Source organism: Dermacentor variabilis, chromosome 11 (assembly GCF_050947875.1).
Source record: "Dermacentor variabilis isolate Ectoservices chromosome 11, ASM5094787v1, whole genome shotgun sequence".
Lineage (NCBI taxonomy): Eukaryota > Metazoa > Arthropoda > Arachnida > Ixodida > Ixodidae > Dermacentor > Dermacentor variabilis.
In genome coordinates this window covers 86,590,270-86,734,448 of record NC_134578.1, presented here as the reverse complement: position 1 = coordinate 86,734,448, position 144,179 = coordinate 86,590,270, and the positions used below count along the sequence as shown (strand labels likewise).

At 46.3% G+C, this 144,179-nt stretch overlaps 2 protein-coding genes across 2 annotated transcripts; both read left to right on the top strand.

Annotated features, from left to right (window-relative positions):
• Nucleotides 1–31,269: 31,269 nt before the first annotated feature.
• LOC142563365 (sodium-coupled monocarboxylate transporter 2-like) lies at nucleotides 31,270–77,046 on the top strand. Its single transcript, XM_075673926.1, has 9 exons — nucleotides 31,270–31,681; nucleotides 39,888–39,953; nucleotides 43,317–43,368; nucleotides 47,600–47,667; nucleotides 48,770–48,927; nucleotides 69,664–69,804; nucleotides 71,681–71,810; nucleotides 71,962–72,050; nucleotides 76,917–77,046. The coding sequence occupies exons 1-9, from the start codon at nucleotides 31,346–31,348 to the stop codon at nucleotides 77,044–77,046; spliced, it is 1,170 nt and encodes a 389-aa protein (XP_075530041.1). The 5' UTR covers nucleotides 31,270–31,345.
• Nucleotides 76,918–106,174, top strand: LOC142564709 (sodium-coupled monocarboxylate transporter 2-like). The gene is made up of 7 exons (XM_075675843.1): nucleotides 76,918–77,026; nucleotides 77,255–77,322; nucleotides 82,050–82,136; nucleotides 92,927–93,099; nucleotides 94,551–94,654; nucleotides 98,137–98,243; nucleotides 105,330–106,174. The coding sequence occupies exons 2-7, from the start codon at nucleotides 77,275–77,277 to the stop codon at nucleotides 105,414–105,416; spliced, it is 606 nt and encodes a 201-aa protein (XP_075531958.1). The 5' UTR covers nucleotides 76,918–77,026; nucleotides 77,255–77,274; the 3' UTR covers nucleotides 105,417–106,174.
• The last annotated feature ends 38,005 nt before the right edge of the window (nucleotides 106,175–144,179 follow it).

The window sequence follows — 144,179 nt, the reverse complement described above, 5'->3', positions numbered from 1 at the left end:
AGATTTTATGCCGTCAAAATCGGCAATGCTTGTCGGATTAAATTCTCTTATGGCCCCGAGTCAATAAACCTCACTTGTAGAGTCGACCTCGTACTGAGCGCACACCAGCGTTTACTCGGGGATAGCACTGTTCAAGATCATGAAGAATGTGTTTTGTAGTAATTTTGTTTTGTAGAAACAAACATAAATGCACACGATGCATACCGTGCAAAGCCACCATAACCAAACACACAGCGTCGAGCTATGGATGCGACTTCAGGGAAGCGATCAAATCCAAATAATTGCTATCGCGCTCCTAGCGGTCGTTGATCTGTATAAATGAAATTTGAAATACCAGAAAGCTCAGTAGTTTAAAAGCAGTAATCATACACCACTGCAAGCCAGATACCACTTTATTTTTTACATTTACACACTGGATTTAGTTCTCTGTATCGGAGACGCCACACAGACAAAGTGTTGCAGTAAGGAAGAATGCTGGACTAGCTGCAATAAATGGAACACATTACAAAGCAGTGCGAGGAAGTGTGTTCTTGTGCGAGCTTCGCGGTATCTGCCACAACCACCACCCCCCTCCACTCAAATAGATAAGAGAAAAGCTTTTCACCCCTGAAATAAATTCGAGCGAGTTAGTGTGGATTCATGTCACTGAAAGGCAGACGTACAAACACAGGCATGATCAACGAAAAGGGCAAGACAGACGCGGGCGTTTAATTTTCTCATCCTTTTCATCTTTCTGGCAATGTTTAATCTTTCTTTCGCATTGCATGTCTGTCCTACGTTGTCATAAAAACTTGTTTCTTTCCTCCATGCAACTAGTCCGCCAGGACATCCTCATGAAACGACGGATGCAGCTGCCATTAAACGGCACCACTTCTTTTACTCGTGGTTTCTATCCCGGCCGTAAATGCGTCAGCATACTCAAAACTAGATCACCCAAAGTCTGGCGTTAAGTACCTTAGCGCAAAAGCTTGGAGCTTGCGCGGTCACGCAGGAACATGACGTTTATTGCAAGAATTTTGCTTCTGTGAGATTGATGTGCGTGAATAGGTATTTAAAGAAACGAATAAAATTAAGCGCATGCCTATGGCATGTGTGAGAAACTACAGCTGCGAACAAAATTGTCATGTCACGTTTTTTTTTAATAACGCATATAACTTAATTGACATGCGCGCTTGGAATTGAAAGTTAAGATAGAGTGAGGTACGATAACTTAAAGGCCAGGGGCCCCATATCAGGATGTACATAAAGAAAACTCGCCGATGCGTAGCATGGACAGATAGCGTAGGAACTATTAGTGATATTTTGTATCCATATTCATGCATCTTCGAGGATTCATCCCAGTTTTCGTAAAATACCAGTAAAATGTTTTCAGTGCAACGAACATATAAATGCCGTTGTGCAGCAAACATATTTACACGAAGAATAAAGCCCACATTTATTTCTTAGAAGGCTTTCGTTTATCTGCTGCGTACGGGGGCTCTTGCCTCTTCTTTCCTTCTTCCTTGAAGCGCTTGGGTTCAGCGACAGCAGAGGCAAAGTGAACATGCCCGCAATAGAGATTAGTACGAGGGGATTCAAAGATTGGTGAAGAAAATTAGGCAAATTTAGGCACGGTGGTGCACAGAAACGAAATTCGCAATAGGGATTCAGATAGTTTGGTACAAGGGTTTGGTGGCGCAACCCACCATTAAGTTCTAAAGGCGAAGCTCACAGCATTCATTCACCTATCCTTCCTCGACGTAGGAAACCCGGGAAATCTAGAAAACAGTGACATCTATCTGCGCATCAGACAAGAAACGACCCTTCCTGCGCCGTGACTAACGCACGTTCGGTAGCTAGACCGAAATATAGTAGTGTATGAAATGTCACAAATACCTCCGAAACGTCACCGGCAGTATCTGCAGCCTGGATCGAGCAGCCAAGTCCCCAGGCAAACACGGACGTACGTGTCAAAATGAACCGCACTTGCTGCCGCTACTACTAAGGTACGTATGTATTCATTAGAAGCATCATCAACTTTATTAGAATTCATTGCAGTACAAACGCTAAATAAGGTGCCGATAATAAGCAGCATAGCTATGCGATATGTTACGAAAACGACACACCAAGCGCGGCGTTTACAGCCGACATGACTGTCGGAAAGATTACGTGGGGCTCACCTAACATTTTCCGTGTTATGCCACTGCTGCCATCGATTATTTAAAGCCCGTTTATTAGCCTGTGAAACACGCAAGAGCGCGGCATCAGCACCCGCAGCGGTAGCCGATGGCGCTGCCCTGCTCAGCTCGAGGTTGGATACCGTCCCGGCCACGGCGGCCGCATATCGATGTAAGCGGAATGCAGAAATGCTCGTGTACCGAAATTTAAGCGCACTTTACTCCCCCACTCTGGCGTGATTCATAATGACATCTTAAGTTTTGCACGGAAAACCCCAGGATTTATTTTGTTTAACGTTTCTGGAACGCGCTGATCCGGTACGCTGAAAGTGCAGAAGGTATTCACCATTAACGACGGGACATCCTGGAATTGAGGACGTAAGGCATTCCTTTGAATACGCAGCTAATTACTAACCGTTCCTGGAATCGAATATAAGATATCGGATGCAGCCGATTTCGCATGTTATTCATGGTGCAATACATAAGCTCAACCTTCCACAATTTATCTAGTGTGTGTAAACATTCCTCAAAGCTTCATTGCAAGCAGAATTTCGAGATAGAACACTTAAGTTTCAAATGATGTCAGTGTGATAATATTCCATTTTTCATTTGCTCCATGTTGTTTCAGAACATGCCAGCCTACCTGCACAGCCCTCCCATAGATGCCACTTGTGGCATTTGTACTCAAGACCACAGTGATGATTCAAGGCAAAACAGCGCCAGCTTTGCAGGAATATGTGCTGGTGCGAATACGAGTGCAACTGCCAGTGCCGTGTAAGAAGAGGAAAATAACCAAGCTACAAGTGAAACAGATGTTCTTTGTGAAGAAGATTCAACAAGCTTCAGTGGCAGTGAGCTCAATTTTGCTTCTGAGTTGAGCGCCGATAGTGGTCCTGTTCAAGAAACAGATGAAATGGACAGCAATGACGAAGGAAGTTCACAGATGCACGATGCCGAAGGAAGTGGAAGTGAAGCGGCAGGAGATGGCGATGTCGTTAAGTATTTTGGAAAACTCGGACTGGAAACCCTACCTTATCAGGCAACAACAAAAGCACTAGTCTTCCTGCTTGTACTTACATACATTGTCACTGCAGGGCTGAAACGGGCTCAAGTTCGAGGACTTCTAACTTTGATCAATGCCCTATTTGGGGAGAAAGTTGTGCCATGCAGTACCTACTCCCTGGGAAAGTTGTGGAAGAGCAAGAAGCGTTGAGGCTGAGGGTGCACTTACATTGTCAAGCCTTCCATAAATACCTCGGACTATCTTTCAATGCCAAAACCAAATTCAATGTCACCTGTGATTCATGTGGTGCATAAAAGAGGTTTCAAGGGTTACTGAGTTCTTGGAGTTTCTTCTTGATGTTTAACTTGAAACGGCAATTACTTGAACTCTTAAAACCAGTTGGCAAAACTCTCTACGCTAACTTACAGAAGCTGTCATCAGGGCCTCTAGTGCCAGGCGCTTTTTCGGACATCACCGATGGAAGTTTGTACCATAGTGTACGAAAGCAAGTAAACATGGCATGGAGTGACATCACATTGACCTTCAACAGTGATGGGAGAGCTGTGTTTGATTCCAGCAAGAACACAATTTGGTCAGTTGCATTAATGATAAATGAGCCGCCAGTTTTGATGCGGTGGCAAAATGTTCTCATCTCAGGGCTATGGTTCTCACGGACCCACTCATCGATGCATGTCTTCATGACAGTTTGTTGAAGAAGTAACGAATGCTGGAAGTCTCGTATGGTCCCTAGCAGAGGCGGTATGAACATGCTGCATCAGCATCTATGCGCTGGGGCATAACGAATGTCGTGACCATAGACTATAATTAACAGAAGTGTAGTGTTAGTGCACACGTGAGTTGCAAGCAAGGCGCTTATCTAGCGTGGGAATGAGTGCTTATGTGGATTTGTATAAACATTCTCGTTTTTGCTTTACACAATATCGTCACTTTGTATTTCATGTAATTTACTGCAATATTATAAATATTATTAAGTATACAGGAAAGTTTCCGCTTGCCAGATTTGATCAGAGGACCTCGAGCACAGTAGTAGGATATTTAGACCACTACGCCACTGATATATCCTTCAGCAAGCCCCATATCACACCCTTGGGGATTTCTCTTGGGCAAGCAAGCGTGCTGCGACGCTTGACGAAATTATATTTGGCCGTCCATCTCTGGGTCAACGGAGTTACAACTGATTACATATACAGTAGACTACAGATAATTCTAACTCGAGGGGGGCCTGGTATTTTGTTTAAATTGTCAGATGCTGGTATTAATATGTCTTGGGACAACACATCAGCTTATACTATAATGAAATATCCATTTAATCATATTAAAAAAAACATTGCAAACTCATGACTGCTCTCTTGCAGCAAGTGACTTCAAAACAAAAATTTTTCTATTCCAACAAAGAGAGCTTTTCTGCTTGTGGTTTTTAATTCTGAGAAGTTTAGACAGGTAGTTGGCTTTATTTTGCAAATGCAAAATGCTTTAATGCAAATGTTCAGCTAGAAGTGACTAAAGCAGCTCATAATTCCGGCATGAACAAGAAGAAGTATGAATGAATAGATTTATCCGAATCGTGCAGTTTGAATTAATTGGCTTTTAAATACATTGAAAACAAAGTGGGCCAACCAAAAATTATATAATTGTTTGAATTAACTGAGATTACGTAATATCAGTTTGAATTATTATAAGTTTACTGCACTGTCAACAGGTGTCGTATGCCCGGCTATAGTTTCGTCTCGATTCCAGCTGGTTCCGTTTCATCACGCTGACGGTAACACGGGCCCCTTGCCTCCATGTTTGTGTTGTCTGATGAAGGTAGTGCACTGCTTGCATAGTTGCATGCAGTAGTAGGTGGGCATGTGAAATATAATTGGAGGACCACTAGAAAAACAGAGCAAAATATAAAAAAAACATGGCACTGCAGGAGACCTTGAGACTAAGGCCTGCCCGTGTCTCTCTCGCAATGCCTACCTGAAATCAGTGTTGCTTGAGGGAGTTGTGGATTTAAAGATTCAATAGAAACCTAATCGGGCCTGCCACTTGGCTGTGTGATGTGTGCAGTGTGCCAGAAGCAGTAAAGAAAATGCTACTTAAGAAGTCTTTGGAACGACATTCATACAAAGATCGTATAGGAGGACCATGTATAGTAAATGTGCATCAAAGATGTTAACAATGTTTGCTGCCCGGCCACGGCAGCTGCATTTCAATGGGGGCGAAATGCAAAAGATGCCCATGTCTCGTGCATTTGGGGCACAGTAAAGGACCGCTCGTGGTCAAAATTATAGCGGAGTCCCCCGCTATGGCATACCTCATAAACAAATCATGGTTTTGGCATGTAAAACCCCAGAATTCCAGAATTCCTGTTTTGAGAGTGAATTATCCACTTGAATCCTGATACTGCTAATTCAACTTTGCAATGAAATGCAAGCATTGATGTAGAAGAAAATTTGCTGTTCTGAGATCAGTGTTTAGTATGATTGTCTACTCTATAGTACAATAGTGTTATGACTTTTTCAGCAAGCACAGATTACCAGCCAAAACAGTAGCCATATTATAACATGACCTAATGGGACATCATTTTGAATAATGAGAAATAAGTCACCGAGCTGACAGTAGCATGAAGCATTGTGCTACTTATGACTTGTTGCCTTTGTAGAATGTTCTCCCTCTTTTGCATTTCTGCTGAACTGATTTGCCACTTTTTATTCAAGTACTTGAAAACAATGGTTTTGTAAATTGGGATGTTGCAGTTACTAGTGTTTATTATAATTTATAAGTAATTAGTATAAAATTGTGTTCCTCAGCATTGCCGCGGTAAGTAGGTGGGCTGTGAAGCTTGTTGATGTATAACTTTGACTTTCTCTTATTCTCGGAATTAGTCGCGGACGAACATGTTCTGCAATCGACTTTGCTTTGTGCTTAGTGTATACCTGCATGATTCCTAGATGTGCTGTCATACTGGCAGTTTTCGACGCCTAAGTTTTAGGTATATATATATATATATATATATATATATATATATATATATATATATATATATATATATATATATATATATATATATATATATATATATATATAATTTATCGTTTCCTTTGTTTTTGTGGCTTTATTAGGGCGGTATTCAAGCCTCCGAATCTCAATGGCACTTAATACATGCTATGCTTGAGGAACGCGTGGGTGCTTTCAGCTGCCACCTTTGGAGCTTGTGTGATTCGAGCGTGTGTGCGGGTGTGTGTGTATGTGCTCGCGTGTGTCATGGCGGCTAACAAGCAATTGCTGTTCTTTCTTACACAGTCCCGATAGAACTCCGTTGTTGCCCAAAGAGCATACATGAATTTGCAGAACTCATTTCGTGAGCAACTGCAAGAGTGACATTAAACAGCAACCATCCTACATACCGTCCATTTTTCCACCTAGCTGCAGAAAAAAGGCACCTGACAGAGACAGTGCGCAAAGGTATGAAAGCAAAAAGGTGAAGCTCTTAATGGAAACTATAGCAATTTGTGTTCTAATAGTTCTGTCGTCAGACTTGCATGATTCATGAAATGTTTGGATTCATTCTGCAAAGGCTGCATAGACATGCACTCAGTGCTGTGATTTCATTATAGGTTTGGTAGTAACCTGTGCAAGATTGCCATTGATCTTGGCCTTTGTTAAATGCAGGTGGCAAACACGTTTCGACAGGGCAGTCTAATCTCGGCAGCTCGATGCAGGAGATGAGGATCCATCCGAAAGCACAGCTGACGGAGCAACAATGCATGATTCAGAAACCTCCATTCTGGATGATGTGCCTCCTATAATTGATTTCAGTGATGCATCTCTGGAAACATGCACAGCTAGTCCTTCGCGTAACAGCATGCGTGATTCAGATCCTTTGGTACATGTGCATGATGCAGCAGAATTGTGCTCGAAGGAAAGACGCTGCAAGGACACGTTTGATTTTAATACTGGCCTTCGAGCTACTTGATGCATCACCAAAAAGCTGTCTAAATACCCCGATAATGTTTGTGTCCCATTCTTGGAGACATGCCAAACAGAGGAATTTAGAACTCCGGCAAGGCTGTCTATACTTCTCTCGGCAACAAATGGAACCGAGGCGTCTACTCAAGTTGTGCACACAGAAGTGAGCCACAAGTTTGGAAAAGAAGGCTGTTGGTATCTGCTATGAAGAATTGTGATGACGCCTTGCTCTTAGCATTCAAATTCTTATTTAATAGTTTTTTTTGCATTATTGGGCAGATTTCATTTTGTTCGCGCTTTCATTCAGCTCGCGCACTGCGACGACTCGCGTTCGTCGGTCGCGTTGTTGTCGGCTTATTACGACAACAGTAAGTGGTCTACCTACTAGTTTGTTTGTGAAACGTATTTAAGAAGCCTAAAAGTTCTCAGCATATACGAGGCACATATATGATCACGCAGTCGTATTGCTGTGGGAATGGGTCTTGAAGCGACATTTCAAAAATCGTCTTACTGTTGGACGGTGGCCAATAAGCTTGAGGGGCGTTCAGGAATCGTATTGGTGTGGTAAGTGCCCATAGAAAGCCTTGAGGGAAATCTAGCAAGCATATTACTGTCGGAGGCTCGCCTATTGCAGGTTTGAGGGACCTTGAAGAATATTATTCGTTTGGGAATCGTGCCCTTAGAGCGTCCGGAGAGACATTCAAGAATTCTATTGGTGGGTGGGAAGCGTGACCCCAGACTTTCCTGCGGGACCTTCAGGAATCTTATCGATGTCGGAAGGGCGTCCACAAGAAATCCTGAAGGGCCGTCAAGAACTCTGTGGGTCCAACAAGATCGCCCTGTTGGATTCTTTGACATGGTCTCCCATAAATGCACACCTACAACGTCAAATTGCCTGTACTAAGGGAAGTTGCAGCTTTCTGTAGTACATTTTCCTGTGTGACACAGCGCTCTTTATCAGCTGGAACACCAGGCAGTACAGCTCGCCTCTTACACAGCACTATTAATAATAAGTATGAAATCCCTGAATTAACTGGCAGCTGCTATATGACAGGCACTTATTGCATTTTTACGCACGTCGCCTTGCTGCGCTGCCGAGTTTGAGCAACAGGAAAGCCCTCCGATAGCGTTTTACAAAAATGACAGTGACAACGTGCGTCCTTAGTTTCGTAAGACTAGCCTTGCCTGGGACAGGCGAGCAGTGCCTCGTTGGACACCTCAAATGGAGGACATTATCCTGGAGTACGTGGTCTTCGGTGCTCTTATGGCCTTCAACCTCGGACTGGGCCTCTACTTCTCACTGAGTCAGAAGGCACGCCTGGCCCGCACAACCGATGAACTCTTTCTGGGCAGCCAGACACTGCGAGCGCTTCCCCTGGCGGCCTCCGTGGTGGCGACCATCGTTTCGTCCGCGGGAATGGTTGGCACCGCGGGGCACATCTACGCTTACGGTTTCCACCTCCTCTGGTATGTCCTGGCGGCTGTTGCCGCCGCGCCCATCGCAGCCCGCATTTTCCTGCCAGTGATATATGGGCTGCGGGTCACCTCCGTCTTCGAGGTACTGGTGGCTCCCGTTTACAACAGTGTTTCTTGTCCTAAACGTTCGCTCAGTAGTGGAAGCGCCGGTAAACGTAAATTTGACAGAGCGCTTTGAAAGTTTACAATATTTGTTTAGCATTTGACGTGTAAATATCTTCAGTTATTTTTATTCTCTGCCCATGCTACCTGCCGTTTGTTTAAGTGAAATGGTAAAACTTGACATGGAGCACGAATGAGCCTAGGGAAATCTGACGTGTCAAGAAATGTAAACTACCTGTAGGGCTTCATCAGGAATCAAATGCAGGCTTTAGTACCACCTTGAAGCACTACTTAGCTTTCTTGCAATTTTAACTCGACGAAATCATAACAGTGATGATGGTGATATCGTACAATAACAAAGGTAGACGAAGGATTTATTAGCTATATATTACATCAAATGTTTCCGGGTACCACTGAGTGTAACACATGGGGATATTATAGTTAAATTATGGTATTTTACCTATCAGAACCGCGAGCTGATTATGTGGCACACCACGGCGGGTGACTCCGGAAATTTAGACTACCTGGGGTTCTTTAACGTACACATAAATCTAACTACACGGGTGTTTTCGCATTTCACCCCCCCCCCCCCCCCATCGGAATGCGGCCGCCGTGGCGGGAATTCCATCCCGCGACCTTGTGCTTAGCAGCCCAATACCATAGCCGCTAAGCAACCACGGCGGGTCACGCAGTATAAGGTGGTGCACTGCTCAGCTCTAAGTCGCGGGTTTAAACGCGGCTGCAGCAGTCGAATTTTGATGGGGACAAAATGCAAGAACGCATCTGTAGTGAAATTTAGGCGTACGTTAATGAAACCAAGATAGGCAAACATAATGCGGAGTCTGCCACTGCGGCGTGACTCAATCAGACTGTGGTTTTGGTAGAGAAAACGGCAGACTTATTTCAATTTAAGGTACCATTAGTACTTGAAATTACCAGTAATACTTTTAATGCTGTACACCTACAACGGCAGACAGCTTTTCGAGGGACGTTAACACAGCAATCAGCAAATTTAACCACGGATTAGTTGATGCAAAAGACAGGGAAGAATGAAAGAAACAAAATATAGTGTCACGAAATAAATATAGCGTTCTGCAGGATGATGAACTGCGAGAATAGCTGCAGTACTTTAGCAAGATAATACATTTATTTTTATCATGGCCATATAAAGCACATCGGTGACGAAGCCAGAAAGAACGTAGATTTATTTACCTATGTTTGAAATTGAAATATAGAAAATAATTTGGGGAAAATGGAAAATGAAAGTGGAAGAAATATGAGTTGTCGCCGGTGTGAGACGAATCCACATGCTCTGCATAGCGCGTGGGTTGCACTACCAACTGCGCTACGACCGATGACCCTCAATCTGTCCCCTATCTTGCGTATTTATCTGTACTAGATGTAGCTCTGAGAGTGTTAGCCACCACGACCCAGGTTATTACGAATAGATGTGGAATGCCCTTTTCTGCCCTAAAAAAAGGCAGTCACAGCTAATTCATGAACAGCTAATTACCCCCGCGCGTTCCTTCGCTGCATTGCCCGTTCGCTTTGTATATATGATAAGGAATAACAAAAAAAGAATATGAAGCCCCTCTGTTTCCCTTCTGGTCGTTTCTTTCATCTTCGGAGCACATAAGTTTTCATAGTTTTCGAAAGTATTACCCTCTGCAGGCTAGCATTTTTTTGCTATTTGAGCAATTACATTATGTCTGGAAAAATATTATCCGTGTAATAAATAATCAAAATTATTGACGCTGATGTTGACGATAAAGGAGTTCTTAAGTGCAATCAGTGGCAGTAATTTCTTAACGAGAGTTATCTTTTTGACCGAATACCTTATAATTAAATAAAACACAGTCCTCGGTAAACGAATCTGCTTGATATCGAAATACCTCATAAAATGGCGAAGCCAAGGAGAGCGTTAACCGGTACACTTATGTCACACGTTCTCTTTCGTTTTTAGTCAGGCGGTCGTTACGTATCTATCAGTTATCTGGTCTACTTAGTTTCTATTTTACCCGTATTTATAAAATTTACCTTAGAGGACAGAATAGGCAGCTCAATTTTTTTTATGGTATTAGTGGCCATTAGGAATGCACAGGTTGGAGAAAACAGTAAACCCATTTTAAACGTTAAACACCATCCACCTGATTAAGCAAGACAAGTTTTAAAATATTTTGTAGTATACTTCATCACAATTCGAACAAAAACAGCGCCTCTGGTATTTGCAGTAACAAATTGAATTTGAACTTCATTATCAAACAGTCATCTATCCCTCCATTCATATTTCTGCATTTATATAACAGGAAGTACGAAGGTTCAAAATAATGCCGCATTATTGCTAAAGGTGAAGTGTTCAACAGTCATGTTATGTGCGTAGCTTTTTCTACACTCTGGGGTGCTATAACGTAAAGTTATTCCAATGGCTGTCTATTGCATCAGCTTGACAGGCCTCCGCAATTTGTCAGAAATGTTTGACGCTACGCCCGCCACGAAATCCGCTAAACTACTTATCTCAAGTTGACGTGTGCACATGTCATTTTGAATGATCAGGCAAAAAGAAATTGTTTCCGATTCTACGCCCTTGTCGTCATTAGTCTGTTTTGATGACACATGCATCTAACTGATGTCTTTCATATTACGTAACGCTTATGCGTGTACGTATCAAACCACTCGACTTTCAACAATTAAAACCAGTTGAAAGGTTGCGCTTGCATCTGTCGTTTGCTAGTCCTCGTTTCAAGTGGTGCGCAAATAACATTTATCATTCCCAAGCATTTATAAGAACCTGCATAGGACCGACACAGCACTCTGCTGATGCGCCGTCCACCATCTTGACGGTTTGTAAAACGTCAGTTAACCTAAACCGAAATTGCCAAGCTCGGTTAGCAGTCAATCACGGTTAGCAGCCTAACCGGCGTTTCGCCTGCAATGTAACTGCTCTAATCCCGCTTTGCGATAAACGCGGATGTTTTAACCGCGGTTAAGGCCACCCGTGTAGCAAGGACATTCGTCTGCCGGCCACTCGATATCAGAGAACCGCAAAAGACTGACCACGTCAAAGTTACGTAAATGCATGCAGATGCATTATTTGCTGAACAAAATTCGTTTTTTTTTTCTGAATAGCTGGAGACTGGGCCCCGTTCCAAATGGAATAGAAGATATGTATTCACTGTTCGATGTGGCACTCGCTACTAAGAGCTGCCGGGGAGAATTGTTTTTATTTTTTTGCGTATAATAGTGATTTTGGGTGGTACTGCAAACTTGTCCAGCCCTTTCAGAATGTGTGCAACAATTTTCAACGATATAAATGCTGGGAGCGGTTACCTGGCTGTCCTATGAGAGTACATTCATGATGTGGAAAAGACTCGCAGCGATAAGCGCCTCTGCATCGCGATGTAACATAGACAAAGGAAGAGATACGAAAAAAAATAGGATATATATCACAATGAAATGCTTATCCTGTCATTTAATTAGAGAGAAACTAGCAAGAGAAATGTTTGAAGCATTTTTATCATCACATTACGAGACAACCGTATTAGCCAGGCTTCCGTGGCTCACGGCCAAGGAATTAAATTACGTAAATGACACGTGGGCACCTTGAGTGAGATGAACGCGCATAGTAATTTTTTTTTACCTTTGTTCCATTTTTGGTGCTCACACGTTTTCTCAGCAATGCTTTCTTATTTCTTGGCTTTGTGAAACTACTTTGCGGTCTACTTTTCTTATTATGTACTCTTGCCTCTGTATACTCACGAAAAAGCGTTTCTATTGAATTAAATTTTTGTTGTGTCTACAAAGCATATCCTACATATGCTATACAGGGTGTTTCAGCGAACACTTTCAAAAATCTTTAAAGGTTGCCTGTGGCAGATATCACAATTCTAGGTCGTGAGCTGGTCTACTCGAAGCGGCGGACAATACTTGAACAAAAAATGGAGACGCAAAATCGATTAATTATTAAAATAACTAATTAAGTTTTTAACTCATTACATAATGGCCAATATTGCAATGTACAAATGCTAGCCGTGGATTTCGCAAGGCGGATCCAATTGGAACAAATTTTCAAGATGACATCAGTGTTGAGATATAAATTCCCGAAATTTGCGGTGAAATGCATTGGCGTTTTATTTAATTTGTTAACAAAACGTCGTTTCATGCACTCAAGCACACAATTAACTACAACACCAATGCATTTCTCTACGAAGTTCGGGAATTTATATATCGAAACTGGTGTCGTCCTGAGAATTCGTTCCAAGTGCATCCACCTTGCGAAGTCGACTGCTAGAATTTGCAAATTTCAATATGGGTCATAAGGTAATGAGCTAAACAGTTCATCAGTGAATTCTTGTTAATTAGTCGATCTTGTATTTCAATTTTTTGTGCAAGTAGTGTCCGTTGCTTCGAGTAGACCGGCTCATAAGCTAGAATTTAGCTATCTGCCACAGGCTACCATTAAACAATTTTGAAAGTGTTCGCTGAAACACCTTGTATATACACTCAATTTTTGTCAGAGACGTCGCTCTGCCAGGCATAGGTATGAATTCGCTTCAAATTGCCCACCAATCAGTCATTCTTTAAGAAAGATACTCGGAGAAACTACGGAAGCTGTTGCTCTTGCCCAAGAACTATAACACACATAATTTGCCACGTTCGGCCTCATATAAAAATATTTCCCATAGCAGACAACAGGAGATGCTAGGTGCCTGCGGACTCTTCAGGTCTCTACTCTCGTACCCAAGAGTTCGAATGAATAAAAGTGTGCGAGGAGGTTGTTGTGCACTGCCGACGAATGTGGCGATCCACATTCGTCCACGCATACTGATGTTCCACTGCTATGGCAGCTGCTATGAATCCATTACTGAAGTCTATGCCTTGAACCGACAAGCAACGTTTATGCGCTGACGCGAATAATTTCCAGCGTAAGCGTGGAGATGTGGCCAGTTCTTTTATCCTTCCATAATTAGTCTTGTCGTGTGTCTTGAGTTACAGAGCACGCGATTTGGGCAGCCCAGTTTGTGAATAAACTAACGGAGAACACGTTGTGCACCAAATCAAAGGCGAGTGCTCTGCATCTGTCGTAAGCCTGAGGGACCTGCTTATGCCGAAACATACATTGAGAGACCGCGGGTAGGATAGTGGTGTGTTAGCCTTGTACAGTGGCAGATCCTACTATTTACAAATATCTCCCACATCCGCATAAGTCCAACAGACAACGAATCTAAGGAAAGCATCGGGGAAATGAACTGTGGCTTAAATTTAAATGCAGGAAATCATGAAGAAATGGGAAATGAAAGTGGATGAACTTGTCACCGGTGGGAGCAGAACCCACAACCTCTGAATTACACGTGCGTTGCACTCGCGATTCGCCTTTTTCATTGGAATGCCTCGATGCGAGCGTCGCCTTAGAGTGCTGTCAATCTTTAAAGTGGTCAATGCCCTCTCGCCTCGGCAACGTTGGAGTTTCCGCCATGTTTGGATCCTCACCGCACTTCGGTTAAGCGTGTATAAGCTGCGCCGGCCGCCTTGTCACCCTTCCGATCCATCGCGAAGTTCACCAAATTCCCGGATGCTGAATGCCACAGTGCACGAACCACTCTAGGAATGGCAGGAAGATGTTCTCTTTTCATGGGGATCCTGAAAGAAGGCGGCTGTGTACGTTGAAGATCAAGAGTGACAAGTGGCCGCCGATGAACGCATGCGGCATTCGTCGGCGTGAGTGTTGCACGCTTTGTAACTGTTTCATATCGCTTTTTCTTTGTTACGTCTGGTACTTTATCGTTATTTTTCAAACGACGTGTATATTACAAGTAACGCCGCCATAGGTTAAATTATTGTATGTTATGTTTACGGTTTAAGCTGCACTTTGATGCCTCCTTACCGTTCACCTAACGCAACTGGACATGGACGTTTCTGAATGTTGGAATGCCGAATTATTTCAACACGTTGAAAAAGCTTACAGGATTTTGGCATTGTTTTCGGGGTCAGCGTGGAAAACGTACTTTCTCTGTCGCCAGCCTCCTCTTTTGATTTATTTTCCTTCACGAAGGTATAATTAGAGATATTACCGCGGTAATACTGAAGTGTGAGCATTCGCTCGGAATTAGTGTTTTTTGCCCACCACCAAATCCAACTAGAAAACTTTATTTTTCGTTATTGGGTGGAATGAATTCCAGGACTAGTTCCCATGAGAGGGCATTGTCGCTTCTACAATTTCATATTCTGTCGTCAGTTTCAAAGCTGAATTAGCGGCGCTAAAAAAAAATTGAAAAATCGGAGAAGCACGGTCACTCTCGCTGCGATTGCTAAATGACATTTCTATGTTCGCCGCGTTTTTATCACTCCGCCAATGAACTGACCTCCACGAGCTTTCAATTTTACATTTTTGTACCCTTATGTAGAATATCTTGAACTTCAAGTTCACTTCCAAATAAAATAGGGCAGGGCTAATACTATTCGCCGTTAACTTGCAAGAAATCGCCTATATGGGAATGTAAAGAAGTCGGTATGGCAGATAGCTCATTCCAAGAGAAGGCAATCTCTCACTTCTCTCCGCTAAGTTATTGCTTTCACTGACAAGCGGCGTATCGCCAAACACACTTACCTTTTGCACTCTGTCATACAAGCAATAACCAGAAATTTTCATGGCTGTGGCTCTTTTAAACACAATTGGATTGGTCTTAATTGGGCGGGAAGGGAATCGAATTATGGTGCAGTGAATGCCTTCCCGCAATTAAGGGAGTAAGGATAGGTGAACACTTGCTATGCAGGGTGGAAATGGCATATGTATATTTATATCCTAGCTTATTGGTACACCTGCATCAATTAGGAGATAGAGGAGTTTGCAGACACAGAAGCAGGACTTGCCGGAATGGGGGGCCATATTCAGAACCGAGACGGGACTGTTGTGCTCGCTATATATTCTGTTTCAGTTTATTTTCTGCCCGTATCTGTAGTACATACAACCGTCGTATCCACGAGGGCACTGCTTTACTTTTTTTGTTCCCGCTAATTGGCTTGCCGGTTACGTTGCTTGTTGAAATCAAGAGAGACGGTCAGATGTGCACTGCGTGCTTCAATGTGCACTTCCAGAAGCTCAGGCAGAAATAATTGCAGACAAAAAACACACATTCTGTTGATATTGTTACGTCCAAGCGCGTAAAAGGGACGCGTGGATCAAGAAGAGGAAGAGAGAGGAGAACGAAGACTGTGCAGCGGCCATTCCTGTTGTTCGTAGCCTGCCGTTCCTGCTCTCGCACGCCTAAATAAACCCCTTTTCCCCGTGCTTGTAACAAATTGGTGGAGGTGCGGGGTACACCTCGTAACCACGGAGCCTACGCTGCTACAACTTCGCCGAAGCCGTCGACTTGCCGGACTTCCGCCACCATCACCTGACATGACTGAATACGCCTGCCAGATTCCCGAAGGTTCTGACGCGGCTTCAAGGCCAGCACCTGGCGTTCCGTGGCAATACTACCGGGTGCCACTCACTTTCGGAGGAAAAGCCGGAGAAGATGTCGACGAGTGGCTCACAAACTACCGAAGGGTGAGCCGATCTAACGGTTGGAACTCGACCGCACAGTTGTCAAATGTTGTGTTTTCCCTAACCGACACTGCACTCGTCTGGTATGAGAATCACGAAGACACGCTCACTTCATGGGAGCTTTTCGTAGAGGAGCTCAGAGCGTGTTTTGGAGACTCTAGCGCAAAAAAGAAACGCGCCGAACAGACGCTTTCGCAAAGAGCTCAGATTCCCGGCGAGACCTGTACGACTTATATCGAAGAAGTGCTGAAACTGTGCAAAATAGTGAACTCTCAAATGTCTGAAGAGGACAAAGTTGGACATTTGTTGAAAGGGATAGCCGAAGACGTCTACAATTTTTTGATCGCCAAAGAAAGCTTGGATTCCGTGTCTGACGTCATTCGCCACTGCAGGACCTTTGAGACGCTGAAGATGCGACGGATAATACCGAAGTTTGGTCGCCTGGTGTTGCGTTTCGCCTGCGACACGTGGTTTTGCCGGCGCGACTGCGGCGGGGCGGCAGACATTTTGGCCCGATCGTCGTCGCCGCAACACTCATCGCCAGGTGTTTCCAGGCGCGTCTGCGGCGATGCGACCGCCTAGGGATCTCGTTCCAGTCATTGTGCCCGAAACAGGCGATGCCAAAGCAGGGATCTCATTCCAGTTATTGGGCCCGAAACAGGCGATGCCAAAGCAGGGATCTCGTTCCAGTCATTGTGCCCGAAACAGGCGATGCCAAAGCAGGGACCATCTTCTCGTTACAGTCATTGTGTCCGACCGGCAGCGCCACGACAGGGTGCTACGAGATCGTGCGCAGCGCCACGACGGGGTGCTACGAGATCGTGCGCAGCGCCACGACAGGGTGCTACGAGATCGTGCGCAGCGCCACGACAGTGTGCGTCACCATTAGCCCATTGTACATTCACGTGCTCGTCTTTTGAGGGGTTCCTTCTTGCCCTCAACTGCGAGAGTATAAAAACAGCTGCCCCCGGACGCCAAGAGGAGGGCTCCGATTTCTTCTGTTGAGTGATGTGCTCTCCCGTCTCTCTACTTCGGTCAAACCTGACCACCAACTCTTTGCGATGTTAAAATAAACAAGTTGTTTTGTTGTTACCAGTCGACTCATGCTTTGCCGGGACCTTCGGATGCTTCCAGTTGTACCCCAGGCCGCCAGGCCAACGCTACCCTTGGGGCTTGCGACCCAGGTACAACCACGGGCGTCAGCGCCGAGTTCCCAACAGATCGTACCAGCAGTCAGATCCAAACATCTGGTGGCAGCGGTGGGATCGCGACAACGGAGGCCAGCAGCAAAGAGATGCAGTTGACTGTATGCTGAGCAGCTCAACGACGATCCGGGAGCAGTGCAACGAGCCCTGTGTGACGACTGGTTGCCTGCAGCGGAACGACTGCGCGGAATTCCTGCCTGCGAGGTTTGGTGAGTGCGGGACTTTCTTCTTCTGAGCTTTGCCAGGCTTTTTGTTAGTGTCAGAAACAGAGCTGGTAATTGTGGTTGTCGTTGCTGCCGGGTTAGTTGCGGCAAGACAATAGTAAGCAGTAGAGAAAGCAGCATTCAGAGCAGCCATGGATTTGAAGTCGTTGCGCAAACCGAAATTGTTGGAGCTTGCAAGAGAGTTGGGTCTGGATGTCTCAGACAAACTAAGAAAACCGGAACTGATAAAGGCTATTCTTGAGTTAGAGGCTGAGGATGACGAGCTGTCGGAATGCCTTGAGACTATTGAGGAGAGGTCAAAAAGACAGGAGCGCGAACTTAAAGAGCAAAAAGAGAAACAGGAGCGCGAACTTAAAGAGCAAAAAGAGAAACAGGAGCGCGAACTTAAAGAACAGAAAGAGCGAGAGCAACAAGAGCGTGACCGTCAACACGCTTTGGAAATGAAGCGTCTTGAGGTAGAGATGGAACGCGCTCGTAATGGAAGTCAGGCACACGGTGCAGGAGAACGCGTATTGTTCAAAATGACTGACCTGATGCGGCCGTTTAAGCTTGGAGAGGACATTGGTTTGTTCCTGGTTAACTTTGAGCGAACGTGCGAGAAGCAGGGGTTCTCTCGGGAAACGTGGCCACAGCGCTTGCTCACTTTGTTACCCGGCGAGGCGGCCGACGTAGTCGCTCGCTTGGATAGAGAGGAGGCAGAGGATTTCGACACAGTGAAATCGAGTCTTCTAAAAAAGTACCGGCTGTCTGCGGAGGCGTTCCGTCGGAAGTTTCGGGAAAATGAGAAAGGCAAAAGTGAGTCTTATACAGAGTTTGCGTACAGGCTAATGTCAAACATGCAGGAGTGGCTCAAAGAAGAGAAAGCGTTTGGTGACCACGATAAAGTTCTGCAGTGTTTCGGGCTAGAACAGTTTTATAGTCGGTTACCGGAGAACGTGCGATACTGGGTCTTGGATAGGCCAGACGTGAGTACGGTGGCTAGAGCCGCTGAGCTAGCCGAGGAGTTTGTGACGCGTCGAGCTCGCGGAGCTAAGGACGGTCAAAAGGGTGAATTTGGCTCGAAGTTTGAGAGGCCGAAGTTCACACCCATGAGAGCAAAGGGGAACACGCGTAGTGCGGATGCGAGTGGAAGCAGTGCGACCGAACCTAAGGAGACGGCGGCAGCCGAAGCCGAACGCAGAAAGCGGTTCGAGATGAGGCGAGCGGGCGTTTGTTATACGTGCCAGAAGCCGGGTCACTTTTCGGCGCAGTGTCCGGAAACAACACCAAAAGTTGTGTTTTTTTCAATAGGCAGCACTGACGAGAACATGAAGCTTCTCGAGCCTTACATGCGAGACCTCCTCGTGAACGGGAAAGAGTGCCGAGTGCTTCGCGATTCCGCAGCTACGATGGATGTAGTTCACCCGTCTTACGTAGAACCCCATATGTTCACGGGCGAGTGCGCGTGGATCAAGCAAGCCGTGGAAGCTCATAGCGTGTGTCTTCCAGTAGCAAAGGTGCTTATTGAAGGACCTTTCGGAGCGCTTGAGACGGAGGCGGCAGTGTCATCTGTGCTGCCACCCCAGTACCCGTACCTATTTTCAAACAGGTCCGATCACCTCCTGCGCGAGAAGGGGCTTTTGTTTGGTGAAGCTAGTGTTCAGGCCTTAACCAGATCGAAGGTTCGGGAGCTCGCTGCAAAGGCGGTAGTTGCGGGGCCGACGTTATCAAACAACGAAAAAGGGTCAGAGGCGCAGCAAGCTGATATTCAGAGCACGCCCGAACTGAATAAACTTGAGTCTGTAACGTTAAAGGCGCCAGATACTGGAGAGGAAACGCCCGACGCGGGAAAGTTAGAAGAGCTATCTACTGATTTGCTCATCGCGCCTACGTCAGACGGACTTGATAGGTTGCTAAAAGTCAGCCGGACGGCTTTGATAGCCGAGCAAAAAAAGGATGGCAGCCTGGAAAACGTGCGCTGCAATGTCAAAGAAGGTATCGCCAGGAAAACTGCGCGTTTTGTGGAAAGAGGTGGAGTCCTGTACCGGAAGTATCTAGACCGAAGAGGAGTGGAGTTCGATCAGCTGGTCGTGCCTCAATGCTATCGTCAGGATCTGTTGCGCTTGTCACACGGGGGTTCGTGGTCCGGACACCTAGGAGTTAAGAAAACTAAGGACCGTCTCTTGCAAGAGTACTATTGGCCAGGGTGTTTTCGGGACGCAGACCATTTCGTGAGGACATGTGACACTTGTCAGCGGGTGGGCAAACCAGGGGACAAATCGAGGGCGCCGTTGAAATTGGTACCTATCATTACGGAGCCTTTTAGACGGCTCGTTATTGATACTGTGGGACCTCTGCCGGTAACAGCCACGGGGTACAGACACATTTTGACTGTGATCTGCCCAGCGACAAAGTTCCCTGAAGCAGTGCCGCTTAAAGAACTCAGCTCAGTTGAGATAGTTAATGCACTACTGTCCATATTTGCGCGAGTTGGTTTTCCTGCAGAAATTCAATCAGATCAGGGCACAGTGTTTACTAGCGCTTTGACGACAACTTTTCTCGAAAGGTGTGGGGTAAAGCTGTTACACAGCTCAGTGTACCACCCACAGTCGAATTCCGTTGAGAAGCTCCACTCCGTCATGAAGCGCGTGTTGAGAGCCTTGTGTTTTGAACATCAAACTGACTGGGAGCTGTGTCTGCCTGGGGTGATGTTTGCTTTAAGGACCGCGCCGCATGCGGCTACGGGGTTTTCGCCAGCTGAACTGGTGTACGGTCGCTCGCTTCGATCTCCGCTTCGCATGCTTCGAGAATCATGGGAAGGTAGGGGCGACGACCCAGTCGTGGTGGAGTACGTGCTTAAGCTCCTCGAACGCTTAAGAAGGGCACAGGAGTTGTCAGGTGAAGCAATGGCAAAGGCCCAGCAGAGGGCCAAGGTTTATTATGATCGGACAGCCAGGGCCCGTCGTTTTGAGGTTGGCGATGAGGTCATGATATTGCGCACATCGCTAAACAACAAACTAGACGTGCAGTGGGAGGGCCCAGCGCGAATTGTTCAGAAACTGTCGGACGTTAACTACGTGGCGAGCCTGCCAGGATAGCGGAAAGCACAGCAAGTTTACCACTGTAATCTGCTCAAACCTTATAGACAAAGGGAAGCAGTGGTGTGCATGATGGTAAACGTTCCTGAAGAGCTTCCGGTCGAGCTTCCGGGACTAGGCTCAGTGACGAACAGGGAAGACACCGGTCAAGTCATTAGTGACCTTATCAGTAAAGCACCGCTGTCGCCTGAGCAGAAAACCGAACTACACCAGCTATTACAAGAGTTTCAAGGTCTGTTCTCTGAGAGGCCTGGTAGGACTTCGGTACTTACTCATGATATAGAACTTACCTCCCCAGAGCCAGTACGATCCAAGGCGTATCGGGTGTCACCCCGCCAGAGCGATATTATGGAGGCTGAGGTAAAGAAAATGCTACAGCTCGGTGTTATTGAGGCAGGTGAGAGTGATTATACCTCCCCTTTGATTTTAGTTGAGGTACCGGGCAAGGAACCTCGTCCTTGCGTCGACTACCGCAGGCTTAATTCCATCACTAAGGATCAAATTTATCCGATCCCTAACATCGAGGAGCGCCTTGAGAAAGTTAGTAGCGCTCAGTTTATTTCCACCCTAGATCTTGTCAGGGGTTATTGGCAGGTTCCACTTACAGAAGAGGCTAGTAGGTATGCGGCGTTCATTTCACCAATGGGAACATTCCGTCCTAAAGTGTTGAGTTTTGGTTTGAAGAACGCGCCATACTGTTTTTCAAGCCTCATGGATAAAGTGTTGCGGGGACAGCAAGAATTCGTTTTACCGTATCTAGACGACGTAGCGATATTCTCCGCATCCTGGTCTGAGCATATGACACACTTGCGGGCAGTGCTAACCCGCCTGCGCGAAGCGGGCTTGACAGTCAAGGCTCCTAAGTGCCAGTTAGCACAGGCCGAGGTTGTCTACCTCGGTCACATGATTGGTCAGGGTCGTCGCCGCCCCTCTGAAATAAAAGTGGCCGCTGTGCGAGACTTTCCGCAACCGCGCACAAAGACCGATATTCGGTCGTTCTTGGGTGTCGCCGGCTACTATCAGAGGTACATCCCTAGGTACTCTGATATCGCGGCTCCCCTGACGGATGCTCTAAGAAAAACAGAGCCTCAAACAGTCGTCTGGGACGAGACAAAGGAAAGAGCTTTTAGCGCCCTAAAGAGTGCCCTAACAAGCCAGCCTGTGCTACGATCGCCAGACTATACAAAAGGGTTCATTGTTCAGTGCGATGCTAGTGAGCGAGGCATGGGCGTTGTACTGTGCCAACGGGAAAATGGAGAAGTAGAACACCCCGTCCTGTATGCTAGTCGTAAGCTGACCAGTCGTGAGCAGGCGTATAGCGCCACCGAGAAAGAGTGTGCGTGTCTCGTGTGGGCCGTTCAGAAATTGTCATGCTATCTAGCCGGCTCGAGGTTTATCATTGAGACGGATCACTGCCCTCTCCAATGGCTGCAGACCATCTCTCCCAAAAATGGCCGCCTCCTGCGCTGGAGCCTCGCTTTACAACAATATTCCTTTGAGGTGCGTTACAAAAAGGGGAGTCTCAACGGTAACGCCGATGGCTTAAGTCGAAGCCCCTAACGTAGGAATCAGCCTCAAAATTGTTTGTTACTGATGTTTTTCTTCCTGAGGCAGGATTTTTTTTAACATATTGCTTTTGTTTAGTGTTTCAAAGTGATGATATGCTTTCTAGTGCAATTTTTCAATTTGTGGACGCGTTCTGAGTGATGCTAGACTACTGTAAGGAACTAGGCAGTGGTATAAAAAGGGGAAAGAGCCTGGCAGGGCTTAGTGAGGGTTGTGCCGTGCTTGCTGACTGAGCGGTTGAGTTTTCAGCGTAGTTCTAACGCTTGCCGGGAACGAGAACAAAAATGTGAACTCTCCCGAAGTCACTTTGCAGTGTCCCGTGCGAACCTGAACGAGAGAACGAGGCCTTCTCTGTGCGCTGCGCTCAAGAAACGTCAAGGGACGCCCGACTTCGGTTATGAGCATCATCGAGCGACATCCCTCCGGACAGCGGATGCAGTCCCCTGTCCATCGGGATCTCCTTCCCCCGGCGGGGCGGTCTGTTGCGTTTCGCCTGCGACACGTGGTTTTGCCGGCGCGACTGCGGCGGGGCGGCAGACATTTTGGCCCGATCGTCGTCGCCGCAACACTCATCGCCAGGTGTTTCCAGGCGCGTCTGCGGCGATGCGACCGCCTAGGGATCTCGTTCCAGTCATTGTGCCCGAAACAGGCGATGCCAAAGCAGGGATCTCATTCCAGTTATTGGGCCCGAAACAGGCGATGCCAAAGCAGGGATCTCGTTCCAGTCATTGTGCCCGAAACAGGCGATGCCAAAGCAGGGACCATCTTCTCGTTACAGTCATTGTGTCCGACCGGCAGCGCCACGACAGGGTGCTACGAGATCGTGCGCAGCGCCACGACGGGGTGCTACGAGATCGTGCGCAGCGCCACGACAGGGTGCTACGAGATCGTGCGCAGCGCCACGACAGTGTGCGTCACCATTAGCCCATTGTACATTCACGTGCTCGTCTTTTGAGGGGTTCCTTCTTGCCCTCAACTGCGAGAGTATAAAAACAGCTGCCCCCGGACGCCAAGAGGAGGGCTCCGATTTCTTCTGTTGAGTGATGTGCTCTCCCGTCTCTCTACTTCGGTCAAACCTGACCACCAACTCTTTGCGATGTTAAAATAAACAAGTTGTTTTGTTGTTACCAGTCGACTCATGCTTTGCCGGGACCTTCGGATGCTTCCAGTTGTACCCCAGGCCGCCAGGCCAACGCTACCCTTGGGGCTTGCGACCCAGGTACAACCACGGGCGTCAGCGCCGAGTTCCCAACAGATCGTACCAGCAGTCAGATCCAAACACTGGCTAATGTCACAACGGTGGCAAGTGTAGACCCGAGTTCATGTGTTGACCTTCCATCAACAATACGGCAGATTGTTCGCGAAGAGTTGCTCCATCGGGAAGAGATGTACCGTTGCACACCCGGCATCGCTGGTGCGTACTTACCACACGAGATGCGAAACACGGCCGTTTCGACCGCATGGCAACCCACGGTTCACTCAGCGACCGTCGAGTATAGGTCTACCCCACAAACGAGAGGGACCCTAAGCTATCCAGATCATGACTACGACCAACGCCCTCGCCGCACGCACGCCTCCGGGCGGCCGATGCCTAGCCATGATGAATGGGACCCACCTGCTGGCTATGCAGTCGACAGCAACATGCGTGACTACGTGCAAGAACATCGAAATTTGCGGCATCTGCCGGTGTGTTTCCAATGCGGTGTCGCGGGCCACATAGCGAGATTTTGCAATCGTCGCCCAACAACGTGGAATCGTCGATCGGGGTCTTCAACAAGGACCACACCTCCTACGAGGACAACTCAACAGCCATGCACCACCTCTTGGTCAGCTGGCGTCCCTCCTGGCAACGATTACTGGCAGAGAAGCTTCCGGAGCCGCTCGCCGGCATCTGACAGGAGTTTGACGCCACCGCCAACTTCTCGTGCACCGCGTTTACGTCAATCTCCATCGCCAGTGCGCCGCTCAGCCTCGCCTTCACAACCGGAAAACTAGCTAGCGCGGCCGATGGGGGTGAGGTCGCTCGACACGTGCTATCGACAGAAATGCCCCCTGCAGTTGCTATGATTAAGAACAAAGTGCATGTACTTGTTGATGGTGTTCCTACAATGGCTTTAGTGGATACCGGGGCAACTGTATCCGTAATGAGTCTCGGTTTTAAAGGTCGGTTGGGGCGCAAAGTTGTATTTCCGTGGGACCAGGCTGCAACATTTTGTGGAGTGAGCGGCGAGTCGTTGCGCCCTGTTTGTGTGTGCACTGCTGAAGTGTCCCTGGCTGGTGGAGTTTTCGCGACGGAGTTTGTAGTTATTCCCCGATCGACGCACGAAGTGATTTTGGGCATCGACTTTTTGCGGCAGTGTGGTGCGACCGTTGATTGTCGCACGGGGGAAGTTTGCGTCGATGACCATGTTTCGTCCGGGCTCTTAGAGGAGACTTGCAGTCAAGGTGAACTTTGTGTGTCTGCAGATACTGTTGTGCCTGCGTCCACCTCGGTGTGCGTGCCGGTTGTATGTCGCGGTGAAGTTCCAGGCAGTTTCGATGCCTCCGTAGAGCCAATGCATCTAAATTGTGTGAAGAAGAACGTTTTTGTCCCTCATTGTGTGGTATCCATCGACAACGGGCGTGCTGGCTTGTGGACGGCCAACTGCTCGGCAGAACCCGTCCTGCTTCCAGACGGCTTGAAACTTGCCTACTTTACAGAATACACGTCTTCGTCCGTAGCCGTACTAACAGACTCGCCGTGTGACCCTGCTGACGCTCGCCAAGTCTCAGACAAAAAGCTTCTGTCGATGATAAACAAATCGCTCAGCACAAGGGAGCGCCATACCTTGGTGGATACGCTTTCTAAGCATCTGTCAGTGTTTGACTTTGCGCAGCCGGACAAAGCGTTCGCGATTCCCGAGTCACGAACGCGCCATACTATCGATACGGGATCTGCGCGCCCGATCAGGCAAAAGCCTTATCGCGTGTCGCCTAACGAGCGCAAGATAATCGGGGAACAAGTGAGTGACATGATGAAAAATGGAATAATACAAGAGTCCTCGAGTCCTTGGGCAGCTCCGGTCATACTCGTCAGAAAGAAAGATGGTAACTGGAGATTTTGCGTCGATTATCGAAGATTAAACGCCGTGACTAAGAAGGATGTCTACCCGCTGCCCCGGATTGATGATGCAATTGATTGTCTTCATTCGGCCTCTTATTTTTCTTCAGTGGACCTGCGCTCAGGATATTGGCAAATCCCGATACACCCGACAGACAGAGAGAAAACAGCCTTCATAACCCCGGATGGATTATTCGAATTCAATGTGATGCCATTTGGGTTGTGCAACGCTCCAGCAACCTTTGAAAGGTTCATGGACACCATTCTGCGTGGGTTAAAATGGAACATCTGTATGTGCTATCTGGACGACGTTGTTATATTCGGGCGCACATTCAATGAGCACAATACGCGCCTGGATATTGTCCTCGACTGCATCAAAAACGCCGGCCTGGTTCTGAACTCCAAGAAATGTAAATTTGGTGACCGTCAAACCCTTGTGCTGGGTCATCTTGTTGACAAAGACGGTATCCGGCCTGATCCCCTCAAGACTGCAGCTGTTGAGGCATTCAGTGCGCCGCAGTCAGTGAAGCAACTTCGTAGTTTTCTGGGTCTTTGCTCTTACTTTCGCCGATTTATTCCTGGTTTTGCTGACGTCGCTTATCCTCTGACAAATCTGCTACATAAAGACGCACGGTTTGAGTGGACACCCGAGTGCGAGTCTGCATTTCGGCAGCTGAAGTTCCTACTGACCTCCCGACCTATCCTTCGCTACTTCAATCCTACTGCGCCGACAGAAATCCACACAGATGCTAGTGGCGTCGGTTTGGGTGCCGTCTTGGTCCAACGTTATGACGACCGTCAGCACGTGATTGCTTATGCAAGCCGCTCATTAAGCAAACCTGAACGAAATTACACGGTGACAGAGCAAGAATGCCTCGCTGTAATCTTTGCAGTTCAGCGATTTCGCTCGTACTTGTACGGACGCCCATTCCTAGTCGTCACAGACCACCATTCCCTGTGCTGGCTAGTGAATCTTCGCGACCCTTGTGGTCGCCTTGCGCGCTGGGCTTTGAGGTTGCAGGAATATAACTTCACTGTCGCCTACAAGAGTGGCCGAAAACATGCTGACGCAGACTGCCTTTCCCGTATGCCGCTTCCTACGACGGACTGCGACGCAGACGATTTTGATCATCTCGTCGCTTCTGTGACATCCGCGTTTCCAGACATCGATGCGTTCAAAGCAGAACAACGGACAGACACCAAATTGGAGCCACTCTTCACTTCTGCCCATTCAAGTGCAACAAGCAGCTACTGTCTACGTGACGGGCTCCTGTACAAAAGGAACTACTCAAGCACGGGTGCACGCTTCCTTCTAGTGGTGCCGGAGCGTCTCCGGCCAGCAATCCTTCAGGCTATGCACGATGACCCTACCTCCGGTCACTTAGGCACTGTGCGCACCCTTTATCGCATTCAAGAACGCTTTTACTGGCCCCGGATGCGACATTCGGTTGAGTTGTATGTCGCCAGCTGCATACAGTGCCAACGTCGGAAACGCCCAACCACTGCCCCATCTGGTCTGCTTCAACCTGTGCCACCTCCCAGCTCACCCTTTCGGCAAGTTGGAATTGATCTGTTAGGCCCTTTTCCAAAGTCATCTAAGGGGAACCGCTGGATAATTGTCTGCGCCGACTATTTCACGCGCTATTGCGAGACAGCGGCTATACCATCAGCCACCGCCACCGAAGTATCGCTCTTCTTACTTCACGCTATTGTTCTGCGACATGGACCGCCTGGTGTTATTATAAGCGACCGGGGACGTCAATTCACGGCGGATATCGTGGAAGAGCTTGTGCGTTTATGTAACTCGCACCTCAGGCACTCGACGCCGTATCATCCGCAAACGAACGGCCTCACTGAGCGCACTAATCGGACAATCACAAATATGCTTTCCATGTATGTTGCGTCCGATCACAAGAATTGGGATGAAGTTCTACCGTTTATTACTTACGCCTACAACACCGCCAAGCACGAGACAACCGGCTACAGCCCCTTCTTCCTTCTATATGCTCGGCCGCCCCGGTATACGCTCGACACTGTCCTCCCTTTTTACCACCACGACAATCCTACGGTCGCCGATACGCTATGCCTTGCTGAAGAGGTTCGGAGACTTGCGCGTCTGCGGACTTTGGCATCACAAGACAACTCCAAAGCCCGCTACGACGCACGACATCGGCCTGTTGCATATCACCCTGGTGATCTCGTTTGGCTTTGGACTCCTACAAGGAAGCGCGGTTTGTGCCAAAAGCTGCTGGCAAACTACGATGGACCGTATGTTGTCATCGACAAAGTCAGCGAAGTGAACTATACTCTCGCGCGCCTCACGAACAATGGTAGACGTTCTGCTAGGACACAAGTCGCGCATGTAGCACGGTTGAAATCATGCACGCCACGACAAGCTTGTTGACTCGCCCAGTGGGCTTTGTCTGCGAGGAGAGGTATATGTTACGTCCAAGCGCGTAAAAGGGACGCGTGGATCAAGAAGAGGAAGAGAGAGGAGAACGAAGACTGTGCAGCGGCCATTCCTGTTGTTCGTAGCCTGCCGTTCCTGCTCTCGCACGCCTAAATAAACCCCTTTTCCCCGTGCTTGTAACAATATAATGCTTGGTATGTCATTTCGTTGATTTTCCGTATTATACAGTCCCCAGAAAAATACCTTTTCACTATTAGTTTGTAAACGGCTGTATTTGAAGCACCCAACTTGTCGTGTTCTCAAATAATTTCCATAAACATGACGCGAGCACACGCACACGCGTGCGCACACACACCCACACGCACATAGGGACACACACATACACGCACGCACGCGCACACACACACACACACACACGCACGCACGCACGCTCCTGGTACCTAGCACCATGCGCGCTGGCAGTGCTCACCTTGACGAGTGGGGATAATAATGGCGACCCCTGAAGCTAACGACGCGGCTGTCTCATCAAGGCACCCTATTTTTCATGTTTCTGTGTTGCCTTTTGCCGCACGCCGCTGGAAACGTTTTTGAAGGGCGGCGGGGCTTTCGCCGGTTGATTTGGGTACGCGCGCCCATGTTGCGGGTGCGTAGGTTGTGCGTTTCGTGGATCGGGATTAATTATTAACGGCTTTTTTAAGGGCAGCATGTCGTCCACCCACCGACTACTGGGTGAACAGGCCCGAGTGCGCTGTGGTGCTAACAGTGCGGCCGGTAAAGGCACGCCGTGTTCCGTTTGCTGACGTGGCTGCCTTGGAGTTTGTTGTCGCTGATTTATGCGCCTGCACGTTGCTTTTTGTATTCCTTTCACACATTTTTAAACATTTCGCAAATTCATGAAGCCTTCGAGCGCAGCCTTCCGCGTCGGATTTGCAGGTGCGGTGCGTTTATTTTTGTCGACATCTACAACCACAGATCGCTGTTAGCTTCGAATATTACGGAAACGGCGCATCGCTGATATGAAGTGTTGTCAAAACGTAGCAAAAATACATACTGCGCATATGTGCCGTGTTGTCCCACCGTTGGATAAGTCAATATGAGCGGCCGACACACTTAAACGATGTCAACTGTTATCAAGAAACACACATTACGGGCTGTTACTGCTGATTCTCGCGTTTGTTTAACTTCATTGACCTTGGAGTTTGCACTTGCCATCAAGTTTTATCACGGAAAACGATGCTCGGCATGAGCGCTCAGTTATAGGCCGTGTAGTTATTTCCCGCTAATGCGGATGCCATCGCTGACACTGTTGTAACTGAGCGAGCCGGTTGTTTATGCTGCTGCCGGATGCACTCTCCGTTTTCCCGTTTGACGCGGAGGTAAACAGTGCTTCTCTGGAATTAAGAAATGTGTCAGCATAACAATACGTACAGACCCACCCATCTACGTAGCGAATGCGACCGGCAGCCTTCGGGAAAGGCGACGTGACTACAGATCACGTGGCAGAGCTGTGTCGCCGCTTATTCAGTACATACGCGCCGTGCGACGTGAGCAGCAGTTGATATCAAATCGCTATATTGCCGAAACTGAACTATAAGAGCTGTTTCCTTCGTCGTCAATGCTGATGTTTAAGTTCAGGTCGATCGGCAGTGGGTGCAAGAACTCGACGGGGCTGGCCTAACCCAACCTTCGCTAAAAAAAAGGCCAACATTGGCTCAAACTTCATGTGCATGGCTTGAGCGGACTGAAACTGGCGCATTTCAATTTCGAAGGCACGTCGATGCATTTTGAGCGCGCATAGATGTGTATATACAAGCGAATGTGCAGCGACGATAGGCGGCGCGACGGTAGATTCACCGCATCGTATCTGACACAATGCCCTCTGGACGCCTAACTAGGCGTGACCCCTCACAAATGCTGTGCAGGAGCTGCAGAGCTTGTCTCCGTGCTCGCCCGCAACAGCAACGACAGTAGAAGGAGGAGAGAATGTTAGCGAGGGAATAGAGAGAGAGAGAGGAGGAAGTTTTGTGAGCTACAGCGCTGCAACCCAGAATGGCGTCGAAGCGCGCACTTGTGGCTACGAGACGAAGGCTCGCATAAAGCGTCGAGCAGAGCAAGAACAACAAACACAAGCGGAGTAGGCAAGGAAACATTTAACATCGCGTCACGACTGTCGTATGCCGCCTGTATATCACCGCCTGTTAACGTCAGTGAACGCAAAAAGCAGACAAAGCCTCGCTTACATCGATTCCCACAAGTGCGCGAGATCTGCATATTTTTTTTTTCAGGGTACTTTCCCTCAATATCTGGCGGCGCAGCCGCTCGCGCCTGCCTTGCAAAACGTTTTGAAACTAATACACCAGGGCAGCGCGCATGCGCCGTCGCGCCGTGAAAAACGCGGATTGCGCTCAGGGGACGGCTACCAATTCGGCATCTAACCTGAGTATTTATTACAAGGGAAACTTGCGCGAATTGGGTGGTAATTCATGCTTTGGGAATTAACGGCGCTAAATGGACTGGCACTTTATGCTTACTAAATCTAGCTCTAGGAGCGTTACCGAGCGATCTCTCAGAGCCAAGGAGGGCGGACCTGGAGCATCCTTCTTTTTTTGCCCGATGGCGTCACGTACCACGTGATCTTAGGAGAGCAGGCACATGGCTAGTAAACCCTCGCATGCGACCTAATGACATCAAGGCTGCCAGTTTCGAGACCCTCGCAATGAATAAACGAGAGAAGAAGGCGAACTGAGGGGCGCAATTTTGTTAATGATGTCCACATAAAGCCAACAGACAATGAAGCCGAGGAAAGCATCTGGAAATAAATGCAGTTTAAATTGGAACGTTGAAAACAATGAAGAAAGGGGAAATTGAAGTGGACGAAAAGATAACTTCACGCCGGTAGGAGCCAAACACGAAGCCTCCAGATTACGTGTGCATTGCACTGCCAATTTCGTTCGGCTACCTCCGGCGACAATTTATCTTTTCGTTCGCTTAGTTTGGCTTATCTTCATTATTTTCTGTATTGCAATACAAATCACAGTTAATTTCCCCAATGTTTACCTTGGTTCCATGGTCTCTTGGTTTTATGTGGTCATGACTAACAAGACCGAGCCCCTCAGTTCCCCTTCTGCTCTCGAATACCTCCCATTAGACGCGTGTACGTTAAATTGTCTGTACTTAAGAAACTTGCAGCTTTCTGCCGCACATATTCCTACTTAGTAGAGCACCCTTTATAAACTGCCGCAGCAGGCAGTACAGGTCGCTTCTCAGAGAGCATTATTCACGAGAAGGACAAAATCCCTGCAAACAATGCCAGCTGCTAGGTCACAGACACTCGCATCATCTCTTTTTTTTTTTTTTGTGCTCGTCGCTTGGCTGCGCTGCCGAGTTTATGGAACAGGAAATCCTTCCAACGCCGTTTCACAGAAAATGACAGCGACCACGTGCGTCCTCAGATCCGGAATACTGGCCTTCTCCGCCACACCGAGTAGTGCCTCGTTAGACGCCTGCAATGGAGGACATTATCCTGGAGTACGTGGTCTTCGGCGCTCTTATGGCCCTCAACTTCGGTCTGGGCCTCTACTTCTCGCTGCGTCGGAAGGCGCGCCTGGCCCGCACTACCGCGGAGGTCTTCCTGGGCAGCCGGGCGCTGCGAGCGCTTCCCCTGGCGGCCTCCGTGGTGGCGACCATCGTTTCGTCCGCGGGAATGGTTGGCATGGCTGGACACTTCTACGCCTACGGTTTCCACCTCATGTGGCACGCGTTGGCCGCCGTTGCCGTGGCGCCCGTCGCGGCCCATGTTTTCCTGCCGGTGATGTACGGGATGCGGATCACCTCAGTGTTCGAGGTACTGGCGGCTGCAGTTTACAAGCACGTTTCTCGCGTCTCGAGCGTTCACTCAGTGGTGCAAGTGCCGGCAAACGTAAATTTGTACACGGCGCTTCCAACGCTTACGATACTCACTTAGCATTGGGCGTGTAGTTATCCTCAGTTATTTTTTTTTTCTACGCAAGCTGTCTACAGTGTGTTTATATGAAACTGTTAAACGCAACATCGAAGCGCGAATGAGCCTGGAGAAATTGAACGTGTTAAGAAATATGCAAAATACCTGTAGGACTTCATGTGGAACGAAGTGAAGGATTTAGTAGCACCTTGGAGCATTATTTAGCTTTATTTCAGTTGTATCTCGACAAAAACACACCAACAGTAACGCTGAACTCATATACTAAAAAAGCAGGCGCAGGATTTGTTAGTAGTATATTAGGAACATGTTTTCAGAGTACCAGTGACTGTAACACAGTGAATACGGCGGTGCACCGCTCAGCTCAAAGTCGTGGGTTTAATGCTAGTGGCAGCAGCCGAATTTCAATAGAGTCCAAACGCAAGAATGCTCCTGTACTTAGAGTTAGGTGCGCGTTAAGGAAACGAAAGGTGGGCAAACGCAAGGCGGAATCCCTCCCTGCGGAGTGACTCATAATAAGGCTGCGGTTTCGGCAGATAAAACCGCAGAGTTTATGTCAATTTAAAATACCATTGCGCAGAGTAACTTGTAATGCAGAACGCCTACAACGGCAGACAGCCCTTGAAAGAATATCAGCACAACAATAAGCACATTTAACTGCTGATTAGTTTACGCAAGAGACACACCGAACGATGCAACAAACAAGAGACAGTGTAAGCAAATAAGTGCAGCGTTGCGTAGGTGCTTGAAGTGCGCAAACAGCTGCATCATTTCCACAAAACTAAAATTTCCTGCTTATTTAACATCGCCATATGAAGAAAACACGCACTGAAGCCACACACACACACAAGGCCCCCGGTTTCCCCTCTGCTTGTTTGTTTTTCTTCGCAGTACAAAGATTTTGGAAAATAGTTACCTTTTCCGGCTACCCTTTTTTTTATTTCTGCGATTACGTTATAGCTGGAAATGTATTATCCAAAACTTAAGTTCAAACTTATTCACGTTGATATTGACCATATGCAGGTTTAAATTCAATGCGTGTTAGTCATTTCTATAACGAGAGTGAGAATTTTGCTCCGAATACCCTATTTTTTAACAAAACGTCGCCCCAGCTAGATCAATCCGCTTGATACAGCGATAGGGCGTGAGTAGGCCAAGAGAAGCACAGCGTTATCGAGCAATCCTATGCCACACGTTCTTTTATGTTTATAAGGATGTGGTAATCGAACATATCTAGTTATTAGCTGCCTTACTTAGTTACTGTTTCAAGCCTACTTATAAGATTTACCTTAGCGGCGAGAGCAGGCGGCTCACAGCCTCTTTAATTTTTGCAGCGGCCATTAGAAATGCACATGTTGGAAAGAGCAGTAAAATCATTTTAAAGGTTAAACAGAATCTACCTGGTTAAGCAAGACAACTATATAGGCAAACATATTTTGTACTTAAAAATGTACTTTAAACACACTTCACTTTAAACATACTTTAATATAATATACAGCACCTCTGGTATTTACAGCAACAAATTCCATTTAATCTTCATTATCAAAAAGTAAACTCTTCGTTGCTTCTTTCCGCCCGAGATGACATAGAAGACGCCGTCGGTCGTCAGTTCCGATTATATTATGAAGCCACTGCCTGCAACGCATCCGCCAGCCGTCGCTCCCACTGCTGGGTTAAAACAAGCAGCGTACGAGTTGACCGATAACTGGAGCAGTTCAGAAGGACTGACATCCGCACGCTTGCCAAGTGCGTCGCTAGCGATGCCGTTAGCGCTAGAGCAGAACGCAGTCAGTGGCGAAGTGTCGGTAGCGGTACTTGTTCTTTCTTTTTTTTTAAACAAGAAATCGACTGTCGGGGACGCCTAAATGGCTTCCCTGTAGAGGCGAATTTCTCGCAGTGGACTTTGTTGAGGAGGCGTTGAAATTACAATTAAACGATAAGAATTCGGCCTAAACATAATCAATCCGTCGTTTTACTGATGATTTCCTAGTGTACGCGTCTGACTTTCTATGATTAACAATGCCATCAGTAGCAAAGAAACACGTTACTGACGTACGTCCTTCGTAAGTGTCCTTCCATCACGTCAACCCCACCGCGGCATGTCAACCCGCGAGGTACGCGAATTCAAGGTTGCCGTCACTAGTACTTAAGGCGAAAACTATTAAGGAAGCGCGTGGCTAACTCTACCATACACATTTCCACGTTGAATAAAAGTGCAGGAAATCTTAGCATATTGAGTGAAATGAACACAGGGAAAGATTTAACTCAGCATACTTACGTGCCCAAACGACGATTCTAATACAAATCACGCCGTGCTGGGGGACTCAGGGACAAGGTTGACTGCCTGAGGTTCTCTAATGCACGGTGAATCATCGTGGAACATTGTTTAATTTCGTCCCCATGGTCACTTCTGGCCGCCCCGGCCAGTAGTGACCCTGCGACTTCATGCTCAGAAACGCACCACGACAGCCAACCCCCCCCCCCCCCTGCACTTTTACCAGGGGTGAAATTCCCAAATACGCGTTAGTCCATTCTGCTGATTCTTTCTTTGTTTGCACGATACAATTCGCTTAGCTAGTTGCCTATTCTGTGACACGAAGTGGTATTTTTCATCTTATCTAATGCGTTCATTTTACCTAGATGAAAAAAAAAAATAGTGAGACCCGCTATTTCTGGTAGTGTTTACGCAATTTCGAAGCAAAAACAGGGTGCAAAATAGAGGAGCTGTTTTTCGACCAGCCTCCGCATGACGGAATGGCTTCGTTTGTACTCAAATGAAATTGTCACCACAGGAAAGTAGAAGCTAAGGATGACCTTCTCCTGCAGCTAGAATGAGCACATGGGCTGCTGTTACCGGAAACAGGTGTTTTGCTTCACGCTTTGAAAAAAGCACGAGCTCAACAACCGTTTTACAAATCCAAAAATCTATGTGTCATTGTTGAGCTATTGCTATGTCTCTGTACTGGAAGCAAAAAAAAAAAAAAAAACTGAGATCATCACATAAGCGCTTTTATTACACCTACCAGATACAAAACTGGGTGTAGGAATGTGTTGAGAGAGAGACAGAGAGTAAGAGCTGATAGAGAGAGAGTGAGAGGTGACAGAGAGAGAGAGAGATTTTAGTGGCAGGAAAGACAGAGGTTGAACGGAGCTGGGGCACTCTAGCGTTGCAGTGGCAATTTTGTCACGTGGTACCGAAAACATCAACTTCTGCTCCGATAGGTCGGCTAGGTAAAATGAAGATAATGTTGCTGCACATTAAAAAAACAAGTAAGAAGGGGTCGCTATGTAAAGGACGAGCAACTGCAGATGTATTTGTTATATGAAATCAAAAAGCATATACGTCCACTCTACACCACTAAATAGGAATGCGAAAGTTGGGTATAAAAAAATTGCTCAAGTGTAGAAAAAAAATGTAATCTCACTGAAATTTCATCTGCGTGTGCGTCAGAATGGCTCTACTTTATGTTTTTTTTTATATCGACATGCAAGGTGATGCAATGTCCAAATAATTCTGAGCCAATAGTCTGAAATAGAGAAACGCCGCGTGCAATGTACGCGGAAGACAGCTGGTTAAATAATTTCTGTTTACGACATTCATACACTTTTGTAATATACGTACTATTTATTTCTGATGATTGGCGTCGAAGGGTATGAAATCGTCAAGCGTCCTGCTGTACGTTTTTTTCTTCAGATTCAGATAACTGAATCTGTAGCAGCATTGCTTCTTATGGCATCTCTGCTGAAACTAGCTATGTATAAGATAGCCAGGTGAAGAAAACCAAGATGTATACACGGAAAGATAAGCAGGGTGATATCATCAGCAATCTCGAATATATAGTAAGAGCAGCGGAAGAATTCTATACTGAACTGTACAGAACCCAGGGGAGTCAGGATACCTCAATTACAAACAGTAATTAACAGGATACAGAAACTTCTCCTATAACTAGCGATGAAGTCACAAGGGCTTTGCAAGACATGAAACGAGGAAGATCGACAGGAGAAGATGGAATAACAGTCGATTTAATCAAAGATGGAGGAGACATAATTCTTGAAAAACTGGCGGCTCTTTATACGAAGTGTCTACCGACTGCAAGGGTACAAGAAAACTGGAATAATGCTAAGATTATACTAATCACAAAAAGGGAGACGTTAAAGAATCGAAGAATTATAGGGCTATTAGCTTACTCGCAGTATTGCTTCAAATATTTATCAAAATATTCTCCAATAGAATAAGGGCAACACTGAACTTTAGTCAACCAAGGGAACAGGCTGGCTTCATGAAGGCATACTCTACAATTGATCACATCCATGTCATTAATCAGGTTATCGAGAAATCCGCAGAGCACAATAAGCCTCTCTAAATGGCTTTCATAGATTACAAAAAGGCATTTGATTCAGGAGAGATACCAGCAATCATAGAGGTATTACGTAATCAAGGAGTACAGACCACTTACGTAAATACATTGAAAATATCCACCGATGTTCTACAGCTACCTTAATTCTACACAAGGAAAGCAGGAAGATACCTATAAACAAAGGGGTCAGACAGGGAGACACAATCTCTCCAATGCTATTCACTGCGTGCTTAGAAGAAGTATTCAAGCTATTAAACTGGGAAGGCTTAGGAGTGAAAATCGATGGCGAATATCTCGGCAAGCTTCGGTTTGCCGATGACATTGTTCTATTCAGAAACAATGCAGATGAATTAGAACAAATGATTGAGGACCTTAACTGAGTGAGTGTGAGAGGGGGGGTTAAAGATTCGTATGGAGAAGACAAAGATAATGATGAACAGCCGGGCAAGTTCAAGATCGCCAGTCAACATCTATAGTCTGTGAAGGACTGCGTTTACCTAGGTCAATTAACACCAGGGAACCCTGATCATGAGAAGGAAATTCATAGAAGAATAAAATTGGGTTGGATCGCATATGCCGGAAATTGTCAGCTCCTCACAGGAAGTTTACCATTATCATTGAAAAGGAAGGTGTACAATCAGTGCATTTTACCAGTGCTGACATATGGGGCAGGGATTTGGAGACTGACAAGTAAGTTTGAGAACAAGTTAAGGACCGTGCGAAAAGCGATGGAACGAAGATTGCTTGACATAGCGTTAAGAGAGAGAAAGAGAGCGGTTTGGATTAGAAAGCAAATGGTTATAGCCGATGTTTTAATTGACATTATGAGAAAATATGGAGCTGGGCAGGTCAAGTAATGCGCCGGTAATATAACCGTTGGACCTTTAGGGTTACAGAATGGGTAACAAGAGAAGGGAAACGCAGTCGAGGACTGCAGAAGACAAGGTGGAGCGATGAAATTAGGAAATTCCCGGGCGCTAGTTGGAATTGGCTGGAGCAGCACAGCGGTAATTGGATATCGCAGGAAGAGGCCTTCCTCTTGGGCAGAGGACATAAAACAGGATGCTGCTGTTGATGATGATGATGAGGATCATGAACCTTCAACATTTTGAAGCTATGTTCTTCGTGACTCGTAGTGACGTAACATTGACTGCACATTTAAGTCACGTGATATTATGAAAAGTTACGGTCAACGATTGTGGCATAGAACATATTAGTACATGAGCAAAGTCGAGCAAGCTTTCGCGCCACCATCCTAACGAATGAACTCTCCTTCGCGGGTTAAAATCTTGAAGTGATTTTATGAGCTCCTAAATGACCATACCTTATACACACCGTTCAAAAGATACGTGAAGATGACCGAAAGCGGAGAAAAGTGACATAAGTCAAATTAGGATCCCTCTTCATTACAGTAATATTAGTCTTGATTTATCACGTTCGTTGTGGTCACGAGTAGGTATTCAAGTGTGTATTGTTTTGTAACGGAAACTAGCATAGAATAAGCACAATAACGAGAAGGTGTTAAAATTGAGTGCCGTAGAGCTTGCACGCTGCAGGGCATGTTCTTTGTACCCGCCCTTGTGGTTGTGTTTAGTCTCTGCCACTTTACGTTACAAAAGTGTGGCGACACGCCAGTCCGTAAAATATCTGTACTGTGTTTCGCTCTACGATAGTACCGCTTTTTACTCAGATCAGCACTGTTAATATTTTTTGGCGATCGGTGCTACACGAGCATACGGTATTGAAAATTGCTTAAAATTCCTTAAATACCCAATTTAAACGGAAAGTCTTGACTAATCAGAATGGGTGCGCGACTGTAGTAGCGTTGTAGCTTTTCGAATGTAGGCGAATACCCGCGATAATTCTGCTATGCACGTCGACATTTGTATAAACAGCAGACCGATCTGACAGGCGAATGGCAAATGCACTGAAGGTTTGAAATCTATTTCTATGTAGATGCTGCACCTCAAATTCCAGCCCTTTTTGTACTCGGCACTATTGCCCTTTAAAAAAGTTCTTATTACCTACGTAATTCGTGTCTTCAAGTATTGACAAATTAAAATAAGCATATTTTCCCGCACGCGGGAAGCAGAGACATCAAATAACTAATCAATCGATAACTAATCGATCGAGAGCTTCAGTCCGGTTAAAATTTCATTTTCTCATACTTGACCTTCCATTGAACAGTCATTGCGCTAAAGTCTACCGACGAAGAAACAATGGGCTCAGGGCCGCTTTAACGTAAAACTATTCCAAACCTTTATATTCCAATTCTGCAATCAGCCCTCCGCGATTGCTCAAAAACTTTTTTGGGCCACCTCCAAAGAAAGTATGTTCTGTGCAGGGGTGCGATTTCGACAGCCGTATAGGCTAGCTTTTCTTGCATCGCTTTCCGCGCTGAAAGCTCGAAACGCCCATGAAGTCGAATGGCGGGGCATTTGAATATATAGCTCCAAAAGCAGGACAACAAAACGAATTTCGCGCCTTCGAAAACAAAATGACGTCACTTGTGCTTTTAACGGACATGGCGTCACATTATTTTTTCTTCCGCCGGAAGTGTTCCCACCACATACAGATGGCGCTAAGCCCCATGAACCGCCTACGGACCGCCATGTTTTGAACGTATGGGCTCCTATGGAAGCTTCGCTACCAGGTATATTTACCTTGGACTATGCATGATTTGACCGAACAAGAGAAAAACTGTTATTTCCCATTCGACGCCTCTCCGCCATAGCCCTCGGCTATCGGTCAAAAGTTTTTTGGCTGCACCTACTTCACCTGCGTGTCACGCGACGTGGCAAAACTGCAAGAACTGACCGCGTCAATGTGACATGTATGCGTTAAAGATGCATTAATATGCCGAACAAAACTGAAGTCCGTTCTGAGTAGCCGCAGGCTGCCCCGTTCCGATAAGAGTAAAAGATGACTGTCGCCGATCGCTCAGGCACTAGCGACTCGCACTTGCCGGAGAGCATGGGTTTATTTGCCTATAGGAGAACTCTTTGCGCGGCCATGTAACGTTTTCAAGCACTTTCGGCACGTTTACAACCTCGTTATGCGAACTCTTCTTTGCCGGGGATCCGTTTTAACGTCATTCTTAAGCGTCCGTTGCATGCCGCCGTGATTTTCGGCCAGCCACAGCAAGCTAAATAAGGGAAACTGACCAATCGCAGACGCCGGCACCACCCTCTTAATCCGGTTAATGATTTTCAGTCCCATCAAATCCCTCTCCGCTTGAGCGTACGCCTAGGCTCTTGATTCGTTTTTCAAGGAAACAAAAGTGACCTCCTATGAACGAGAAGAGCATTTAATTGGTCTGCTCAGGCAACCCCGTGGGTCACCACCCGATGCTTGCGTCGACGGTTACGCAAAGTTGACGTCAGGAGATTGGAATTAAAATAAATATTGAAATAGCTTTACGTTATAGGGCCTCAGCACTGCGGCCTAACATTCGTGTCTTCTATAAACTGCTTTGTCAGATCAATAAAAACCGTTGTAGTTTCACCCGAAGGTCAATGCATTGGTAGCGATAGCAAAGTAATAATTAACAAATAAGGCTAGCATTTTTTTCGGCTATAACAATATATATTCGCTTACTAATGAAATAAACAAGCATAATGTAACGCACGCTTAGTCAACCAAGGTGCAACAAACAAATTTTTACACCATCTTCTATCCGCATCTAATGTGGGTTGTTTGTTTATTAAACTATTTGGTCCGTTTTTTTTTTTCAGTACATCAGGCAGCGCTTCAACTCGGCCATTGCTCTGACCGCCTGTATCAGCTACCTTTTCCTCACGGTAAGAGCGCTTTAATTTACTCATATGCTTCTTACATAATCAGTGGAATAGAAAATTGCGAATTATGCAGCCTAATTGAGGTACACTTGAAGAAAAAAATTGGAAGTAACAGTGGACTTGTAGGTAAAGCTTCATAAACAGTTCTCACGAAGCGCGTAGTCAAATAAAAAGTACAAGTTTCGCCAGAAAGGCGTAGCACCGATTGCGATGGCAAATTAATGCACAACTAATTGAGAATAATGGTTTTATTGGCCGTATAATCTCGGAAACATTCACTTAGTAACTGAATTAATAAGCATGGTGACAGCACGCTCAAGAAAACACGACACGTCACACTCGATATGCGCGGTCAGTCGCTGTCAAAATGGTAGTGTGAATAAGCGCGGTAGCAACAGCGAGCGAAGTCACCTTGTTCTATAGCTTCAACGCAAGAGCGCCGAGAACACAGCATTCACAAAGTTATGAGCCGTTTGCTGATCCTTTTCAAGCTACGGCGTGCACGACCACGCGCGGCCGTGTAAAATACGCAACTGTTGCCGGAGTCGAAGTCACCCCCTTCCCTCCCGCGCTGCCTCCCCGCTTTGCTCCATGTATGGCCTGCGAGATTGAGCCGCAGTCGTGAGTTCTCCTTGCGCCCGGCGGATCTGTACACGTCGTAGATGGCTTTCAACATAGAGGGTGCGGGCGGCGTTTTTACAATTGCTAGTAGGTACAGTGGGGCGTGGCACTTTTGACGGAGCTCGACGTTTATGCGCAGGCGCGAGTAAGAGCGGGCGCGAGAGAGAAAATCTAGGGACTTTTGCACCTTGAATATATGACTCAGCCTAGGCACTACGGAGGAGGTTTCTTATAGCGCGTTGTATTCGTTTGTCCCCTTGACATGCCGGCATTGCGGAGTGCGGTCGAGTTCGTTTACGCTCCACCGCTGGCTGCCCGCGCGGTGAGGCAGTGGACGCGGACGCCGCTTGGTGATCGCTTTGTCTGAAAGGGCAATGTTCTGACTGGTGTTGTATAAGTCGCGGGTCGCTTTTTTCGTTGCGGCGATAGATCGGATTTTTTACAAGCACTGCTCCAGGAGGGCACATGTAACCGGCAAGCGGAGGCCTCAGGAGAGCACCTGTGGTTATATTAAAGCAGGCGGCGCAGGATCTCCGGGGCACCCATGCGGTAGCGGGGGGATCAAAGCTCTAAGCAGGGCGGCCCGTGGGTTGGGGCCGCAGAGGCCCACGGACCAATCCGGCTTCTAGCTTTGATGTCCCCGTTGCCGCTTTGGTGTCCTGGAGGCGCCGCCAATGATGCTAAATAATGACACCTTGTTTTCATTAGTAAAAACATGATCGAATAAATATAATTGCTTCGAGCCGCCAAATTGCGATGCTAAGTGCAGCACTACCGTGCCCCGCGACTTCTGCCGGCACGCCTAGGGACAAGCGAATACAGCGCGCGCCAAGAAACTCCTCCGTAGTACCTAGGCAGAGTCGTATATTCAAGGGGCAAAACTCCCCACATTTCCTCTCTCGCACCCACTCTTACTCGCGCATGCGAGCGAACGTCCGTCGCCTCCGCAAGTGCCACGCCCCGTTGTAAATACTAGCAATTGGAAATACGCGTCTGGGCGGAGGCACGATCCGCTCGCAGGGAAATGCGCCCCCCCCTCCCTCTCCTCCCCCCAGAACCTTGCGCATAGAGATTCAACAAGAGCGGACACTCCAATAGAGCCCAGGGGCCGGATTGACTGTAGCGCACCAAGCGAGTGGTATTAACAGCTTCCGGTTTCGGTTTGGGGCCCGCGCGTTTTGAACGCCAGCTGGTACGCCCCACACCTGCTCCGCTAATCAGCCCGGCATTTATTTTTCGTTTTTTTTCGCTTTTACTGGTAAACCACGCACGTCCTTGGCGCAGAATTGTTTTATTATTTAGTAAAAATGATTGCGAACGATCTTTACAAGCCTCCACCGAATCTGTGTCACATGAAATTTCATAAAGAAAACGCAGGACGTCTTCTTAAATGATGAAATGTTTATTTTGCTCTATATAAATGCTCGTTCGGGGCTTCTTGGGCGTTCATCCAAAGTTGTGGCACCAGGCAAGCAACAGTCGTTGCCGTACGAAGCTCCACCAGATGCCATCAGCTGAGAAAAAGTAAATTACAAGCGTGTATCATTTCGGTATATTGACCTAACAGAAATACTGCGTGTAGAGGCGAAACGAGCGTAAGTGGTGAATGAGCGGCATTACAGATAAATTCACTTTTACGTACACTTTATAGCCAATAAACTCCTTCCAAAGAATGCCATAAAATCTGAAATGAAAAACATCCGCTTTTCAAGCATCTTTCCCTTCCCGTGCATAATTTACTGTACTTTAGGCGCACAAATACAAGGGTGACTGCGCGCTTCCAGAACAACTTGGCCTCAGTCGACGCGATGGTACGCCAAGTACACAGAGGGGGCTACAACACAGGCTCTCAGCCAGATCAGCTCTGACATCTGACGCGGACCTTTTATGTTCAAAAAGTCAAACAAAAAATTCCGCTCATACGCGAGCATAGATTCCAAACGAGTGGATTTGCTTGCTGGCTCTTCATGAGCCGCTCGCACATCTACTTGCCAGAGCATGCACGTACGTTAGAAAGCTGCCAGAGATTGTGGATAAGCTTCCACCTAAACAACACAAGAAGAAAACGCGCACGATTCTCCTGCAGCGTCCTTTTGCATTGCAAATGCCAATTTTAAGACAAAAGCACCCCGAAATTGTTCATTCTACTTGTAATTTTTTGACGGGAAAGTTCTGCCGATTATTAGCGTTTTGAATTGTTTATTTTCGTTCGCGGTTTTGCTGATAATCACGTTTTTCGATGGGACGGTTCCACCACAATTACCGGGCCTACTTATCCGGCGCTGGGCTACACATAAGCCCAGTCCGCGTCGTATTTCTAATTATCATAGAAAAGTCGTGCTACCTATGTGTTTATGTTGCGAAAAGATGATAAAATTTACCTGGTGAAACTGCTGCGAGGTAGACCTGTATCCCAGTGCACTTTGATGGTGGACTTGAAAAGGTCCTTTGACAAGTATAAGCAATGATTATTTGCAGGAATGCCCTCGTGCAACACGCTGTCAAATGCCCTCGCTGGATGTGAAACTTCGATAGCAGTTGCGAATGATCTGGCGCCTGGCATGACACATTTACCTGCGCAGATATAGAGTTTACAGTTTGATATGTGTATAATCGCTAAGGTGCTACACAAACAACTTCCCTTTTTGTTCATGAAGGACAACCACGTCACCCAAACATCTGGTACAAACGCTAACCAGAACTGAAAACGGAAACGCCACCTATGATATGATTTATTTCTTTCAGCAAAGCATTGGCGCACTAGCCATCTTCGCGGCCGGCATTACCATCGACACAGGTGAGGAGACGACATCTGCTGTTCTAGTGTTATATTTCAAGAAAGTGTCGTCTTAAGGCATGACAAACCTACTAATGAGGTGGCACAAGCTTAACACGGTTATTTTTCTTTTCACAATACTGGAAATGTCATAGCAAGGATTTCATAAATTGTCATTTGGCAAATCTGCATATTGGCAGCACCTACCACCGTAAAAGCTACATTAATTTTATCGTATTTCAGAAAGAGCTCCCGCCGCACTGACAATGGTCACTAGCAGACACCAGATATTTAGGTACTTAAAACGCTCTTTTGGGCGTCTATAACAGCCACCAGAGATGTCATTTAAGGTAAACATATGCGAAAATACGGCCTCTTAGGCATGTATAGGCTGAATATAGTAGAACTTCCGCTGTGCATGTAGAAATAAATTATGATTTTCCAAGAACGCAGCACACTTAAACCAGGTTTTGTGAAATTAATTCGATTTTCTAGGTTAAACTTAAGCAAGTGGTGTAGGTTACGAGATTTATGTGAAATTTAGTGTGACTAGACTGGACGAGGAAAGTTGTGAAACCAGTGACACAGAAGCTCCATCTCAAGATTTCCGGTTCCGTGTTTCGCCTTTATCACTGAGCATTGGTTTCTATGCAGAAACAAAACGCTCAGCACTCAATGAAATTTGGGGCGCATATTCGTACTTCAAAACATTCGATGATTCAACGCTATCTGGACTTCAAGAATCTTTGCATGTTCTTTGCAAAGATTACACTCGTCATACACTCGTCGAGCAGTTGCTGTCAGACTGGCAATGAGATGCCGTCGTGGTCGTTTCATTGTCCTCACTCCAGCATCGTCATTCGACACTTGTCAAGCCGTCGCCCCCATGCAACGGTCGTCATATGCTCGCCGTGATCCCATTGTTCTCACACCGTTTACATATCATCGTCATCATACAGTCGGCGTTATGCAGTCGTTGTCATACCGCCGTCGTGATGCCGTTGTTGTGATTCCATCGTTGTCGTTACGCAATTGTTCTCGTACCAATGTCGTCACATTGTCGTCGTCACGCTGTCGTATTTAACACTGTGCTCATTTCAGTAAGGCCATACCACTGCCCTCATGCTGTAGTTTTCCTACCGTATGAGTCGTTTCATCGACGTCATTCCTTCGTCATTCTATCGCTATCATGGTGTCGTCATTCAGTCGTGATTAAGCCGCCATTGTCCTACCATGTCATGCCATTCTCGTCATTGCGTCATCAAAAGACAGTCGCTATCCTGCATCAGTTCTCACTACGTCGTCGTCATGCCGTCCTAGTCGGGTGATCGTCGTCACTTCAGCTTTGTCAGCCGGCTTTCATCATGTCGTCGTCAAATAGGTTTCGTGATACCTGCGCCGTCATACCACTGTTATCATAGTATTGGCATGTCTATTTGGTCACTGCGCCATCATACAGCCGCCGCCATGCATTCGTTGTGATACCGTCGTCGTGATGCCGCCAGGGCCGTTCTATTTTCATCATTCTAAACTAGCCATGCCGCTCTCCTGATTCCATCGTCGTCACACATTCCTCACTAACCGCTGCCGTCACCGTCATACAGACTTCGTCGATCGATCAATGTAATTTCCTCGTAGTCATTCTATCTTAACCGTGCTGTCATCATTCAACCGTGATTATACCGCCATTGACATGCCACTGTCGTCATGCACTCGTGGTCGTACCATCGTCGTCATTCCAGCTTCGTCATCCCATTGACATACCGTCAACATCACGCCATCGTCATCGCATTGTCTTCATGTCATGGTCATGCTCTCGTTATAACATCATCATCATTTCAGAATAAGCATTTCATTGTCGTCCTGCCATTACCGTCATAGCGGCTTTGTCGTTCCAGTGATGCCATTCTGTGGCCGTCTTTCCATTGTCATCACAGACGGGTCATCATACAGTCATCATCATGCCCTGATGATCATGGGTGATCTTCGCATGCGAGTGCCATAGCAACGTGGATCGATACCCTAGAGAGTGTATGTCGCTTGCAGCCCATTGAACGGAACCTGAGAATTTACCTGCTGAGAAAGAACTCAGAGGGTAAATAAATATAGCTTAAGAAATACGTTGTCACCACATTGTTCGAATGCTAATCGCATTACCATCGAGAGTCATCGTGAGATCAGTTCTGCCGTAATTCTTTTTTTTTGCATTTTGGGAGTTCCGAGCTAAACTGCTCAGTATATTTGGGCTGCGTTACTCCAGACTGCTAGCCTCGGACGATTGCCTCGTGAGCTCTTGAACACTGTCAAATTTTTCGCACCGTGTAGCCTACATATGTCCTAAAAAGAAACTGCGCATTGCAGTAATGAGTAATATTGAAACCGCATACATCAACCAGTTTTTCCAAAAATACAGTTACGCGTATAAGAGTAAGGTTATTGGTAACTGATCCGGTTAGGTAAGCGGAAGGCTCTGCATTCTGCGGCAGGTTGAATATATAGGTTGTCTAAGTTAACACTAGCCAAGCTGCTCAACGAAAAAGAAAGGATAATACAAGAGCGCTAGATAGGATTTCAAGATCTACGCTGTTCAGTCATGAGCGGTCTGACGACCGAACACGTTTGGTCTTAAAATCGCAATTTGCACCGTGTTTTTTCAGTGTGTTTTAAACAGCGTGACAATTGCTAGCGGGGACGCACTATATACTGGGGATGAAATGAAGAGAAACCCACGCACACACGCGCCCTCGCACACAAACACTGAAACGTAGTCAACAGTGAGCACCATGGCACGAACAATGAAGAAATTAGACACACACACACATCATCATCGTCATCATCAGCAGCAGCAGCAGCAGCAGCAGCAGCAGCAGCAGCAGCAGCAGCAGCAGCAGCAGCAGCAGCCTGGTTATGTCCACTGCACGGCAAAGGCCTCTCCCATACTTCTCCAACTACCCCGGTCATGTACTAATTGCGGCGATGTCGTGCCCTGCATGCCCTGCCTGACGCACATGGCACCCTCCAAAGGCAAAATATCGTGATCCTCCTGGCGGCAGGATTGCGTATCGCATCTTGTTTTAAAACTGATAGCTCAGAAATGTAGCTTAAAGGCTTCACAGAAAACCGCGATACCATGTATCTTTTTACTCTCACGATACTGCTTGATTCATTGTGCTATTCTGCCACTCCCACACGCATACGCCGTGGTAGTTATGAAGATGTACTACCTCTTGCGATCTCTTGATAATCATGCGGCAGCACGCTCATGATTTGAATCCTCAAACTGACTGAGCCCGACAAGTGAGTCTGAGTATGAGTCAGTATGAATCAGCTAAGATATTTTGAGTTTGAGAGAAGCTGGCTGAAAAAACATTTTGGCGAGTGTGAACCCGTGGGAGCCAGGCGGAGTACAATGCCCATAGAACTCGCATGGGTCCTATCCTGAGTGAGCCCTGAGCGGAAGCTTTAAGCAATATCCGGTGCCGGTGCATTTAGGCCTGCGAGCTGCATCACAGCATTGGTACGACTGGTTTTTCATACACTTTAAATGAAAGCCTGGGCGCGCTAGTGGAGAATCACAGAGGAAATCAACAAAACCGGTCCAAATGACTGTTCCGAAGAAACACGTACTGATTGTCTGAGGAATTTTCGCTTGACATTCAGAGCGCTCTCCGTATCCTGACGAAGCTTTTCGAGAACAGACACCGTTACGAAAGTCATCTGTTTCGTTACTGCCATGTGACGCGAGGCATCAATTAGGAAAACCGGCATACCAGCGTTGTCTGCACGAAACACTTCTTTTGCCATACTCACCACACAGGCGCATCAATGTGCTGTCTCAGTTTAGCTTTCTTGAGAACTTTGAACGCGTTATCTGGGGTTGCTCTCTTTATTGGATAACGAACAAATCCATGAAGGCCACTCTGCATTTGCAGGTGGACGGAAAAATAGATCCCCGGGACCTACTCACAGTAGTCCCACCCGCACGTTGCAAAGACTGTCTGCTTTTCCTGGCGTGCATAGGGCTCCTAAAGTCTATGTGTGCATTTGCTTATTTAGTGTGTATATGCTTGTCCATCTGTGCAAGCATCCTTCGTGTGTTTCTGTGGTCATATTTCATACATACAGTAAACTAGCTTGTGAGAACGCCAGTCAAGTTGACCTCTCTAGCTTCTGAATACGAGCTCAAACTTTCCAGTTTTGCTCACCATTTTTAGTATAACAGCTGTGCTCTTTCATTTTCGTAATTTCCCAGTTTTTGGAGTGCCGTTGATGCTGTGCAACATTGTTATTGGACTCTTCGGTACTTTCTACACTGCACTGGTGAGCCACATCTTGCTATAACTTCGAATGCATTTTTTCTATATGAAACTTTCTGCTAGACCGTGCCGAAATTACGATGTGATTATGAGGCACGCCCCAATGAGAGGCTCTGGAATAATTTTGATCACCTGCCGTTTGCTAACCAGTACCCACTGCATGGTGCACATGCGTTTCGTCTAACTACATAATTACTATTGACTAATTAGTAAATGTCACAAATAATATATTGAGACGAAAAGTGTTAATGAGAAAATTGTGGAGCAACATGAAAACTCATGACTCTTGCATTCAATAGCCCAATAACGTGCTATCTAGACCTTTTTTTTCGAGTCTGAAAGAAGCCAGCGAATACACGCAAAATTGGCGCGCGACTGGCTGCTCGAGGCACTTTGCGTGCATTCGCGGGCTTCTTTCACGCTCAGAAAAGCACTTTAATGTATCGCGTATTCAGCTACAAGAAGCTGTTATCGGGAGTTTCTCGTGTTGCTCTGCAGTTTTCTCATTGTGGCTTTTCACATAGTTACAATACTTCCGAAGTTGATGAATTCATGCAGACTAGTTGTGTAATTATACGGAATGCAGACAATAATTCGAGTATCTCCAAGTGACGGCATACAACATTACCTTGATTCTGTCCACCTACGTGGCATTTTCATATCTGTAAATCGTGGTGCATGACTGTTGGGACACCCTGTATATGCTAGATGACTTCCCAAATCACGGAGCAACATCCACAGAGGCTTAACCAGGGCACTTAGCATTTGCGTCTTGCTAACACAAATTTGAAACTTTGCTCCTGAAGTGTCAGCTGATATGGAAGAAGAAGCACGCGAGTAATACACTCGTGAAGAGAAACCAATGAAGGGAGTGGCATTGGAATCTATAGCTGGCTAACGCATGTGCATTCAGTCGCCGATTTGTAAGGGGATCATTGAATCTTTCTGATTTTGTTACTAAATATGTAATTGTATTGGCGGCACCTAAGGAATCTTGTAAAGTTCGTTGTGGACGGCACAAATTAGAAAAAGTTACAAGATTTTTAAACCGGTAGCCACGTCAGTTCATCGTTTCTTTTTCGATTACTTCTCTTCCATATTTGAAGGGAGGTCTGCGAGGCGTCGTTTGGACAGACTGCGCTCAGCTAATATTCATGGTTTTTGCTCCTGCTACTGTCATCGCCAAAGTGATCGTCGACATGAACGCATCCCACGGCATATTTCAATCCGTCACTGATTTTGACATTCGTGCGTACGTGGGCAAGTAAGTAACATCCTTCGCCGGCATTTCTTGTGTACTTTTTCTAACACATCTTTAAATAGCGCGGAGCCTATAAGCAGTACGGCCCGTTCAGTTGAATTATCTAAAGAGACGGACGTTGCTTGTGCTACAAATCGCAATGTCAAGGCATGTAATAAATTATACTGATACGTTTTAAGTTATTCTCTGTGGAGCCCAAGTTACAATTTAGGTAAAGCTGTAGAGCAACCACGTCCGTTTAACGAAAGTTATATCACTAACGCCACTTTTTGGATGTCCGTCCCCAGAGTCTGCTAAATATTGCATTGGTGTCACAGTTCCGATCATGCCGCGCTCCCTGACGCAATGTTTCTTAGACTGTTAACTAGAACAACAGTGTATGTCGCAGCACACTTTGAAGCTAAGTGTCTATAAAGTAGTGATAAATATGTAGAGGTTTACAAAATTAGCAAGCAGTAAATTGTGGTAGAAAGTTTGCACGATAACATATTGGGCAGAGTATTGCTATTATAAGACCACCGTGGCAGCCTAAAAGCAAAAACATACCGGAACAAATATTTGCAGAATGATGAGGCGTGTGTACGTTCTGCTACAAATAACATCGGGAGACAATTCAGCATGTTGTAAAAGAAGGCGAGGATATCCCCCCAGCCAGCATCGTATAAACGATCCATCTTCCGGAAAAGCCAGTATTAGAAGGTGATGCAAGTGTTAATTGGTCTACTGTCCAAATAAGCAGGGGACGTCGTTTACAGAAGTGGTGAAAAAAAGTAGGGAATATCCGAGAATCTGAGCAGATTTCTAGGCTTGGGCAGGGTTGTGTCAGCATGGCCTCCACCACTCTTTCAGACAAAGAGCTGGCACATTTATGCATGGGCAGATGACAACCCCTGGTTCGCACAGCATGCATGTATTAGTGAATCATTCAAAATAAAAGCTGTTGGAACTTCCGCGCTCGTCCTGGTCGTCTCGACTCCGTCCCTGTTTTATATGCGCTGCCGCCCTTTCAAATATGTGTCCAGACGGCCAGATAGCCACATTAGCCATTATAGGCATAATTAACTATAGAATACACAGTAAAATTCTGCTATTTCTTGCAGTACCTTATGAAATTTCGCCGCTAATCAACATCGCGATTTTAGGCTTCCGTCAGACAAAATAGTTCTCCAACCCCTAGGCGTACAGTCCGACCTAAGGTTTAAGCTCTGAGTGAAGGCCAAATTTATACATTGGCACGCTGGCACAATCGTAATGCAGTTGAGCAAGGGAAAAGATGACGAGATGCCTCTAATGGCCTCACTGATGCAGACAGTGTCCACTGCCTGGCTCAGTACAGTGTGGCACTCGCTCTCTGCGAAACTTGAGGTTTTTTGAAGAGGACTGGCATAACTCAAACTTGCACAGCCATGTTTTAGCGTCTACTGGCAGCACAACTATGTAAAAAGTGACATTCTTAGTTTTCAACGTCGTGTAGATATCTCTTTGATGAAACGGATGCGGGCCGTTAAATTACGCGATATGTTACAGTCGACAGAGTGGACTACCATATGTTCGCGCGAAAATGAGTGGTTTTACCGCTTATGTAGAGGTCTTCAAGAAGGAATGAATGTATAATAGGGCTAAGTGAGATGGTTTGAATCTGGTGCCCAAAAAATATACTTCTGAATTACTACTCGCAAGAAAATACAAAAACACTCCACTAACATCAGTGCCTGTGCAAAAGAGGTCCGTCCAAATGAAGAGCAAGCGTCAGGAACTCCCCTAGCCAAATACACTGAGGCCGGATGGCCTCCTAGCTGCTTCGAGTGATGTAGTTGGCCTGTTCGGGCCTTGTATTGCTCAGCCTGTCATTCCATGTTGAGCTACAGAGGTCGTAAATCGGACGTCTACATTCCACTGTGGTAATCTGGATAATCGAGCACTAGGCCAATGGGATTTCAGAGCAGAACACAGACGCAGTCTTGAAGACGGAGGAGACTCCGAGAAATGTGCACAATATTTCCAATACATAACGAAAAATAACGAAAATATTTCACACACAGCTGGCAAATATATTTGAGAGGCCACTAGATCAATTAGGCCGGCTGGTGGCATCATTCTCTGTTATAATAATGGGTTCGTACGGCCTTTTGTGTGGTTGAGGGCACAGGCTCATGGTCCAGTGTAGTGCGTAACAAGGAGGGGCGGATGGCAGCACCATCCGCTTCGCATTTTTTCCCTTCGGCAATGCAGTCCTTCAAGAAGCTTAAAAGCATAATAGGCGTTTTTTTAGTTGCCTCACTCGGTTTTGCATAGGCATAATGCGTTAGCGCAGGTATGATAGCGCTGGCCACCATGATAACGCATCAGCGGTGCTTGTTGCACAGTGGTACATGCTAAAGCTTGAAGGAGCAATTTTATTGCAATAACAATTATATAGACACTCCAAGCACATTTTTCTCGTCGCCATCGCTGTGATGTTCCGTATGAAGTCCAAACACGATAACATCGTCGCTGCGCGCTCCGGAGAAAGGCGGGGTGGGGCAGAAGCGCGTGGTCGTCTGTCATGCGCGAGGCGCGGGGCTGAGGCCACGGGAGGGGGGGTCGTTGGGGGTTCTACTCCTGCGGTTGGTACTCACGATGTGGCTGCGTGGGCACCGTCTCTTGAACGCGATCTGCGACGTGGACGCAATACGAGCCAGCACGCGCCTCGCCTTCAAAACCATCTGGGACGTTCGGATCGGATCGGAAAACATTTATTGGGCTCTAGAAAAGAGATCTTCGCGGCTTCAGACGGCCTCTTCCATCTTCTGATGGATTCTTCTGTCTGCAATCACAGGGTTGGTGCCCCAGTCCAAAGCTCGACTGAGTATGGCCAACCCGCGAGCTCGCTCTACTAGGCGCTTTTGGCCGTTCAAGCTTACGCTGGAAAGCATACCCTCGATCCCACTGTTCCGCACTCGGGTTTTTAATTTTATAGATAGTTGGGGACGCAATATTTTGACAGGCCTATGATATGTGGTACAGATCTGGTTTCTCTCCGCACCATGGGCACTTAGCCTCATATTGTGTAGGGAAAATTTTATTCAGAAGGTTTAGATTCGGTAAAGTACCCGTCTGCAGTTGTCATGCAACAGCATCCTCTCTGCTTAGATCCTTATCCGGGGGTGGGTACTTCAGTCTGACCCCTTTATAATAATTTAGGATACCTGAGTAGCCCATGGGTACTGACTCGGGTTCCTCAAGGCTGGGTGTGTCGGACGCCCGGTTGGTATGCCCTCGAGCTATCCTATCCGTCTCTTGGTTCCCTGTTATGCCAGCGTGCCCTGGTACCCAGATTATGGTATGCTGAACTTTGTTTCCCGGGTCGCATGAGCAGAGTATGTGGCGTGCTCTGCGCCCAATTCTGCCGTTTGTATAATTACGGCATGCTGCTTGGGAGTCTGTTATTATTGTTGGGGACCTGCCAGATCGATAGCCCTCCAGTGCTACCAGAGCCACAGCTGCCTCTTCGGCCTCGACTACCCTGCAGTCCTGTAGTGATGCGCTGGTGATCTCCTTGAAGTCCGAATTAACCACCGACGCCACTGCTCTGCTGTTGTGTCTTCTGTCTTTGACGAACGTTGCCGCGTCCGTATACCTTGTGTTGTCCTTGTTCGCCAAGGTTCTCTACACGTACTCCGCTCTTGCTTCTCAACGCGCCTTGTGCAGGTTCCGGTCCATATTCTTGGGTATCGGTGCGACTCGCAGTGTACTGCGATACTTGTCCGGAATGAACTCGGTACGCTGGATCTCTTGGATCATGTTGCCGCCGCCATATCTTCGCAGGAGCACCCTTCCCGTGGGGGTCTGCATCAACCTACGTGCCTGAGAGCATAGTAGTGCTTCTCTTAGTTCACTGAAGGTATTGTGCAGTCCCAGGGCCAGCAGTTTCTCGGTCGATGTGCGCTGCGGCAGGTGAAGCGCAGTTTTGTACGCCTTTCGCAGTATGGCGTCCGCTTGTTCTTCTTGCTTGATGCATTTGTGGTAGGGAAGGCTATACACCACTCTGCTAACCACGAGGCTCGTGACTAGCCTAAGTGTGTCGCTCTCCTTCATACCGTGTCTCTTGCTAGATACTCTGTTGATCATACGGGCTACCTGCATGGTGGCAGTCTTCAGCAGTGTCAGAGTATGATTGCACCGTTGATTGGACTGAAGCAACGTGCCCAGGATCCGAATGGTGGTCTTCCCCGGAATGCGTTGTCCCGCGAGGTATACGTTGAGGCTGAGATCATCGCTTGTAGGGACCGTTCGATTTTGTTTGCCTCGCCACACCCTTAGGAGCTCGGACTTCTCCGTCGAGCAGGTGAGGCCCCTGGCCCTAACGTAGGTTTCTACGCAGGTGGCCGCTTTTTGCAGGCACTCTTCTTTTTCGCTGAGCGATCCCCGCTTCACCCATACCGTGATGTCGTCAGCATAAATGGCGTGCCGTATGCCTTCAAGTTGTTCGAGTTGTCTTACTAGCCCGATCATTGCGACGTTGAAGAGGATGTGGGAGATGACCGACCCTTGAGGAGTTCCCTTGTTTGGGGTGCGAAACTTCTCTGATCTGACTGCTCCCAGGCCGATTGTTGCTGTCCGGTTTGAGAGGAAGGCCTTGACGTAGCCATGAATCCTTCTGCTACAGCTCAGGCTATCCATTCCTGTGAGTATGGCTTCGTGGCTGACATTGTCGAAGGCTCCTTTAATGTCCAGTGCCATGATGACGTGTTCGCTGTTTCGTGGGACGTTGCTGAGCACCTCCTCCTTGAGCTGGAGGAGCACGTCTTGCGTCGATAATTTAGCGCGGAATCCAAACATGCTGGGGGGGTACAGCTCGTTGTCCTCCATATAATTTTGTAGCCTCATTGTAACCACCCGCTCGTACAGCTTGCCTAAGCATGACGTGAGAGAGAGAGATTGGTCTAAGATTTTCTACTTGCAGTTTTTTGCCAGGTTTTGGAATAATCACTACCTCCGAATGCTTCCACTCCTCGGGTACTGTCTCCTCCGCCCAGTGTTTGTTGAGATAGTCAGTAAGTTCGACTACCAGCTCATCACTGAGGTTGCGAATGGCAAAGTGCGCGTACTGCCGGTAGCTTCGTGCGAGCTGTGCTTTCGACGTTTTGCTCGCACTGGGGGAAGAGACAGCGTGAAGGTCAATTCGCTCACTGCTACTGCTGCCGCGATCCCTTACTCCAGCGTTCTGACATCGAGTTTGCGTGGTGATCGCACGAGATGTGTTCATGTTTGCCTGCACGCGCCTGATACCGTGCTTGTCAATTTAGTTAGTGAGTGAATGTTTGCAAGTTTATACGGCCGATATATCTACTATCCTTACTTTGCATAGCTGTCTACTAATTCGCTATCGCAACCGATGCTTTTCCTTTCAAGCGAAACTGCTACTTTCTTTAGTAAATGGCTTGCATCACTGAAATTGTTGATTGTTATCCAGGACCTATTCTCAGGAAGCGAATTCCCATTAGGTTGTCGAGTTGTCTTTGCTCCATATTGTCCTCTTATGTAGACTGGAATCAAGAAGCACATCATCCGAGGTTAGCTTATCTGTCCAGCGCTTTTTCAATTGTCACCTTAACCTAAGGCAGCAAGTACAGTTTATCATAGATGGACAATGCAAATGCTAAATCGCTCCTTTCGTAATCTTAACTCTTGCAATGGTTTGAGCTCTCTAGGAACAAATTTTTCTGTACTGCGGTTGCCACATCCCCAGAAGCTACTTTTCTTTTGGTGTACAAAAATTCATTTGTGTCTGCCAATCGTCCTATGTGTCTAGAATAGGTTCGGTGGATGTGTACAAGCATTTCATTCTGTAAGGCTAATTTTATCTTGAAAATATTGGAGAAGTCTTTGCCGGCTGAGTGCATTTTTCGACATTATCCGCACCAATTACCCAACCATCTACCAAAAAAAGTGGTCTTTAAATACCTTAGCAGGTTGAGAGATAGTCAGTTTTAGCTAAAAAATAATGTTGCAGCGTCTGTATCCGCATAAAGACCATTTTTAGGCGCAAATGGACGCTCGTGTTATGCTTGTGTATTCATGTTTTCCCGCGGTTTCCTCATACCGATAAAGGCAGAGGAAAAGCGAAAGATTACGCATGCCTGAAGAATTAGCTTCTGCATGTCATTCGTGACCCCAAATTCTTAACAGTGAATAGGAAAAGCAGGTGCAAGACCTTGAGGGATAATTTAAGGCCTGTGGTGTGAAACATTGGGTTATCAGGCGTTTGTAAATACCCGTACAATGTGACTCGCATTTTCGTAGACGCTCCATCACGCTTTGCCTCTGCGCTTGATCTCTTGTTTCGATGGAGGGAAAAGGTGCTGCACATCAGAAACAGGACCAAAGAAGAACACAGACGGCACACACGTTTGACGCCGAACTTGTGCATCCTCTGTCTTCTTTTTTTGTCCTCTTTAGCGACAAACATGTGTGTTGTCTGTGTTCTTTTGTACTGTTTCTCAAGCGCCACGCCTTTTGCCTCCCTCATGGTATACCAACAAGCCTGCCACGATCCGCCCAGGTTCGTCAACGAGGGAGGGCTCCAGTCACCATCCGTTAGACAGACCCTCCACAGCGCAGTGGTGATGAACGATGAGTGACCGCCGAGCAGCTGTGCTCGTCGGTGTTCATTCAGTGTCAATGTTTTACACCGAGCCTGGAAGGCCAGCGAACCTGGGAAGCCAATGAGGCTTATACCCGAGGAGGCGTCACATGCTCGTTAGAGTCCTGACCGTATATGCGTCGCCGTACGGCGTGGGAGCCGTCCTGGCTGACCGGGCCAACAATGGCCAGGAATGCCCTGTGTCATTTGCTTCTCGTCGGCTTGGTGCTTCAAAGCAACACTACAGCCAGGTGGACAAGGAAGGTCTGGTCCTCATTTTCGGGGTCGAACGCTTCCACCAGTACCTGTGAGGGCCGGAAATTCGAGGTGGTCACGGACCACAAGCTGCTGTCGGGGTTCTTGGGGCCTGACAAGGCAGCTCCCGTGCGAACATCACCTTGAGTGGTACGCTGGACCTTGAGGCTGGCAGTCTACAGTAACCAGCTTGTTTTCCATACGGGAAAGAACTTGAGACCTGCTGATGCCTTGAGCCGCCTGCCCCTGCCAGAGGTGCCGGCTGCTGTTCCAGAACCTGCTCAAGTGCTCATGCTGGAGCACGCGTACCCGGAGGTACTCTCCAGATCTGCGGTATCGTAGGGGACCAGCCGGGACTCAGTCTTATCTCAGGTGGTCGAGGCAGCGTCCCGTGGGGATGAATTGGTTCAGCGGGCCTATAGCCACAAGGCTACCGAACTGAGCCTACAGCTCAGTTACAGCTACAGCTCAGCTACCTGTAGTTGCTACACGCGGGCCATCCTGGCCAATATGGTGGTCCATTCCCACGTTTGGTGGCCTGGCTTAGACTAGGACATCGCTCACGTGGTGCAGAGCTGCCATGTCTGGCTGGAGCATCAGTTGGTCACGTCATGTGGAAATCACCCCCTGGCCGTTGCCACAGACCCTGGTCCCACATGCATGTGGTTATTAGGGAGCCCTTCAAGGGCCGTTACTTCCTGATGGTAGTGGACGCCTTTTCAAAATGAGTGGAGGTTCTACCTGTCACCACTCAAACAGCAGGCGCGACCATTGCGGCGCTGCGAAAGATCTTCGCCGCCCAGGGGTTGCCGGACGTCACCGCATCCGACAATCGTCCTGCTATCGCCAGCACAGAGTACCTGGCCTGGCTGACGAAGAAAGCAATTGGCCAAATGATGGTTTCGCCCTACCGCTCTGCTTCAAACAGACCAGCCGAGCGGGTGGTGCATACCACCAAGGACAGGCTCAAAAAGAGCCAGTCTGGGGATTTCCGGACGCAAGTTGCGCGGGTGTTGCTTCAGTGCCGGACCACGCCCCACGATGACACTGGCCGAGCCCACTCTGAGCTCCTGCTTGGTCGGATGGTCAAGACACCCTTGGGCGTCTTGCATCCTAACCTTCGATCAAGAACGCTCCTGAAGCAGCTGAAGCAGAAGCTGGCTGCTGACCGAAGGTGCCATCCCGGGCCTTTGTCGCAGTCGGGAGCTCCAATTTTCGCCAGGAACTTCTGTCCTTGCCAACCCTGGTCCGCTGGAGAGGTTGTATCTCCTGCCAGCGCTTCATCGCTGCTCGTTTACATGCCGTACGGGGCCACGTGGCACCGACACGCCGACAATACCCGAGGAGGCGTGGGAGCCGTCCTGACTCACCGGGACAACAATGGCCTCGCCTTGGGACCTTTAGCCTCGCCTTGGGACCTGGCAGAAGTCCGGCCCGCAGGACGACCAGCGGCAACACCAGTCGCTTCCAGCGAAGCACCACCCACCTATGATGCGGCAAGCGTTGCCAGTGGTGCGGCACCTGTTGGGCCGGGGTCAAGTCCGACACCACTTTCAAAGCCGGCCATTGCGGATTCTCCGGCTGGAGCGAGCCTGGTTCAGACAGCACGCGGCGTTGCCACGACCGGCCCATCAACACCAGGGCCTAGGCACAGTACTCCACCGCTAAGGCCGCTCGACCGTTACTCGCCTGTATAGCACCGTCGAACCGGCTGGGACGGCGGCAGAGCCTTATACATTGAGCCTTGATGCATTTTTTGTATCGACCAAACAATCTAGCGGTAAGGGGTGTAACGACCATGAGACGCCCCTCGGTTATAGTCCTCATTGATGCGACAGGTTCGGTGCCCTGGCATGCTCGGCGGGCAACATTGGCCACCTCACCAATGACCGTGGAGCAGCTGTGCTCGTCGGCAAGTCATCGTTCATCACCAAGACGCTGTGGAGCATCTTTCTAACGGAGGGTGCCTCTAGGCCTCCCTCGTTCATGAACCTGGGCAGGTCGCGACAAGGAGGACAGGCTTGGCGGGATCGAAGTGTGCTAGCGCTGGAGCCTCGGTGATTAGTTCCTTGCTGCGCTGGAAGGCCACGTCCTCCTCCTTCTTCCAGACCCACTGCTAATCAACTCAAAGTAGAAGATGGAGCAGATGTAGATGCGCCGGCAGGTTCGGCAGGAAATTCCTGTAAAAGTTGATGATGACGAGGTAGCTCTGAAGGTCCTTCTTGTTCTGGGGCTTAGGCGCCTTGAGCACAGCATCAACGTTGCGGGGAGCTGGAGTTAGGCGAGCCTGGGAAATAACATATCCCAGGTACTCAACACTGGGGACCACAAAAGTGCTCTTTTGCAGCTTGAGCTTCAGACCGGCATCCTGCAATCGGGGCTGGACATCGTGCAGGTTCTGCAGGTGGTCCCCGTCGTCGCTGCCAGTAACCAAAATGTCGTCCAAGTACACTGCAATGTGCCTCATGCCCCTGGAGAGGTTGTCCATCTATTTCTAAAAAATTACTGGGGCTGAGGCCACACCAAACGGTAAGCGCGTGTACTGGAAGAGCCCCAAAGTTGTTGATGTTCCGATATATTTACGGGAGACATCCTGCAGCACAACTTGCTGGCAAGCATCTCAGAGGTCGGTAAACTTCTGCCCCACGCACAACACTGACCAGAGATCTTCAGTCAGGGGCAGCGGGTATTTCTCGATGGTAGCAACGGAGTCGATGGTAATCTTGAAATCCCCGCAGATCCTGACATTGCCGTCTCGCTTGAACTGGTACGATTGAATCGGCCCGTTCAGACGTCTTGACGGGCACCACGATGCCCTCTTGCTGTAAAGGTTGTAGCTCCTGTGTTACCGTGTAATTCAGGGTGAACAGCAGTGGGCAAGGCTTGAAAAAGCAAGGCCGCGCTCCCTCGGGTGCATAGATGCTTGCCGTCGTGCCGGCGAATGTGCCCACCCCTTGGCTGGAACAGGGATTTGAACTCGGTGAGGAGTTCGGGGACGTCTTTCACCACATGGAGTCTGGATTCCTAGTACTCCGGCAGACGGACGCCCAGGGCGTGAAACCAGTTTCGGCCCAGCAGCATCGGTGACAACTCCTTGGTAAAATAAAGAGGAAGGGTTACCTCCCTGTCACCATAGCGAACGTTGACCACGGCCGGACCCTGGACCTAGGAGAGTTGCCCTGAGTAGCTGCGCAGCATCACGTCCGAAGCCTCGAGGGACACGCCGGGGAAGGTACGCTTAAACAGTTTCCCGGCCATGGCTGACCCAGGCCCCTGCGTCCTGCTTCGTGGAAATGGTAGCCCGCAGATTTCAACAGTCAGCATGTACGACGGCACAGACGACAGTACAAGGCCTGTGTGCTACATGTCGAAAATCGGCGGGTCCACAGCCACGACGTGGAGCCTGGCCACGGAAGAACTTGAGCCTGTTGCCGCACGCCCCCGCGACGTACCCTTGCGACGGCTACCCTGGCCGCGAGCTTGTGTGGTACCTGGGCTTGAACCAGGCTGCTGCTGCTGTCCACTGTTCGTTCTCCTCCTTCCGCATACCCGTGCTAGGGGCCCAGTTTTCCCGCACGTGAAGCATTGTGCTTCAGAGAACTGGCACTGTGAGGTGGAGTGGGCGATACCACAGCGACCGCAGGTACGGCCATGTGTCGCCAACTTGTTGACCGCCGCTTCCGCCGATGGTGAGCCAGTCGCACGGGCAATCTCGCCGGCGTTCTTGCCGGCAGCTGCCATTGCCAGCGCTGCTTTCACCGCGTTGTCCAGCGAGGGGTCGGGAAGCTCCAGGAGTCACGTCTGCATGTCGGGGTTGTTGATGCCGCAGACGAAACCGCCCTGGAGCAGCGAGTCCAGCATGTTCCCGAAAACGCAGGCACTCGCTATCCTTCGTAGCGCAGCAAGGAACTGCCCAAGGACCTCTTATTCCCTGCGGCTCCGGTTGTTGAAGCGGAAACGCTCCATTAGTGTGGACGGTGCTGGGTTACAATGCGCCGTATGGCGAGCAGCTCGCCCAGCCTCTTAACATGCGGCGTGGCTGGCTTCAGAAGGTGAAGCAGGAGACTGAAGACGCGGGTCCCGCAGCTCGCCAGGAAAATGTCCCGCTCTTTGGCCTCGGGTGTGTCGTTTGACCGGATAAACACGCGGACTTGCTCCTCGTAGACTGGCCAGGTGAACCCGTTTCCCTCGAACGGCTCGAGCCTTCCGCACAGCGGCATGCCGGCAGGAACGGCGGGCGGTGTTTTTCCACTCGTGGCAGCAGTGGTCGATTCGTGGGTACTGGTCACCAGTGTCACGATACGCCCGGGTTCGTGAGCGTGGGAGGGCTAGAGGCACCCTCCGTTAGACAGGCGCTCCGCAGTTTGGTGGTGATGGACGATAACTGACCGCCGAGCAGCTGTGCTTGTCGGTGTTTATTTGGTGCGGCCACCAACGTAGCCAACCGAGCCTGGCAGGCTACTGAGCCAGGCGGGCCAACGAGGATTATGCCCGAGGGGGCGTCACATGCTCGATACAAAGCCCGGTGTGGTGCAACCTTTGTCTATAGTCAAGAGTTCGACGAAAGTTTATGTGGTCAGGTAACATGATGGTGAAGAAATTGCGGCCACTGACCAAGTCAAGGTGAAAACCTTGACTTGGTCAGTGGCTGCAATTTCTTCATCAACCTTTGTCTATGTTCGGGCCCTCGATAATATTACTTAGGTGAATTTGTTTGCCTCGTAGGCTTTATTTATAACAACATGGCGCATTTCTGGAACTCATAGTTTTGATCGTTTGTTGAGTAAAGCAGTCAATGGGCTAGATGATCCCCATATAAAGGCAACATTTCATAGAAGATAAAGCTCTTGGGGTAATTTTCGCTCTCTCGTCCGGTGTGTTGTGTCTGTTCATGTCATTTGCAGCAATTAGTGTGCTCAGCCCAGTTTAAAATGATTGTTTGCAGTTGCACAGATCACAACCGTTGGAACGCAAGGCTAAGGAATGAATTTATGTTTATGATGGTCAGGGCACCTGGACATTTCAACCTTCCACCACTCCTTGGGCTCCACAATAGTTGTTTTATTTACTTTATTTAATTACTCATACTGTTGGCCTATTAGCCCTTACAGAGTGGGTCAAAAGCAGCACTTCTAGACTTAGTACAGTACATCAATATTCCAATATAGCATAAAGCATAAATAAGCACATCAATAGGAACATTTCTGTATTTTTACACTGCATGTATCAGGCAGTACATGAATAAGCGAACGTAAGCGAACAAAAACATAAGCGTACTGATAAAAATATTTTGTATATTCACCGACCACTAATACAAGACTATAAATGCAATGTTAAAAACGAGGTCATACCCGCCCCAAGAAAAAGAAAAACAAAAGATGAAAATGCGGTGATGACGTATACATGCATGCATATTTCAATGTAGCTTTAATTCAAATTGTTCTGTACTGGTTCTTTCTCGCGTTAACACTTCCAATCGACTTCACTTTTTAATTATTCTAGATAAGAAAAAAGGCGTAAGCGTTAATATGCATCTGAGGTAATGACAAGTGCCATCTTTGCTTCTCTGCAGCGTTCCATCCTGTCGTGCTATCAACTATTGTTTACTATTGATGCTGAATATGTTTTTAGTGTGAAGAGAGAGAGAGAGAGAACAACTTTATTGAAAATGCCTGCAGAATCGGTTCGGCTCCCTCCACGCAGGGAGTGTGACGAAAAAAAGAAAACTTTAACCAAGTTATGAGCCTGCGTTCAGTGAGCGTAGGCAGGTTCAGCAAAGTGAGTACTTCGCAGAATGAATATGTGCGAGAATGTCGAGATAGATTAAACCTTGCTGCGCGACGTGGAACTCTTTCCCGTCTCTCAATTAACCCTGACTGGAAAGGGGCCCAGATTATGCTGGCATATTCTAGTATGAGCTGAACGTAGGTTAAATAAGCTGTTAGCTTTTCTGACTGTGAGGCCAACTGCAATTTCTGTCGCAAGAATCAAAACATTGTTCCGCAGTTTCCCATATTTTTATTGCTTGTTTCCACCAGCTTAAGTTCCCGGCGATAAGTATGCCTAAGTATTTAAGCACGCCAACCGTAGAAAGCACCGAAGAATTCACTGTGTAAATAAATTCGAATATTTATTTATTTATTTGTTAAGCGCAGTACAACAGTCTTATTCTCATTTATTCTCATTTTCCATTTGTCGCACAATTTTTCTAGTCTTAAGAGTGTCACTGAGTAATTGCTGATCATCCGTGCCACAAATTTTTTTACAATAGACAGTGATCGGCAGCTAGCAGCACCGTTATTCCTTCGTCAATTGCAGAGGATATGTTGTTAATATCGACTAAAGATAATACAGGACCTAACGCAGACACCTGTGGGACACATGACGTCATGTTCAGTGGCTTTGATTTAATGCGACCCACTACTGCGTATTGGGCTCTGCCCTGGAGGTAGGCGGTTATCCATTTTATTTTTTCCCCCGCTTATTCCCATATCGGTGAGTTTCACAATAAATTCTGCATGTAGCACTCTGTGGAATGCTTTCGACAAATCAAAACACATGACATCTATCTGTTTCTTGTTGCCTATATGCTGGCAAAGTCATGAATTGTTAGAAAAAGCTGTGGTGTTATGGAAAGGCGCTGTCGTAATCCGTGTTGGTTGGAAAAAATGAGTTCTCATTTTCAATGTACGGGTCCATTGACTTAACCATTAGGTGTTCTAAGAGCTTGCAGCAAACGCACGTAAACGATATTGGAAGATTATTTTCAACACTCTATCTATTTCCAGACTTGGGCACAGGTATAGCCTTTGCCATAAACTGGTCGTCAGGAACTCGGCCTTCCCAGAGTGACGTGTCAAATACAATTAAGTAATGCGCAACCAATTCCACACACCTGCGCAGAAATGCATGTGGTATGTCATTGGGGCCTACCGATTTTGTGACGTCAACATTCACTATTAGAACTACAATTCCCTCAAACGACACTTCACCGCCTGGCATTTCCTCCGTGCTAAACAATGGATAGAGTATGGATTCCATATTGGATTCTGACGGGGGGGGGGAACAGAAAACAACCACTGAAAGACTCGTAAGAAGCAACCACTGCAGGATCAGTAACCACAGTGTTATCCGCTACAATGCCACGTGACTCGTTGTCCTTTTTCGACAAGTGACGCCACAATTTATCGGAAGGCGACCTCATGAAATCAGTCAGTGCTTCTTTGCAATATCTATTTTTGGTTTCAGTAATCATAGAACGCAGTTGTGTGGATAACTCAAATACTTTTGCGGTGTCTTTTGCTACTTTCTGTCTCTAGTGGCTTATTCTACGTTTTAGTTGGATGATTTCGGTGCTGATCCAGGGGTTCCGTTTAGTTTTCCTTCTTTTACGAAGCCGCACGAATTTGCTAATACAGTGCAAAGTAATATGTTTGAGCGATTCTCACATAGTACTGATTTCACCTCGAGCATCAAAATTATCCAGCGCAAATTACAAGTAGTCAATGATACTTTTGTCACTGGCTTCGAAAAAGTTGGGAACATCTGTAATCGCCTCTTTACGTTTTGACGTTGCTTTGTTATGTGCTATCTGAACGGAGACAACTGCATTGTCTGAGATACCTTTCCTAACTGACACTTCAAAGTGGTCAAAGCGTCCGCCAAAGAATACCAGATCCAGGATAGACGGAGTCTCTCCTGACTTCTTCGTACTTTGGTAAAGAACTTGGGAAAGTCATGGGTGAATGCAATGTCAAGAAGACAATCACAGCGTGCCTGTCCCTGTGACTGTGGTATGAATGTGTTCCACATGATTGCAGGTAAATTGAAGTCACCAGTTAGGAGTATCCAGCAGTTGCCCTTCTTGTTTGCTTCGAAATCTGCATCGACTGTAAGAATGAGAGAGGTGAGTTTGGCGGTCAATAAATACCGAGAAGGGCTGGTGACGTTCTAGTCTTCATTTTGCACTCAAGACATTCGTGTTCTCGGACAGCGCATGGTGTTTTGAATTCAATATTTTCTTTCATAATTATTGCGACGTCGCCTTCTCCAGACTGTCGGTCCTGGCGTAGTATCTTTTATCCGGGAGGTATGATCTCATTATCTTGAATCTCTGAACACAACCATGTCTCTGTGATCGTAACAACGCGCAGATCATAACTGACTAAAACGCACTCTAAGCCTGCAACCTTTTGCACGATACTTCTAGCATTGAAGTTCACTAGGCCAAATTCATGATCCCCTCTCTGTTTCGTTCACTCCTGGCTTACTGCTGACAGGGGACTGTTATTACGCCTGACCTTGACTCTACGGTTTTTTTTTCGTCGTCCCAACTGCACATACCACCATCGATGAACAGTTTATCATAGTCAAGATGTTCGCACTGTCCTCGTTTTGTTTTCGTTCATCTTGCGCAGAACTACAAAGAAGTTAACATTTGGCAAATGTTTCCTTATTGTAGTTATCAGCAATAGATTTTCTGATTTTTCATTAACTTTTCTGTGGAGTCGTAAAGTTTAGAATAACAAGCTGTCGTTATTTGCTCTGCCGTTTCTCGATCCTTTGTATTCATTCAATTGTGTGCTGAGCTACGTTTAGCTAATTATACAAAATATTGTCAAGCACTTTTATAGATATTCCTTCCATTGTTTCTTTTTCGCCCTCCGGAATTCCGAAAAGCATAAGGGTATTTCCTCTGCTTCTGTCTTCCAGTAACACAAGTATATTGTGCTGCGTTTTAACAGTCACGTTAAGGGCTCTGTTTGTCTTATTCAACTGGCCTATCAATTTTTCTTGGTGCCTGACAACCTACACTTGTTTCTTCTCAACTCTTCTCAAGTCTTCTCAACTTATTTTCTTATTTCGTTCAAGGCGGCTAAATTTGTTTTGAGGGCTCGCTGCCCGTGAAGCAGTTCTCTCAATAGTGCTGGTGTGTTAGAACCTAGATTCAGGCCATGGCGGCCGCATTTCGATGTGGGCGAAATGCGAAAACACCTGTCTACTTAGATTTTCGTGCAGGTTAAAAACCCCAGGTCGTCGAAATTTGCCGAGTCCCCCACTACGGCGTGCCTCATAATCAGAAAGTGGTTTTGGCTCATAAAACCAGATAAATTATTCTTTTAATTAACCTGGATTCATTTCAACGTCACCAGACAACAACCAACACAGAGAAGCGAATGAAAAATAAAGCACTCTTTGACATGGCAGCACTATAATGAAGCGATAATCATTAATGTAACCGTATACGAACAGCAACCCACCTGTTTAAAGAACAGAAGATGGGTTACGGGTGACATGGCTTCTTCGGTGCCACAACGCCTGCTTATGCAAGCTGCTGAATCCGCTGTCTTTATAGGACAGGATGAAGTTCCTGTGATGCTTGCGTAGTATATTGTGCCGAGGGTGTCGCTGACAGGCACTTTCCAGTCGAGGACGGCCATATCAGGAATAGTACGGCGATACACCTGTTTCATACATTCCAGGATGCGCAGATCAACAGCACCTGTTCAAGCAACAGGAGACGAGGTACGGGCGACATGGCTTCTGCGGTGCCCACCGTGTCACCGTCTCTGTAAACGATTACTTCGACGTTCTTTCAAGGGCTTCTAAAATATGTTCTATTTACTTGCTTTGTCCAATAACTTTAAAACAAGTTTTATCGACATGCACAGATGCGGCAGGATTCTGCAGCCCGGGTACTGATGGGGGCCCACTGGCTTTGAAATGTGTACAGATGTACACACACTTGGATACGTGCTGCTTTTGGGGTCCTCATCTCGAAAAGGGGCCTCACAGATTTTTCGAGGTCTTGGGCGGCGGCGTATTAAGGGGAGGGGGGGGGTGCCGTAGGCTCCAGGTGCCAGGTGGGGGGGGGGGAGCAAGTATGCCAGGAGACACCCCTCTTTCCGCCGGCTTGATTTGGCGTAAATAGTAAAGAACGCTACGGTAACCAGCAGCCCGAGCTCATATACCCGATGTACCAGATGTGCAGTGCCGCAGAATTGTCAGCTGCAGCTTTGTCACCATCCTACGAAATAATTGCAGGAATGTGCGGGATAAAAAATTTACTTCGCTAAGTGTTCGCTAAACTACTTGTCTAAGCGGAAGGATTGATGTGCGGTGCGTTCATGCGGTTCGCTCATGTCCCACCAAGGTTTGTATGTAGTCAACCGGCATATAGCGTTCCATTTATCAGTTTTTAATCGTGTGTATTAGTTTGTATCAGTTTCGCGGTGTTTAATTAAAGCACTTTCACGTAATCATAGCGAACCATCTCTGTCATTTTGTTGTTGTTGTCACGGTGGCGTCCCACAGGGCGGAGTATTAAGCCCTATTTTCTTTAACATAACTGTGGTTGGCCCTGAATAAATATTACCCAAGACAATTCAGCTAACTATGTACACTCATCATGTTTGTTCTTTGTTCTCTGCGGGGACTCGTCTTCAAGCGCGCGCGAGAATTCAGCGGCCAGCCACTCAAACTTGTTCGTTTCTCCGCAAACAAGGCCTTAGTGTATACATCAAAAAATGCGCGTTAATCGCGTTTACGCGCAAACCAATGGCGCCGTACCCTGTTTCTTTTAAGGGCCAAAGTATGAATTAGCAGACGTCTCACCGCTTCTTAGGTATGATTTCCCTCAGGGACTTTTCATCGAGCCCCCACTACATCTAAATGAAGCGGAGACTAATTTGGATTTTACGTATAATAAGGTTCATGTGCGAAAAACCTGTTGCACCTCGGTAAGGTCCATATTGCAGATGTACAGAGCACTCTTTCTGGGCTTTTCACGGTACAGCTGGCCGGTTTCGGCGAACACGTGTAAAACAAACATTTGTACCCTCGAAAGTGTGCAAGGCCAGGCTCTGCGGATATGCATTGGACTACCATGATGCGCCTAGACTCACCCAACAATCACGATTGCTAAAGACTGCTCGGTTCCAACATATATAACGATTCACAACCTTAGAGCTCACATTCGACATCTTTGTCATCTAGCCATTAGCTATATCACTGCTTTGCCAGCGCAAAGACCTCAAGAAAAATTTTCTAAATTTGTTGCGACACATCAAGACTACCTTCCATCGGGCTTCACACCAGTAACAAGATTACTGTTACCCCTCTGGTGCCTACGACAGCCACAAGTACGCCTCACGATTCTGGGAAATCGGAGACCCGTCATTCAACAGTGGCTCTACGTCAGTTCACACTCATTACTGAACGAGGCTTATGAGCAAAGAACGCACGATTACACCAATGAATCTGTCTCAGCCACCAGCTTCACAGGTGCTGTTATCATCCCGGCCTTACAAGTTACAATTAAGTTCAAAGTGTCCCATATAAGACCTCTACGGCAACAGAACTTGCCGCTCTACGTGTCACTTTTAATTACACCGCACAAGCTAGACGTCGAAAGTGGGTCGTTTTTTGTGGCTCCAGGGCAGCCCTTCAGAGTCTGCAGTCAGCCTTAAGAAGCAAGACCCACGAACAACTGGTGTTTGAGACAAGAGAGGTTCTCCATCAAGCCCTCATAACCGGACATGGCATCGACTTCGAATGGCTTCCGGGGCACTGTGGCATTGTCGGATATGTCCTTGCTGGTGATGCCATCCGGTCAGCCCATAAAAAACCCTGACACTTCCTATACCCTTATCAAAGACCGACGTTGCGAGGGGTATTTGTTTACTTGCTCAAACCGACACTAAAACTTTGTGGAAGACCCCAAATTTCTCCAACTGCCGTCTCCACCGGCTGGATCCTACATTGAAGCTGCAGATTCCATCGAACTGCTCCCGCCGTGATGCAACTTTACTGTGCCGCCTGTGGTTAGGGGTGGCTTTTACGAAAACCAACTCATTTCTTATTGGAATGTCCGGCACACCGATCTGTGACTCGTGCAACTGCAAGGAGACGATCGAGCACCGTGTTGAGTTTTTGTAATCTCTATGACAACAAACGCGACGTTCTACGAAGGGTGTTATACCGATTAGGTAAACGTCCATATTCAGAGACTAAGGTTCTCGGATCATGGCGGGCATTGCTATTTTCATAAAAGTGACTGGCGTTAGCAAGCGATTATAGGCGTGAAGTTATGAACAACCGCACATATTCACACTGATAGTACCTTATTCCTTCCCTATCCTTTCTTTTCTTCCCTGAAAAGCTTCCCCTGTATAAGGTAGCCAACCGGACGTGCATCTGGTTGACCTTCCTACCGTGCCTTCCTTATTTGCCTCCTCCTATTCCTGTTGTTGTTGTTGTGTGACTTCTTGTCACAAATGCAGTGTCCTGTTTCAGCTGCTCGGACTTTTACAAGGTCAATTTTGTGGGGATATTTCCCGCTATTCTATCAGATTACGCGTCTTTGTCACCACTAGGAATTCCGTATCGTGCAAAATATGGCACATATTTAATAAGCATATCTTCAACAATTGATTAGTTAGCAATTATAGAGGAAACATTGCAATTCGGGAATTAAGGACCCAAAGTCACATCATTACCTCAACAAAAACTTCGCTAAACAAAATCGTCTTGGGTGCTAGAGCCTGCAGTACTGTGGCACTGAGGGCGGCCCAGTATGGCAGTACCGAAGGAAATATGAAATAGTGCACCAGTGACGTCAACATTTCCATCCTCTCCATTGCGAGTACAGACCAACAGAAGCGCAAGCTTTCGCTGGCACGGGCTTCGTGGCGGCGTTCTCGTTTTTCGCAACGGTGACGCTAGGAATCCACGCGGAGGTTCTCTATTCCGTTTGCAAGCTTGTGGCGCTACCGCAGCTTGGATGATCCCGTTTGCCAATAGCAGCAAATAAAGGCTTTGTGGATCAGAAGGAAGAGAACTCGTAATTGTCATGGCATTGGCGCCCACGCAGAAAGGAAGCAGGCGACAATTGCTGATAGGGTGGGGAGATCCGCGTATCTGACACACTATTTAATTTTCGTTTAGGTTCCGTACCTACGACGATTTTTGTGAAGTTGTTGTTGGGCAACATATCACTGTAAAGCTTCAGTTTTACAAATGCGATATCGCCTCTAAAATCGCCAATTAAACACTGCCTTTATTTGCTGGCAAGTCTTACATGCGACTGTAGATGTGCAAATGCGCTTATCACAAGTTGTCAGGGCAGCCCCTTGTGTTATTTGGTGCTGAAAATAAAACAGCCTGTACACCTGCTACATTATCGGTCTCTGGGAATAGAAGCGAAGAAAGGGAGGGGTCCAAGGCGCCTGTGTCGGTGCTGAAACATCACCCCCCACTTCCTGGAAATGTTCGATATCCTCACCTTCCTGACTACACCCGGAGGGTGGGGGTGACATAAGACCTGTGGGCCCCAGGTGTCTGACGACTTAGCAACGCCACTGGTCTTGGGCGCCCCTTCTCCAAACACAGGTAACCTTGTCATTGAACAGCGCTGCCCCCGGATGCCCACCCGCTGGTAAAATATAAGTTAGGAAGCCCTGCAACAAGGCTAGTTGGTACGGATTCACTGCTTCGGATAGCGCACGAGGAACAAATATGTAATAAATACAGCACAAGCGCTACATTAAGCAGAAGTGCATGGCAAGGCGTACACCGAATATGCATGGGTTAGCCCCTGAAATAAAAGGAAGAACGCAGAAGAAAAGTTAGATAGAAAATCACGAAAAACAATACACACACGTGTGAAAGATAACGGCAAATGTCAAGTAGTGTCAGCATGCGCAGACTCCTGGAACCGTAGCTTTCAGTTATCAACGAAATGGCTGGCAGTTGACATTTGTCGTTTCGTATTCTTCCATATGTATTTTGGTTTTCTTCGCTCTAAACTTAATGTAAAAGTTTTGCCGTGCCGATCCTTGACACCATTAATTCTTTTCAAGCTTCGCACTGGATTTTTCGCACGATGAGACCGTCTGGGCATCATTTTTCGGATGCGCAGCTGCAGCTATCTACAGAGTAGGCCTCGACCAAGCAGTTGTGCAAAGGTGCATGGCGTCCCGCACCCTGGCAGAAGCTCAGAGGTAAGATTAAAGTAAATTGAATTTCTTCGTATTTAAACACTATCATAAATGCCAGCGCTCCATTTTCCAGGTGTAGAACAACGATTAACTGAACTTGTGTCAATATTCGTAAACCAGGACAATCTTGAATTCCCGAGAAGTTGTTACTGTTTGCCAGCAATACCTTGGTTCGAGGAACTTTCATCCCTAGTTGCGCTACCGACGAATTGTTCTTATTGTTGCATTATCGTTCTGCTCACTCTGATTGTACTGATTGTACTGTTTCTCTTCACCTGTTTGGTGCCAGTATTTTATAGACAGCAAAAAGAAAAACCTGTTCTGCTTGATAAGTGGAAGGTGATAGAAATAAATTATTCAAATTATGCCTAATTCATTTGGACAATGCGCAAACATTCATTCAAGCGAAACCTGTTTTCACATCCGTATTACGTCATTCAAATCAATATTGCGGTGCACGGTTTGCATGCATGATGTTGTTTCATGGTGTTTCTCGAGCATTCCTGTGTCAGGTTTTTTTTTGTGTGTCCTGAAGTTTTCACTTCTTCAAAATAATAATAATAATAATAATAATTGGGGTTTTACGTGCCAAAACCACTTTCTGATTATGAGGCACGCCGTAGTGGAGGACTCCGGAAATTTTGACCACCTGGGGTTCTTTAACGTGCACCTAAATCTAAGCACACGGGTGTTTTCGCATTTCGCCCCCATCGACACTTCTTCAAAAGCTGCTGAAATTCATTGTGAACGACGACTGTACTCTGTCGCACGTAGCATGCCCGCTGCTGCAATAAAGTATTGAAGCATGATCCATCATATGGTTTACGCTGCGCTCTTGCGGTAGTCGTAGGGCGCATGCCCGTTCACGTCATCAGTCTTGCACCTCTCTCTCCTCTTCAGCGGAGACTGGAAGTGCAGGATTGATCACAGTTTGGCACCAGCAATGCGTTCATTGTAAACTTAAATATAAACAGCGTTCAGAATTGTTTGAAAAATCTGCAAGTTTCCTATTTCCGACCTTGAAAGCTAAACATTTTGTCGATACGCCTGTTTCACAGTGTAATTTTTCGAAACATGCAGCTTTGCAGGTGGAGTCATATGAGAATGCTATTTGGTAGGGCAGGCTTTCACATAATAAGGCGCCGACTGTGCAAGCAAAGGTGGTGAACTCGCATTCGCTGCACGAATTGTCAAAACATGGCCACCTAGCATGCTCAGAAAGTTCAGCACAATTGTATGTATTTGCCTGCCATAGGAAAAAGACCACCGTTGCCAGGGATTAGCCCCCGTATTCAGAAATGCAACTTGCTCATGTTTGACTTGATATAAATGACGCCTGGTATGAACACGCCCAAGACGCTCATTGCGTTTCCTTTAGTGCGTTCACGGCAGGTGTCGCTTAAATAAAGTCAAGCGTGGGCTTCAAGTTAAGCTGCATTTCTGAATACTGCTGAACCTTCACCTCTGCGCTTGTTCACAAAGCGCAACTCTCACATATGGGCCTGGTCGCATATCGCACAATATTTGCACACGTTAGCTTTACAGTGGGAGATCTGGTTCTGCTGCGGCATGCACGACCTTGGCAGCGAAAATGCTCCGCGCACCGCACCTCGCATACACATGCAGTTTTCAAGCGAGATGTATTAGTTTTGTTGACATCTATGATTAGTTGTAATACAAGCGTTTTTCTTAAAACAGGTTTTTTTCTGCGTGATAGTTCCTCACACACCTCAAGTTCGCATCTCCTTTCAGAGCCTAATACATTTAAACTTTGTTTGGCATTTTTTGAAGCATCTGAAATTAAGGCACGACTGTGGCGACCAATCGACCCCAGAAAGAAATACAAAATGATTAATTACTTATTTCTGGCTCATTGCAGGACGGTTCAAGTTGGAACATTTCTGCTTGTCACGGCGTACACAGTGCAGCTTTTCATGACTCTAGCATTGATTTTTTGGTTCAGAGGATGTGATCCACAGCTCCGTGGTGCTATTACGAGTCATGATCAGGTAAGCAGAATACATTTGCACGGCAAGAGCAAATTCTTGTCTGAAATAAAGAAAACCAGGTGTTCAGTTCTTTTTTTTTTGAACAACAGCAAAAAATACAATTTGTAATATTTCTTGCAATCAATCTTGTGCCATCATTTCTTCACAACAGATCCTGCCATTCTATGTGAAAACATACCTGGTCCAATTCAAGGGGTTCAGCGGAATCTTTCTTGCTTCTATTGTTAGCGCCGCATCAAGGCAAGTTTCCGTGAATGCAAAGGACTATTTTTTAGCTAACATAGAACAAAATCACATGTAACTGTGCAATTTCTGGAAGTTTTCAATCTTAGTGTTTTACATCGTGTTGCACTTCCGTGCTGTCGATTCACATATGGGCCTAGTGTTATAGAGAGCCTTTAAGTTGCAGCGGAATTTGGGAAGCTTACCTGAAAAGTTGAAACCAGCGACTTACGCACATACTAAAGATGCTACAGTAAAAACATTCCACAAAAGATAACTCAGATTAATGAAATTCGAGGGGGTGGACATAAAGAAGTGGTTGAACGCGTGGCCATACTACATATTGTACAAACGTTATCTATAGTAAAAGCACCAATGCAATGAGCATTTCGCAATTTTATAGCCTAGATATATCTGTCTTCTGATACCGCATTCAGTTCAGTAAAGTGAATGCTCTCCTGTAAAGAAATGTTCTAATCGGCTACGGATCTTAAAAAGGAGTAGCAACCAAGTAGTCCTTCCAAAAGAGTGGACGAAGAATAAGTCATTGAGATTAGGTAACGGATAAAGGCGCTGTGGAAATCTTAAAGTAGACGTAGAGCATTGACGGTGTTCAAATATTCAAAATTATAGATAAAAAAACAAATAGCCTTTCCACGGGATTCATGTTCTATTCCAGTGTGGCCTATACGAAACTGTACAATTTTCGCTTCTTTTCGAATACGAGAGATATTAACACTCAATGAAAGTACGGCGAAACAAGTGATGATGGCTGCGAATTATGCTCCTACAGAATAACTGCGGTTGCTGCGCATAGGCGGCTTCTCAGCATAACCACGCAGTGGATTCTGCTCTGTAATTTCCAGTCATTCAGTATAGGAATGTCTCGACTTCAGGCAGCCGTCAAGCTTTCAAGGCGAAAGCCTTACTTGGTTCGTGCTCCCGGTGGCCTTGAAAAGAACGCGTCGTCGTGTCCAGTTGTACAAAAACATCGTCAGCAATGGCTCATACGCCTAGCAAGCAAAAAAATGCAATGGCTCGCCCTCTCGTAATGCAAAGGCTACAAGCGCTCGGAAAAATGAAGCTACAGTGCATACATTCATTGGGATCGCGCAAACAGCGAACAGAAACGCGGCGTCTAGTCGAGTTGTACAAAACAAACCACGTGACGTTCTTTTTTTCATTGATATGATATAAGGAGATGTTGGCGCACAATTTAAGGTGCCGGCTACTCCTTATCTCTTGGGTGGTTCCGTCATACATCATACAGGGTTCAAGACTACATATCAATCATTTCACACAAGCACCAGGACTTATCACGCAACGTTTCCGCAGGAAGACTATGACGTAAGGAACACATGGTACATACAATATACAAGCTGCAAGTATACAAGTACAAGTACAAGGTACAATATACAAGTACAAACGATACTGTCGCCTAATAACACATTTTCTAGTCAGCGGATGGTACATATATCGTGTAAATTCATTATCACATACAGTCACAACAGAACAGTCAACATAACATAATTCACAAACAGATGCATATGTACAGTCACATTGAAATGAAGGGAACAATGACAGTGACAGTATTCAGTGACAGTATAATGTATGAAACACTTAAAAACCTCACAAAGGTAAGCCAAGCGAAACATGCAATAGCATTCCAGTGGATACCAGGGCATTGCAGCATTCCTGGCAACACAGCAGCCGATGAAGCAGCACGACAAGCGCACCTCAAAGATGATAAGGCTCCGCTCTCAATATCAAAGAATGAGTTACGCTGCATTATAAAGACAACGTCTTTCAATATGTCTAGAAACACTTGATTTGACCAGAATTCTAAGAGCTCGGACTTATACCATATTGATCCATTTATTGAATTCAAATTTTCATTGTCATTAGCTAGAACTATGGAAACCCTTATTCATCGATTAAGGCTAGGCACCGCCTACACAAAGCATTTCTTACACAGAAGTGGCCGAGCGGGAACCCCCGAATGTGATTGTGGATTTGTAGACGAAGATACATATCACCTCCTTGTAGATTGCCCACATAACGTGACGTTCTTAATGGCTCATACCGACGTAAGCAAGCAAAAAACGTAATGGCTCATACCCCCGTAAGACTAAGGCTACAAGTGCTAAACCAAGTCAAGCGAATACTGCATGCATTCATATAAATCACCCAAACAACACACAGAACAGTATACGTTTCAATCCCCTGTTGAAGCTATGCAACGTGAAGTTGAAGAGAAACGTCGCTGGTGCGAGCCTGACCTCGCTACACGAGCGCCGAAGCCGCAGCTAAGCGTCGAAAACGAGCCGAAGAAGCCGAACTGCGAAAGCAGCAACGCGATGATTCGAGACGGTGCATTGCCAAGTGTGCAGCAGCCTTTCGCCTTGACGTGTTACAGGAGTGTAATATGTTGCGGAACTTTCTTGTTTATCTGAATTGAGCGAAGCAAAAAAGTTACTTTGATAATGTTGCATAACCTGCAGCTAAGCGTCGAAAACGAGCCGAAGAAGCCAAACTCCGAAAACAGCAACGCGATGATTCGAGACGGTGCATTGCCAAGTGTGCAGCAGCCTTTCGCCTTCACGTGTTACGGGAGTCTAATGTGCTGCGGAAATTTCTTGTTTATCTGAATTGAGCGAAGCAAAAAAGTTACTTTGAGAATGTTGCATAACCTGCAGCTAAGCGTCGAAAACGAGCCGAAGAAGCCAAACTGCGAAAGCAGCAACGCGATGATTCGAGACGGTGCATTGCCAAGTGTGCAGCAGCCTTTCGCCTTGACGTGTTACAGGAGTGTAATATGTTGCGGAACTTTCTTGTTTATCTGAATTGAGCGAAGCAAAAAAGTTACTTTGATAATGTTGCATAACCTGCAGCTAAGCGTCGAAAACGAGCCGAAGAAGCCAAACTGCGAAAGCAGCAACGCGATGATTCGAGACGGTGCATTGCCAAGTGTGCAGCAGCCTTTCGCCTTGACGTGTTACAGGAGTGTAATATGTTGCGGAACTTTCTTGTTTATCTGAATTGAGCGAAGCAAAAAAGTTACTTTGATAATGTTGCATAACCTGCAGCTAAGCGTCGAAAACGAGCCGAAGAAGCCAAACTCCGAAAACAGCAACGCGATGATTCGAGACGGTGCATTGCCAAGTGTGCAGCAGCCTTTCGCCTTCACGTGTTACGGGAGTCTAATGTGCTGCGGAAATTTCTTGTTTATCTGAATTGAGCGAAGCAAAAAAGTTACTTTGAGAATGTTGCATAACCTGCAGCTAAGCGTCGAAAACGAGCCGAAGAAGCCAAACTGCGAAAGCAGCAACGCGATGATTCGAGACGGTGCATTGCCAAGTGTGCAGCAGCCTTTCGCCTTGACGTGTTACAGGAGTGTAATATGTTGCGGAACTTTCTTGTTTATCTGAATTGAGCGAAGCAAAAAAGTTACTTTGATAATGTTGCATAACCTGCAGCTAAGCGTCGAAAACGAGCCGAAGAAGCCAAACTCCGAAAACAGCAACGCGATGATTCGAGACGGTGCATTGCCAAGTGTGCAGCAGCCTTTCGCCTTGACGTGTTACGGGAGTCTAATGTGCTGCGGAAATTTCTTGTTTATCTGAATTGAGCGAAGCAAAAAAGTTACCTTGAGAATGTTGCATAACTTGCTCGCATACTTCAGAGCAATTGTGCGTAGGAGTCGTATAACACTTAAACTCATTCGACGAAGACATCTCACGCGCACTTACTGACGTTCTGCTTATTCATTACCTGACGGTCCTCTCGTAGTACACGAGATAACTGAAATACTTCTATTATTCACATTCTGCCCATTTCATCGGGTGTCCAGTTGTGAAGAGCAATACATGCATGTATCAGATAACATACGTAAGTTTTTTCTACGAATGAGACCAATCCACCCTTTCGATTTTATCATGCTTAGCTGTTGGAAATTATTGGACTGTACATTTAATGTTTTGAAGCTCACATTCCCTATTAATCGTATAAAATACGAGTTTAAATGTACTCTATGAAGTATACCTATTGAATATGCGCCGCATAAAGAAAAAAAGTATTTTTTTTTCCGAGCCATATAGTTGAACAGGAATTTTAAAATTCTGTGTGCAGAAATGTTAGCAGCCATACGCCCTTAAAATGGTGCGTGAAACTCGTACGGGGTAGTTACGAAAGGTGGCGCCAAAGCACAGAGTCCTTTATAACCAGTTGTAACGGAAATACCTTTGCAAGAATCATTTGCTAGTACAGCTTGTGGCCAAGTGGTTAATCAAAAACGCAGGAAGGCAAGAAACATGGCAGGTCAATGAGTTGAGGTTCACGTATTGGTTTACCACGAACAATACTGATAGCATTGGTCGAAGGCAGAAGATGCAACATATGTTACTCAAGACTTCTTGCATAGGAAATCTCACCTTTGAGATTCTGGCACCGCGACTGTGTAATAAAAGGCAGCAAATGCTATTATGCACTACAGAAGTAAGCAAATTTTTATTACCATAGAACACCCAGATCATCGTTCGTGCAACTGTCGTTTGGCCGGCCAGATATCGCTAGGAACTCAAATATTAGAGTAACAACAATAAATTAAGCACATTAAACATTAAAATAGCTTTATAAGATTGAGAATTTCGTTCCGTCTACCATGCCAAGGGGAGAAGCCCTGGAATGTTGCCTGGCATAGTGACGTCACGAAATAGGTTCTCATAAGAAGGACGACCGAAACGGGACCCCAAGGGAGCTTTTACTCGGGCAACGTAATTTTTTAGCAAGTAGACATAATCTTTGAACTAGAACTTCTTGGCGGTTTGCTTCGGTGAACTGCTGCCATTCTGATACTGATTTGAAATTTACCATTGTGTTTTCTAGTACAACGTCGTCCATCGTCAACTCGCAGGCTGCCGTCCTCTACGTGGACGTTCTCTCTCGGCACTTTAAAAACCTAGAATCCAATGTCCGTTGGACGACACGCTGCCTAGGTCTGTGTGCGAATTATTAACTTTTTTTTTCATATTTGTGGTGGCTCAATACCTCTTCTGCTAAGACGAAAGCAGTATTTACACTTCAGTACAGCGTAGGAATGATTACATCAGAAGTAGTCTTAGTTTTCTAATTATTAAGTAATGCACAAAATAATAACCTTCATTTGGCGAGTGTACTGCGTAATTCAATTCCCGAAAACTCCTTACAGTTATTTCTCTCTGCAGCGTTTCTTCTCGGAGCTCTTATGACGTCCTATAGCTGTGTCGTTGTCTACATGGGATCTGTAACGAGGGTAAGCACTTCCATTCGCCATTTTATTTCAGCATCGACCTCGACCTTTTCCTGAGCGCTCGAATGCGAAATATATTCCTTTGATAGGATCAAACTTTCCGACGCCATCTTTTCGGTGAACGCCCCGCCAGAAATTGGTTGCTATTTTGGAAGCAGAGCTAACACAGAATTACGTATTTTTCTTGGCTCCATTGAGTGTAGCAATATAATGACCAAAAACCGCCAACGTCACCGTGCCGATGGCTTTGCGCTTCTTGTCACGGTTCAGTTTTACCCCCATTGCTGCCACATTTTGATGTGAACAAAATGAAAAAAAAAAGATAGTTATGGTGATTCAACACACATCATAGAATCTATGTAAAGCGAAGCTCTTGTGAATCGGTCGATCAGTTGCTATAAGTTTACCCATTTCATTTTTGCGTCTTTGGGGTAATGAAAACTGCCGCGCACGCATTTGTTCTCGCGCAGCCATTCTGCGGATGGTGGCAACTCCTGTGTTAGTTTGAATCTATTCATTTTTTTATTTATTTCAAGTGTACCTGCTGCTTTTAGGTCGATTCCATGTTGTGGATATGCGACACAGTATTAACACAATAATTATCATTAATACCCGGCGATTATCTCAAACAGCTACATGGCGTTGGCACGATATGTACCGCCCGCTTCTTGGTCAACCGCTCATTGTCGGTATGCACCACAGTATGGAAATTATCAGAACCAGCATGCGGCGACGAACTGGAGGCTTTGGCGCGACCAATAGAGATATATGGTTGTAACTTATTGGTTGGGGCATCGGAGTGTCAGTGCCAGAGGGACGTAGGTTTAATCCCGCCGGCGGACGCGCTTTTTTCTTTGTTTCTTTTTTTTTGTGGGATGCAATTCACTCGGCGAGAACCGGACAAGCGACTCACCGCTCAGGTGACACCACGAGATGACAGGCTAAAGACAGAGAGCTTCGCTTAAAAAAAATATCAGAGGACACCTAAACTTTTTATGAGTTACGAATGCAGCAGCAGAAATGTCCCATTGAGCGACGCTCTGAGCGGTCCTTCGAGTTTTGCGCTGCGATTAATGTAGCATAGCGATACGTGCTGCTGGAGCAAGCAGGCAGCAGCAGCTTGCGATGCCAACGCCGCATGCCACTGAAGCGGCGATGCCCACAGGGCGATGCGTCGTGGTCATACCTTCTCCCCTCACTTGGTGCCTTAACGTGGCAGGTGTTGTCCTCCGTCCGCTCTGCCAACACATCGTAAATAGCACAAGGCCTGTGCACTTCGATACATGTCGTCACACTACCTTTGCTGACTCGCAATAGAGTCTACATGAGGATGCTCCCCAGTAAGCCACGAGGATTTCAACGTCACAGCTTTCGCCAAGCCAGGTTTAACGGTGCAAATTCTGCTTCAAGTTGCATGACATCATAAGTAAGAGCGCACAGGCCTGTTATCTGGGAGGCGTTGGCACTGCTCCATGGAATAGCATCCGTGGCGAGAGCGACGGTGACGTGGCGTCGCGTCGATGCCCTTTCCCGTCTCGCAACACCTGGCGCGCCTACGCTGCAAAAGGTGCACCCTTTCGCCTGCTCTGATGCATCGAGATGCAGCTCGTCACGTGGTCTCGCAGTCAATAGGAATTCTGTCGAGGCGCTTTCGTGACGTGACGTCTAGCCAATGGCAGTGTGAGTTCAGGTGCCGTTTGGCTGCTATAGACGACAGACGCCGGCTCTTTCGCTCAATGGGCCATTTGACTTTTTCGCATAAAAAAGAAACGCTCCTGCACCCAGCATTGGCTACTCGTGAAGAAGTTACAGGTCGTCAAAGTTCCTTCAGTAACGTATATTATTCTCAATGCACGTGGATTGCCTTGGAACGATAAGTAAGCCAATCAATCCCATCCACAAATTGCGCATTTACCACGTGTCCAATCACGGCGTACCGTTTGCTTTCTAAAACATTATAATGTTTGTGCTTTACGAGAGAACAAGCAGTTGTGCCAGAAAGCTAAAGAAAGGGTAACGTGGTGTCGGTGTGGCTAAACATCCCGAAGTGTTCTTCATAAAAACTGCGCACTATTGACGATGTTTCTTGCGGTAGAAGCAGTTAGAGCGCATTGGACCTATTTTCGAGCAACTCTTCTACAAGGCGCTCTTTTTTAGCTGGACAAAAGTTTTCAAAATTTCGTGGTGCAGACAGCACAATTCTGACCTTCGAGCAAGGTTACTCGATTAGACGGTCGTTACTTCTATGAGAAATCAAAAGGCTGAATTTAAAAATTAGATAATTGCACCATTCCCACTTGAATTTATTACTTGACAGCGCATATTCCAGTTTACGAATAGTAGATGCTGAGTTCGCAAGTCGTATACACTTGGAAATAATTCTCAGGACTGTGCCAGCTTTGAGATAATAAATTTCAAAGTGTCCACCGACATACATTGGCGATCCGGTTCTGTGTCTGCGTGCATTACACAGTTTTGTTATAAAAGTAGGTAGAGAAAAGAGCATTTATATGAGTCCACCCGCCGTAGTTGCTTAGTGGCTATGGTGTTGGGCTGCTTAGAATGAGGTCACGGGATCGAATCCCAGCCACGGCGGCTGCATTTCGATGGGGGCGAAATGCGAAACCACCTTTGTACTTAGATTTAGGTCCACGTTAAAGGACCCCAGGTATTCTAAGTTCCCGCAGTCCCCCACCACGGCGTGTCTCATAATCAGAAAGTAGTTTTGGCACGTGAAACGCCATAGTTAAATTTTTATAGCATTTCTATTGCTACTTTGATGGTACACACCTTGAAAGCGCTGCCATCGTCAGAATTCCTTGCATGTCGATATGCCTTGCAAAGTGACTCAATACGATCCGTAGATTTCAATATCTTCCGTATATTAATTACTAAGAAACCTAATAAGTTAGATTACGCTAATTATTCAAATAAGCATTTTAATTTCTTGTAGAACTGATGGCCGCCTCACGAATGATGGCCGCCTTTGTTCAAGGGTTAGAATTGTTCTATTGGCCACATGTAATTTTAAAAATTTTGGTGGAGATAAAAAAAAAAACTCTATTATAGCAGACACTCCGACAGCAACCCTAAATTGTTGCAACGAGGACTTTACGATCCATTAGACAAATTTCTTGGGCATTTATCACAAAATAACGCGAGCTCTTTCTTTGCATCACGATCTCCATGCAGGCGGGCTTTAAACTGTTTATATAAGTAAATAATGCATGAAATGCGCCCAACACTAGACGCAGTCGTGGTGAAATGTTAATCCGAATGCGCGTCGACAGAGTCAAACGTCTTGTGGGGCGGAGAGACCCAGTTATCTATTAATAATCATATGGGATGCGGTAAGTACCGCGATGCATCGAAGACGCCAGCCCTGCGTATACGCCAAACAAAAACTCTTACTATAATCCTCTTCGCTGGTCGAGCCAAATAAAGTGCACAGAGAAAGTCTTTTCTATTGGCAAATGCTATCGATTGAGATTGCCTCACCATCGTAACGTTTCACTTCGCCCATAATCCCAGCCTTACTTCTCTGAATGAATGTTTTGTATGCTATAGGTGCGCAAAAACGGGGGCGCAAGGTCAGCGTGTTAACGCTTGCCTAGCCATCAATAACAGCAAAATGAGAAATGCCGGTGAAGCTAACGTGTCGACAGGGGGACTTGCCTTCGTCAGAGCAGTAATTGCCTTCCTTAGCTGCGTTATTATGTACGCATACCTCACTCTGCCTAACCCTCCATGGGAGAGGAGGAGGAGTCTAAGCCGATGCGCCGCCTATGCGAAGGTCAACTTCTCCAAGGGGGAAAAACATGAAGAAAAGGAAGAGAAGTTGGAGCCGATAGTTGGGGCCCCTGCTTCTGCTCGGGAAGCAGGACTGACAATGCGGTGGACCCATCATCCTGAAAAGCATTAAATAATATGACGCGCTCTGAGAACATGTGAAAAAAAAAGTTAGAAAGAATGATAACCGACAGAATTTACTTAAGCCTAACCTGTCTCATGAAAATTCAGTAACTTCGAACGGTTTCTCATTTCTGATATTTCCTTTAATTATATTTTTTCACGCGTGCCGAAAGCAGCTCCTCATATTTCCTGTTTTGCGGGAACATAGGCCTGCCGTATTCCAAGCACTGCTTGCATCTTTGTATCCGGGTTCCGTTCCATCGGTCATACCTGTAAACCGCCAACAGTCTCCGCACGTGTCACCTCTATAATAATTGAACATCACCCTATGTTTTTTTCCTCCCCGTCCCCGCGCCACAATTTTGTCGAAAATTTCACTTCCGCTTGCTCGGCGCGTCGGCTTATTGTCCTCCTGCTCATCCATTGACGGTGAGGCACAGAAGCCACGCGTAAAAGAAAAAAATGCTCCTGTGAAACGCAGTTGCTGCCCGCACGAATACAAGCCCTTTTGTCGAAACGTTGGCTCAAGCAGCATCTCTTTGTTCTACATTTTTTAGTAACTTCAAACACTCGAGTTGGCGGGGACTGCTCTTTTGTCTTGAATGTTAGCCTCCCCTATAATCACTTTATTGTGATGAATTTGTAAGAAGCGTGCATCGCTCTATATGGACGTTGCACAGCAAAGCTAATCATTTGCCGCAATGCAGCGTACTTCTAGTTTCAAGAGAATAGAAATTTCCGCTGTGCTCCGTTGAAGACGCTGTCAAGTGAATAACTCGTCCGTTCTGTTTTCTTTTTTTTTTCACATTATACTGCAGCTCCTCATAATGGTTTACGGAGCCGCCACCGGTCCCTTCGTGGGACTTTTTATTCTGGCCATAGCCTTCCCTTTCGTGCATTCAAAAGTGAGTATTATAAACAAAGTGTATCTTGCTTGTCAGCTTCACGGTCGCAAAAGGTATTTACCTGATAATCTAAAGTATGAAACAGCTCGAGGAAAGTAAGGCCGCACATTATAGTAAGAATTTTCGGAACAAGATGTAAATTGAAATGAAATGTATAATAATAATAATAATAATAATAATAATAATAATAATAATAATAATAATAATAATAATAATAATAATAATAATAATAATAATAATAATATTGAAATGATACATCATTGTATTCTCTCATATGGTCAGTCTTTCAGTGTTCCATTTGCAGATTAACAAGTGAGCTTTAACTCTTATTTATCCCGTGTACTTCCAACTCGGTAAACTCGCACGCGTCCACCTTCGTACCTTTCGGTATTTCTACAGCTGTTTGAAAGCAGCCTTTAATGCTCACTATTCGTTTGTTTCGACACGCCGATGTATGACGTCCCTTAAAGCCTATGTGCAAGTTCACCGCTTAAAGGGTCCCAGCGACGAATTTTATCAACGCCAGTGAAAAAGCAGTTCTGATGAAAGCACGAATTTTCGAAAATATCTTGCAGCAAGAAGTATTTCAATGTGTTCAGTAAAATCGCAGTTGTCGGCAAACAAAGGTCGGCCCTCATCTCCTCTGTGGTGATCCCGCCCCTTCTTCGGGGGCTTGCACTGTGGAGGCTACGGTGACCAGAGGCTGCGAATGTCAGAGACCAACTGAACGCCATGATGGTTCGTATGGATGTTCACGCATAGGCGATACCAACCATGTGTAGTCGTACACAAGGCCTGTATCGCCTTTTATGCGGATTCTTTACGCAGGCTGCCCCGACCGCTTGCACTACGTTAGGTTCTTGTTGATTGTGGTTATCCGATGCACTTTTACCGGGCTTGCCGAAGCTTTGCTCCTTGCGGCAGTCGATACAGTGCAAGTTTAGCAATCTCCCTTGCCTTTGCAGCCAGTAACTACACGGGGGCGTCGAAGTTTCCCGCCTATATTCAGCGAACGCTTGCTAACGCGCGTTTCACACAAATGATTAAACTGTGAACGGGACAACGCCAGGTACGCGCTGCGCTTTTAGTTTTGTTCAAGTTGGTATTTCCGTGCGTAAACTGCACACGCAAGGAGAAAGGCCGACTGGGACGCACAGACTTGCAATGAGCTAGTGGCCAAAAATACCTCGCGGTTCGGAGGAGGCGGCACAGATAGAGCAGACAATGCCTGCCGAATGCTGAGAAATAAAGAAACAGAATTTTCCTGTCAACATTTTGATCGCAGTGGTATCTCGAAGTTTTTCGACGTGGCGTATCACGAAAATCGTTACTGTTCTCGCTCTTCTGCGGCCATTGTGGCTCCTGACAATTTCACACATCTGGCCAATAGTCGTACGAGGGCGCAATGGCGTTACGCTGCCATGGCAGGACATTGATGGAGCCATTGGAAAGCTTCAGCGATTTTCACAGCAGCATGGCATGTTTCCTGATGCAGGAAAGTGAGCAATATTTGGCTAAGGTGTGCCCGAGAACTTTGTCTGGCGTCTAGTGCTGTTTACTTGCCACGCTCAAAAAGTGAGGTAACGCCCTTTTACCAGGATTACGTACGCTTACAGAGATAGCCGAGGTTCACAGTAAAAGGCAGACAGTGGTTTCAAAGTTCAACGAAACTTTGGACCTCGTTAAAAGGCGATATTTTTTAAATATCCTACATTTAGATCCGTGACGGAAAGCTCGGCAAGAAAACAGACTTCTTAAATGCCGAAATTGACATAACGCAGCCATGACCTCACCCTGGATATGACCCACTACCCACAACTTTGACCACACAGCGAACCCTTCAACATAGACAGCTCTAGTTGGGCGTCCGAAACCACCCACGTAGGTAGCGCTTGAGGTCGCACCTACATAGCGAAGCGCGCGCGCGTGAAACGGCAATAGTAGGCCGGACGCAAAAGTTGAGAAGGGGATTGCTAACTTGCACACGCAGAAACCGGTAGTTTTCTACTCAGCGCCGCCATATGCCACCTTCTGAATCCATGTAGCCAATACCAGCCGCTACGACGTAAAACTACAAGCCGTAGTCATATCTCTGGCAAGAGCCATATCGAAAAATGCGCACTCGTGGACACGCGAGAACATGCGAGAACGCCCTGCAATGCCCCCAGAGCCCGCAGCGGACGCTACGCAGCTTTTGAAAAGGTTGCGGGTGCACGCAACGAACCTTAAGGGCCTGTTTACGCTCGAGCCGCACATCGCCGCAAGCTGCACCGCACGCGGCTGGTCGCGCAAAAAATTGCACGTATCCAGTACTTGTACACAAATTGCCGTTTACACTATGTGCACAGTGTATACCTTACACATTGTAAACCGAAATTTGTGCGCAAGTGTTTGATAGGTCCAATATTTCGCGCGACCGCACGCGTGCGGGGCGGCTTGCGGCGATGGGCGACCGGAGCGTAAACAGGCCCTAAGAGCTCCTGCGTACTGCGCACGCGCACTGTCGCCGCTGCGGTTTTCCTGCGTACGCAGAGTTGTTGCGGGCGCCGGACTAAAACTGTTTATTATATCTCCGATGCGCGGGGCCCGCTGAGAATTTCTGGAGCGACTGGCGGCGACCTGCGTCCCATCCACTAGCCACCAATTGCACGCAATGTCTGCTTAAATGCTATAAGTTTAATTGACGTGAATAAAATGTTTTACAATAGCTAACTTTGTAGCTTTGCCAAGATTTCGTCAATAATGTATACTTACCCTTGATAAAACTTGCTGCTAGGCTAGTTGGTACATGATAACTTGTGCGAGATATATACGCGACAAACACGGAAGCAACACAATGCAGAAAAGGGCATCACTCTCAACTAACTCTATTCGCAAAAATGCAGCGTAATATATAGCCGCTCCGCACACGCACCAACCACATCGCTTCAAACGCTCATCAAATTACACCAGATAGAAGAATTCTGAAAATGTTACCAATTTAGTAAAGGTTTAAAAAAATTATTGTTCACCGCTAATTAGAACCACAGCCGTGCCGTTGCAAGACATGTGTATTTTATTTTTAATGTTGTATGCCTCCATGATATCACGCATCAGGGCATCCGCACTCATAGCCAGAATGCCAACACCGCAAAACCTCGGCTCAAACATGCAGGAGTCACAATGCATGGGCAATGGAGCTGGAAGTTTGTTTTTTTATTGAAAGTTCGTTTCCTCTAACTCTGTCACTTAAGCCCCGGCTTGTTTGGCTGATCTAAACCCTACTACAGCTAAGCTTGATTTCATCATACTCCCCGCCAACCGAGCAGGCGACATGCGGCCTGGCACACGTAGTTTACACGCACGGGGAGGACCTCGGCGCTTTGGAAATGCGTGGGCACAAGGCCGCCAACTTGGGTGGCACCGAGGAAACCATAGGTAGCCTGTACCTGTAGGTAGCCACGCTCTGAAGGTTGCGCGCAACTTTATGCGGTGTGTGCTGGTTTTATACGGGCTGTGCTGGTCTTCATTAAACTTGCTTGGTGCCATCATGGGTCACTGGATACGTTCCAGTGGGCGTATGTCGCTCTTCAATGCCCAAATATATGCCTAAATTGATCCGATGCTGAGCGGAATCGGACTGCCGTCGCAAGGACAGCAACCCGATGCTTTATCAGGCTGCGCCGCAAATACACTGCGTATTTGCCGCATCCAATGAACACCCTTCACGCCAACACTGTAGCAAACTGCTCCATGAATACGCGGTGTATTTCCCGCTCTTCGAAGAAACCTTTCATATACCTTACTGCGTTTTGCTGAAGGATTCATTGTGTGTTTGCACTTTCAGTGAGACTTCACCTTCAATATTTGATTTGAATTTGCACACTTAGACCTGCAAGTTTGCTCGTTCGTTGACAATTCCGATACTAGATACGCATTTCAAAAGGTCGAGGAAAGGGGCTAATTGGGGGCTGTTCATGCTTTTACCTTATTCATGACTAATGCCTGCAGATATATACAACTTCTACAAACGAACTTGAATGTATTGGGAGCATGTGTACGTGCACAAACAAATATTAACGAATTTGAGAATAAATAGCCCCCAGCATGCGCTTTCCCCTGTACACTTTCAGTCGTCTTTTCCTATTAAGTAAGGAATCGTATTGCAGTGCAACATCCTGTTTTCTTCGCCTCATTTAAGCCGGAGCAACAGTACAGCAGTGCGCGAAAGCCTCATCGGCGCATGGAAAGACCTCGAGTGTGGGCTCCGCGGTGCGCAAAAGCAACCGGCCCTGCCCACCAGTGAATGTACACTCTCTGCGTGCAAATAGGACCGCAGGAGCTACACCTGCCAGTGCGAGCAAATCTCGAAGTCCAGGAGTCCACCCGCGGACTTTTCAGCAGTGCCACTAGATTGCGCAGCGTGTCCTCGATGCCATATCCATAGTTTGACGATACAAATAGCTTTGCGTATACATAAACGAAAGAAAGACTTAGTCTAGCACCCAACAAGGCAATATGAAAATAAAGGAAATACGCAGTGCTGCAATAATGAAGCATAGAGCCCTGTGCGACCAGAATAAGCATCAGAGAGAGAGGGAAAGAAGATTTACTAAGTGAAAGAGGAACTGCCGGGTCCGGCGACAGACCCTGAGCGTGGGTGGAGTCCTCAGCCTAGGACCCTATGATCCGCGGCCCTATGGCCGCGCATCATGGAAAAGAAAGTCGAAAAACGATACAAAGGCGAAAACAATACAAACTCGTACAACATAGTCAAGCGAACATGTGAAGTTCCAAATGTCCACGAAATTTGGCAGGATCTTTTATTGAGAAAATATTATTTGGAAGGCTATCCCATAGTGCGATGGCGCGCGGTAATGCAGAGTTATGGAATGACTGTGTGCGGCCAAAAATGCGCCTGAAACTGAGATGATTATTAAGTCGTGTAGGTGTGCGAGAAGGAGTTTCAAGTGACAAGCCGCTGGACCATGAGGTATAGTAGTATTTATGAAAGAGGCATAGGAGGGCAACAGAGCGGCGGGAATCCAAGTCCGGCAGGGGAACATCGCGTTTAATTTGGGTAGTGCTAGATTGACGACTGTAGTTAGAAGTTATAAAACGGGCAACACAATTTTGGATGGATTCCAATTTATCTGTTAGGTATTGTTGATGAGGAGACCAGATCGATGAAGCATATTCAAGTTGAGGATGTACAAAAGTTTGGTAGGCCTGTTGACGAATGGTAGAAGGCAAGAGGTGCAGATGACGACATAAAAACCCTAAAGTTCTGTTAGCTTTAGCGCATATCATCTCGAAGTGAAAGCTCCCCCCAGGCTAGGTTAGTACAAAAATAAACGCTAAGATGTTTGTAATTAGAGTCACGGGGTACTTCCGACGAGCAGATTTTGTAAGGAAACTTAGGATATGATTTCATGCGAAAGAAGGAAACGACGCAGCACTTAGATGTGTTAAGTGTCATTTGCCAACGGTCGCACCACTGATTAACTAGGTTAAGGTCATTTTGCAAAGTTAGGTGATCATCATGAGAGTTAATCGTTCTGTAAATTACGCAATCATCCGCAAAAAGTCGTATGCAGGAGGAAATGTTGCTTGGCAAATCATTGATAAAAATTAGAAAAAGAAGAGGGCCTAACACAATACCCTGGGGTACACCTGACATTACAACAGACTATGGCGAAGCTAAAGTTATTCACAGATACGAGCTGTTGCCGATTAGATAGGAAATTGCGAAGCCAAGATAACGTTAATGAGTCAATCCTAAGAGGAGTCAATTTAGCTATTAGACGACAATGAGCAACTCTGTCAAAGGCTTTTGCATAGTCGAGAAAGATGCAATCAATAATTTTGCTGTTATTCATGCCATAATGTAAATCTGGCGTAAATTCCAGCAGTTGGGTGTCACAAGACAATGCTTTACGGAAACCATGTTGATTTTGAAAAAAAAAGGTATTAGATTCAAGATGGTGGGATGAATGGGAGGCAATGATGTGCTAGTGAAGCTTGCAGGAAATGCATATTAGTGAAATGGGGCGGTAGTTACCAGGTGAGTGTCTGTTTCCATCTTTGAATATAGGAATAACTTTGGCTATCTTCCAGTCAGCAGGAAGAAGACCTGTTGATAAAGACTGCCGAGAAATGTAGTACAAAATCTGAGTGGATATAGCAGACTTGTTCGTTAGAACTTAACATTATTATTGTCAATGCCACATGATGTAGACACCTTTAGATCGCGTATTAGTTTTGAAATGTCTTCAACACTAATATTTATAGGGGACACGAAGCGATAATGAAGGTCGGAGACACAGGGAACGTAGGAACAGTCTTCACAGGTGAACACAGAGCTAAAAGACGAATTGAAAGTTGAAGCACACTCAGCTGCAGAGACAGGAACATTGTCAGCGTCACATGATGTTGCTGTATTACGGTCACGATCAGGAGAGATAGCTTGCCAAAACTTTCTAGGGTTAGTGTGTAGAAGTGAGGACAGAGCTTTAGAAAAATGCTTCTTTTTAGCGTCACATATTTCTAGGCAGTAAGATTTTAAACAATCCTTATATTTAGACCATGACGAGGGACATGATAGCCGTTTAGCAGAAGCGCATAACCTTTTCTTTTTATTTCGGAGTGATCTAAGTGATTTATTAATCCATGGGTTACGTTTGCCATTAGATATAGTGATTAGCGGCACATATTTGTCTACTAAAAGTGACATAATATTTCTAAATGAATTCTAATTCGCTTCAACAGAATTATTTGTGATTGATGGAAGAAACGTTTTCTGAAAGAAAACCTCAAGTACATTGTTCATTTGTTCGTAATTTGCTTTGCTATAATCCCTGATAATCTTACGTTCAGCACCAGCGAATTTCAGTGGAATATAAATTGAGAACTGCAGTAGGTTATGGTCACCAAAGCCATCAAGCTGCATGACAGGGCTTATGCTATGTGGCTCTGTTGCGAGAATAAGGTCTAATAGTTTAGTACCGCGCTTAGGCTCAGAAACAATCTGCGTAAGATTGAACTCTAAACACAGCTCAAGAAAATCACCTGAATCAATCGTCGATGAAGACAAGCGAGACCAATTAATATCAGGGATATTAAAATCCCCAAATAGGTAGATTTTATTAGTGGGAAACTGTTCAAGGGCCCTGGTAATACTTTTATGAAGATAGGACATCAACAAGCGGTCAGCGGCAGGTGGGCGATAACAAACGCCCATCAGTAACTTCTTGTTTAATGTAGGACAGGCCACCCAAATCATCGCAAGAGCAGTGTCAGTGTCAACGAGAAAACAAAGGAATAGTTTTATTGATGGCCACCAACACGCCGCCCCCCTTCTTATGTGAACGATCAAGGCGATAAATGGCGTACTGATTAGAAGTATGAAATAACTCGGAGTCACCTACATCTGCATGAAGCCTGGTCGCGGTTAGCAATACATCAGCCATGCTATCTTCAAGATATGATTCAAGCAGGGCACGTTTTTGCAGCAGACTGCGGATGTAAGTAAATGATACTGAAAGTGAAGGTGCACATGAAGTTGATAGCCGCTGGACCTTAGCACTGCGCACATCGGCAACTAGCTATCGAGCAGGTACTACGGAATCAGAACAACTTTCGTAAATATACGTGGTATTATCGATACGAAGTTTGTCGACATTCAGTTTGTAAGGACAATTACGTTATCTGACAAATTGAAGCAATTTCTTACGTGCCTGTCGAGTAGCTAGCGAAAAATCTTCTCTAATAGAGATCCCAGTATTTTTCAGCTTATGTGCACTAGTAATAATTTTCTGCTTATCCTGAAAGAACGTAAACTTGGCAATTACTGGTCTAGATTTATTTGAAGCAAATTTTCCCAGCCGGTGCACACCTTCAAACTTAGAACCGGCAGTTGTGTTTTCCAACTTATCTGAGCATAGGGCAATAATTTGTCTTTCTGTAGTCGACCAAATCTCTTTATCCTCGTGGGGGATTCCAAAGAACAACAGATTCTGCCATCGCATTCTGTTCGCAGATTCGTCACACCTTGACATTATTGCCAGAAGTTGATTGGCAAATGAGCCAGTAGCATGATCAGAGCTGTTAGACAGTGAGGTGGCATGTGAAACAAGCTTCGCCTCCAAAATGACCACTGTCTCTGTCAAGCTTTTAATATCTTTATCGGTAGCATCTTGCTCTTCCCTCAGCCTCTTAATTTCATCGGAAAGAAAGTGAGAGAAACAAAAATTTTATAGGATGCATACAATGGAAGTAAGAAGGACTAGGGAGATCTACAAGAATGAGAACAAATAAATGAGAAGGGAAAATCTGCAAGATAGCGCAAATACCAGTACGTTGCTATTTAAGGCTCGAGGCGGTTGCCTAAGAACAAAAACGTACCGGAGCAAATATTCGCAGCTAGATGAGGCAAGTGTATGCTGCAGCAAAAATGCGGAGACCACTCAGCACATCCTAATGGAATGCGAAGCAATTCACCCAGTGAGAACCTTAGGTAACGTACACCTTCCAGATGCGCTTATGTTTGAAGCGGACGGAAGTGTCAACCGGTCAGCAGTCTAGATAAGCAAGAGGCGTTCAGAGTATTGGTGAAAAAAAAAGCAGGGAAGAGATCGATACGACCGGATCCCTTACAGTCATATCTAGCGGTACAAAGTACATTTTGAAGCTAAAAAAAGAATAAGGAGGTGTATACAAAAATACTACATAAAGCGTGCATAGCATCCCCGATTAAATCAAGCAGGTAAGGTGACTATTTGTCACTGCCCTGTTTCGAAGGGGATGCCACTAAATCGTCATCATTATCAGAACAACAGCTTGGTAGCGCAGCCCACTACCCCGTTTTAAAGGGGACGCTCATAGCATCTATCAATCAGAAGCCTGAGAGACAAGTCCGGCTGGCGTATGACGCGTTTATCAGAGTTTGCACGCATCTGCATGCCATGCATCTCGGAGGCCATGCGCAGGCTTCGCGGCGCTGCTGCTAGGTGGCGTAGTGTTCCTATAGAAGCGCCCAACCACCTACGAAATGGGTTCCGACCAGGCGGATGCTTAGAGAGTTATATGTTCCTGCTAACTTAGTGCACAGAGATTTCAGTAGTTCGGAATAGACCTTTATGGATAGCATATCTATATATTAAAGGAGCCTACGACAACGTAAGCAAATAATTGTCGTGTGATATGCTCAAGCACGTAGGCATTAATGATGATTTGGTGGAGCTGTTGAGGGACATAACCAAAGCTAATTGCACGAGAAAGCCGAAAATGTAATTAAGTAATGGATATTCACCAAGAGTAATGCAAGAACATCTCTGTCTCCATCTTTGTTTATACTCTATGTTAAGAGCTTCGAAAGATAGCTGAAAAGCAGTGAATTATAATTAGGTTTACCCTACATTAGTAATGGCCAAAGATTCGCAACAAGGTGCATGTGTATGCTGCAGCAGAAATCCGGAGACAACATGAGGCATGTGTATGCTGCAGCAGAAATCCGGAGACAACAAGATGAGGCATGTGTATGCTGCAGCAGAAATCCGGAGACCACTCAGCGCACCCTAATCGAATGCGAATTCACCCAGTGAGATCCATAGGTAACGTCAACCTTCCAGGAGTGGTTGGGTGCAATTTGGACGGAAGGATCAACCGCTCAGCAGTCGAGACAGGCAAGACACGTTTAGAGTACTGGCGGAAGAAAAGCGGAGATAAATACGACTGAATCCGTTATAAGCATAAGAAGCGGTACAATTTAGATATAGAAGTGCTGAGGAAGAGACAAAGATTAAGATGTATACAAAAATATTACAATGAAAAGGAAGTATAGAATACCTGAATAACTCAATCAGGCTAGATGACTATTTATCACCACCCTATTTCAAAAGCGATGGCAATAAATCATCAAAAATGAGCCCCTCTGCAGTACAGGCATCACACAAACTTGCTTCAACTGTGGCCATACGTTGTGTTGCCATGTTACCATTAACTATACCTATTACTATTAACATATTACCGTCGATAGTCATCGTGAGATGGGCCCTTCCGAATTCTTTTCCTACCACACTACCCTCTTATGATCCTAAAAGCTCTTAATTACATGCGGGACTCTTATAGCTGTGTCACTCTATGTGGTGTCCTTGCTATACATAAGTCGGCCATCAAGAAATACAACATTGCGTGGGCGAGGGTATCTACCATGCAAGACGTCGTTCTACACCATATTAAAAAAAATACATGATCGTTGTTTCAGTGACTGAAATACTGTACTTGTCAAATGATGCATGGGGCAAACAATTAGAAAGGAAGGAAGAGGCAGAGCACCGGTCAGCAACAAATTTTTTTCTTGGAAAGCTAGCCTTATGAAGCCTAACAGCATTCGCTTCGTGCTCAGCTCACATTTTGTTTTCTTGTTGCAGGATCACGTTCCTGAAGTTCAGTTGATTGTGAGCGCTCAGTTTCTATTGACATCCTTTTCTTCCGCGTATTGGCTGCGCCTCTTCATTTGAAAACTCCGCAGATGAACCATCTATCACATATAGATGGTGGCATGGTAAATTAATCCGCCCCTGCAAACAAGCTCTGCAGACACTCCTGCAAACAAGCTTCTCATTTATGCGTTTGCAACATTCCATGACCAGTAAAACTGGGAATTTGCGAACTTAAGCCAATCTGAGCACTATGCTTCTAAATTCGGGCTGCATTGTTCGCATAAACTGAACAAGGCAATAAATGTAGCTTTTCAACTTTGAAACCATGCCCCTGTTGCTTCACAGCTATGATTTATTGTCTCATCGCAGGGAGCAGGAATATCTACACTGCTCATGCTAGCTGTTGAAATTCTTGCATTGTGGTGGTCGATTCAGAATGGCATCAAACCGCCACACATGCCCGTATCGATTGACTACTGTCCAGACAACAACACCGTTGCGTCTTTTGGCACAAACCTCACAGTCTCCTTTTCTACGAACAGGTATGTGTGCAAATAATTACATTTATGCGTCTATGCGTGAGGTATCAATCCTGTTGCGCATTTCTTTCGTTATGAATTTACGTCTCCCAGAAAGTGGCGACAATGCCGTGTTGAGCAAGAATAGTTTGGCGAGAACGGGCATACTTAAGCTTGCACACCTTTTCAAATAAATAGTCCAGGAAAGTTATATGACATGACGCTTTTTTAGGTTGCCAGGTTTTCTTGCGACCACATTGCATCCTTACACTGATCCTTTCTTTTTCACCGCATCTAGAAGCGGGCAGTTAACTTCCGTATTCAGAAAAACAAGACCGCAGCAACAGAAAACCGTCACTACATCTAGAATGCACTTTACGTAATTATTGAGAGCCTATTTGCGTAAAATTTTCTCAGCTATTTAAACAAGACAGAAGTACAACGGAACGCTGCCTTGAAGAAAACAAGTGTTTTTGTCGAAGCGTTGCCTTAAAGCGACATTCTTTGTTCGACTACTCCTCAGCTATGTGTTCACCTGTGACTTAGGAAATGCTTGCAACAAACATGTTGTTAGGCCCTGCTAAGCACCAATTTCTTTAAAAAACAAAAGTATGACATGAAGTGAAAGTAATTTGGGCAGGATATAGTTTGCCACAGTCTGGATATGTCATTTTTATTTGAAGAAATGGTATAAGAACTTCTCCCACTGTGGTCAATGGCTGGCTAAAGGGCGCAGACCTATAGTAGAAACATATATGTATAGTCGTTCATCGGCATTAGCAGAAGAACAAACAGGTACAGTCGCCCACAAAACTCCAGGGACTGAGGAATCTGAGAAAAAACCTTGATATGTCAGCAGCCCCACAACGGAGCCTGGTGTTTGCATTTTCAGCCGCTGCTAGGATATATGAGCAACAATGTGATGTCTGGTTTTACTGACTACGTTTACAGGCTGCTCGGAACTTCAGCGTTTTACGAGAACCCGTGGTCCGTAATCTTTTGTGGTTGACTCTACAAGCTCCTTATATAGTTTATAGTAGTGCTACGTCACCAACGGCACCATGGATGTAGAGCTCAAGATCAAAGTGTTCGTCAAAGTTACCCCAAACCAACAAAAGAAATGCTGAGAGACCAAAGTAGAATAAATGTTCTCTCATTTTCAATACTTCAACACAGTACCACTGTCGCGTACGAACGCCACGCACCAGCATTATACTATCAATATTCTTAATTTAATAGCCCGCAAAATGATGTTGTTTGAGGAAGGTTCAGGAATATTCTGTGGTTTCAGTCTCATCGGATTCCCAACTGGAGGCAACTGGAGGCAATTGCTTGGTGGCTAGAGATGTTACTGTAGATTCAGCCTCATAAACCGACAAAGTGTTCATTGGAACTTTATTTACGGTTCTATATTGGCGCCGTAAAATTGATGTTCACAACTTTTGATTCAGAAATGTCATTGTACTCTTCTGCAGGTCACATAGAAATACAGCTTCTGTTTCGATATCACCATTATGGAGCTCCTTCCTTGGGATGTTGGCTACAGTTCTGCTCGGGATACTCATAAGTGTTATCACAGGTACATCAATTGCACATTGTTACAAATAGCCTACAGTTGTGCATTTTGCGAAACACATCAGTCATGTTTCTTTTCTTTTTATGTCAAAAAGTACAACCTAGGCCTTTCACCAAAAAGAGAAGGACCAAGTTATAAAATGCGAAGGCTAGTTCAGTCTACTTGAACACACTGCAATCCACCAGCATGCGTAACCATGCACGTCACAATGGCACCTGAAGTTCTTTCAGAATATGCCTCACCTTCCTGCAGCACGTCTTACGCATCAAAGTACACACCTCCGCAAAATACTTTAAATACATTTTTCACAAAGGTAACTACCTACTGCTTGCACGTAAGAAAAAAACCCACGCATAATACACGCTTGTTTTGTGTCTTGTAAAAGTTTATGCGTAGACCTCTCGTTATAATGTCCATAGGCTAGGTTCATAACAAACTGAGAAGCAATTGCACAACGACGAAATTGCAATATATAGGTAACGCTAGTTTTCTCGGAAACAAAGCAGCTATGTGGAGCTCATTGAGAGAAATTGAGCAGCTACAATGTTATGTTCCTACCATCCTAAGAATATCAGGGAGGAATGAGGGTAACGCCAAACTTCTTGGTTCATTCTATTAAGTTGACGACATGTGCATCGTTCAGCTTCATCTGGAGGCTCAGCTAAGTGTACTGTCATGAAAGCTTGTCCAACTATACCAGTCACTTCGAGGTTCAAAAGTGTCAGACTAATCATGCATATTCACATTGAAAGCCTAGAGTAAACTGATACATATACGAAATAAGGTTCAGGATTTTTGGAAACAGTTCAGATAATACAAGATACTGTCGTGTTTCTGTCCTAACACCTGTCCATCAAATTACGAGCGTTGTACTATAGGGTACAACATCAAAGTAGTTTTTTATCGCTAGGAAGATGTCGCGAACATGCAGAACCGTTCTGTTCCTGGGAAACTAGGATTTAAAACTTGACAGCCATTAATTATGCCTTCATATTTCTTCTCTTAGGAATTTGAGTTGTCAGCAGCTGCGACTTCTCTCTTGTACGCAGTACTTACCTGAAGTACTTGAAGGTTAAGTACCCAATTAATGGAGGCAGTTCTGGGACCTAACTGTTACGCGGAAGCTGACTTTCAGCAAGGTTAACACTATACAAGCAAGCTGTAATTTCCTTTCGCTGCAAGGCAGCACAAATAAAAATGCTCTGAATAGAACTGTTCTGATTTTTTCCAGAAATGTTTCGCTTTGATAATGGTTGGTCTTACGACTCATTTCATAATAAATTGAGGTCTACTTTGGATACTTGTAATCCTTAAAGAAAGGTAATCGCACTGGAGCCAGTCCGGCACTAGCATTGTCGCTTCACTTAAGACTGACATGAATTATATTGAAAGTATAATTTTTCATACTCCAAATTTAGAGTGATTTTATTTCCCATGTATTCGAAAGTTGCGATCTAAAAATTTTCTGACTACAATATATTCATACTAAAGTAACTCTAAACAGAAGCAATAAAACACTTTAAACTAATAGCGTATTCTTTAAAAACATCAGTTTGGTTATTTTCGCAGTATAAAGTCTATCAATTTAAAAAAAAATTAAGGCCAGACTCATTATTTGAACTGCACGCTGAAACGCGAGTGCTGAAGTACACTGTGAAGTCATGTATTTCAAGTGTTTTCTAATATTCGGGCCTTGGTAGGGCGGAAATGAGTTCAGTGTTTTCTATGTTTAGTCTTTGGCTATTTGGAATATCATTTGATGCGTCGTTTTTGGTAAAAAGCGAACTAGGCCCTAGCAGACGCCATCCGAATCCATGATGTCCTGGCAAGCGAGTGCGTTAACTTGAAGGTGGCGTCGCCACCAGTAATCTGTTTTCGCGTCTACTGGGCTCATCATGCCTCCTGTCGACATTCGCATTTTTTTCCCTACTTCATGCGTCTTCATCCCGTTCATCTATCCATCCATCCATCCATCCATCCACCCAACCATCCATCCATCCATCCATCCATCCATCCATCCATCCATCCATCCATCCGTCATCCATCCGTCGATCCATGCATCCATCCATCCCCTCACGCAGAACCAATGGCTCAAATTGGCTAATACCTAGAGCCACTAGGTGGTTGTAATGCCGTCGTAGTCGTTGCATCACCTTCAATCCACCATCATCATCTGGCTCTCACATGTCGCCGTCGCCACACCACCCTCTTCCTACACTCCTCACGTATTCATTATCATACCGTAGGTCTGAAGCCTGTGTGGTCGTTCCTTCGGCGTAACTCCAGCCTGCTCATATGACTCTCGTGATGTCGTTGTCGTCCCGGCTTTTACGCCGACTGAATGTCCGAAGTTGTCCAAAACCATAAACACTGGATATTCAATTCAGGTCGTGATGTCATTGAGGTCACTGCATCGCCGTAATACTGTTTTCTTCATTCGATTCTTGAGATCAGTCAATTCTTGGATCATCACCAAACCATCATCAGCATACCGACCTCATACTCTTGGCATGCAGCCGCCTTCATTACATCGTCGTCATTCACTGATCATTATGCATTCGTTGTCATAACGTTGACGCCATTGTGGTCATTCCATCATCGCCATTCTAATGCCGTCTGCCGACTCTCGCCGTGCCCTCGGCTTCACGCCATCGGAATCACAGTTTCATCATACAATTGACCTCATGCTGTCGCCGTCAGTCTATACGGTCTCACCTTACGTCATAACTTCACAAACGTCGTCCCATTGTCATTATGCCATAATCGTCATACCACCTTCATAGTTTCATCGAAGTCATTATTTTTTCGTCACAGTATCCTACTCATGCTGTTGTCCTTCAATTATGTCGCCGTTGTCATTGCCTCGTTGTCGTCGTGCATTCGTTGTCATATCGTGCGCGGTCACCATGCTGCTATGGTGATTACATCGTCGTCATTCCAGCTTTACCGGTTGTCGTCATACCGTCGTCGTCACGACTTCATCGTGATGCAGTCGTCACTTTGCCATCGTCGACATTCTATTGTCATACTGCCGTCGCCGTCACATTGTTGTCATTATACCATTGTAGTTTTGAATCACGACGTAATTGTAGCCATGCCACCATAGTCACAGCGCCTTCGGTTCCATCAGTGTCATTGTTTCTTCGTCATTCTATCATAGTCAATGCGACATCACTACGCAGACATGCTCTTGGCCGACCTTGACGAGCCTGTGCTATAGCAAAGTGGACTGATAGAGGAGAAACTATTTGTCGCACGTAGCCGAAGCAAGGAAGTTTCATAATGACCGCTACAAGTTCTAAACAAACGTGTCTTCAGTGACGTGGGTGTCGCTACATTGCTTGAATGCTAGTCGCATTACTGTCGACAGTCATCGCGACATAAATTCTGCCGGAACATTTTTGGTGTTGTAATTTATTCCAACTGCTCATCTTAATTTTCATTAGTGTCATGTTATAATAGATGCATTATTATTTCTATCGCAGGTGAGCACAGGCAACGTCATGCAGACGTCACCCACTTGAGCAGGTACTGCGTTCGGTTCTGGCGTAGGTTGGGAGTTATGGAATCCGATGAAAGCTTCTCAATAAAGGTAAATATTTTCCTTCTACTCAGAATAAGTAGTAAGGTACTAATAGGCAGTTACTGCGGCATGATTTTAGACTACAAAAATATGTAATTGTTGAGATACCATGAGAGGAGCTTTTTGCGCATGATTGACAAAAATATTTTTTTGTTGCGCAAAGCTGATAGTTAATCTAAAGCCTTTCGGAGGCTGCTCAGCGTAGAATGAATTCTAAGCTGAAAATTTTCGTAAATTCAGTCAAACGTTGCACGCATTACTTTATTATTTTGCCTATATGAGCTTAGATAGTATCTCTTAGTCCAGAATTTGCGACATGTTTGTCACAACTTCCTGAGACCCCTTGTACAATACATGAGGTCCTGTCCTCCCTTCAATCCTCCTCCAGCTTAACTCGGGAGTATTTACATAAAATATTTCTCCCATATACGTCAGCCGAGCTGTGGGTAAGAGGTTTAGAAATATTGTTGCCATCAGCGTTCGAGAAAATTGGCATTACTTCACTAGACCGTTTCGATCGCCAAAGAGACGGGTTTAGGTCATTTAGGTCATTCGAGTACCGTGAGATGACAGGTAAATGCAGGCAGAAGCACCAATACGGGCCAACTCACGGCATGACATCGTCTCGATTTCAGCATGGATGCCTACATTTTAACATAGTAAGCACGAGGAGACAATCACTTTGCCCTCGTACGTGAAGACACAACCCCTCGCACCTGACTGTTCTAACACGATTATCAAGGCTATTTGCTCATACTGCTAATAAACCGGCCGCTAATGAGAACTGACTTTGAAACCAATCATGTCACTCAGCATTTTCGCGCCTCAAGATAGCTTAAAGGAAAAAAAAAAAGCACATGTCATTTGTTGTGTGAAGTCTTTCACGCCCACTAATCTTAATAAAAATTTCGTAGCCATCAATAAAGACGTCGTTCTATAGCGATCAATAAGCTTAAAATTGCTCATCCCCTACCCATTCATCATGACTGAACAGAAGCTACGACTTGCGACAAATACTTCGCCCTTTGTAATTCTCGATCGCTTTTGCGGAATATATTTGCTTGTCGTAGGTTTTGAAGACCAACTTCCCAATTGCGCAATGTATGGTCGAAAGTCCATTTCTGCACAGAATACCGCTGGGAACACAAGCAGCAGCGCACTCGGTTAGAATACGTATAATTAAATGTTTACAGCAATTGTTCGATGTTGATGACCGTGTTGCTATAAGTGAGTTCACATGCGTCATGGCAGGGTTTCGGTGATGTAAGGTGGTGCATAGCGCATCTGCACGCATGACATTGACTCTGCTCTAAGCAGAAGCCCGGCCCGCGCTAGCAACTGCACGTGAATCGGCCACGTCGAATACGGTGGTTCTACTCTGACGCAGATGAAGAGTTGCTAGAGTTAATCGGCCTTTTCGACGATGCGATGCATGCTCCTTACTCTCTCGCAACAGTCGCGAAAGGATTTGGAACGGCCCGCTAGGCTGCATGATCTCGGAGGCCACAAGAGCGTCCGAGCAAATCGGCCACGTCGAATACGGTGGTTCTACTCTGACGCAGATGAAGAGTTGCTAGAGTTAATCGGCCTTTTCGACGATGCGATGCATGCTCCTTACTCTCTCGCAACAGTCACGAAAGGATTTGGAACGGCCCGCTAGGCTGCATGATCTCGGAGGCCACAAGAGCGTCCGAGCAAATCGGCCACGTCGAATACGGTGGTTCTACTCTGACGCAGATGAAGAGTTGCTAGAGTTAATCGGCCTTTTCGACGATGCGATGCATGCTCCTTACTCTCTCGCAACAGTCACGAAAGGATTTGGAACGGCCCGCTAGGCTGCATGATCTCGGAGGCCACAAGAGCGTCCGAGCAAATCGGGTACTCGCAGATGTGGACTGCTGCAAAAGCTCGTGCCGTACATCACGTTCGAACTCTACCAATGGTTCCACGTCGGTACGGGGCTGAAAACGGGCTCACTGTACGGCTGCCACTTGTAGGGATCAGGATGTGCCAACGGCGCTACGCCTGAACAAACCGCGCAGCGCAGTGAGCACCCGCCTGTTCATCAACCGCAGTCTGGTACAAGCTCGAGGAAATAAAGGACAACAAGCGCATGTACACTAGCAAAGTGTTAATTACAACTACATCTAACGTTTCAGGCAGGCCAGCTTGCTGTAGTTTATGTCACCGAGGGATCCTGCGTACAGAATAATACGCCGGGTAAACAGGGGCTTCCGGCTTGCCAGTTAAGGCCAAACTACGCTTACGCTTGCCGGCGCGCGAAATCTCGCACTGGCGCGCTTGCGTTTGCCGCGCCTCGCGAGTAATGGCGGTTTAAACCTACAATACCCGCGCCAGCGCCCGTCAAATTTGTCTATATTTTCACCTTTATAGATATAGTGAGGCATTTTTGTGAGGCAGCCAGAGCGCCTATATTTGTATGGAGAAGATAGACAGTGCCAGAATAGCGTTTGTCGCCTTACGCACATTAAACGCAAGCACCTTTGCGAGACATTTTGGGGTGCCTCCCTTCAGCACCTTTAGTTTAACAAACAGTAATGCAAACTTATTGAGCGTAATGTTAAATAGCTAATTTCGCTCGAAGAGAAAGTGCAGCAGCTACGGAACCTTCCAGATCCAGATCCAGTGGCCAAGCATGATGCAACACCAACGCGACGACAAGCTCCGCAAGCGCCGGCACAGAAATCTTGCTGTCGTTATTTGCACAGGGTTCTTTCGCAGCTTGTTGCACTGGTCTTTACGAGGGTTTGCGGTCATAATCACGTTGTATGATCACAGTCCCAAATAATGTTCTCTCTTATTTTCTCTGGCATCATATTATAGACATGAGCAGAAGCACCACATTACTGCTTCTTTGGCGAACATGTCTTAGTCCACAACATGCGTGAAGTCGCGGTTGAGGAAGTGTTCCTAAAAGTGTCCTTCGCCCACAAGCAGTATCCGCTGCTCCTCTTGTCGGCACTGAGAGCAAGACTGCTTTAGGCCCCCGTGGTTTATAGTTCGAAGCGAAGAAACAAGCGCGCCTGCCGGTCTTCTCTGAAGTAGAAATAGCGCAACTATTTGGTGCAGACTCCGCTTATTCGCCATCGGAGATGAGCTTCCGCTAACCATGCATGCCGCTCACCTTTTCATCTTAGAAGCTTCTACATATTTTAGCAACTTGCAAACACGCAATAATACAGACCTGTATTTCCTCAGTGCACTACCTGACGGCTACAGATGACAGTTTTTCACTCAGTGTGTTTTATTTGTTGCGCGCCACCTGCCACAAGTACCATACAACATGTGCCGATGAGAACCGTTGTGTTGAGCGCAGCGCCACTTGTGCGTCATGATGCGTAGAAGAGGCGGACTACGCTCCAGGCGGATAGGTCGGTGCACATACTCCTCTAGCTAACATAATCCTGTTGTTGCTGGGCGGACGCCTCTCGTTAGGCCTACGATCGCCGGAATCGTAGAACGATCTCAGAAATCGGATGCGCTATGCGCTATGCGCTCATAACTAAGGTTTCAGGTAACTTTAGAAAAAGTGAAAGCTCATATCAATAGTTCCTGGCGATCAACGCGGCTGAGAACGTAGCCATCACGAGAATTCACGCTGAAGCGGAAGCCGTGGGTACCGCCATGTTGGACAACGCGATTTCCTAGCGTGCGTAAGCACTAGGTATATTTGGTCGCGTCGCGCTTCTACGCGACCTGTACTGCACCATCGGCGCATGCGTGAGGCGCCTGGGCGCGAGCTGTCGCGCGCCGGCCCGCGTACGTGTAGTTTAGCTTTTAGGGTACATGCGGCCGTGATTGCCTTATGGCAAATTCGGCAAATCGCACCGGTGCCCACATGGGTGCCCTAGGGCGCCACTGATTGGGTGAAAGGGTGCATTTTGGCGCTCCTGTGCGCACCGGTGTGGTTTGCGGGATTCGTCATAACTGAATGACTAGAGTACACGCGGCCGCAAAACGTGATTGACTAACGACGCGCGAGAAAGCAAAGGCGGCGGCGAATCCTTCCGCACTCGCCCTTGCGACCATAAAGACTCAGGCATCGTCTGAGGGATCTCCCGTGACGCACCCGCTGGCGCTGATAGCGCTTCCGATTCCTGTGCGCTAATCACGAAAGGAAGGCTTCACTCCTTTCTCCAAACATGCCGCTACTTGCCCTGGACTAGGCGATTGCAGCGCGTGCGAGCATCATTGGACACAAGGACTCCCGCAAACTGAGCGTTTAAAACGGTAAGCGGCGTGGTCTTCGTCCGGACTACACCGTGAGCTACGTAGTAGCCGCCTTTTAATGATTATAAGTGAATTGATCTTGAGACACCTATGTCGCACTTTGACGGCCCTTCAAGAAATATCACGTTGCTGAGGAAGTATTCTTGCAGCGTCGGCCCTCTTACTGGCGGTGGCACTGAATGCCTGACTTCACGCACTCGATTAAGGAGCGGGGAGATCGTGCCTCTATGGCACCGGCAATACGCCCACGCCAACGATTGACGGTATATTGAGACGCTGTCGCTAAAAGACCTGTTGGGACGCCAGTACGCGCGGAGGAGAGAGACGAATCGATGGCGTGAATCCATACTTTGAACTGATTCTATTTTGCTTCAGCCCGCCTTGGCGCTGCTCGCCCTTCGCTCTCCTCTCCATCGGTGCAGAGTGGAGTCGATAGGGGGGGGGGGTTGAAAGTGCGCTTGCCTGCACAGTGTGGCCTGCTCGCGGCCTGTACAGACCATTTCATCATACTGAACCAGCATCGAAGTAACTGACTACCGCAACTTTTGGTACGGTGACTGGCTATCGTGCCACCAGTGCCGGCAATGCCGACAGCATCGGCGTGCGAACATCATTCAATGAATACTGAGCAATCGGACCCTGAGCGAACCGACAACACGATAGCGGCAGCGCCTTGACTTGTCTGTGCCCTCAATAGCTTTGCAAATGCGTGGAAAGTGCTTTCTAAGTTGAGCTACACAAACTGCAGGCCTCACACACCCTGCGCATGAAGTTTAAACGGATGTTGATATTGTTCAGCGAAGGTTAGAACGAGAGGCGCCGTCGAGCTCGTGCACGCGCTCTTTGAAGACCTAAACTAAAGCGCAAAAAGTTTGGGCAGAGGAAATTGCTCTTCTGTGTCAGTTATGGCCTCATTCATTCTCAATAAACCCTTTTTCACTTCTTACAGTGCGCGCACAATAGGTAGGAAGCAGAGACACAGTGCTATGCTAACATCGGCGCAGGATCATTTCCGAAGCCGCATCGCTCCCGAATTAAATGCAACTACGTAGAGAGGCAAGACTCCACGTTTTATTGTGTTCAAGCATCTCTTCATTTCTAAGGTTAACTGTTTACCTCTAGGTGAAACGGGAAAGAAGAGGCGGTGATTTGGTACATCCGCATAAGCCATGTCCTCGTTGAGCTGCCACCATGTGAGCCCTGGCATCCACGTCCTCGCGAGAGGACTACACGCCTTATGAATCATAACTTGTGTGCGCAGAGTTCTGGTCCAACAATACTTTGTCACGTTCAGACTGTAAGTGTGGTGAAGTGATATAGAAGCGACAATAGGCAATAACAGGCCCTGCTATACCTATCTTCTTTGGTCGCCGTTGTTGAAGTTCTTATTCACTAGTCCTTGGGTGCAACAATGCGGCTTGACAAAAAAGGCGTACACCGACCAAGTAAAACCTATTTAATAAACAAGACTTGTAGACAAGGCTTCCGTATGGAAGCCGAAACGTCTTGTCTATTAAATAAGTTTTGCCTGGTCTGTGCACGTCTTTCTTTATCATGTCTTTATCCCGACTGGAAGGGCTTCCGTCGAACTCTCGATTATAACAATGCAGCTCATATGCGCAAATATAGACGTACGGCAACGTTTTCACATCATGTCAGATCAACGGTGCCCTTTTTTCACATTAATTAGAGCAAACGACCTGCAGTGGTGGCACACGCAGGTGTGGGCAAATGTGCCGCTTTTGTAAATCGGCAGTCTAACGCAGTAAGCCTTCATTCCAAGTCCATTTCATCGAGCGTGCGAAATGTCTAGAAAATGAGTGAACGGTATACTTATGGTAGCTGCAAGGGCAGAAATGAGCGATTACAGATTCCATCGGTGGTTTGCCCTACAGCGTGATCTGGCAATTATGCACCCTTCTCAGAGCACAAGAGCTCACTTAGACCTCACTCAGCAGTCGGCGAGCTCTATCTAGGTTACTGAAGTACTATAGCGCCAAACAGACGACACAAGAAGAAGAGACACGGACGAGCGCATACATACATACTTACATACAGACATACTTTTTGTCAAGCGCTCGTCCGTGTCTCTTCTTCTTGTGTCGTCTGTTTGGCGCTATAGTACTTCAGTAACATGCACCAACTAGCCCAACAAAAAGTTCTGCTGAGCTGTCTAGGTTCTAGGAAACGTATGGTGCCCTGCAAATGCAAAAAATAGTTATTCGCGATGTCGGAAACGCCCGCCCGACGGACATTCAAGAGGGGGGCAGGCAAAGAAATTACGAGGTGACATCGCCGGCTTCCTTCCAAAGCGTTTCTAGCGGCGTGCGACAGAGGGCAGCACTGAAAATTTAAAAACAAAGCGGATCATGACATTGCTTCCAAAATTGCCTAGGGGGGAGTATTGGAAGCTTAATACAAGCTTGGCTTGAGTCGTGCCTCGCTTACTTGATTTAAAAACAATACTGGTGGGAAATTTGTGACCACTAGAAAGAAAGCGGCTCGAGGTTTCACTCACCGCTATCGTAGTGATGTTAATCACAATTTTTCCGTTTTCTCACACTGGACTTAGTTATGGGGCTGCCTTTTTTGTTTGCGTGCTTATATGAAGTCACCATTCATTGTGTAGAGATTTTCACGTTTTCTCTGTGATTCACGTCCGGGAACCCTGAGCCCCCTTTTCCCTCCCCCATCGGTATTTATTCACAATGAAAATTGTGGTTGGTGCATTTATGCTCACTAGTATTTTCACTCTAATCACGGAGTGAACCTCGCCAGTTCCATTCAAAATGTACTTGGAGTATTATGAAATTTTCAGCGTAAACATACTCTTTTTTTTTCTAGGAAACAGAAGATAGAAAAGACGAACCACAAACAACGAAGACACTTTTACCTCCCCTGAGTGAAGACAAGCAGGAATCAACCGTCTGATGTTTCAGAGCCAAATGATTTCATTTTATACCAAATAACCTCACTGCGCATTTATATATACCATGCCATCTGCGCGATAGCCCAGTAGTGACAAAATCATACTTAGATTGAGAATAGTTTATGTTATTATCAGCATTCTAATTTTGAATCGCGCCACCAGAAGTCAGTGCTACAGCAAGGGGTGACTCCAGTGGCTTCAAGAACTTTTCAGGATACCACATATCACACGATGATCTACTGGTAGCCTTGTATCATGTGCTATAGTACGACGGCGACATTGACGTTATCGCGCGATTTGAGCCTTATTGGCGCAACGGTAACTCGTGCCTCTCTGTGCCAAGACCAACGGCATGTGTGACCTTGGTCCTACCTTAGTCGTGACATTGTATGGATCCAACTATAGCTACCTACAGATTGAGCACTGCTTGAGTTGCCTGTAGGGGAAAGTACTCTACGCACTTAAGGTTAGGAAAAGGCTGCTGGCTATATTAAACATTATACTGAGCTTTCCTAAGGCAATTGAGCTCGATTCCGCCGATAAAAGAGGCCAAATCATGAAGTCATTGTGACGATAGCGAGCTCCGCGATTAATGCTGGACATTTGAAGTTCGGCGTTGTTTTAGGTTCAAATAAAGCCACTCATGCTTTTTTTTTAATTTTGAGAATTACGCCATCATTATAAACGGAATTAGCTTTCTGGCAGAAATTTGTATGCACTTCATAGCTAAACCATTGTATATGAGAGTAGTCATTAAAAGTGTGTGTACATACTTCCATTTTTGTGTTGTGTCGGAGCTAGTGTATGAGAACAATTATTCAGTTTACATGATATCAAACATGGCAGTGCGATAAACAGCTGTTAAGTGAATGACAGGTAATTCTACGCGCCACATTTGATAAGAGAGTACAATTTTCGACAGTCTAATGAAGCACTGGTGGCACTCGAGGTCTGAGTGTTTGTCCTTTGATTAAGGTGGTATTCGTAAGGGCACAAGCTCTACAGAAAGTGTTTGTGATGCATAGCAGGCGCATAAAAATCATAAAATTTATGTGTACTTACACTTTGTACTCGTCTCCACATGGACAGCAGTGCATGACGAGATAATTTGTAATCTGACGAAATGCACAGAGCCATAGCAGTCGTCTTGGCTAGTAAAAAAACTAGTATGTCCAAACAGCCCGACCACGCAGTACCGAGAAACGCGATTCAATACTCAGCCTAACTGCTGTCAGAGTCCATGCTGACCGATCCATCCATGAAGACGCGGATATGCTTCGCATAATCTGCGTGCAAATGCTCGAACACCAGAAAGTAGGCCTCCGAAGAAGGCGTCATTCTCTTAAGGTGCACCTCAGCAACATTACCATCGCAAATGACGTACTCGAGCATCCACGGTGGATTCGTTGCCTTCGTTTCAAACTCCTGTGGTTTAGCACGTCAAGGACATATAGCGCCTAATAGAAGTGGAGTTTCTGGCTTGTGCTGATTCTTCAGGGAAGGGCTTTTGCGGGGAAAGACTGACCCAACCGCAGAAGCTAGGCAAGCAGCGCATGAGAGGCCAGGTGACGTAGTCTTAGAGACTGGGCCTCGTATATAACTTTCTTTATTGAGGCTGCCTGTGAAACGCCAGGAAACAAGCGGAGATCTTCCCTAAGCATAATCTCTAGGCGTTTATATTGAGTCTAGGATGGGTATGTGATGGGCAGTTGGCGAAGTATCCTGTTTGTCGATATTGCACTAATTTGAGCATACAGTCTTGGTGGTTGTCCCAGCACATGCCGGCAATTCTCTAGAGTGCAGGATGTGCAGGATGAGATGTTTCTGTTGCATAGCCCACAGTTCGTCGCCATAAGAGGCAGCTGTCCAGTAACGTACGCAAGAAGCATACACGTCGGATTGGATGACCTCCGAAGTTCAGCGGCAAACACGCAAGCTTTGCCTTAGCCCTGAAAGAGCTCAATGGAAATTCATCTGCTGCTATTGACTGATCAAGTGTAGATAAATAAGTTAGTCAAAAACAAAAGGTAAGGTTATTCAACACACATTTTAATCTGAAAAACGATGATTTCTGGATGAGGCTAAACAAATTCTAGGCAACTTATTCTACGCTGCGTGGCGTTTTGCGCATTCGGAATTAACTTCTTGCCAGTGAAGACGGTAAAACGCAAGACCGCCACCACTTGACCCTAATGGCCACGCACAATACTCTCTACGGGATCGGCCCCATTTGTTATGTCGCTGTACTCAGGGTCGATGTGCTGACTTGAGCGGATCGATCCTGGAGATAGAGCAACATCAAACGTCCATTTACACGGCGAAAGACCTACCAAGCAAAAGCGCCGGATCTCTAACATTAGGCGAATAGACATTGGAAGGAATCGTGCTCTCGATGAGAAATAATTCTTGGAATGAGGATGCTTGGTATCATTTGTTTTATAACCGAGTAATTCCATAGAAAGCAAGGCGAGCAGCCAGGACAGCTGTGAGGTAGCAACGATGGTAGCGCTGTCCTGCGCTTGAACCCTTCGGCCAAACAGCAGCACACAACCACGGTTATAAGTTCCAGAAGGATTCACAAAGAAAGCTTCGCTTCGAAATTAATCTGTGAGCAATACGTTCCCGACGGTTCTGACTGCATGACAAATACGTCACGAGTGTGAAAATGCACCTCCGAAACTTCATTTTAAACCAGCCACTTCTTTTCATGCATTCGCCACGCTCTATGAGCGACTACCTTGCCTAATGAAAGACTACCGCGTGGAGTAGAGCACACAGACAGTTGTAGTTGCCTGTTACTAGTGGGGTAGTATCAAAGCGACCAATTTGGTAATGCTTCCATATTTGACTGATACCTTCACCCGCCGCTTCATGATTTGATGTGGTCAGATAGATGGCCATATTTTAAGGTTTTCACTGAATGGCCCACTGGCGTCCAAAAAAGAAAAAATGAAAAACCGTGTGCGCACGCTCTTGGATTGTTTGTTCTTTCTAAGGAGAACATAATTTTGTGAAAACCATATTTATTGAAAAAGAGTTTTCAACCTGTGAAATGCCGAAAACCTCACCTCTGTCTGTTGAACCTGTGGCTGTCGGTGAATTGCCCTAGATGCCAAAAGATATAATTTCACCTATGGTTGAATAGCACGTAATTATTAAAGCAGGACTAAGTTTTTTTGAAAACAGATAACGCTTTATAAGACTTATGAAGACTTTCCTGAGGGCCGTCAAATTTCTTCGACTATCATATAGACGTATTCACAAATATCATTTGGCTTCTACGGCGGCTTCTACCGGTCTACGGCGGAGGTGTCAAGTGTATTCCAATAAATCTTGGATCTGAAATGTGCACTCGCGTACCTATATAGAACGCAGATGGTAGCATTCGAGCGCTTTTAATATGGTAACGAGGTCAACACAATGTGCAAATGCGTGATCTCACATAAGCTCACACTTATTTTTGCTGGCGTTTATATTTTTAGTGTTATAGAAGCACTCTGATAAGATGTTAACGTCAGTTTCTCATAAAATAACATGAATCACGTTTTACTTGCTTCGCACATGATGCACTCATAAACAAAAGCTATATTTCGTAAGGTGAAGTTACCAGGCAGACATAAACGTAAGCGCACAGATATTTAGGGTTTCCTCTATGCGCCACATCCTTTTACGCGGCAATTGACCTTAATATCGGGCATTGACATACGAGCATCTACTGCTTACACGCAAGAAATATTTGTTAATCTGTTTCTATCTGAGGCAGACTGCATAAGCATGTCATCTTGCGCAGTCCAGGTTCTAAGTGCTCATAGTTCGCGGTACTGACAAAAACACAAAATCGTAGTGGTCGTTATGCACATGGGGATTCTTTTTAATGCGATTGGCATTAGTCGCCTACTTAAGGTGTTTTAGGCCTATCTATCTATCTATCTATCTATCTATCTATCTATCTATCTATCTATCTATCTATCTATCTATCTATCTATCTATCTATCTATCTATCTATCTATCTATCCATCTATCTATCTATCCGCTTACGCCAACCCACTAGCCGGAGTTGTCTGGCATCTTGGGCCGCTCGGTATGGGCTCGTAGTCGTTATTTCATCGTCATCATTCCAACTTCCTCGTCCATCTTGGCATGCTGTCTTCGTCAAGTTTTCTAAGCCGAAGTTTTGTATGGCCAAAGCGTCGGCCATTAGGTTTGAGCTCGTGGTCCTGATGTTGACATGGTCGTTCCATCATCGTTACTAACGCTTTGTCATCTTACACTCGCAATGGCATCGTCATCACAGTATCATCTTCCTACATTAGTCATGCATTAGTTGTCATAATATCCTCGTGATGGCGCCTTAGTCATTCAGTTGTCACTAATCTAACTTCCTAGCAACAGTCATCTGACTCTCGCCATGGCGTTGTCGCCACACAGTCGTTGTCATACCATTGTGGTCATGCCTTCGTCGTCACTCTGCTGCGTTACGATTATGATCACTTCAGAAATGTTACCCCATTTTCGTTCTGCCACCGTCGTCATACTGTCTTCGTCGTTCAATCGACATCATTGCTTGTTTCTCATTCTAGCATAATCAAGCCGTCTTCATAAATCATTATTATGCCGTTGTTTTCATACCATCATCACCATTTTGTCGTCTTCGAACAGTCTCCGAAATGCAGCCCCTATGATTGCATTGTGGTCATGCCATGGTTGGTAGTCCAGCTTCGTCATCCGGTTGCCGTCATCTTGTCGCCATGAACTCGTCGTCATACCACTGTCCTCGTACGTCGTCGTCACGCTGTCGTAGTTACACCATTGTTATCACTTGAAAATTGTTATCTCATTATTGCATGCCATTGTCGTCACACCACCTCGATGTCATTCCTTCTTTGTCGTCCCATCGTCATCGCTGCATCAGCGTCATACAGTCGTTGTAATGCAGTCATGGTTATGTGTGGCCTTTGCAACTGAGTACTATAGCAAAGAGGACCGGTACCAGAGACAGTGTATGTTGGCGTGTAGCGGAAACCATGGAAGTCTCCGAATGACCACCACCGATTTTAAATTACCGAGACTTCAGCAATAAACTGTGTCGCTGCATTCATCAAATGCTAATCGCATTACTATCGACAGTCAACGTGAGATGGCTGTTGTGGTTATTTGTTCAACACAATGTTCATTGACTCTTCTCTCTACCGTGATGCCCCCCCCCCCAGTGTCAGCGGATTTTTCTTTCTATTTTCCCCTGAGAAATACAAACAAATACAGAAAACATTACGCCAGAACTCATCTCACGTTGACTGTCGATGGTCATGCGAATGTCAGTCGAGCAACGTAGCGACAGACCATATTCCTAAGATCACGATTATTTAACACGTATCGTGGTACCTCAGGGACTTTCGGTGCATCAGCTATATGCCACATACACTGATATCGTACTACTAAGTCATGGCACTCGCTTGCCAAGCTCGCCTATGTGTATGAAGGCATCAAGACAACGGTATGCGGCTGAAGCAGTGACGATGAAATGACGAAGGAAGGATATCGATCTAACGTCAATTGTGCATAACGACTACGGCATGAGGACAACACGACGATGATGATGGTGCGGCGACGACGATATGGCGACCATCGGTAAAGAAGCAGGAATGACGACGACAGTATCACGACCGATGCATGATAGAACCAGTGTGACGAAGACGCAATTATGACTATGGCATCACAAGGGGCCGCATAACCGCGACTGAATGGCGCCATCATAATTACGACGGAATGAGGAACAATAAATGACGTAGATGGCTCGACGAAGGTTGTATGACGACGACAGCATCAAGTCAATGGGATGACAATGCTGAAGTGGTGACGACGGCGAAACGACAGCGTGACGACGATGGCATAACGAAAACGGCATAAAGACAATGTATGAGGAAAGTCTAACGCCGTAAAATTAGGCTCTAAGACATTAGTCCTAATGATGGCGATGGAACGACCACGACGGCAACCGAACGGCAGTATAAAACGAATGCATGATGACAACTGCATAACGACTATGCAGTGACGATGATGGCATGACAACGTCATGAGGTGAATGGGATGACAATGAGTGTAAGATGACAGCGACGTGACAATGATTGTATCGCGAAAGTTGTATGAGGACGACGATATCACGACGACAGCATGGCCAATACCGGATGACGAAGCTGGAGTGGCTATGATGGGAGGACCACGAGGGCATTACGACGAAAGTTTTATAATTGAGCACGATAGCGACTATATGATGATGACGGCATGGCAAGGGCGTCTTAAACCACGATTGAATGACAACTGTATGATTTCAACACAATAATGAAAGATTGACTTCCAAAAGCGGCCATCACAGTATGACCACTACATCGCGACGACAGTATGAGAAAGTCGCTTAATTCACGACAATGAGAAAACGGTGGCGGGGCCACGACGCATGACGAGGACTGTACGACGAAGATGGCGTGATGAAGACGGCATGACGACAGTCAGATGACAAAGTGGTGATAAGGACCACGACGCCAGCAAGACCCTGAACATGCTCCAGGCTATTCTGCAACTTTTACCACTGGGTCGGAGTAGAAGAAGTGCTAATAACAGCATGAAGACCGTGAGATCATGAAGGTGCAGTGACAACGATTGAGCTACCATGACAACACCACAATGGCGGTGTGACAACGAATGCATGACGAGCGTGCGAAGACGAATGCATGACGCTTGTCAGATGAGAGAGCTCAAATGACGACCATGCAACGACCACGACGTCATCAGGACCTTATACACAAGCCTAGTGGTCCGTCCAAGCTATTAGACAACTCGGAACACTGTGTTGGAGTAGAAGGCGTGACGATGACGCCATGAGGAGAGCGAGTAAGGTTACGAAGCCGGAAAGACAACAATGAAGCAACCACGGTGGTATTAGTCTGCCGGTATGACAACGAACGCATGACGACTGTATGACGATGATGGCATGACAAGTGTCGGGTGACAAAGCTGGTATGACGGCTTTGTCACCCTAATGCTACTAAAGAACTTGGGCCACAGGGTCCGCGTGACGACGATGGCATGACGAGAGTAAGGTTATGAAGCTAGAGTGACTATAAGAAAACGATCACGACGCCATTACGACCAAGATCACATACTTGAACAGGAAACCTCCTGAGGAAGAAAAAGAAGTTTAAGATGTGTACAAGAATGCTAGAAAAATTATATATTGTGTGCCTTATTAAATTAAACGGCTAGGAGACTATATCACCGCCCCGTATCAAAGGGGCTAACAATAAATTATCGTCACCGTCACCATTAGCATCGTATCGTGCCACTTGCCACGTGATGTGAGATGCACGCCATGTAGCGGCAATATGCGCACATTTTGCATTGCAGTTGCATATTATTACACAAGGTGGCAAGCCATGTAACAGTTCATAGGTAGCAGTACAAAGCAAATAGAGAATGAAAGAGATATATGCAATATTGCTGGGAATGAAAAACGTGTATCATGCATGAATAAATCAAGCAGGCTAAATCTCTGTTTGTCACCGCCCCGTTTCAAAGGAAATGGCAGTATCACCATCATCATAATCATCATCGTTAGCACCAAATTGTGCCACTTGACGCAACTTGACATGCGCGCCACGCATCGTCGTTATGTCCAATTTTTGCTTTGCAGATGCGTTGTATTCCACCCACTGTCCCCACATGTAGAAGTTGTATGCAGCGGGACCTGGTCAACTCAATCAGGCTAGGTGACGTTTGACACCACCTCGTTTTAAAAGGGATGCAAATAAATGAATATATTATGGGTTTTACACGCGAAAACTACGATCTAATTATTAGGCACGCCGTAGTGTGGGACTCCTGAGTAATATGGACTACCTGAGGTTCTTTAATGTGCATATAAACCTAAGCACACGGATGCTTTCGCATTTCGCCCCTATGGAAATGCGCCTGCCGTGTGGCGGGATTTGATCCCGCGAACTCATTCTTCGCAGCACAACACCAAAGCCACTAAGCAAGCACGGCGGGTAGATTACTAAGCAACTTACAGGTTCTCTTAACATATAAGACAGTACATTAGCACAGGCTGTGCTGCTCCATAGTCTTCAACCCAGAACTCGATTCGATGTCCCACACATGCCTGGAATCCTTGTAGAAGTTGCTTCCCTAAGTGGCGCTAGGAAGTGCACAGACGAGTGCTACAAAAACACAAAAATATCAAAATCTATATAGACTCTGCCCGCACAACAAGATGTCCCTACTTTAAAGCAGGGGATTTTGTCCGAGTGCGCAAGTAGCCAAGGCCTAGACCAAAATATTTACGTCCATTAAATCCTGTGGTTCACTATCCTGTGGTTAGGATAGGACGAAATACTTTTCAGCTTGAAATGGGTAGCGTTGGAATGCTTCCAAACTTGTAAATTATAAGGCACGAGAAGACTCTTCAGAAATTTTTAATGAACGCAGACATTCAAATGACTAGCCACCCCTTTTGATCGTTTCCCAGCTTTTGTTCCATTCACTATTGATACAGGTTTTCCTGCTGTAGGTACTTCATTACAACCTCCAGTTTCACCTCAGTGCGGAAGAATTTGCTGAGCATCCGTCTGGCATATAATCACAAGGCATGGCTCCTGAGGGAACTAAGAACAGCCATACACAGAATTCCAGTTCATCTACTTGTAGTGATTCTTGTAATGCTAGTAAGGTAGAAAGATGAGCGAGTTGGACAGGATACGTACCCATTAATCAGCGCTCCCGTTGTTCTTGCGCTGATTAATAAGTACACTAGTCCTACTAGACAAGCAGAACTAGTTTTCCGCAGGTCTACACGAAGTAGACAGCCCCCAATATGGTTTAAAGATTGTGTATCAAAGTAGCTTTACTGTCTTGGTTGACATGGAAGCGTTTGTTTGAAATGTTCCTATTGAACTATTTTCCTATCCTACTTACAGTTCTGCACATTACTAGTGAGGCTGTTCAGGTTGCTATAATTAGCACGTTAAGATAAAGTTGTTGTAATAAGCATTTAGGGAACTTCATTCGACACAGGTTAGTATTTCTTCATATTCTGTACAGAGCTTTATCCTTCGATACGAATTCGGCTCTAATCCCAAAAATCTCTTCTATCATACAAGTTATGTTAAATAGCATTGATCAGATGGGGCTTTTGGATTACACTCGCAGCTTCAATGTGCTAAACGCACACCTCCAAGTCAAACAACGTTCACAGAACTGTCACTATTCATCCTTAGCGCACAGGAAATAAGCCTCGCATCTTCGTTGTCCCAAGGAACACGGATGTTCAGTTGTGTCAGTTAAGTTCACAGTGATTATATATTGGTCAATGTGTGTGCAGTGTTGTGTGCACATTTCATGAGTGTTCATTTTCTGTGTTGTTAACATTTCTTTCATTGATATAAGTTTTCATAAAGATATGCATAAAAGAACGAAGACAACGCTCATGTCTCTCAAAACCTTCGCCTTGAACGTTTCTCCAATAATGTATACGTACCTTAGCGTTCAAAAAAATTGCTGCTTTCCATTTGTCTTGTCCAGCAAGGCGGCCACAATGACATCAGTGCCGTCTTATTGATAGCTCTCACGGGACTTGATGGACCCAGCTTATCACCATGCTGGGGTACCAGAACGGTGGCTACAATGACGTCAGTGCATACATCCTACTTTGAGCTTTCGCATAACGTGAAGGACGCAACTTATCCCCGTGTGGATGCGGAAGCATGGCAGCTAGAGTGACGTCAGCGCAAATGACCTGTTAAGACAGGTCATTATTGCCGGCACCTCATTCTGAATCTCGCGGAGGTTTGACGTTTCTTTGAGGCAAAAGTCGCACCAAATCAGAACGCTCGTGTGGATTTAGCTTAAACTTGAATATCTGTTTATTTTCCGATCTTGATTTTGTGCGCTAGAGTACGATTCTTTCCCTCCAGCGCGCACATTGAGCGAGTTTTTAGTGCCGCTGCTGATGTCCGGAAAGAAAACACTTGAAGAGGACAGACGAAACATATAAAAGCAAATGAGGATAAAGTATTGAGAGGCTGCAGGTGACGCGTCAAAACATTTATTCGTGCTCATTTTGTTTACTATATGTCTGCTGTGTTATTACAGGCTCAGATGAAAGTAATGCAAACGCAAACAATTATCATCTCCAACCTATCTTCAACAAATTCAACCATCCTGAATCATCATCAGCAAGCTCTGCCAGCGATATCCAATTGCCCCTGTCTTGCGCTAGCTGATGTCAAATTGAGCCTGCAAATTTCCTAATTTCATCACCCCATTTAACTTTTTGTCGTCTTCGACGGCCCTTTCTTTCTTTTTTGCCCATTCTCTATCTGTAGCGGTCCACCGTTTATCTGCCCTACCCATTACGTGGCCTGCCCAACTTCATTTATTTCTCCTAATGTAATCAGAATATCAGCCATATCCAATTGCTCTCTGGTCCGCACCACTCTTTTCCTCTCTCTTAAAGCAGCGTCTAACCATTTTTGTTGCCTTGCTCTTTGCGCGGACCTTAGATTGGCGTCGAGCTCCTTGTTAATCTCCAAGTTTCTGCCCCATATCTTAGCAGTGGTAGAACAGCACATTTTTATTTTCAATGACAGTGCTAAGCTCCCAGACAGGATTTCGTAACACCTGCCGTATGCACTCCAAGCAATTTATATTCTCTGTATATTTCTTGCTCATGGTCAGGGTCCTTTGTGAGTTATTGATCCACATAAACGTTGTCCTGAAAGGACTGTACGTGTTGACTGGTGATCACAAATTCTTGTTTCTTTGCCAAGCTATTGAAAATTAGCTTTATTTCCGCACTTTCCCTGTTACGATCCTCAATCATTAGCTGCAATTCATCCTGCTCGTTGTTGAACTGGACAATTTCATCGGCAAACAGAAGGTTATTGAGACATCCGTCGTTGACTTTGACTCCTTAGTCTTCCCAATCTAATGGCTTGAATACTTCTAAGAATGCCACGAACACTAATGGATAGATTGTTTGTCCTTTCCTCGCCCCTATCTTGATAGATAATTTTCTACAGAAAAAAGGTAGCTGTGGAATCTTTGTAGATATTTCCATATTCATGTATGCCTTCTGTAGTCCTTCATTACCCAATGCATTCATCACTGCTGCTATTTCAACTAAGTCAAACATCGTTTCATAATCAATGAAAGCCATGTAAAGAAGCTGACTGCACTCCACAGATTTCTCAATTGCCTCATTGATGATGTGGACGTGAACTATTGTAGAATATGTCTCTCTGAAGCCAGCCTTTTTGTTGATTGAAGTGAAGTGTTGCCCTGATTTTGTTGGAAATTGTCTTGGAGAATGTTTGATACAATACTGAAAGCAAGGTTGCAGGCCCGATTCTTCAATTCTTTAACGCCTCCTTTATTGATTAGTTTAATTTTGGCATTCTTCTAGCTCTCTGGTACACTTGAAGTCTTGAGGAATTGCGCATAATTTGCCGCAATCTTCGCCAGAGACTATTCTTACATCTTCTCCTGTAACTTTCTTGGGACAGTAACTCGTAAATTATTTGATTACATCTTTTAATTCAGTATTTGAAAATCTAATCAGTTTTTGTTCTGCAACGTGTACTAGTCCAATCTACGGGCCGTGAATAATTACACAACGTTAGTGCGTATGAGCACAATGCTGATGCCAGTAGTGGAAGGCAAAACCCTCGCCTGGTTACACCACCTAGCTGATTGATTGGAGCGGCAAAATGCGCCCTGTTTTGCAACCAAACGCACTTTGCGTTTCCGATTACCTTCCAACTCCGCACACGCGCACCATACACGCGCCGTTCAGAGCACGCCACGATGACGAAATCAGGGGCAACGGCGAAAACGCTTCGCGCATGTCCTTATAAATGGCTGTTGCAATAAAAATCACTCGGATAATAATCGCAAAACAGTAGCGTAAACAATTGTTTTCTTCTGATCGGGCATATTTTTCTGTAACGTCGCTATAAGATGACGCCCAGCGACAACCGAAAATTGCGGCCGAATCCATCTCACACCGAGTCCAGACGTCAATGTGGATAACGCTCAAGCAATGTAGCGACATACCATACTGTTACCGCCGAAAAGCGTCATGGATAACGGCGTGCTTTACATCGGGCTGTTCTCATGTCCTTCGCATTAAAAATTGTGGTTTTACGTGCCAACACCGCTTTCTGATTAGGAGGCACGCCGTAGTGGAAGACTCCGGAAATTTTGACCACCTGGGGTTCCTTAACGTGCACCTAAATCTAAATACACGGGTGTTTTCGCATTTCGGCCCCATCGAAATGCGGCCGCCGTGGCCGGGATTCGATCCCGCGTCATCGTGCTCAGCTGCCCAACACTATCGCCACTGGGCAACCACGACGGGTGCGCTTCGCTTTAAGTGAGCGTCGCTATCTGCCGCCGCCTCCTCGAAGCCCGCATGTGGCCTCTCAGATGAGTGGCGCATAGGTGCGTGCGAACGCTGAGAAGGCGGCCCTCACTATCTGCGTGCATATATGGCGCAGCGAAGTAATGCGTCGAGCAGTTGCGAGAAACCTTTGCAGCGGGTCGGAGAAATGCTAAAGGATTTTTCAAGAGTACGGTGCGTATCCACCACGGCAAATCGGCCAAAAGCTTTCCTAATACTAAGTGGTAACGTGCACCTAGTTTCAGATATCTACTAATCCAAGTAGTCCATTTCAGCACAGGCCCAGTGTATCCAATTTTCATGTGAAATAGGTTAGTCGGGAAGAGGCATGCCGCAAATTTAGTAACGTTCACAAATAGTGATAATTGCATTGTATCTATACGTTCTTTTACGATTGTGACAATTCCATCAATAAGAAAAAGTACAATTTTTCATCTAAGCTTAGTTGTACACACAAAACCGACACAAAAGTGCCTCCTTTTCTAAAATATTTATTTCTGCGGCAGAAATATATTTCTTCTAGCGCAGGACATGCGTCCCTTCGTAAGTGCGAGCTAATTTCTCGAGACAGAGGGAAGGAAAATATTTGGACTCCCCGTCTATTATGCCGTAGCAAAACGGCTGCACAAGGGATCGCACGTCTTCGTAAAACGCTAGTTCTTGCTTTCTTGTCTGGTAGAGAATGCCCGTCGTGCCTTCGCAGGTGTACACGTTGTATCGGTAGGACGACGATTCCCAAGACCGATTCCACAAGTGGCAAAGGTACGCGACGTCGGCCGAGTGCTGCCTCTTTAGCTCCGCGATTGGCTGAGCCTTGCTGGGCACGCACGTCTCACTGAGTGTGACCAAGAAGGGCCGTTTCGAAAAGAGGTAACAAATCGAATTCGCATTTGCTCCGTTTTCTTCGTGTGAAGGACGACTGACGACAGTTGGCGAAGGCCACAGAGTCACGTTGCCAAACATCCCGACTTGCGGGTAAAAGAGGAAGCTGTAAGGGGCAGGCAGTACTTTCCTAAGCACATTCAGCACGTCGCCATGTGCACTGTAATGGCCAGCTTCGTAAGGCAACAGTAACGTCAACGTGTATTGGTGCTCTCGTAATCTTTCAGATATACTTCGAACAACCTTCCCTACACTTTTGTTGCTGTGCTTAGGAATTTCGAGCAAAAGCAGCGCAAAGCCATTACAGCCAAGCTTCACCAGCTGATTCACCGCACTTCGCAAGAACCATTTCAGAGCAGTGTCATTCCCATTTGCCAGCCTTGTAAGCACTGCACTAGTGGCACGCACTCCCATAATCTTCTTCGTTTCGCTCTTTCCTGGGCATTGTGCTGAAGGCAGGAGGGATTCGCCCACAACTTGCGAATCTATCGTGTGTGGGAGGGTATCCACAGTGAGATCGGGTTTGATGGTGCCACAGCAAAGGACGGCTGCATCACAACAGGGAGCACGCATTGAATGTGAATTGCGCTTAGTGTCATGTTCACCAACGTACGTGTTCGCCGCATCATTCGTAAGGCAGGCACTCCAACTAGTCGCATCCGGGTAAGGGGCCGCATATCTTGCAGCCTTGGACACCTGCAAGCTTGCTGTCACGTAAGATAGCCTGGGCGCCAAACGAAGCGTGGCCTTTTGCACGAGGGAATGACTGGTTCCTCTTGGAATCTTGAAGGGCACGGGCTCCGGGCCGGGTCCGTCGAATTCCTCTACCGATGTTGGCTCCTCCAATTTCCTTTGCTCGTTGAGGCCAGCCCACAGTGCGAAGAGTACCAGAATCGTAAGAACGGTAAGCGAAACAGCCAGAACGGATAGGGCCGGTACACCGCAAGGGATATCCCAGCCTTCGCTCTGGATATCGCTCTGCTGCCTGCGCCGGCTTAGCAGCCACGTGATTCGGTTACCCGTGCTCGGCGAAGTCCTGAGTCCTTCCTCGTTCAGGGTCGCAAGGATAGGAGGCACGCCTGGTTCGTCCGTTGGGAACATTTCCACCATAGGCAGCGCATACAGCGCCTGCAAGCCTGGTTCTCCAGTTGGTGATGGCATAACGCCTCGGTAGAAGTACTTATCATACCGTGGGTCCCAGTATCTCGAGAGGTCTTGATCCCGTTCTGGCAGCGGTACACATTCAGTCTGCATCTTTCTTCTTCTTCTCTTCCACTGAGATGACGCACGCACATCGCCACGTAGGCTCATCAGCGGTTTCAAATACGTCTTCCACACATTGTTGAGACCGAGCCGAAGCCATGCGTAGCGTTATATTTCGTCACTTTCGCAAACTGTCTCCTTTAATGGAGATTTAATTCTGCTAAGGCGCATGTGCCTTGATAAAATGGTTTTCACAGTTAGTTGAGCGATGCATCAAGTCAAGTCATCAAGTTGAAAGTCCTTGTGTAAGAAATTCAGCCGTGCTGAGCCAATATAAAGCAATAATGGAGTGCAGACTGACTTTTATTTTTTTGCCTTTTTCTCGAGAACTTCTCTGTGGTGCGCATGGCGAGGTTTACTATAGACTGCGGTGGCCTCCTATGTACGTTCACAAACGCAGTCACTGCCAGAGCCTGCGGGCTTCGCAATAGTGCAAAAAATTCTGCACTGCGAATTTAGAGCATGTGGGGGCAGAAATTCGGCATTGCCACAAGGTCATGGCTTCAGTCTCCCGTCGCTATCGGGGGCAAAATATTTGTCATGTGATGACAGTGAGACTCCAGATGATGATGTGACTTCACAATGGTGGCGGTCGAATTACAATACGACCACTCGGCCTGCCATTCAAGTCTCCGGTGAGGCTCATTGTCGCGGCTCTTGTGCTGGAGCACTTAAACGTGAATGTATGCATCGGAATAGAAAAATTCATTTGCGTATCTAATAAATTTCGTCGTATTTCTCGTCAGTAATTTCAATATTAGCTGACTCTTTAATATATATATATATATATATATATATATATATATATATATATATATATATATATACATATATATATATATATATACTCTGTACTCTGACTGTACTCTGACTGTACTCTGACGAAGGCTGGTCCACCAGCCGAAAACGTTAAGTAAAAGAAGTCTCCCAAAAAGTTCGTCGTCTCTTTCCTGCGTATATATATATATATATATAAATATATATATATATATATATATATATATATATATATATATATATATATATATATATATATATATATATATATATATATACTTGTGTGTTCTATCCGAATGGAATACGTATCCTTCGCCGTTCTCCGTGAGTGGGTATGGGCCAATGAATTTGAAGTCAACGTAATCATCATCAATTGTGCCTCATGCAGAAATTTAGAATGAGTAGACCATTTTCTCTCCTTTTTTTATCCTGATGATTGCGAATGAATGATGCGGAAGGCAACCCAGATGTTTAGGATAGGATAGGAATAAACTTTATTTGTCGAACGGTTATTGATGTTGGTGGCCGGGGCTAGGCTGCCAGGGGTCCATCGCCCGAAGAAAATTTTTCGAGATCCTCGGCAACGGCCCTGGCCCGCAGGGTGGCCCACTCCTGGTCTTCGGGTGCCTCGCTCAGGAGGGCGACTTGCCATCTCTCATGAACCCATAGTGCAACTATGGGTTTATGTATGCTGCTCCGCTGTTTGATATCGCCTTTAGTATCATTATTGGGCTAATTGGTAATGTTAATTTGATTAGCTTTGCCTGCTTCAGGCATTTCCTATCTATCTATCTATCTATCTATCTATCTATCTATCTATCTATCTATCTATCTATCTATCTATCTATCTATCTATCTATCTATCTATCTATCTATCTATCTATCTATCTATCTATCTATCTATCTATGCTTTTACGCCGAACCAGTCGCCTAAGTTGCCACTGCCCATTGGCTCACTAAAGTAACAGGGGCTACTACACTGTAAAAAAATACGTAGAGCCTTACAGGAACATCCTATGGGACCGCAGCCGTGAGAACACCGTACCTGCCACGTCCTGTGACGGACTTCAACGGCTCAGAAGCGGTTTCACGATGGAATCTTGTTTTGGGATATGATAAGTAGTTATGTTTCGTGTGACTAGTTGGGTGAGTGCAATTATTGTCTGCGACTTCTAGGAACCCCATGTTATATCCGTTTCCCTATCGCAAAATTAAAACTTTTCTCTAACGTTTTGCTCGTAACTTGCGCGACGACGCTACTGTGCGGAAGAACACGGCAAGGCTCATGCGGCCCTGGTTTCCGTGGTGGTTTCGGGTGTGACAGCAGCGACGGCTTCGTCCTGGGTTTGATCATTTCCTGAGTTTTTCGCTGCTGCAAAGTCAAACCGTGCAGCGTTGCACGGTTGGACCGCATTCTTTGGACCCTGTCCAAGTATTTCACGGCAAGTTCGAACTAACTTAACTTATTTACGTCAGAAATATGTTCATCTACGAATAACTGATCCACTGCCTGCTCATGCAACTCGATGGGGGCGAAATGCGAAAACACCCGTGTACTTAGATTTAGGTGCACGTTAAAGAACCCCAGGTGGTCGAAATTTCCGGAGTCCTCCACTACGGCGTGCCTCATAATCAGAAAGTGGTTTTGGCACGTAAAACCCCATAATTTTTGCTCATGCAACTGCCTTTCTATAGGACACGCTTCCTTGCTATAGGTTAATAGTCTAGACCTCATGCGAGGACAGGCAACTGGACGGCGTAGCTTGCTTTGGGCGCCCCTCAAAAATTAAGATCGTCGGCCGGTGCCTGCTTGTCACTTCGTCTAGCCACTCACAGAGCCGATGTATAAATTTTATGTGCCTGTGCGGTGGTGATTTCAATGGCGTGTCGTTGCACAAGTTTGTATTGACATTGAGGGCGTGCTCATATCTCCTGCGTGCGCGTCACAACTGAGCATAATAAATCGCAAAAGTACGCCCGGAGATGCAACCCACAACTTATACTGGCGCACCACTGTTAGATTACCCACCGCTGCTCGCGAAGCATTCGACTAACGCTGGGAATAAATTCGGAGGTCAGCTGCGATTATCAAAGCACGCTTATCTTTTGTTGGGGTACCGCACATCGTTTCCAACGCTGGCGGCGAGAGAAGCGCTGGTAAGGCTGGGTTACTTCGAGAAAAACTCCACTCGTAGCCGTACGCCAGCCGGCACGGACATTACAGAGAGAGCACGGTTTATTTTCATGACGTCACGCGCGAGCTGTCACAAAGAAGGCGAGCAAGTGGCATGGACTGCACATTGGTCATAACGCTTCCTCTGATACCATAAACAATTTCGACACGCGGCCAAAAAACTGGCAGCAGGAAATACGTCATGCCAGTATTAATGTGGACCGTTTGCTGCCGCGAGCTTTGAATAAAAGATAATGTGAAATAAAGGTAACATTGTTGCATAATTTTATTCTTTCCCGGCAAAACTAAAGATATCTACATATACATTAGGGTATACTCTGCGACTTACTTCCAATAACTAGCGACAAGCCAATGGCGCGCCAGATGCATGCTTCATGCGTAAGACACGCTGCCGAACCTAGACCGGCTGCGCATTTAAGCGTTGGCCTTTTCGGCGACCCGTCTACCTGTTTTATTTTTCAAACGAAGGCTGTATTAAGGCGGAAGCCTTTAATGGCTCATTGTCAAGGTCATCTGCCATTTAAACTGTCACAGCTTTCTGGCCTCCTGATTGGTCTCCTCTTGGTCGTGACGTCACTGTCGCTAGGCACAGGTGTGCGCCTCCTGATTGGCTCGCGTGCGTGACGGCACTGTTGTCAAGTGGGGGTGTCGGGGTGGTTCGGCGCCGCGCGGGAAGACTTATCACTTCGGCACGCGTGGCGGCCGTGTGTTCGACAGTGCCCCCTGTCGTCACTGTCGTCAGGCGCTTGAGGTCGCCTCCCGATTGGGCGCTGTGTGGTCTGACGTCACTGTCGCGAGGCACGCGTGGCGACCGTCTGCTTGGGTGCGGTGGCGGTGGCGGCAGTTTACTTCGCGGTATCGTGTGGGAAGGATGCCTCGTCTCGTCAAACCAATGTCTCCCAACACGCGACGTGTGGCAGCTGCTGAACGCAGGCGGCGCTCAAGAGAGGCTGAGCGTATACGTCGCATGCATCAGGGTGGCGAGGCGCGTCCGACACCACAGAGTCCAGGGACGCGACGAGCCAACGCAAGAGAGGCAATGCGTTTGAAGCGACTCGCTGCATCTCCGGGTACCAAGGCAAATGAAGCTCGGTACCGCCATGACCGCCATCTTGCCGCGGCAAGCTGAGCAAGTACAAGGCAATCGAGCGAAGTGGATGACGAGGATAAAAAAAAAGATTCACATAACATTGTACGAGTTGTGTGCCTCCGTAGTGTTTCCGACGCAACAAACCACCATTGACAATGGTGTAAGGCTTCCGCCGTTTCACACTTTAGTCTCGGCTAAGTGTCTTCCATTTTTTTCTCACTCGTGTCGGCGTGGGTGTTGGTGTTTCCGTACGAAGCAACTCGAGCACCGCGAAAATAAGAATGCCTTGTCGGGTTGCGAGACCATCATGCTAACAGCTCCAGCCTCTGCCGGTTCATCATACGCGCCCTTTAAAGCGGGGTTTTATGTGCATGAAAAAGCCGACGCGGCGCAAGGTGTGAGCCAATCACAAACGTTACCTCCCTCCAGAAGGGGGAAGGGGTGTGATCGCGTGTTTGCTCGCCTCGCGCCCGCCATTTCTCGCCAGTTCAGACCCGGCAGTCGGACGGGGAGGCTTCGTTTGGTTTGTTCTGCCGAAGAGCAGGCTGCGCTCAAGAAAGAGCAGCCGTAGCGGGCCGCGCGTCGTGCGCTCGCCCAAAGCGGCCTTTGATGAACGCCGCCGTGAACTCGCTCAAGAAAGGGCTCGTCGTCGAAATGCCGACCTCGCCGTGAGGCAGCGCGAAGCCGAGGCGTTGGCACCACGAAGACCCGCGAATCCCGAGCTTCGCTTGCACCCTTCTTCAAAGTAGAGGAAAGGCGCTCAATTTTTAGGGATTTAGCTTGGTTTCTTGGGCTCCCGGCGTATCCTTGCGTTCCTTCTGCACTTTGGCATGGCACCACTGCATTATTGGACTACGGCAAGGTGGGAAATATTGGTTTACAGTCTGCAACGCATTTCAAGTAATTAGGCTTAGAGCACGTAACCTAGACATGTGACGCAATTAGCGAAATACAGCTCCGCGGCCCTGGCGTAGTTAATGGTAGGTAATGACTCGTACTGTGAGATCTTCGCGACGCTTAGTGTGAGTCCCGCATTGGGTGCACACCGCTCAATGTTACATTGAAAGGCCCCTGAAACGGTGCGGGCCAATTTTGTAGTCGCGTAGGGTACAGCTTAAGTAGAACATTTGCACCGCAATTTAAGTGAAGCGTTATGTATTAATGGAGCCACAAGCGATTAGAACTTACCCTCCTCCCTAGCCATGCTTTTCTTCCTCAACTCGTTCGCCGAGCGATCGGGGCTAAGCTCCGCCTTCACTGGTTCTGCGTCACGATGCGACGTCACATCGTCCACTTCCGTTTGTTTTGGAGCCCGACTCCGCCCGCGGGAAACCTCTCCGCTAGCCGCTTGGCCGTCGACCTCAAGCGAGAGCTATCGAAGCAGCGTGCCTTGCGAGCATTCTTTCGTAGCGCCGAACGTGTCTGGTATTCTGGTAACCACAGGCAAGCTGGTCATTTCGGCATATGGCTGGAGGTATAAACTCAAGCTGATGAAGGAACTTTGGCGTAGACGTACGTGAGTGGCCAAATCGGTCTGCACGGTCCAGCCACTTGTTGGCACAGCTCTCAACCAGCCACACAAAGCGCTAATATTGCTCTAACCAACTGTAAAACCTTTTAAACATTTATGAAAACGACGTGTTGACGATTACACTCCTGCGAAAAATACACACCAGCAGCAAAGAATACATTTCGTGACTGCTGCTGTGTATGGTTGAGCTCTGTGCCACCAGGTGGCTGCACCGTGCAGATCATTCACATTTGCGCTTCTGCTCATGTCGTTACGGCACATTCAAGCGACCAGGTCCTGTCCCCTTGCGATTGCGTTTGCCCTAATACCGGAATCGTAAAACGCTATTGCGTTAGTAATCTTGCGGTTTAAAGTGACGGACAAAAACGCGCAAATCCTGGCGCCGATCGCATAGTGGCAGTCCGATGCGCAGCAGCCAGTTCGCTCGTATGCTGCCTTGCAGAGGGACACAATGTCGCAGCTTGACATACTACCAGTCGCTACGTTTGCAGTCCACAAGGCAACAAAGTCGAATCATAGTGCTCGCGAAAAGACTGAGACCAACTCTGAGCGCGGAGCTTTCGTCAAAATGGAGTACGTTGTAACATAAGCAGACGACACTTGCTGTGTGCCGGAAGTGCTTAAGTGTGCTGAGAGATTGTTCTTGTGGATTCTCTTTATGTTATTTTCTTTTTATAAGAACAAATGAACTAACATTCCAACTATTACGAACATCATTTGTTTACCATAAAGTTGGAAAAATTATCAATCACGCGTCCTGGTCACCGAATCGGATAGCTCGCCCCACTGACGTCATATGGGTGATGTGCGTCATACGGGTAGGGGCGGCCTAAAATTCCGCCGAGCAGTGTGCTGCGATCGGCAGCGACGTGCATTTTTAAAACATTATAATAAATTACACGCTTTATGTGGAGCACTTAGATGTGTTGATTAATGATCAGAAGGACCTACACTAACTACTCAGTACGTTTGTAGAAAATCGTCAAAATCGTTTCAGGGTCCCTTTAAATCTTTGTCAAACCATTTGTTTGAGAATGGCAGGCAGTCGTAGTTCGGTGAACAAGGTGGCATTGCTTCAGACCGCTTCGACAATGCCCGAAGAAAGACACGTCCTCGCTCACGAAGCAGTTCACGTGATGCACCGTGCCGTAGGATGATGTGTACTAAAATGAAGGAGGCAACGTCACTTGGCGATGCAGATGGCAGCGGCGAAGTCTCTGCGTATCGCGCGAGACGATCGATGGCAACAATTATCCGCCGGTTGCCAGCAGGAATGATGGGAACAAGTCCGTACAGGTCGATGCCGACGTGGTCAAAAGGGCGCGCAAGTTAAGACAACAGCTGTCAAGAAACGGTTCAACGGCAGGGAGGCTTCTTACGGCGCTGGCAAGCGAAACAAGAACGGATGTAACGGCGAACGAAGCGGTACATTCCGCGCCAATAGTAGTGGAGGCAATAGCGGGTGTAAGCTTTCAATACTCCGGCATGTGCACACTGTGGGTCAGTGTGGAGGGCGGCGCATATGTCACAGCGCAGATGGCGGGGTAGAATCAACAGCGACTTCCGTCCTTGAGAAAGATAGTTGCGACAGTATAGGAGACCGTCGCGAAGAACGAAGTGGGGCGCTTGACGACGTATTTTCCACGAGACAAGACCCTGCGTGGGTTGAACTAACAAATCGGTAAGGGAAGCAAGCCAGAGGTCCTTCTTTTGCTTCTGAAGCATGTCGGTGATGGCTAAGGAGGACACGTCATAGACAGATACGGACGGGATCACAACACCAGGTCGGATAGGCGTGTGGGACAGAGCGTCCGCATCAGAATGTTTGCGTCCCTATCGGTAAATGACTCGAATGTCGTACTCCTGGAGCCGTACTGCCCAACGGGTAATTCGACCAGATGGATCTTTCCAGGAGGAAAGCCAGCATAACGCATGATGATCTCTAACCACGTCGAATTGGCGGCCGTATAGGTAAGGGCGAAACTGTCCTATGGCCCATATGATAGCTAAGCTCTCTTCTTCCGTAACCAAATGGTCGGCTTCGGCTTTAGTGAGCGCCCGGCAGGCGTAAGCAATGACGTACTGGTCAAATCCAGGTTTACGCTGGGAAAGCACCGCGCCGAGGCCAACCACGCTAGCGTTTGTGTGGATTTCGGTCGGGGCGAATGGGTCGAAATGTCGTAGGATCGGAGGTGACGTAGGTAGGTTGCGCATTGTGGCGAATGCATCGTCGCATGCTGGTGACGATGCAGAAATCTCGCGGCTTCTGCGGAGAAGCTCCGTAAAAGTTGCTAAGCTGGAGGCAAAGTTACGAATGAAACGACGAAAATATGAAGAAAGACCGCGGAAGCTGCTTAGTTCTTTCATTGTGGTCGGCGTAGGTAACTCGCAAACGGCACGCAGCTTTGTTGGATCCGGAAAGCGTCATCTCCGGAGACAACATGGCCAAGAATAAGCAGCTGCGGAGCACTAAACCAACATTTCTTGAAATTTAGCTGTAGGCCAGCGGAACTGAGGCAAGTGAGGACACCTTCTAGGTATTCGAGGTGCACCTTGAGATCATGCGAACAGATCATAATATCGTCCCGGTAATGTGGGCACGTCTGCCGCTTGAGGCTGCGGAGGATGTTATCGACCATGCTTTCAGAAGTGGCTGGCGCGTTGCAGAGCCCGAATGGCATCACATTGAATTCGTATAAGCCATCGTGAGTAACAAAGGCTGTTTTTAGGCGGTCGGCCTCGGCCATCGGGACTTGCCAGTAGCGGGAGCGCAGGTCTAACGAAGAAAAAATTGGGCTCATTGTAAGCAGTCCAAGGTGTCATCTATGCGAGGCAGTGGATAGACGTCCTTCCGCGTGATGTTGTTGAGCCGGTGGTAGTCAACGCAGAACCCTATTGAGCCACCCTTTTTCTTTGTGTGAGTACAACCGGTGAGGCCCATGGGCTATTTGAGGGTTGTATCAAGCCGCGCTGAAGCATGTCATCAACTTGTTCTGCGGTGATGCAGCGCTCTGATGCTGACACACGATATGGGCGCTGACGTAAAGGAGCGTGGAGACCAATGTCAATGTGGTTAGCTACGCTTGTAATACGGCCCAAAGAAGGTTGTAAGTAATCAAAGCTGGCTCGAAAGCTTTCAGTTAAGGAGGTGAGCTGGGCTCGTTGCTGCTGCGTAAGACGGGCGTCAACGCATCGAGAAAGTGCGTCACTAAAGAAGAGGGTAGAACAGAAGCATCAATGGCGCCAATCTGAAGAGAAGACAGTGGGTGAGGAACGACGTATGAAGAAAAGGGGTCGAGTTCGTCAATCCTGCCAAGCCACTCGCCCAGCGGTAAAGTGGAGGGGCAAGGAAACGGATTCGAAACATAGATGGCAGTAGACGTATCGTCAATTGCCAAAATGGCGAAGGGAACCAGAAAGCACTAGAAACGGACAGTGGTTTCAGAAGGAGTACAAAGTATGGTTGAGCCAGTACGGCCGTCACAAGAAAGAGATACCATAATGGATGAGAAAGGGGGTATCGCAGTGTCAGCGGCAACAAACACATTAGCAGGCAGAGCGACGAGTCGAAGAAAGCGGAGTCACACAACGGCGAAAACTTGACTTTGGCGCGAGCACTGTTGATGACGGCATGGTGGGCGGAAAGGAAGTCCCAGCCCATTATTACATCGTGGCAGCATTGCGAAATCACAAGGAACTCGATGGTTAGCAAAACATCTTGAATAACGACGCGTGCTATGCACGCCGCGAAAGGTCGGATTCGTTGTGAGCTCGCAGTGCCTCAACGTAAAGTCAGAGAGCGGCGGCGTTACTTTTCTGAGTTCACGGCTAAATTTCTAAGTCATTACATAAACTGCGGCTCCCGTGTCACCAAGGGCTTGAGCAAGCACAACTTTGATGCAGACGGCAACAACATTGGAAGCGTACAAACGACGTCGTAAAGAGTTCGTGAGCTTCGCAGTTCTCCACGAATACATTCTGGCCTCCGTCGCAGACCTCGAGCTGGGACTCAGACTATATAACTACGTCCATTCGTTCCTGACGGGGAGGCAAGCGAAGCTGCAGATCGGCGACTTTGTCTCCGACGAGGTACGCTGCCAGGCTCGGTCATTTCGCCTGGTTTCTTCAATATCTGCATGATCGATCTCTCGAGGAATCTGACCCAATTTGAAGGTATCAAAAACACCATCTACGCCGACGACATTACGATCTGCTGCACCGTCGGTAGCGAAGGGAACGTGGAAAGCGCCGTACAGGAGGCGGTAGGCGTCACAGAGCAGTACCGGCTACCCAGCGGACTCAGATGCTCCCCGACCAAATCTGAGCTTCTGCTTTATAGAAAAGAAAAAGGCCGCAGACCCAAGGGCTGGAAACCCGTCTGGGAAAGTGACATTCACCTGTTCACTTGGAGCGGTGAACCAATACTCAGGGTCGACACCATCATAGTCCTGGGTATGTTCATCGATTCACGCGACGGCAACGGCACTGCGTTACGCAAGATAATTGCGAAAACCGACAATGCTTTTCGCCTTGTCCGAAGGTTCACGAACAGACATCGTGGCCTCAATCAGTACAACCTGCTTGGGCTCATCTACACCTTTGTGCTGCGTCACTTCACCTACATGGTGGCCATGCACAACTGGCTCAGAGCCGAGCGGGAAAAGCTTAATGCCCTCATTAGAAAATTTGTCAAGAGAGCCCTCGGGCTGCCCGTCAGAACGCGTACGGAAAACCTCCTTTGGCTCTGCATACACAACAACATGGAGGAGATAAACGACCATCCTTCCGAATGATTGGAAGGCAGGGATGGTGATTCCCGTACATAAGTCTGGCAGTCGGTACTCCCCACTTAATTACAGACCTATATCCCTAACCAGCGTTCCCTGCAAATTAATGGAACACATAATTTACTCACACCTGGTTTCATTTCTCGAGTCAAACTTATTTTTCACTCCCTACCAACACGGATTTAGAAAACACTAGTCCAGCGAAACACTGATTTTGTCATTCACTAATGATTTATTCCAGGCGATGGATGCTAACGTTATTATTGACTGCATTTTTTTAAACTTCGCCAAAGCATTCGATACTGTTTCACACGAATTGCTTTTAACTAAATTAGGTAACCTCAACACTGATCTTAACGTGCTTGCTTGGATCAAGTGTTCTTCGTCTAACCGTTCCCAATTTGTTTATGCTAACGAATACTTCTCTTCCACTGGTCGAGTAACCTCCGGTGTACCGCAAGGTTCCGTTCTAGGACCATTATTATTTTTAATTGATATTAATGACCTCCCACACCAAATTAAATCATCAATTAAGTTATTCGCCGATGACTGTGTTCTCTATCGTGTCATTTCTAACTCTGGCGACTGCGATACTCTTCAATCAGACATTGTCATAATAACATCATGGTGTGCTAGATCCCAAATGCAGCTCAATTCTAATAAATGTAAGGCGATGCGTGTGTCCCGTGTTGTAAGAAATACCACCCTTCCTACGTACAATATTAACAACGTACCTGTAGAAAATGTATCATCACACAAATATCTTGGTATCTACATTACACACAATCTTACATAGAACATTCATATAAATTACATTTACGGTAACGCTAATCGCATGCTTGGGTTTTTACGGCGTAATTTTTCATCGGCAACTGCAGCTGTCAAGTTATTTCTGTACAAATCCTTAGTGAGGCCTAAACTTGAATATGCATGCTCCATTTCCGACCCTTCTACTCTAAAGCTAAAAAACACCATCGACTCCATTCAAAACCGAGCTGCTCGTTTTATTCTTTCGAATTATTCTCGTCATGCAAGTGTCTCATCAATGAAACTAACCCTTGACTACTTGCCTAACCTATAGTTACGTCGTAAATACTTTCGCCTATGCCTTTTTCACAAGATTTCTTACTGTAACTAAACACTTAAGGATGAACTAATCTCCCCGCCATCATACATATCGGCACGCACGGATCATCGTTTTAAGGTTGAAGTTCCAACTTGTCGCACCAACGTTTATTTTGATTCTTTTTTACCAAGAACGACGAATGACTGGAACCGCCTCCCTGCCTCCATCACTGCCATTTTTGACGCCACAAACTTCAAGAATATTGTTAACGAATTTGTTTGTTATACTCACCACTCCTCTCTGTAATGCCCCCGGGCCTTGTGAGTATGAGAATAAATAAATAAATAAATAAATAAATAAATAAATAAATAAATAAATAAATAAATAAATAAATAGCCAAAGCTCAGGAACGGGCCCAGCTAAGTGGGCTGTCCACCACGCCGGCCGGCAGGCGTATCCTCGAGGAGAGCGGACTCGCACCAACCAAGAACTTGGCTGAAAACACCCATATCGCCAGAGACATAGGGGAGAAGATCTTCGTCGCCCCTTTGCCCCGCAACGTTCATCCCGTTGACAACGTAGGTCCTCTCAAGGCAAGAGCATTGAATATACTGAAGCAAATAAAGAAGGACAAGATCGAAGCAAGCTTCCTGTATGCAGCTGCATACCGAGACTGCAAGGCTTTTGCGGTTTCCGTCATGGACATGTTAGGCAAAGTCATCAACTGCGCTTCCGTGAGGACGACGAACCCCGAGGTGGCCGAGCAAGTGGCCATTGCGCTCGCCATGCAAGACGGTGGGAGAGAGAGGGTGTACAGCGATTCGAAAGTGGCCGTCAGTGCATTCCAGAGAGGCCGGGTAGCCCGGCAGGCAAATCAAATTCTGAAAGGTGCCAAACGCGGCGACACCTCCATACACTCCATCCTTTGGTTCCCTGCACACGTCGGGGCGATTGAGGGCGTTCCTCAGAACCTCAACGACTCTGCCCACGAGGCTGCGCGTGGCTTACCGACCGCACTGCCCTCTGATCGCGCGACCCTCTCCCCGGACACAGAGACGCTCCTACAACCACGATGAACTGACTAAATTCTTTTACTTAGAGAGAAAGGTTTTCCCGCCGCTTCACTCCAAGCTCAGCTGGCCGCAGGCGGTCACACTCAGACTCCTGCAAACGAACTCCTACCCAAATCCGGCGTCCCTTAAATGCATATATACCGAGATTTATCCGAATTGTTCTTGCGTGGCATGTGGTGGGGTTGCTACTTTGCATCATATGCTCTAAGAGTGCGGGTCGCTGGGCCCTAAGTTCACCAAGGAGGACTGGGATGCGTTCTTGCGAAGTGCCGTCTTTGAGGACCAAATCCTTGACGCCCATCGCGCCCACGATCGGGCCGGCAGACTAGATCTGTCAGTCCCGTCGTGGGATTAGCCGGGTGCGTGTTTTATGGCGTTTTGCAGGACCAACTAAAATTTACTTCACTCACTCACTCACTCACTCACTCCGCAGTTCTTGCCCCCGGAACTTCGGCTTCTAGTTTTCCTCAGAGACAGGCTGAGGGCGTCGCAGCATTGGTGAAAGGGAACGACAAATTGGTGAAGGCGGCCGTCGTGTGTTGAAGGTTCGGCGAGTCGGAGAGAAGCATTCAGCAGGAGGACCATATCGAGGATTCTGAGGTGTCGATGTAAAACAATAATTATTTTGTCGTAAGCAGTCACGAGAGAGAAGTTTATTCCGGCGGCAAAACATGCGCTGCGCGGCCCGGAATGCCACACTAGTAGCATATGGGGCGGTTTTCAGGGGGGTGCCAAGAGTTTTGAGAACGAAGCGCCGGTGGTGAGCTAGGATGGACAGCCTGGTGCGCAGGTTGAGGTGACGCAAGAAAGGTGCGTGTTGACACCTAGGAATTGGTGACGGGTACAGGTCGAGGTCTTACTACAGCTTCGGTGTAGGTGCACGGAGGCAGAGGCCTGATGACGGATCGCACGTAACTGAGCGGAGCAGTCACTGGTAGCGCAGGGGCTGCGGGTAGCACCTCAGAAACTTGCTCCTGAACGACGGGCTGTATCGTGGGCGGCAGCGTAGTTAGGGCGATACCAAGGGTACGAGACACAAAAGACAGCTGGCACGCAACCTCCTCACGCACAAACTGTTTCATTTCGTTAAGCAACACGGAGTGTTCTCCCGCAAGACCAACAGGCGTTAAAGCCGAAATGGTTTCTTCGGTCAAGCAGGAACGGCGAGTGGAGGCGCGTTGCTTCCGGAGCTCGTCATAGCTCCGACGCAGTTGTATAACGTCGGCTACCGTTTGCGGGTTCTTGGCGACAAGCCTCTGAAATGCATCGTCATTGACACCTTTCAATATGTGTCTGATCTTGTTGGCCTTTGTCGTGGATGGGTTGACACGCTTGCAAAGGCCGACCACATCTTCAATGTAGCTTGTGCAGGTCCCGCCATGTTGTTGAGCTCGGCCGCGCAAGCCCTGTTCGGCACGCAACTTGCGAACGGCTGGACGACCGAATAGCTCCAGGAGTTTCGTTCTGAAAGCCAACCAGGGGATAAGGTCAGTCTCGTGGTTGTGGAACCAATGATTGGCGCCGTCGGTCAAGTAAAATATGACATTGTTGAGCTTATGCGTGTCATCCCATTTGTTGTGCTCGCTTACCCAGTCGTATGATTAACGCCAATCCTCCACGTCCTGGTCCTCGCCTCTGCTGAAGAAAGCAGGGTCGCGTTGCCGAATGGTGCCGGGACAGACCCCAGTCGGAGGCTGAGAAGCAACCAGCTGCTCTTCGTCCGTGCCCGTCACAGAAATAGGAGGCGAGGTACTGCTCCGGAGATCCAGGGTTGTAGAGAATCAGCAAACTTCACCAAATATAATGAGGGCGTTTGGAATCTACTCCTTTTATAAAACAGACACTGTCGTTGTCAGGGAACCGACAAAGGCAGGGAACAGCACCACAGCCTCGAACTTCTCAACAGTCATCTTCTTCTTGGACGATCTGCGCACTCTGCTTCTCCAAGTACCGATAATGTTCTTGACTACATAACTAATTTCGGCAGTTCTGCGCCGCGCTGCCGGCGCCTGGTGCTGTGACGCAGTTAGCGAAAAGCAGTTAGGCCATGTGGCGCAATTAGTTTCGCTTGTGGAGAACCCAACTGGTTCGTGACGCTTTCTATGACCCACAACATGATTGTAATTGATTTTATTACATTTTGGGATAATTTTGAGGCACATACCTGCCGCGCCTGTCATAACGCAGTGAAAAGCAGCTCAGCCGTGGTGACAAAGTTAGTTTGTCGTGTACTGACTTTGATGGCATTTTCGGCTGGCCGTTTCGCAGCGCTCTAGACTCCTCTCGCGAGGGGCGTTGTCTTCGGCTGGTTGAAACAAGGTGCGCACATTACGTTTGGCTGCGTCTTTTCGATTGCTCTCATCCATCTTCGAGTGCTCTGAGGCGGTTCGAGCCCTGTCGTCGGAGCAGTCATCGATATTGAGAGCGTTTCGCACAACGTCATCACAGAACAGCGTCACCGCTGTTGGCAACGGTCCATCGTAACCTAGGCAACCTAGGCTACTGCATCCTGGCGTCTCGACGAATGCTCGTCCCACAGCGCGTGCGCCTGTTTACCCGGCAGTGTAGGGAACTTTGGATAGGCAAAGCATCGGACGTTGCAAGTAGTCCCGTGGTAATTTATCTGTGATTTCCTCCTCTGAAAACAAGCCACACGTTCGTCTTGCGCGCTTGTCCTCTACCTATGAGTTCGTGTACGTCGGATCTGCCTGCTTCTGGAGATGGAGGCGATCAGTCGAAGATACCTTTACTGCGACAAGCTTGTGACGCATTTTATGGCCCCGCAACCACATACACTTTGTTTCGGTACTCACGCTTGTCGAAAACGCGACGAGTGGTTGCCAAGAAGGGTAACAAAGGAGTGTCGTGCTCGCACCGGGAGAACGCCCAAAAGCAAACGCCAAGGAGCTCAAACACCAGGAACTTTCAACTCAAAAATTCCGTCTTCTGAACGGCTCAAAAGACGCTTTGCACCCAGGCATTTGTCTTTAGTGCGAGTAGAAGGAATTCTACAAGCGTTTAGCATGATCTGGTTTAGAGCCTATGCTGTAGCCATCTCTCTGTATACGTAGTGTACTATCGCGTCGGCTGAAGCCAAGTTCTTTTAGAAACGCGCAGTCGACCGTGTATTTGTGTTCTTAAAGTGCAGGAGAAACGCCCGTGAATGGGGGAATCCTTGGAAATCGGATGTCTTCATAGTATGTTATGTATGATATCGTTTGGGATGAGTAGGGTATTTTCTATTTCTTGTCTGTAAAAGCGAATTGCTTTTGTTGGTAATGCCGCCCATTCACCACTTTCGGACGCTTCCCCTCTACAGCATTATTCCTATAAAGTGTTAATACCGAAATGAGACAAGCTTATAATTTAGTTTTTTCAGCTGCCGTCATCCAGTGGAGCTTCGTACGTGAACCACTGCTGCGTACCTGGCACCACAACGTTGTATGAGTGCACAAAAAACCAAGAACAAGCATTTACCTAGAGTAAAATAAACATGTCCTCATTCATAAGGCGTCTTGCGTCATCTATATGAAATTGCAGGACAAGATAAGTAACGCCCTCACCGCAAGTACTAAATCGCTTATAGACATAAGCTTTCAACGGCATATAACCCGTCGATAACACGGAGCATATAGAACTGTCTTTGAAAAAAAGATAACCTTTATAAAAAAGACGAAGAGTCAGCTATTCACTATTAATTTAGGGAATTGGTGTAGTACTTATTCTAACATTTTAGGGAGGCTTCTCAAGCACACTGAAAAGCCTTATTACGATTAAGCTAAAAGCGCTGACAATAATCGGAAAGAGCAATGGAATGTAATCCGCTCCCTTCACGGCAGGACTACGTCTGATACCCTTATACCGAAAATTCAGTCAGCAGAAGACGCCTAGGATAACCCCTCTGACATTCCAAATGAATTCAATAATTAATTTTCTGTACAGGAAGTGGACTCATAAACTTGCCAATTCCTTATGGCCCCGTTTACCTCGCACCTTCTTTCTTTATCCTGTCTGATCAGAAGAAATATACATTGTCATCCATAACATGAAAGACACGAATGCAGGACAGGTTGCAAAAGAAGCCAAGATAATTCCTGCTTATGAAAAGGTGACAAGTTTGTCACCTAGAACTATCACCCCATTGCCATACTTTCTTTCTTCACCAAAGTTACCGAAAAAAATCATGATTACTCGTGTGACCAATTATTTGAAAAATTTCGCAATGTTTCTCGAACTCAATTTGGTTTTTGGCCAGGCTTTTCTACGGAGCTAGCATTTATATCTTTAACGGAGAACAGCATGGCTGCAATATATGCGAGTAGTTTTGTTGCTGCGTTATTTATTATTATTTCAAAGGCATTTTATTTCATTGTTCATTGCATATCGTTTGAGAAGCTAGGATCGAGTGGAATAACCGATTCAGCTTTAACTTATCTCCTCAGTTGCTTACAAGATTGAGAGCAATCGGTATACATGTCTGGTACTTACTCATTACCTAAAGTAACTAATAGTCTGCCGCAAGGCTCTGTTCTTGTTCCTCTTATTTTTAATCTATATCAGTGACCCTCCATTATACCTAAACTCATCTAATTGTATACTTTATGCCGACGACACTACCATACTAAAAGTTAAAATTATGGGGTTTTACGTGCCAAAACCACTTTCTGATTATAAGGAACACCGTAGTGGAGGGCTCCGGCAATTTCGACCACCTGGGGTCCTTTAACGTGCACCTAAATCTAAGTACCACGGGTGTTTTTGCATTTCGCCCCCATCGAAATGTGGCCGAGATTCGATCCCGCGACCTCGTGCTCAGCAGCCTAACACCATAGCCACTGAGCAACTACGGCGGATCATACTAAAATAATTGTGTAGACTTACTCTTATCCAAAATTAGCAAAGTCGCTTCTAATGGACTGAACTAGCGACAGAGCAATGGACTACACAGTAAAAAAAGTTTTCTGATTTTATGCCAAATCTACTGAAATGTGTGACCGAACATTTCTAAAGAACGGTCACTTCAGTAGAATGGAGAGCCGTGGAAGAGAGACCATAATGGGAAAATATGAGTGCTTTCGTATCTAGAAAACGGAAGACTCTGTATGCTAAATCTGTACTATAACCATTAAAGTACCGGTGCTTCCAGTATACAGACAACGAAAGTCCCTGTATTTTATGCTGAATTTACACTTTATCCGTTAAAGTACAGGTACTTCCCGTATGTCGTCATAAAGAGAATATTTATTGCTTGAGAATGTACTATACATTCTTGAAAAATTCATTTTCTGGTGGAGCATGCATGCTACCGAGTAGAAGAAACTAGTTTTCCCTTACCATTGCTTTTGCCGATGCCTATGCACTAGCGGTTACATATAATATGGCAGTTGCAATTGTATTTCCACAAGCTGTAATTACTGCAAGCTGCAGCCAGTTTACCGCGACACAGCTGTAATACATTTAGGGCAAGTTAAAGCTTCCTAATGCATTTATCTCATATCACACAATTGGAATGCAATATTCTGCAAATGAGTGAAGCGCTATGTGCCGTCCAATACAATGAGACACCTTTGAAGAACCAGAATCGCCACCTGGGCCGTGATGAGGTGAAGAGTGTGCTCTGTGTAAACTAGTGCAGCTGTATAGCCTAAAGCTGCGGAAATACGCTTAGTATCTGTTCTGAAGGTTTCTAATTTATTTAAACTGCGCACAGTAAGAACCTCTATGCAGTTTTGTGGAACGCAACCCCCCCTTTTTGTTGTTTAAAGGTATACACGTAGTGTCATAAAATGTGCACTATGATCTTCATTCCCAAAACAATCAAAGAGAATCATTTTGGCAGCAGCGGCAACGGAAAACAGCGACGACGTACTCACAATCGTGTGCTTCTTCCACGCAGGCCTGTTCTACATCAAGTTTCTTCGGCCCAACATAGCTGATCACCTAGCTCGTCATATCAGCAAAGTTTCGTCGCCTGGCCGTATGACACGTGCTGCTGGAGGCCTGTGACGTAACCTGGACAGTAATTCCCATTGGCTCTTCGAGGAGAAGACTACTACAAAAGCTGCGAGCGCTCCCGCTCAAGGTTCATTTTGGCAACAGCGGCAACGGAAAACAGCGACGACGTACTCACAATCGTGTGCTTCTTCCACGCAGGTCTGTGCTGCACTGTTTTACTGAATTTATTTTTTCATTTGACTTCCTGCTGTTGCTGCTGCTGCCACGGTGTATTTTGCATTGCCATGTCTAAAGAAATCAGGGCTCTTTTCGAGGAACTGAAACATGAACTTCATGCAGAGTTCAAAGATTTTAGAGATACATTCGAGAGAGATTTTCGGAAAGAAATGAGGGAGGTGAAGAACAGCCTGACGTTCATTAGTAAAGAGTATGATAGAATGAAAGTGGAGAACAAAGAACTGAAAGAGGCGAACGTTCATCTTGAAAGTCGGTGCAGTGCCCTTGCACAGCAGTTGACGGCTCATGAAATTCGTCTCCTCCATGCCGAACAATACTCTCGAAACACAAATGTTGAAATTAAAGGTGTTCCTTGCAACATGCCAGAGAACCTAACAGAGATAATAGGTAGAATTGCAGCAAAAGTGAATGCCTCTATTTTGCCAACTGACATTGACGTAATTCACCGCGTCCCGACAGCAAACTCGGCAGTAAAAAATATACTTGTACAGTTCAATCGGAGGCAGGTCCGTGACGCTTTTCTTCAGAAAGCGCGCGCTGCAAAATTGGTATGCTCTGACATTGGTCTTGATTCTGGCATGCGAATTTTTGTTAATGAGCACCTTTGCCCTGAACTCAAGCGCATTCTGGGTGAGGCAACTGCGCAGAAGCGCCAAGCCAAATGGAAGCATGTTTGGGTGCGCAATGGTAAAATATTTGCTCGTCAAACCGACGATACGCCCACAATCAGAATTACATGCAGAGAGGACATTGCGAGGCTCACTGCGTCATCAGATAGTGACTAAAGCAAAAGGTGTCACTGGCTCAGAAAAGGTAACCTTTGAAAATATGTCGCATGTCTATGCTTTTGAAACCAAGCGCACTTGCAGTGCGACATGCTTATTCTGTAGAAGTTTTGTCATACCCTCATACATCCCTTGTGAGTATATTATACCCAAAACGAATTGCGACATGTTACGTTGTTGTGTCCCCGTGCTTAAGGTTGTGGCACTAAACAGTTTCAGTCATGATGAAGCATCCAGTTTGATTGCCCAAGTTTATATCGTACAAACTAACAGTCCCACGTGGTTATTGTTACTGTACCAGGGATATCTGCATATGTCAGCAAGAACTCGGCCTTGCAGTTGCACATGTTGCGTTTGCCAACCATTTTCCGTATGGTCACGTACTTTATTCTTCTTATCATTTCTTGATGACAGTCAATCGGTATTTTGAACGTGTTTGCCCCTGTGAACTGGGATCTAGTATGAAAAAGAAAGGCTTGTTCTCAGCGTTGCATTTAAACATTCACTCAATGAGGCATAAACACGAACAACTAGATTAGCTGATACGTAATCTTCCGGTATCTTTTGATTGTTTTATGTTTACTGAAACATGGTGCGCACAAGAAAATGATCTCATTTCGATGGAATCATTCTCGCGCTTTTTCTTGAACAGAGGGACCCGCGGGGGCGGCCTGGCAGTTTATATTAAATCTTGTTACGCATTCGAGCTTGTTGATGAATTTACAGTTATAACAAATGACTATGAAACTCTCACATTACGTCATAACCATCATATCTTATCGGTAGTGCATAGGCCCCCGAGCGGGAACAGTGACCAGTTTCTCAATTATGCAAACAAATTTCTAGAATTCTGTTCTAGAAACCGTTATATAGTGGTCATGGGTGGCGATTTCAATATAAATATAGCTGAAGATAATTACACGTCACTTAGTCTTGCCAACATAATTGAATCCAATGGTTTTACAAACGTAATAGTGTCTCCCACAAGAATTACGGCTTCCAGCCAGACAACTATAGATTTATACATCATGAATGCAGACACTACTGTCGAATACGCTGGTACATTGTCGTCCGACCTTAGCGACCACTGTCCAATTTTTGTGTCAGTTGTACAAAAACCTTCAACTTTCACTAGAAAAGCCCTTACTACCTATCAGTCAATTAATGACACAAATCTTAATAAATTCAGAGAAATGATAAACAGTGCTGACTGGTCCGAAATTTATACTAATAACAGTGCAGATGAAGCGTACAATATATTTATAAATAAATTTCGTGAAATATATGATGCATGTTTCCCGTGGTCCACAAAGCGCCAATCTAAAAAAATGAGAAAACCATGGATTACGCCGTCTCTTTATAAACAGATAAAAAGGAAAGACAAGAGGTTTCAAAAATTTTTATCCAGCCGAGATTTGGCCGATCTGACTGCCTTCAAACAGTTCAGAAATAAATTAAACAGCGAGTTGCGGAAGGCGCGTAAGGAATATTATACGAATATATTTGAGAAAGACGGCCGCTGTGATGCAAAATTAGTTTGGAAATCAATAAACGCAGTCCTTAACATGCCCAAGCCCTCCAATTCTATAGGAGGTCTTACAATGAACGGTGTAACCTTTATGGGTACTGAACTAGCGGATAGGTTTAACAAACATTTTATTGGTCTCCCTAAAACAGACTACAACAAAGATGCTACCTGCCTAATTTCTGTACAGACACCTGACTCCTTTTTTCTCCACCCTACGCACCCATCCGAAGTTTTTGCTACACTAATGGCCTTAAAGAATAGCTCCAGCCTTGACGCAGAGGGTCTGTCAGTAAAACCAATAAAATTTGTAGCTGACCTTCTTGCACCTCACTTATCGTATATATTTAACCTATCAATATCTTCATCTGCCTTCCCAGACAGACTAAAACTAGCCAAAGTGATTGTTATCCATAAATCTGGGACGACACAAGACATGGGCAACTATCGACCAATATCGATTCTGCCAATTTTCTCGAAACCACTAGAAAAAATTTTGCTTAAGCGTTTGGAAATTTACTTTAACGATAATCGCCTTTTTACAGATTCCCAATTTGGTTTTAGACAAGGCTTATGTACGGAATCTGCGCTACTTAAACAAAAAGAACTAATTTTGCAAAACATTGAAAATAAGCTTCTAACATTAGGCATTTTTGTCGATTTCAGCAAAGCATTTGACTGCATTAATCATAACATTCTTTTAGATAAACTTTATGCATACGGTATAAGAGGCAATCCGCTTAAGTTGGTAAAGTCATACCTTGAAAAACGGCAGCAATCCGTATGTGTTGATGGTTGTAGCTCCAGTTTTGAGTATATAAGATGCGGAGTACCGCAGGGCAGTATCTTAGGTCCGTTCCTCTTTAACGTATATATAAACGATCTCGTCCATATTTCCAAGAAGGCGGAATTTATAATATATGCCGACGACACTAGTTTATTTTTATCTGGAAACTCATCGAATGAACTCCTCTTTGAAGCGAACGTCATATTGGAAAGCCTCCATAACTGGTCACATGTAAACAGTTTAAAGATTAATCATAATAAAACAAAGGCGGTTATTTTTCGTTCGATAAATCGGAAAGTAGCCATATCAATCCCACTGCTTATTGGAGACTACGCTATCGAAATCGTAAGTAAATATAAATCTCTTGGCGTAATATTTGACGAACATCTTAAATGGGCTGATCACTTCCGTCATCTTTCTTTAAGCTTGTCGAAATCTATAGGAGCTCTTTCACGAGGTCGCGACTTGTTTCCCGTGAAAGTTAAAAACTTAATATATCATTCATTATTTCACTCTCAAATAAGCTACTGCCATCTTGTGTGGGGAACTGCGGCTGGCGTGCATCTAAACCAACTACTACTTCTGCAAAAAGAAGCTATCCGCATAGTTTCTGGCTCAGATTACCTAGCTCACACCAGACCACTGTTTATTAAACATGGAATATCTCCCATTCATCATCTAGTGTCATTTACCATTCTTCGCGCCTTGAATAACTTCAGCTTGCCTCGGGCTAAGTTCATAATCCAACTCTCATCGGTGACACAAACGCACACTCATACAAGCACCAGACGCAAAGAGAAATGGCATCTACCCCGACTTCGCACGACGTATGGCTCCCAAATGTTGCATTTCCTGGTTCCGAACACCCTTAACACAAACAAATGGTACACAGAAAATATGAACCTAAACAGAAAAACAATTGTTCAGCAATTTTTTGAACATGTGGTGGGTTCAAACCCAAATTAGGCTAATAGTGTTTTTTTTTTCCATTGTATAAAAAGAAATGCTGCTATGTATTGTTTGAACTTGATATATTATATCGTAATGTTGAAATGCAATTACGTTTTACTCCTTCTGTTTCTGCTATAACGCTGTATTATGCTTTTTTGTTACTTCTCAGTGCATTGTATATTTGAATTTTTACCTTGTATTGCATTAGGCTTAATTGAAATTCTGCAATGTGTTCCTTGATTCATGATGTATGTCAAATTGTACTTTTTTCCCTTCACTGCTGCCATTTTGTAAATGGGCCCCGGACCCCGTCAAGCTGCTTCAAGGCAGCTTTTTGTCCCCGGCCTTTTTCTCTTGGAGAAATAAAATGAATCTTGAATCTTGAATCTTAAGTGTTATGTGCCTTTTGTCTCACATTTGGTGTCAAAAATTGTTAGTGTGGGATGCTGCGGTCGGCAGACAAACTGATATCTGAAGCAACATAAATTATTAAGTACTGTGATTTCAGTGCTTTCACTGCTGTTTAGGCATCATTGAGTCTTATAGTGGAAAAAGTGAGGAATATATACAAGATGTATACTTCACGTCGCGACCATCATGAGGTATTCAGTAGTCCGAATTTCAAGGGATTCCAGATTTAGATCGGAAGACAGATATTCTTCCATTGGAGGAATGGAATCATGCCAATGATTCTTGCATTTCGTTCTATATTCATCTTTATTTATTTCAACTGGAATCTGTATGCATCGTCAGCGATATTGATTGACATGTTTTATATGGACTATTTCCCACATTTAGGCTAATTCGTATTGGCAAATAACCTTGCGGATTATACCAAGAACTTGCATAGCAGGAGTCTATCTTTAACAGTTGCAAGATACGAGGCTCCTAAATGCATATCTAACTCTGGGATGCATGCTACCTTCTGATCTCATCAGCAATTTTCCGAAACATATCCAACTTTTCTGGACACGTACCAACTAGCGCCCCGCTACTAGCGCCCCGTACAAAAAGCGAAATCAATGCAAAAAAAAGAAAACACAGTTTCCTTCCACTCTGTGAAGAGGTATGAACCGCGAAGCTGTGTATGTGTGCCCCTTAATGGCATTGAATGTTGCCTATGGTAATGAAATCGGGTGATAGTTTGTAATGTTGTTCACTTGATGGTATTCCTGTCAATCCAAATGAATCGGCCAACAGCGTCGCCCGCGACCTTACAGACCGGGCCGCTTCTACATATGGTTTTGATTCTGCTGGATTGGAGAACTTACAGAGAGATACCCTCATTACATACAATGAAATTACAAAACATTACTACATGGGAAGGAGGGAGTTTCCACCCCCTCACTATAGACTAAACAGAGCACAAGCAGTTACACTTAGGCAATTGCAAACCGAGTCTTATTATTCA

Excerpts from the sequence above, each read along its gene's own strand:
- LOC142563365 (XM_075673926.1), top strand. The coding sequence starts at position 31,346 with ATGGAGGACATTATCCTGGAGTACGTGGTCTTCGGCGCTCTTATGGCC. Across the intron at positions 69,805-71,680 it reads ACCCTGGCAGAAGCTCAGAG|GACGGTTCAAGTTGGAACAT; the intron begins GTAAGATTAAAG and ends GGCTCATTGCAG. Across the intron at positions 71,811-71,961 it reads CTATTACGAGTCATGATCAG|ATCCTGCCATTCTATGTGAA; the intron begins GTAAGCAGAATA and ends TCTTCACAACAG.
- LOC142564709 (XM_075675843.1), top strand. The coding sequence starts at position 77,275 with ATGACGTCCTATAGCTGTGTCGTTGTCTACATGGGATCTGTAACGAGG. Across the intron at positions 77,323-82,049 it reads ACATGGGATCTGTAACGAGG|CTCCTCATAATGGTTTACGG; the intron begins GTAAGCACTTCC and ends ATTATACTGCAG. Across the intron at positions 94,655-98,136 it reads ACTCATAAGTGTTATCACAG|GTGAGCACAGGCAACGTCAT; the intron begins GTACATCAATTG and ends TTTCTATCGCAG.